This window comes from Pygocentrus nattereri, chromosome 1 (genome assembly GCF_015220715.1).
Source record: "Pygocentrus nattereri isolate fPygNat1 chromosome 1, fPygNat1.pri, whole genome shotgun sequence".
NCBI lineage: Eukaryota > Metazoa > Chordata > Actinopteri > Characiformes > Serrasalmidae > Pygocentrus > Pygocentrus nattereri.
In genome coordinates this window covers 45559129-45703307 of record NC_051211.1, presented here as the reverse complement: position 1 = coordinate 45703307, position 144179 = coordinate 45559129, and the positions used below count along the sequence as shown (strand labels likewise).

Here is a 144179-nt window from a genome sequence, read left to right as displayed (position 1 = left end):
GCTGAGTTCCCCTTTCAGTTTCCTTCGAATTTTGTTCTGTCGTATCCTTGTTTATCTGTATTTTGTCTTAAAGTATGGGTTAGTCGTTTAACAGTGTGAATGTGTACGCATGTGTGTGTGAGACAGAGAGTATACACGTGTGTTTGTGTGTGTGTGTGTTTGTGTGGGGGTCAGTGATTGAGCAGAATTGTGAGTGTTTGAGTGAGTATTCCACCATGATGGCTAATTATTGAATGAATGCATAAGCAAGTGAGTGACGGAATGAATAAGTGAGCAAATAAGCAAATGTGTGAATGACTGATTGAGTCGGTAAGTCAGTGAGTTAAAATCATTTCTTGATCATTATTTTCTCAGTTTATTTATGTATTTAGAGTAAACCAGTTACATGTAGAGTATATCTACATGTAGTTTATCAAATCAAATCAAATCAAATTTATTTATATAGCGCTTTTTACAACTGATGTTGTCACAAAGCAGCTTTACAAAAATGGGAATCACAGCACAGAGAATCAGACAAAACACTGAACATAATATACAGAATATACAGAATATACAGAACCCCAGAAGTTTAGTGTGTTTATTCTGCTGATAAGCATCTATCAGGCAGCTGAAGTTAAACTGAGTAATTCCTGTAAAACTTCCATTTGTGGACATACAGAGGTGCAGGTGTATTAGTTCGGAGGGGGGGGGGGGGTATATGGAACACTGAGTGTGTGCACACATGTTTGTGTGTGTCTGAGAGAGCAGATTATCAGTGTGTGTGTGAGTAGGTGATCAGTGTGTATGTAAGTACTGTTTGTGTGTGTTTGAGAGTAAGTTATCAGTGACAAATCTGAGTGCGTATATGTTATTATTGTGTGTATGTTTGTGAGTGTGTTTGTGTGTGTGTGTGTGTTTATGTGTAAGAGAGAAACAGAGTGAGTAGGTTATCAATGTGTGTGTGAGTAGGTTATCAGTGTGTGTGTGAGTAGGTTATCAGTGTGTGTGTGAGTAGGTTATCAGTGTGTGTGTGTGTGTGTGTTTATGTGTAAGAGAGAGAGAGAAACAGAGAGAGTGAGTAAGTTATAAATGTGTGTGTGAGTAGGTTATCAGTGTGTGTGTGTGTGTGTGTGTGAGAGCTGGTTATCAGTGTGTGGATCAGCTCTCTGCAGGTGCATTAATGCTGTATTACACTGGAGTGTTTCCTCTCTCTGAAGTCAGTCTCCTGTATGTTGGTGTGTTTCTCACCACACTGCTGCGAGCGTCTCTCCTCACACACACACTCCTCTAGAGACGGAGGTGGAGTTCTGTTCATCAGCGCTGACGCTCTTTTGATAAATATGGAGAAAGAAAAAAACGCCTCCTCTGATTTGTCTCTGAAAATGTTTGATGATTTCCTCTCCTCTTTCTAATAAGGTCATAGTGAGTGTCATTGGCAGCTGTGGGGAGCTCTCTCTCTCTCTCTCTCCCTCTCTCTCTCTCTTTCTCTCCCTCTCTCTCAGTTTCTTCAGTCTCTCTGGGGGAGTGGAGGTGAAGCTTGTTCTGCTGTTGAGTTGAACGGACTGTGTGCAGGTCAGAGGGAGATGGACAGCTGTGTGGCTCTCATTCTTCTGTCCTCTGCAATCACACTCAGTACAGCTGGTAAGTACATATAATTTAAAAATGAAACAAACAATGTTAAACTGTGTGGAGAAATCAACAGAAAATGGAAAAATAGTGAACAAGAAAGTACTAAAATTTAAGCTCTAGTTTAGTTTTAATAATTTAGTTTAAACAAAACTAGTTAGTTAATTAGTTTTCGGTTTGGGAATATATACGTGTATATGTCTTGCAATCTTCATGAGGAATACATGTCCTCAAAATAATAGGACAGCATGACATTTTTGTCCTAACTGAAGCATATCGCTGTTGTCGGAACAAAACTTTGTATTTGTACTATGCATTTTTCAGTTTTTGACATAATTTGAAAATATCTGTTGTTCTTTATATTGTGTATACATTTTATGATGAATGGATCAAAAGAAACGGCCCAAAATGACTTGGAAAATATTCTGGTTCCATTGACTTGCGTTAAAAGTAAAGTATGTTTTTTTCTGCAAAGTTACCATTTTGGAGATACGAGGTTTTGATCCGACATCAGCGATAAATCGCTTTCACCACAAATTACTTTTTTTTTTTTTTTTTTTTTAAATCCTCTTTTTCAGATACAGAGGCTAAGGTTAGGAAAGGTGTGTGTGTGTGTAGGATTATTTGGCTACAGAAATACACAAATAGAAACACATGAAAGTTCTAACAAGGATGTGAAGATTGAACTAGTTTCATTCAACTTAAAGAAACTACATTGATTGAAAGAATCGTTCATTCAACGTATTTATTTAGGTTGAATATAACTGGTTTAATTGCTTGTTACCACATGAAGTAGTTTTTTTAGATAGATCTGACAAACCACTTTTTACAGTGTACTGTGTTGTGACATTTAAACATGTAACATCAAAAAGCTATTCTGTAAAATGTGGAACAGGGCAGAAGTTGATTTGAAGTGCTTTTGAGGGTTAATATAAAATACTGCTTTTGTTCATCTAAACCATAATTTTACTCTGCATTGTTTCCTTTAAAGTATTTATTATGGTTGAATGAAACCAGTTAAATTGCTTATTTCTGAATGAAGTATTTATTTATTTAATAGTTAACTATTTTTTCCTCTCCGTAGAAGTAGGTGCTCAGCAAAGATCACTGTAAAGGCAAAATCAAGAATGCTCAATAAAGTAAAAAAATAACCACAGAGCAAAATGTAAGGGCTTGATAGACTTGAAACTATCTCTTTTAACTGTTTTTAAGAGAAATATTTATGTTAATGAGTTGAGAAACACTGGCAGAACACCGCAGAAGAAGCCGCTGGGGGTGTGTGTATATATATATATATATATATATATATATATATATATATATATATATATATATATATATATATATATATATAAAACCCCTATCCCAAATATATGTGGCAAGAATAAGGACCCTGAATTCAATATATCACTCCCTATTCCCTTATATAAGTGATTGGCAGAAGTAAAACACACACGTAAGAGAAAGTAAATATTCAAATACACTTAAATACAAAATACCAGAGGTTTACTGAGTGTTTCACGAGTGAAAAATATTCTCTTATGGATTTTTCACAATTATCAGGGTTCAGAAAAATACCTTTACAATATAACAGTGCTTAGATTTTTAAATGACATATTTCAGAGTTTTTAGTAACCAGATGTTAGAGCTTTTTTAAGTTACAGATTAAGTAAATGTTCAATGTATACCGTATTTGTTACACAAGTAGCTTTTGTATAAATTCACCTCTAATTTAAACTCATATGACCTATCATGAATTTGACTTATGTAGAATTTCACCTTTAAACACACCTGTAATGGTACTTGAGCAGGGGAAAATATATAGCACACTCATAAAAGAGTTCTGAACATAGGGACAAAGTATAAACCTCTGGAAATATTTAAACTCAAGTGGGCCCACGTTCTTACACACTCAAAAGCCTAAACTAAGTAAACAAAAGAAAAACGTTGCAGGCCTGAGTCGGAGCTGGGGAACGTAGAGACCCAAAACTTAGGAGGTCGCTTCACTCAAAAGAGCAAAAGAAAATATTAAATCAGTACCTTACTTGAGACAACTGTCTGAACCTGTCCAGGCAGCAATAGAAGATCTGAGCACGAGGCGGACCACCATACCTACTGTGAAGCATGGGGGTGGAAACATCATGCTTTGGGGCTGTTTTCTGCAAAGGGGACAGGATGACTGATCCGTGTTGAGGGAAGAATGAACGGGGCCATGTATCGTGAGATTTTAAGCCAAAACCTCCTTCCATCAGTGAGAGCATTGTAGATGGAACGTGGCTGGGTCTTCCAGCATGACAATGATCCCAAACACACCGCTCGGGCAACAAAGGAGTGGCTCCGTAAAAAGGATCTCAAGGTCCTGGAGTGGCCTAGCCAGTCTCCAGACCTCAACCCCATAGGAAATTTGTTGAGGGAGTTGAAAGTCCGTGTTGCCCAGTGACAGCCCCAAAACATCACTGCTCTAGAGGAGATCTGCAGGAGGAATGGGCCAAAATACCAGCTACAGTGTGTGCAAACCTGGTGAAGACTTGCAGGAAACGTTTGACCTCTGTCATTGCCAACAAAGGTTATGTTACAAAGTATTGAGTTAAACTTTTGTTATTGAGCAAATACTTATTTTCCACCATGATTTACAAATAAATTCTTTAAAAATCCTACAATGTGATTTCCTGGATTTTTTTTCTCATTTTGTCTCTCATAGTGGAAGTGATGAATGTTGATGAAAATTACAGACCTCTCTCATCTTTCTAAGTAGGAGAACTTGCACAATCATTGGCTGACTAAATACTTTTTTGCCCCATTGTATATGTAAATATATAGATAGATAGATAGATAGATAGATAGATAGATAGATAGATAGATAGATAGTTGTCTGTAATGGGAGGTGGATCATTATTCTCAGCACTGCAGTAACACTGATCACTGCTGTGTTGGTGCCGTGTTAGTGTGTGTTGCATCCTGTGGGCAGCGTCCTGTGACCACTGACGAAGGACTACATCTACAAGGTGGACTGAAAAGGTCAGAGTTACTGCAGTGCTGAGAATGAACCACCACCCAAATAGTACCTGCTCTGTGAGGGTCCATTGGGGTCCTGACCACTGAAGAACAGGGTAAAAGGGGGATTAACAAAGTATCAGAGAAAAAGATGGACTACAGTCTGTAACTGTAGAACTACAAAGTGCACCTATATAGTAAGTGGAGCTGATAAAAGGAAACATGGAGGTGGTAATAATGTTATGCCCAATCGGTGCAGGTCAGTTTAGCACCCAGACTCTTTTAATATGGAACAATGCTGTTGTAATACATACAGAATTAGGTTTGACATTGTCTTACTGAAATGCTGACAAGCAAGTTCTTCCCTGAAAAAGACGCTCTCTATATGGCAGCATATGTTGCCAAAACATGTATATATCGTTCAGCAATTATGGTGCCTTCACAGATGTGCACATTACCCATACCATGTGCACTAATACACCCTTATAGCATCATGAATACTGGCTTTTGAACTGTGTACTGATAACGAGCTAAGTGGGCTTTAGTCCAAAGGACATGGTTTCCATGATTATTTTTGATTCGTTGCAATGAAGGACACTATTCCACTTTCCCTCAGTCCATTTTTATGAGCTCAGGCCCAGAGAAGGCAGCAGCGTTTTTGTATCCTGTTTATGTTCAGTTTCTTCTTTGCGTTTTAGAATCTTAACTTGCATTTGTGGATGCAGTGATGAACTGTTTTTACAGAAAGTGTTTTTCAGAAGTGTTTCTGAGCCCATGCAGTGATTTTCACTAGAGAACCATGTCTGTTTTTAATGCAGTGATGCCCAAGAGCCCAAAGATCATAACCAGTATGTACTGGTTTTAGGTCTTGTCCCTTTCATACAGAGATTTCTCCAGATTCTCTCAATGTTTTAATGATATTAGGTATCATAGATGATGAAAAGCAAAATTATTAGCTGTTTTATTTTGAGAAATGTTAAAAAAAAGAAAAAGGCCCATATTTATTTCTGAAAAACTCATCCTCTCTGGGATGCTCTTTTTTATATACAATCATGTTACTTACCTGTTACCAATCAACCACCAGGTGTTTTTTTTTTTGATTAGCACCAAATAAAGAAACACAAATCCTGGCTGATCTGAGTTGAACCTCAAATTCATGAACTCATCATCAGCTGCAATGATGATGATAAGGCTGCATGAGATCATGGCGCCTTCCTCTTACTCTCTTACACTTTCTGTTATACAGACAATGTGAGGTTGGTGGATGGTGGCAGTCGCTGTGCTGGGAGAGTGGAGGTTCTTCACAGAGGACAGTGGGGAACAGTGTGTGATGATTACTGGGATATGACTGCTGCTGCAGTTGTGTGTAGAGAGCTGCGCTGTGGAGAGGCTGTAGATGTACTGAGTAAAGCTCACTTTGGACCAGGATCAGGCCCAGTCTGGATGGATGATGTGTACTGTAGTGGATCAGAGTCCACACTGAAGAACTGTTTATCAGCAGAATGGGGAAATCATAACTGTAATCATTCTAAAGATGCTGGAGTCATTTGTGCAGGTAATGTTTACCATAATGGCTTTCACATAAATACACCGATACAGTGTATACTAGTTAATATATTTTGTGCAGTAGAGCAGTTTGCCATTTAACTCTATTTTTACAGTCATTAACATCTTAAGTAATTTTAAAAGGAAGTTTATCCTAAAATACTCTTCAAGAAATCAAATATTTATCAAAATATTATTATCAATCATAAACACGTGTGATGAATGATCGCTTGATAATTCTCTCTTGATAATATATTAGAAGTCAGGCTCTTTGGTGCTTCTCGCTGCTCTGGGAGAGTGGAGGTGCTTCGTGGCGAGACCTGGTCCACAGTGTGTGATGCTGACTTTGACCAGCAGGATGCAGAGGTTGTGTGCCAAGAGGTGGGCTGTGGGCTTCCTGTGGAGGTGCTGGGAGCAGCAGCTTTTGGCGGAGGGGAGGGTCAGGTGTGGTCAGAGGAGCTTCAGTGTAGAGGCAACGAATCTCAGATTCACTTCTGTCCAACATCATCTTCACTCAAACACAACTGCTCTCATGACAGTGATGTGGGACTGGTGTGTTCTGGTAAGAGCAACATTTGTATTATCCACTGTAACAAAATCATGTAACTGTCTGCTTTGCATTATAATAATTATCAAACTATACAGACCAACAAGTAAAGCTTTATTGTAAGCAAACAGGTAAAACTACATTACAGTTTTTGATTAGGTGCTAATGCAGTAATCTCTTTTGCACAGACAGTCACATACAGTTCTCCAAGCACCATTGTAACCCTTTATTTGCCCAGGACCCTTGTGTGGAGCGCAGTGTGCACCTGAAATGCTCTATCTCTGTCTCTCTCTTTCTCTTTCTGTTGTACAGACAGTGTGAGGTTGGTGAATGGTGACAGTCGCTGTGCTGGGAGAGTGGAGGTTCTTCATAGAGGACAGTGGGGAACTGTTTGTAGTCGTGGCTGTGATATGACTGCTGCTGCAGTGGTGTGTAGAGAGCTGGGCTGTGGAGAGCCTGCAGAACAACCACAATATGGTCGGTTTGGACCAGGATCAGGACAAATTTGGATGGATTATTTGCACTGTAGTGGATCAGAGTCCACACTGAAACACTGTAGTTCACTAGGATGGGGTAAACATGAATGTGGGCATTATGATGATTGTGGAGTTATCTGCTCTGGTAAGCTAACAAGGATAACACTCTGTCTGTATCATTGTCATGATCATAATCACATAAGATCCATTTTGATAAAGTCTAATTATATTGCATCTTAAACACCAGTGACACTTAAATGGGCATATGTGAGAGAAACTGTGGGAAAATGTAGGAAAAATATTAATAGTAACCCTCAAGTAGCCAGATTCTGAATTAAGAAGTTAATTCTATACAAACTTAACTAAGTTTGGAGGTAAAAAGCAGTGCACTAACAGTCCTATCTAACACCATTCGGAATATAAAATAACTCTTAATGTAATTTAAATACACACAGGCCACATGTCCAGACTTACTGATGGTCCTCATCTGTGCTCTGGGAGAGTGGAGGTTCTTTATGGAGAGACCTGGTCCACAGTGTGTGATGCTGACTTTGACCTGCAGGATGCAGAAGTCGTGTGTCGAGAACTGGGCTGCGGGCTTCCTGTGGAGGTGCTTGGAGCTGCTGCCTTTGGCAGAGGGGAGGGTCAGGTGTGGTCAGAGGAGCTTCAGTGTAGAGGCAATGAAACTGAGATTTATTTCTGTCAAAAAGCATCTTTATTCAAACGCAGCTGCTCCCATGAGAGTGATGTGGGACTGGTGTGTGCTGGTAAATCATTAATATTTTAAAAAAATATTTACAACTTTCATGAAAGCATTATACTGCCTGTTCCATTATATGGGCAGTGAGTTGCTCTTATTCATGTTCTTTTCTCTAATGTGATGTCGTTTCAGGTTACACTGAAGCTCGGCTGGTAAACGGCTCTGACTCCTGTTCTGGTCGAGTGGAGCTCCAGTACCTCAGTGAATGGGGCACAGTGTGTGATGTAAGCTGGGATATGAGAGCTGCCAGTGTCCTCTGTGGTCAGCTGAACTGTGGGAGTGCTGTGGCTGTGTTGGGGTCAGATTGGTTTGGGGAGGGGAGTGGCCAGATCTGGGCTGATGTGTTTGATTGTCAGGGGAACGAAACACACCTGTCAAAATGTCCCATTTCATCATGGAGTCGAACTGCATGCTCTCATAAACAGGATGCTGGAGTCATTTGTAGTGGTGAGCTCTCAAAATTGTGTACTTCATTTTAGAGAATTAAAGCCATGTTAAAATGTTGCTGTGTTTGTCTATGGCAGCCTAAATCAAAAAGAAAATTGTAAATAAATTTAAAATCTTACTCCTTTACTCCTCAGTTTCCTCACTGGAGTTTCATGAGGGGCGAGTGAGGTTGTCTGGAGGGATGGAGTGTGAGGGGGAGGTGGAGGTGTACTTCATGCAGGACTGGAGGAGAGTTCTGCTGGACTCCTGGAGTGAGTCTGTGGCCTCTGTGGTCTGCAGACAGCTGGGCTGTGGCTCTGTGATCAGCTTCTCCAGCTCCTCTACATCCAGTCCTGAACACAGTCACATGTGTGTGACGGGCTTCAATTGTTCTGGGAGTGAAGCTCATCTGGGGAACTGCAGCAGCGCACAAGCAGTCGACTGCAGCTCCAGAGAACAGCTCTCAGTCACCTGCTCTGGTTAGTGTTACACTCTTTAAATATTTTCAGAAATGAGCAATAGTTACACTACTTATTTTGTCCAGCTGCAAATATTCAATAGCTGTACAATGTTCATGTCATAGTGAAGAGTGTAACATGGAGCGATGAGGCGAACGCATGCGCTGAGATAAGCGACTTTTATTTAGGGCAAATCCAGGGTCGTGGTCAAAAAACAGTCCAAGGTCATATATACAACACAAAGCGATCGGGGACAGACATGACAGGATAAACACTAAACAGGATCCAATGGTTCAAACAGTGCAAACACAACGAGCAAACACAGGGCTTAAATAACAAAGGGGAAACGAGGGACAGGCAGGAAACAGGTGAAAACAATCATGGGTGGAGACATGAAACGAGGGGCTGGACTAAACCAAAACCAAAACAAAGGGGCACATGGAGTAGTGGGAGGAGCCAACCGTGACAATGAGACAAATGTGTGGGTAATGTAGAGAATAAATTAAATATGTCCATAATGTAAAATGACTTATTGTCTTATCCTGGACTTGTTCTTAGTTTGAACGTGATAGTTTGTGTATATTTGTGTGTGTGTGTGTGGGTGTGTGTGTGTGTGTGTGCGTGTGTGTGTAGATAAGTTTAATCCAGCTCACAGCTCCATCAGGCTGGTTGGTTCTGGGGGAGACTGTGCAGGAAGGCTGGAGGTTTTCCACAGCGGCTCATGGGGGACAGTGTGTGATGACTTGTGGAATATTGAGGAAGCACAGGTGGTGTGCAGACAACTGCAGTGTGGATTGGCCCTCAGTGCTCTGGTACCAGCCCGATTTGGGCCTGGAACCGGACCCATATGGCTGAATGAGGTGGAGTGTGATGGAAATGAGACGTCCCTGTGGAACTGCAGACACCATTTTTCTGGAGAGGATGAATGTGAACACAAGGAAGATGTAGGGGTTGTGTGTTCAGGTAAAGTGAGCTGGTTTCTGCTGTTTTTGAAATTTTTAGCTTGTACTGTCATCTGCCATTATTATTCACAGAAACAGGTATTTTCAGAGAAGGTGGAACCATCACACAAAAGTAGTGTTTTCTAGTTTAAAGACGAGATATAAGCAGACTGGTCGAATGACTTCTGTTGTATTTTAGTAGTTGTCTCATTTGTTGGCTGGTGTGCAAATTTGTTCACCCTACCCTGATAATGGAGGATAAAATCCTTTATATTGTAAAGGTATTGCATATTGTGTAGTGAACTTCAATGCTTTTAGAAGTTTTAGAATATACTACATCAGTTAGTAGTCCTGTGAGACTCAGTAGATATGTTTTAGTGAATAGTGAACTTCCCAACTACCATCACTACTGTACTACTACTAATCTACTGAGTAATTATACTCCTTGGACGTTTGTAGTAATTACTTAAGTGTTAATGCAGCACTACTCATTCATCCCTTCTTAATTCCTGATTAGTTGCCTATTAACAATGAACCTGTATTGAAAAGTGTTATTTTATCTAGTTCTAGAGGTGGTACATGTATTTTTACTGCTCTACGTGAATCACAATTTTGCACCCTCTCTAAGTTACCAGTATCAAAACCAATAAGCAACAACACACACAAGACAATATTCTCCCATATACACTAATTAAATATTGTAGCACTAGTGTCTTAGGAAATGCACCTTAGAAAATGCATATTGTTCATTAGCTTTGAGTTCTGTGAACTGTTAGTACAGGTTTGAAGTATGTACAGGCCATATTCCAGTGCACAGTGCATAGAATAGTGAACAGTTAATGGCTGCTCAGCACCCCACTGGCCTGGAGAAAGGAGCTGTCTTAGAACCAGCTGGTTTGGGACTTTGGATGGATGAAGTCTCTTGTGATCCTCCTTGAATGAATCAAATTGAGGTCGGTGTATATTTGTCCCGATGAGGAGGAAAGCTCAACCTTGGTGATATGATGGGCTCTCTGTACCATCCTTCACAGATTTTTTTTTTTTTTGGTTGAGAGCAGTGCAGTTCCCTTACCAGGAGGTGATGCAGCAAGTTAGAATGCTCCCAAAAGTGCAGGTGTAAAATGATCTAATATTAAATAGATTCATGCTGAACCACCCTCATCCTTCTTAGGTAGAAGAGATGCTGTTATGCCTTCTTCACCATACGTCCATGTGATGTCCTTCATGATGTGTGCACAATCTAGAAACCTAGAAATTGAGAAACCTGAAGTTGATAACCCTCTCTACAGTGCCCCCATTGATGATTATTAGAATGTGCACCCTCTCTTGCTTCCTGAAGTCAAATATTAGACCACTAAATTATAAAACATCTAAATAACTTTATTTATAAACAATGTATACTGAAAATTGAATGTTAAGCTTAGTCAGCTTTCTCTCACCAGAATTTAAAGAGTTCAGACTCACTGAGGGCTGTGAGGGGAATCTGGAATTGTTCTACAATGGAACCTGGGGTAATGTGTGTGGAAATGGGATGGATGAAGAAACAATGAGTTTGATCTGTCAAGAGCTGAACTGTGGAAGATCTGGCAGTCAGAGGGCTACCAAAGCAAGAGTGGAATCAGCTCCTAACTGGCTGGATGATCTGACATGTAGAAAACATGACTCCACTCTGTGGCACTGTCCGTCTTCACCCTGGAGGGAGAACAGCTGTTATAATAGCGATGAGGTGGCTCACATTACCTGCTCAGGTAAGTAGCATGTAGTGGTTCTGAATGTTGGCATTAATGTAATATATAATAAGATGAACATCAAATGAAAGTGGCTGCGAAACAGAAATAGGAAGGTCAAATTTATAAGTGAAACAAGTTTTATGTGTAAAAATTCAAGATTAATAAATTATCTTACCATTTTCACAGAAAACAAAAATCGTAATGTGTTTCGAAGTCATCTAAAATGCTCCTCATCTCTCCATCAGGCCTATCAGAGAAAATGCTCAAGTAAGCAAAATAAGGTTAAATATTGGCTCAACCAATGTATATTCTATTTGCACTAAATATTCATGTTGTGGCACATTGTGTTATCACATAGTTTTTTTTAATTAGCTTTGCCAATATCTCCTCATGTGTGACATGTGCGATGTAGAACGCCTGCCTCTTAGATTGATGAGAGGAAATGGAAGCTGCTCTGGGAGGCTGGAGGTGTATCATAACTCTAAGTGGGGGTCCATCTGTGATGAGCTTTGGGACATCAGGGATGCTCAGGTGGTCTGCAGGCAGCTGGGCTGTGGGCCGGCGCTGAGTGCTGATGGGAGTGCTGTCTTTGGTGCTGGTGAAGGGCCTATCTGGCTGAACAGAGTGAAGTGTAGAGGGAATGAGATTCACCTGTGGGACTGTCCTCATTCCCTGAAGAACCACACTGACTGCTCCCACAGGCAGCACGCTGGAGTCACCTGTGAAGGTCAGAGGGGTTTTGGAGTTTCTAACTTGAATCAAAACAATTTTACATGGGTCTTAGTAATGTGCAAGGCTGCTTGAAAAAGTGCATTGAGGAATGCAGTCCTTAAAGCTACATTATGTAAGTTTTGGGGATTTGGAGACCTCTCTGATGGAACTATGTAATTGCACACAGCATGCAGAAGAATTTGTAGATTTTGTAACAAGAGTTGAGCTTCAGACTCCTTCCCTAGCATGAGCGTGTTAAAAAAAATATTCAAGGAGAACTTGAAGAATTTAAACAGACAGGACATTTGAGGTCTTCCAAGGATGTAAGTGAGTTATCTAGTATGGTCATCATGTCATCAGTATAATATGGTTTTTGCATTTGAGACTGAATCATGAAGCTAGACTTGCTTTTTTGAGCCTAGTTGTGTGACATTAGACATATGACATGATCCAAAATCCTCATGAGAACTGATCCGACGCCTCTGACTTTTAAATTATGTCTGGGTGCGCATGCAGAACATATTTTTTTCCATCATGACTAATGATAGTTCTTTGAATAAATAAATAAACGAATGAATAAATAAATGAATAAAACATATTGTATGAAATCCGAAGCAGAATTGCTAGTTAACATGATTCCACTTTAATGAGTGTTTTTTTTTTTGTGCTTTGTTGGATTTTTAATTTCGTGAATTGCTTCTGCATTTACAGACAAATCTATGCCTTCTACTACTACACCCATAATTCCAACCACCACCACCACAGGTACTATTTTGTCATTTTTATAAATGTTTATGAACAGGTTATTATGTGCTTCACACAGTGAAATCTTTTATTTATTTGCAGTTGGTCAGCCAGTTAAGAGAAAAATCCCTCCTCCACAAACTCTTCTACCAACTACTCCATCCATCTATCCAGTCTCTCTCCTGCTTCTGGGAGTGCTGCTCTTCGTGGCCTTAGTGCTTCTGGTTGTGCTGCTTTATCAGAACAGAGTGCTCAGGAGAGGTAGAGAGAGTCAGAGATCATCTACAATCCACTTTCTGTACATTTTCTAAACATCATTAGTCCTTCAGTCTGTCATCAGTCTTCTCTTCTACTGAACTGGCTCCATGTTTCTCTCTGTCTCCCTCACAGTGCTCTCTAAGAGGAGAAATAAGACTTTGACTGAGGTAGTCTATGAGGAGATCGACCGCAGATACATCACTAAAGGAAATAACTCCACTCAAAGGGGTGAGTGATATAGTATGTAGTGCTCTGCATGAAGTTCAATATATTAAACTAAAATAGATTTACACACTTATACTTAACTGAAAAAACACAATACATGGTCATTTGATCAAGTAAATATACAAATTGTTCAAATTAACATTTTATTCAGTATAGTTTAGTGTAGTTCTTAGGGTATTAATAATAAGAATAAATCAGTCAGTTTATTAGATGAACTGTACAGTTAGAGTAGATCTACATGTAGTGTAGTGTGTTTCTGATAACCATCTATTAGGCAGCTGAAGTTAAACTGTTTAATTCCTGTAAAACTTCCATTTTTGGACATACAGAGAAACCACATAGCTGCAGGTGTGTGTGTGTGTGTGTGTGTGTGTGTGTGTGTGTGTGTGTGTGTGTGTGTGAGAGAGAGAGAGAGAGAGAGAGAGAGAGAGAGACGTAACACCTTATGTGTGGGGTGGGGTCGTGTGTGCGAGGCAATTAATCAGTGAATGAATGACAGAATGACAAATGACTAAATGAGTGCGTGTGTCTGAATGAGTTATCAAGTGAGTTTCTGATGGAGTGATCAAATGAGAGACCAAGTGACCTGTAGTGTGTGGTATAGAGAACATGGTTAAAGGATTGATAGTAGTGAGTGATCGAGTAAATGAGTGATTGTCCACGTGACCCAATGAGTGAACAACCAAGTGGTGAGTGAATGACTCATTCCTGACAAGTCCTCATGTTACAGTGCCAATGACTGATTGAGTGATCAGTGAGAGACCCAGTAACCGAGCACGTAGTTACAGAATCAGTGGGTAACTAAATGAATGACTGAGTCTGTGGTAAAGTGATTAGTGAGTGACTGAGAGGAAAAGTTAGCAACTGGATGACCAGATTAGTGACTAAATGACCAAATGAGTGACTGAGTAAGCAACAAAATGAGCTACTCAATGTCAAATTCAACTCTTTCAGCTACTCAAAGTCAACTCTTCAGAATAAAGTAACAAAGTGAGCAAGTAAATGACAGATTAAGTTAGTGGCCAAGTGAGCGATTAAGTGGGTGACTGATTGAGAGAGTGAGTGACCAAATAAAGGACTGATAGATGAATGAGGGACGTGGTTAAAAAAGACGTAGCCAAGTGAATGAGTGACTGAATGGATGTGTGAGTGAAAAACAAAGTGAATGAATGGATAAGTAATTGACTGAATGAATGACAAATTGACTAAATGAGTGATCGGGTTAGTGACTGAATAATTAACTGACCAAATGTCCAAGTGGGTTACTTTGACCAAGTCACAAGGTGAGTGACTGAATGAGTGACCAGGCAAGTGACAAAGTGACCAAGTGTTAGTTTGATCAAGTGAGTGACCAAGTTATTATTGAGTGAATGAGTGAGTGACCAAGTATTACAGTGAATAAGATTTACCCAGAGGCCAAGTGAATGAGTGAATATAGCAAGCAAGCAAAGTTTATTTATATAGAGCTTTTTACAACAGGTGTGGTCACAAAGCAGCTTTACAGAACAATCAGTATTACAGAGAGAAGAGAAAAGAAAAGAAAAGAAAATCCGGGTCCGAGCCCCCATGAGCAAGCCAGCGACGACGGTGGCAAGGAAAAACTCCCTAAAAGAGGAAAATAGGACCAAATGAGTGATGGGGAGAGTGAGTGAGAGACTATTTCAGTGACCAAGTGAGTGACCAAATGAATCAGTCAGTCAGTCAGAGATTTTTTAAGTGAATTAGTAAATGAGTCTGCAAGTAAATGGATGAGTGAGTGATTGAGTGACTGAGTGAGAAAGTGTTGCTACTGAATGAATCAGTTAGTCAACAGAGTGAGAGTCAATCACTGAGTCTGTGGCTGTGTCTGAATTGTTAAATGGACCTTTTTTTACTAGATTTTGTCTGATCTGTAGGCTATGACTGTCGTGACTATATTGCAAAGCAGATATTAAAGGAAGTTTATTTTAGTTATTGGGATGCAGCCTGTGTTTGAGTCAGTCAGGCAGCTGGTCAGTAACTGAGAAAGTAAACGATCAAATGAGTGAATTAGCCTGTGTGTGTGTGTGTGTGTGTGTGTGTGTGTGTGTGTGTGTGTGTGTGTGTGTGTGTGTGTGTGTGTGTGTCAGCCCCATCTGACAGCCCCAGAGTTAGCAGGTCAGTCAATAAGAGAGTAAGTGAAGGAGTGAGCAAGATAGTGAGCCAGTAAGGGATCAAGAGTGCAAATGAGTGAGTGTGAGTTAATGAGTAAGAATTATTTCAGCATATTTTTCCTAGTCTATTAATAAAAAGAGTAAATCAGTTAAATGATAGTTTAGTGTATATTAGATTAAATATACAGTTAAAGTAAATCTACATGTAGTGTAGCGTGTTAATTCAGCTGATAAGCATCTCTTAAGCAGCTACAGTGAAACTGCCATTTTTGGACATACAGAGAAACCACAGAGCTGCAGGTGTGTGTGTGTGTGTGAGAGAGAGAGAGAGAGAGAGAGAGAGAGAGAGAGAGACAGGAGGTAATTCTGCTGATAAACATCTATTAGGCAGCTAAAGTTAAACTGTAATTCCTGTAAAACTTCCATTTTTGTTAATACAGAGAAACCACACGGCTGCAGGTGTGTGTGTGTGTGAGAGAGAGAGAGAAAGAGAGAGAGAGAGGACAAGTGGAAGAGAGGATAAAGGAAAAAGAGAGAAAGTGGGGGTAAGTGGGTGTGGGTGGGTGTGTGTGTGTGTGCGCGTGTTTGTGGATATGGGATGTGTGTGCGTGCGTGCGTGTGTGAAACTGTCACTGACTGTGCGAGCTCATCAGTGATTGACTGAATGATTGATGAGTGAGTCAGCAAGTGAGTGACCAAATCAAATCAGGTACCAAGCGAGTTACTGTTGGACCACTGATGAATCACTGAGTGAGTGACCAAATGAGTGACTAGGTGACCTATTAAGTAAGTTACTGGGAAGATGATTGAGTGATTGATTGAGAGACCATGTGAGTAAAATAACGAGTAGTGACTTATTTAGTCATGGACTGAGTAACTGATTGTCCATGTGATCAAGTGAGTGAACAACCAAGTAATGAATAAATGACAAAGCGTCAGTGTCAGTGACTGACTGAGTGCTCAGCGAGAAACCCAGTAAATGAGCAAGCTAAAGAGTTACCAAATCATTAGGTAACTAAATGAGTGGCTGAGTAAGCAACAGAATGAACTGTGATCAGAATGTGATCGAGTGAGTAACCAAATGAGTGACCAAGTGACTGAGTGATTGGTAGCTTGATGAATTAATGACCAAGTGAGCAAAAAAATTAGTGAATGAATCAGTGTGTAAGGACTCAAGTCAGTGAGTGGATGAGTGAGTCACTGAGTGAGAGATCAATAAATTTTTTACAAGTGATGGATTGAGTGACCAAGTGACTGATTGGGTGATCTAATGAGTTAGTGACTGAAACAAGTGAGTGACCAAGTTAGTTACTTTGATCAAGTCACCAAATTAATGAGTCAGTGACCAATTGAGTGATCGGATGAGTGAGTGTGTAACCAAGTGTGTTAGTGAATGATCAAATAAATGACTAATTTACTGACCAGGTAAGTGAGTGACCAAGTGACAAAGTGAGTGACCAGTTGATAAATGAGTGCCCAAGTAAGTGTTAGACCCCCCGTGGTGTGCGGGATGGGACATAACAGTTATGCGACCCTGGGGTTAGCAGGGCCTAGATAAAATCTGGATAACAGGATACAGAAGACACGATGAGACAGTGTGTTCAGCTTGAGCTCTCAGATTCATTTCTTTCTTTTTATTCAACAACATACAAAACTAAATCATCTCTTCTCAACAATCTTTGGCTTCTTACCTCTCTTTTTCTCACAGTTTCACATCAACATTGCATATTACTTGCATTTCATATACATTCACAAAGAAGATAATTTCAACTTCTCAAAGAACAAAACTGCACATCGCAGTAAACACTTGGGTCTATAACTCATCAATATACTTGGGCTCTAACACTGTATCCAAAAATATATATAAAAATGTATATATGTATATAAAAATATTACTCTATATTTATACATCTATACATGCACGCACACACACACACACACACACACACACACACACACACACATATATATATATATATATATATATATATATATATATATATATATATATATATATATATACTCCAATACTCATACACATGTTCTGCATTAATTTACTCCATTACACTGTTACAGCTTCACCAAAAATACCTTTAACTTTAATACGGAGTACACTGACTTTCTCTTAGTGCTTTAATCTCATTGTTAAGTTGGGCTTCATATACTTTATCTGCATAGAGTGTATTTACAATTGACCAAAGTATGAAACCTGAATAAAACTGAATGTGAACAGGAACAATAAGTAGAAAAACCCCAGAGCTGTAACCAACTGTAGCTTATATAGCTTGTAAACACATTCCAGTGGTTGGCAGAGGCTATAGCTTCACTTAAATGAGGACAAACAGGCTCTTTAATAGGAAATAATGGCCAAGTATGTAGTTACTGCAATGAGTTAGCGAAACTAGAGGGAGGAAAATAGCACCCAATGGCGGTGGCCAAGCGCGCGGGAACAGGGCTGAGGTAGCTAATGCGAGTGAGAGACTAATGACTCACAATAGTGTTGGCCAGACGCATAGCTAACAGGCCACGGTGGCTAACGCTAGCGAGAGCACACAAGGGATAGTGACAGGGAGACACGCAGTTACAGAGCCAAGTTAGGTAGCGCTAGACCGAGAAATCGTACACAATAGCGTCGGCCGGACGCGAGGTTAGCGGGCCGCGGTAGCTAATGCTAACGGAAGGCTAATAGCACCCAATAGCGTCGGCCAGACGCGAGGTTAGCGGGACGCGGTAGCTAATGCTAACGGAAGGCTAATAGCACCCGATAGCGTCGGCCAGACGCGAGGTTAGCGGGACGCGGTAGCTAATGCTAACGGAAGGCTAATAGCACCCGATAGCGTCGGCCAGACGCGAGGTTAGCGGGACGCGGTAGCTAATGCTAACGGAACGCGGTAGCTAATGCTAACGGAACGCGAATAGCACCCCAAAGCATAAACATTACAAATCCCTACTGCAGAGAGATTGCGAGGGCCATGTGCCCATGGAGTATTCTCAGACTTTGTGAGGTTGTCAAGATGTCTCTTCTGAAAAGGGGGGCTGTATCCTCTGTGCTAGGCTGTGGGGTGGTTTGTGTGGGTTTACTGTTTTGCTGTTATAGGCATCTATGCTATGGTGCCAAAGGGACATCATCATCTGCAAAAGGCAGATATGGCACCATCCAGCCTCCACAAATAATGATCTCCTGACCTTTGGTCACACTTCAACACCCTGTCCATGAATATCACAAACAGAAGTGGAGACAAGGTACAACACCCACATTGAATGAGCTTAGCTAAATGCTGAGTATACGGACACAGCCCAGAGTAATGGCCCTGGCACGCCATATTCCCATAGGACCTCCCACAGAATCTGGTTGTAAGCCTTCTTGAAGTCCACAAACCACATGTAGACTGTTAAAAAACTCCCATGCGCCCTGAACAGTCCAAGCAAGGGTGTAAAGCTGGTCCATTTTTCCACAGCTGGGTTGTAATCCACATTCTTCCTCCTTAATCCAGGATTCAACCATTGGTTGGAATGTCCTTTCCAGCACCTTGGCATAAACTTTCAAAGGGAAGCTGAGCAGTGTCATAACCTGGTAATTGGAACACGCTTTCCAGTCATCTTTCTTAAAAACAGGGGCCACCAGCCCAGTGCTCCAGAGCCTCCAGAGCTTTAAGCATTTCTAGGCAAATCTCATCCACCCCCCAGTGTCTTGATACCAGTTTCCTCAAAGACTGCTATCCCCCATGGCGGAGGCATGTCTTTTGGGTTAGGAGTTTCTCAAAGTGCTCTCAAAGTCAGAGTTTCTCTACCCCTGCTGAGTACAACTTTAGCAAAGCCACTCTGATCATTGCTGAGTCACCAGATGATTGTCGAGAACCTCCTAGAAGCCAATCAAAAGTGGTTTTCCATGGCCTCTCCAAACTGCTCCCATGTTCTGGATTTTGTTTCTGCCACCATAATTGTTGCTGCCTTTTTCCCCATCTGTACCCATCTACTGAGTTGGGAGTCCTCCCGGCCGATCAGTCCTTAAAGGTCTTCCTCTGCAGCTTGATGGTTTCCCTTACCACCCTTGTTCATCAGGGGTGTCTGGGGTTGTCAGCCCAACAAGCTTTTGGCTACAGCTATGCCTGATGGCTTACACTATGAAAGTTTTGTACATTTGGACTCCATGTCACCTACCTCCTCTGGGGTGAACAGGGCCCTCACTGTCCGCTTGGTTCTATCATATCTGACTATCAGTTTTGCCAGACATCTGATCCAACTCGCCACCAGATGGTGATCGGTTGACAGCTCAGCACCTCTCTTCACCCGAGTGTCCAGAACATATGGTCCCAAGTCAGATGAAACAATAGCAACGTTTATCACTGATCTTTGATTCAAGGAGCTTTGGTACCATGTACACTTATAAATGTCCTTTCGAACTTGGTGTTCATTATGGACAATCAATGACTAGTTTCCCCACAAGACTCTGTAGTCTGTAGGTGGGGTCCTTTCCTGAACCCACCTACTTGCTCCAAGAAGCTTAAATACTCAAAACCGCTGTTTGGTGCATAAACCCACACAGTAGTCATAGGTTTATTCCCTGTGATTTTAATTTGCTTTAAGGGTGACCCTCTTGTCATCCGAGACAAAATCCAATAGATCATCATTTTTAATATATGCTTTAATTAATGTATTGTTGTCTGAAAAAAACACATGAATAAATCATATTTGGTGTGTTAAGGCCTTAAGAACATATGTTCCACAGCAGCTGTAAAGATGTATCAGTGGAGAAACTGAGGAGAGAGGAGGCATTCCACGAAAAGATGCATCTTATATTGAAGTTTTTTTTTTTTTTTTGAAAATCATGATGTTGGACCACGACCAAAAGATGATTGTATTCAATTCATTTTTTTTGTGGCTGAATTTTAACAAAATGCAAAGTCAACTGGTGATGTCACCCACCAGTAGCTTGGAATGATCCACATCAATCAGAGGATTTTTCTGCTCTCTTTTAACAGGAAGTATCCTCTCTGAAGCACAGCATTCAGGATATGAGAATGTGGATGAGGAGCTTCTCTCAGGTAAGAGGACCAGAACATGTGTGAGACAATTTCCATTCCACTAAGATACACTGTATTGCCAAAAATATTTACTCGCCGATCCAAATAATTGAATTTAGGTTTTCAAATTGCTTCCATGGCCACCAGTGTATAAAACCAAGCACCTAAGCCTGCAGGCTGGGTCTACAAACATTAGTGAAAAAATAGATCAGTCTCAGGAGCTCAGTGAATTCCAGTGTGGTACCATGATAGGATGCCACATGTGCAACTGCAAGTCCAGTCGTGAAATTTCCTCACTACTAAATATTCCACAGCCAACTGTCAGTGGTATTATAATAAAGTGGAAGCGATTGGGAACGACAACAACTCAGCCATGAAGTGGTACACCACGTAAAATGACAGAGCGGGGTCAGTGGATGCTGAGGTGCATAGAGCTTTTTGGAATGGGTTTCCATGGCCAAGCATGCTACATCAAAGCCTTACATCACCAAGCACAATGCAAAGCATCTGATGCAGTGGTGTAAAGCACACTGCCACTGGACTGTAGAGCGGTGGAGACGTGTTCTTAGGAGTGACGAATCAAGCTTCTCAATCCAATGGATGAGTCAGCAGACCAAGAGATTTTGGACTTCGTGGAAACAGTTTGGGAATGGCCCCTTCCTGTTCCAACATGTGCACCAGTGCACAAAGCAAGGTCAGTAAAGACATGGATGAGCGAGTTTGGTGTGGAAGAACTTGACTGGCCTGTACAGTCCTGACGTTAACCCTATAAAACACCTTTGGGATGAATTAGAGCAGAGACTGCGAGCCAGGCCTTCTCCTGTCTGACCTCACAAATGCGCTTCTGAAAGAATGGTCAAAAATCCCCATAAACACACTCCTAGCCCTTGTGGAAAGCCTTCTCAGAAGAGTTGAAGCTGTTATAGCTGCAAAGGGTGGGCCGGCATCATATTAAACCCTATGGATTAAGAATGAACGGGATGTCACTGAAGTTCATATGTGTGTGAAGGCAGACAAATCAATACTTTTGGCATTTTAGTGTATATAACAATCGCAACTTAGAAATAAGAGAATTTATCCATATGTATGTTTCATATGCTACAGTTATGGGAATGTTTAGGGTTAAACCAGTATTTAGAGAATTAACATTTATGTGGAGGGAATAAATGTGTGTGTTGTTGCAATGCATGATGGTGGGGGGAGGTGTGTCTGGGTCTGTGTTAGATTGTTGTGTCTGAGAGCTCCCTCTACTGTCTGCACTGATATTATTTCCTTGTTAATCACCCAGTTCACAGTGATCCACAGCACTTCCAACACACACAAGTGTGGGGGTTCTGTATTCTCAGCATACTTCATCACTGTTCTGCTCTCCTCTAATAGGAAGTGTCCCCTCTGAAGAACAGCATTCAGGATATGAGGATGTGGATGAGGAGCTCCACTTGGGTAAGAAGATCTGAAATTCCATACAACTGAGAAATATTACTCACCATTTAGAAATTAGAGAATTCATTATAAATACATGTACACAAATAAATACATTTAGTCGAGTATGATTTAGCCATGTATCTTCTATGCCAAGAACATTTGGGCTCAGAGTAAAATTCTCATCCACATCACACCTAATGTCCTCTCTTACTTATACACATACAAACACAATAAAAAAAACAAAATAACTCCAGAAGTGACTCTTTGGTCAGCACTCAGGTAGGACTTCAACTGAGATTTGCCTTTTGGCAGACATTCAGTCAGCAGTTTGTCTCTATAGTCTTATCATTTTTTGCATTTCATTGTTGTCCAATGAGTAATTGTGATTTAGGGATTTGATATCCATTTTTATGTTTATAAATACATTCTGCTTTTATTTGATTTAGGTGAATCAGCAAAAGAGGACACAGCAGACAGCTATGATGATGTCATCACTGCTGGACAGATCTCTGTTAGTGTAGCAGGTGTGTTTCTGTTTTGGGATTTTAGTTGAGAAAGAAGAAATAAAGTAGGGATTAAAATCATTACTAATGTTATGAAAATAGAATAATCTTTGTGAACCATTTGTGGAGCTTTACTGACCCTTACAACAGTGGTCCACACATAAGTGCAGGAAGGCATTTTTGTGCCCACATATGCCCGTCACACCTGCAAAATCCAGCCATTGTATTAGTTTTTATTCAAATTAAAATATCATTTTGTAAATGCTTAAAAAATGCAAAACAATCTACATTGATAGTAACAAATGTTACAAAAACCCAGCACACAGCTGTGTCTGAAACACCTTCAAATACAACCGTGTAAAATATGGTTTTATATAATTTAAATATCTCTGTGTTTTGTTGTAGAGGGCTTAGCGGAGATTTATGATGATGTCATCACTGCTGATCAGAGCTCAGCTGCTGTAACAGGTTTGACTTATAATGTAACAACACTGTAATCTCAAACATGAACACAGTCACTGATGATACTGAAGCTGATTTAATGACTTTTTTTCCCCAAAATTGTGACCGAATACTCGGCAGATGTCTATGATGATGCTGTTACCATGGGACCAAACTCCAGCATTATGGAAAGTAAGTCTTCTTATTGTGTAATTAATGATTGATTTACAATTTACAACCAAAGCTTCAACACAGAAAAAATAATATGTTTATCTCTCCAATAATATGTTTATCTCTCCAAATTGGTGTAGTGGACACTCGAGAGAGCAATGAGGATATCATCACTAATGAACAGGATGAAGGGCTAAAAGGTGATACATAAACAGCGTTGTCGTTCACTTATTAAACAAACATATCCATATTTGTTAATGTGTAAACAGTTAGAAGAGTTAGAATGTGTCTCCTTTGCTTTCTGCTCTCATGATTTAATTGATCTAGTTGCTATAAGAGTCTCTAGGGAACTGTCTCAGTTGCAGCTTGCTAGCTCATCTTTCACAGCTTCACTACTCCATTGTAGAAGGCTACAGTGATTCTTCATACTTCCTTTGGCTTCACATATACATGCAGAATTTCATCACACATTCAGCAGCTCCCAAAGTAAAACAGGTTTAAAACACCAAGAAAACAGAATATTTATAAAATGCAAGGCAAAAAATCATAGCAGACAGAAGGCTTCAAGACTGGTTCTCCAGTTCCTTAAAAAGCAAGCAAGACGAGGCACAGATAAACCAGAAGGAAGAGGCATTACCCACCATACTAACCACACCACATAAAGCATCTGCTGTACCGGTGAGGTGTAAAACCAACTGCCTGGATTCTCTAATTACCTCAAAGCAGTGCTAGATGTGTATAAACAGTTGAAACAAAATTCTGGGGAATTTTAACAGTCTGGAGAATTTTAGCTTTCTGGACCTGCATTTCCATCATTGTTTATTGTTGGAAAGCAGCAGTGATTACTAACTCTGCTCCTAGACGTTAACTTTTATTGTTAACCCCAACTAAACACAATTGACCCAGATCAGTTGTTCTTTAGTTGTTAATTAGGTTCTGCAGGAAGGTAGATATGGAGCAGGGTTGGTGACCAAAGCCATAAAATGTACTTTTAAAAATAAATAAATTGAAAAAAAGATTATTTGAGATATGTTCTCATTTTACAGATTATGATGATGTGGAGGAGGAGCCTTAGACAGAGATGAATCATGTGACCACTGCCAGTGTCTTTCCTCAGGACATTATATTCAAACCTCTTCGGACGCAATAAATGATTTTGTTATAGATCATATTTCGTACCTTAAGAAGCATAAGCAATGTTTATTGTAGCTTTGCACATGTCAAATGGGATATGGTGGTGTTAAAATTGAGTGTTGAGAGGATTACAGACATTCATACTGTTGTCACTCAAAAACTGCCATTATAACTGTAAAAGGGTTTTTCTGTTCTGATTGTATGATTATTATGTGAGTATTATGCATCCCTAGAGCCTTAGTCACAGCTGCAAGTCAATTTCTCTATCTTCAGTTTCTTATGAATTAAGTGTGTAATAGAATGTCCTGCTATGGTCAGAGAGGTAACTCTCCAGTGTGCTTTTTATATTTTGACCAGCAGTATAACTGATAACTGTTTATTTGTCACTTTGTGTCTCAGAAATGTTGTGTTACTCTTTTAGGAGGAAAAGCTTTAGCTTACTGTGTTGTCTACATAAAAACAGAAAATAGATTTTTAAAAAAACAGCAGAGTATATTATCTTTGATTAAGTATAGTCTCAGGTTACATGGAGTGTAAAGATACACAGAGTATAAACATGGTTTTCTGTTGTTAAAGAGGGACTTTAACCCCAATAAAGGCAATCTGAACAGTGTTCATCACCCCAAGACAGTGAGGGAACAGTCTGAGAGGACCCAGAATTCTCAGACCAGAAAACCAACCCATTATTTATTATTTTAGCTGAGATTTAATTCTTTTTACCTATTTTTTTTTCTTTTTGTTTGTTTGTTTGTTTGTTTTTTATTGTTTTCTTTATATATTGATAATGAACTATTTGGTCATTATAAAACAGAATGTAATAAAAGAAAATATCTTTAAATAAATATGACAGTCAGTTTCGTTTGACAGAATGTAATTAATTTTGTGACAAAAGATTAAAAAACCCATTAACCAGCTTCATTCTACTATTTGTTTTGGAATTTAGGGTGTATAGACCTGATTTACCTCAAATAAGTGTAAATGTTATGTAGTTGGCCTTAAATAAAGACCAGAGAACATTTTGAATCACTATGAAAGAAATAGTATTTCTCTACAGAGTTTAAGCCGTGCCTTTCAACCTTTTTTTAAAACTTAGTAGTGATGTCAAACCAGATCATCCGCCAAGAAAAGACAAAGTGTAGAAAGAGACAGAATGACAGACAAACACAGACAGCAATTAAACCACCCTTTATGTTTTGATCACATTTGAAAGATTTATTGTTTTCCTCATATTATTTTCCTTCATAACATGGTTTATTTCATTTGATTGTTATAAGGCTTGATGGCTCTGAGAGATGGAGAGAGAGAGAGAGAGCTCTTGGGCTTTAACCCAAGTGTGGTGATGATGTTTTTGTTACTCAGAGGGTCTGGTGGGTCCAATTGTTATTTCTAACAATGTATGTAAAAATACCAGATGTTTAGAATATCAATAAAATATCAATAAAAATAAGAACTATGGACAAAAGCTAATAACTGGGGACTTGAGAGTGCAACTTCTTTTCCTTTACCATGTAATTTCCCAGAATTTAGGGCGTAACTTCCAGCAGGATGAGCAAGGGTCTCAACACTTCAAGACCTGGATTACGGATGAGGCCTATGCTAAAGACTCTTTAATTTCTACTGAGTTGTTATCTTTCAACTTGTAAAATATCATAGAGGATTACAAAATTGTCTTCTTTCACTCTCTTCCTTCCTGAGTCTTTCCAGCCAAACGGCAAACTGCACCTATATGGTAAGTGCAGCTGATCAGGATGTGTGTGTGTGTGCGTGCGCGCTTGTGTGTGTGTGTGTGTGTGTGTATGGATGAAGTGCAATAAAACTAATGTTTTTGTCTTTTACTCATGGCTGTTGTGACAATCATTTGTATGCATGCCAGTTCAGCGGTCATCATACTTCATTGAATGATGTTGAAGTCAATTTCAAGAAAAGAAAGAAAGAATTCAGCTGATGCTCTTATCCAGAGCGACTTATAGTTTGATCATTTTACACAGGTAGGTGAAGGTGGTGTTAGGAGTCTTGCCCAAGGACTCATTGGTTTAGTGTAGGGTGTTTGCCCAGGTGGCGATTGAACCCCAGTCTACAGTGTAGAAGGCAGAGGTGTTAACCACTACACTAACCAACCACACACATACAACCACCCTATTCATTTAAAAATTAGCTCATAGCAGGCATGTTCATTCAGAAGTGCAGCAGCTCTTAACAGGCAGGCTGGAGTAGATATAGTATGATAAATAAACAGTGAACTCATTTTTTTCAATGTGGAGCAATGTGGACTTTTTGAGTTTGACCCAAATGTCAAGCCATACAGGTCCAATGAACACAAAGGAACAATGTAGCTTTATCAAACTTGACATGCTCCATGGCTTGGAAATTGACTGTGTACCTGATTTTTAGAGATTCTTATTTTTTCTTGAAATTTGCGCTAATACTCCTCAGTTTTTTGGAGTTACTGATGGTGAATGATGGAAATGTATATCCTCAAGCAACTGAGTGACTTAGGGCCACTAGGTTCACTGTGTCAATAAAATATTTTCGAGACTGGACGCTGAATCTCACTCGCACGGTCACCGAGCTCCACTCATGTCTTCAAAGCTCTACAACACACATTTAAGCCTTTCTCTAAGCCTATATTTAAGGACACACTTAATAATGATAGTTCTTCAAGGGTTCTTTAGTAAAGGGATGCTTTTATTTAGAACCATGAGTTCTGAATTGAACAATTTCATGCAGTTCTATCAGTCCATTCAGATTGATCGAGAATGTGTTGTATATGTTGGTTCTATAAGGAACCTTTGTGAAAATGCTTCTACATAACACCAAAAAGGTACTGATGTTGCAATGTCAAGCTACAGAGTCATGTCACATTATGATCTATCATGACTGTTGACTCTAATGTTTGATTCCAAAACCAGTTAGAAGTATTGTATTAGATCAACAGCCATCAATGTTTGAAGGCTTAAATAAACATGAATTACATTACTGAGGGTTGAATTTTGAATTTCAGTATCACTAAATAATCCAGATGTGTTCAAGCTCGGGTGATAAGATCTTAAATGACCGAGCCTTGTCCGTTATCCTGCTCTGTCTTTTGTTGCAACCAACTTCAACACATTCTTTAAAACAAGTCATTTTAAACAAATTGTAATATGTTTTTAGAGGTTTAGATACTAGATGACAAAGTGATAAGATGCCTGGACAGACAGAGGGGCAGAAAGGGTAAGAGACAGGTCCGATACAGTAGCAGGAGAAATCATTATTATTATTATTATGGGACATTTTGTTCTGTTATCTTGTCAATTTTATTATTATTATTATTATTACTATTATTATTAGTGTTTCACATGAGACGTTTATCTACACTTTATTTTAGTGATGCTGTGACATGAGACCTGTTCTGAACTGATAACAGAAAATGATGCAGATGCTTAATGTTCAAAATAAAGAGATGGTGAAATCAAACAGACAAGAGATACTGAAATTTATTTATTTATGCCTCAAATCATGGAGAACACCAAAGTGATGATAGGATGTCAGCAGTCATATGAGTATAGTGTAGGGTAGTGCTTGTGTTGAAAAAAGAATCTTTGGAGAGATAAACACAATAAGACGCACAATAAGAGCTTATTTAAAAATATTTGGTTAACAGTGTTAAAGTAAACTATTATGTTAATACATACTGGGTTATGCTGATTATATTACTCACTATTCACTTCTCTACTGATAATTCAGATCATTTATTTTTTGGATTTTTAGTCAGTCCACTGAACTGTTATTTCTGTGTTTCTGTCTTCTAACAGACGAGCAGTGTGTGTGTTATGGTTATCAGTGTGTGGATCAGCTCTCTGCAGGTGCAGCATTAATGCTGTATTACACTGGAGTGTTTCCTCTCTCTGAAGTCAGTCTCCTGTATGTTGGTGTGTGTCTCACCACACTGCTGCGAGCGTCTCTCCTCACACACTCCTCTAGAGATGGAGGTGGAGTTCTGTTCATCAGCGCTGACGCTCTTTTGATAAATATGGAGAAAGAAAAAAATGCCTCCTCTGATTTGTCTCTGAAAATGTTTGATGATTTCCTCTCCTCTTTCTAATAAGGTCATAGTGAGTGTGATTGGCAGCTGTGGGGAGCTCTCTCCCTCTCTCTCTCTCTCTCTCTCTCTCTCTTTCTCTCTCTCTCTCTCTCTCTCTCAGTTTCTTCAGTCTCTGGGGGAGGTGAAGCTTGTTCTGCTGCTGAGGTGCACTGACTGTGTGCAGGTCAGAGGGAGATGGACAGCTGTGTGGCGCTCATTCTTCTGTCCTCCGCAATCTCACTCACCACAGCTGGTAAGCACACTCACTTTTAAAAATTAAAAAGTTAAATCATTTTAAATCCCTCTCTCTAAAACAAAGCATGTAATTTGGAATGGGGAAGCAATTTGAAGATCTTGTAAAATATGTTGAACGAGGGCTGTAAATACACATTTTGTAATGCTCTTTGAGCGTTCATTAGTTTGTATTTTACCCCAAGTGCTACTATGTGATAGTAACAGGCCAAAAAGTAATTTTGTCCTGGTCAGACAGCGGTCCCGCTCTTTCTCACAACAGCTAGGCTATCTGATAGTTTGAGAGATGTTTTAACACTAACATTTTAAAAATATTCTCATTAGATGTCTATCCCAGCAGTAGTTATTATGTTTATATATTTCATGCACAAATATTTCTAACTGATACTGCATTTTTGTCAATCAAGCAGTCAATTAACCAATTAGTCAATTAATAACTTAATTCTAAAACATTTTTTTCAAAGCTTAGTTGGTGGCTGATTGTACAGTCTCTCTCTCTCTCTCTCTCTCTCTCTCTCTCTCTCTCTCTCTCTCTCTCTCTCTCTCTCTCTCTCTCTCTCTCTCTCTCTCTCTCTCTCTCTCTCTCTCTCTCTCTCTCTCTCTCTCTATCTCTCTCTCTCTCTCTGTTGAACAGACAGTGTGAGGTTGGTGGATGGTGGCAGTCGCTGTGCTGGGAGAGTGGAGGTTCTTCATGATGATCAGTGGGGAACAGTGTGTGATGATGGCTGGGGCATAAGAGATGCAGCAGTTGTGTGTAGAGAGCTGGGCTGTGGAAACGCTTTAACTGTACTAAGAGATGGTCATTTTGGACCAGGGTCAGGACAAATTTGGATGGATAATGTGGACTGTAGTGGATCAGAGTCCACACTGAAGAACTGTAGGTCAAGAGGATGGGGTAAACATTATTGTAATCATGGTGAAGATGCTGGAGTCATCTGCTCAGGTAAACTGTAATTAGTCATGTCTATGAAGGTTAGTCTTTCTAAATATAATCATAATTATCAACCCAATAGCTTCATATTAATCAATGCCTTAGTTGTAATTAATTTGTTTTTAATTTAATCTTGTGCATTCGTGGCTCATAAATGGGAGCATGTGAAGAAATAAGAGAACAAATTTTAGTTCATGAATGAATGAGTATGTATATTTTACAAAAATAACTTTTGTCAGCTGATCATTCTAAAGTTCTGTTTGTCTTCAGTGCAGTTTTGAGATATTGAAGATTTCACTTTCAAAATAGCAGAGCTCCTATGTCATAAAATCACCTTTCATATCATACTAAAGCCTTGAAATCTGACGTCTGACCACTCAAATTCTAGGATAATTGAAAAGAGCCTTTGCTATGCAGATCGAAACATTTTACTCTGAGAGGTCTCTTTAAGGATATATGTGGTTCTATCTGTGAATAAAGCCAAACTAGCATAGAAATCTCACCATGCTCTTCAAGATCCAAAGTCTATTACTATACTTATAATAAATAAATGTAGGTCAGTAGAAAGGCAGCTGGTTTAGTGTAATAGAGTGGGGTACACTGCTTTACACTAAACATTTGCATAGATTAAACAAGTCACATCAAGATCATGAGCATGTTGATCAAAATATATAAAAGTTAAGAACTATGAAGACAAATGGCAAAATGAACAGGTTAATTCAATGGTGAACAACTATTGTACATCACTATGACTATGTACACTACATGTATGTGAAAAAAGAAGTATGATATATGGTTTTAATATATTGTGATACATAATTTAAGCAAACGGCACCGTGAATAAACAAGACCCTGTGTCCCTGTGTGTGTGTGTGTGTGTGTGTGTGTGTGTGTGTGTGTGAGAGAGTGTGTGTGTGTGTGTGTGTGTGTGTGTCTTCTGCTTTACTGCCACTATCACTGCAGTTATCCTCAGTATTTTATATATTACACTATGACGTTATTTAAGCTAGCTAATTTATCATGCTACTCTGGTAGCTAAGTTGCTGCTTTAGATTAGATAATTTAGCTATGTGACTAAGCTGGAAATTAGTTAGCAAGCTGGCTGGCTAACACCAGCTAGATAAGTTAGCTAACTTAAGTATTTCATTTCCTGGCAAAAATAACTTCTGGATATGTCTATAATAGCTGAGCAATGACTGATCCTCATATGATCCATATTTTAGCTATTTAGCTACCAAGATTACTAAGCTACCTGGGAGCTTAACTCAGGGAACTTAGCTAGCAATGGCTAACTAAATATCTGCTTCTAACTAGAAAATATGTCTATACATTACATGAGTTGTTCATTTGGCAGTGTTAGTACCCTTGGAATTTAGTTTTTGATGCTGCGATTTCTATTAAATAATAATTCAAGTCTACACGCTTGTGTAAATGCCTCATAGCCAGGCTAGGCTAAGCCTTGTAGCTTATTGCTAAGCTTAAGTACAGAGATAAAGCAAACATTTTGATAGGTTGTCTCACATTGGCCATACAGACTTCGTATGTTATTTTTTTAAATAGAGACTTTAAAATGCTTGACTTGAAAAAAAAAACTCAACAAAAATGTCAGACTGAACCTATTCTATGTTCCCAATATGGTTTCATTGTAAAAGTGAGATTTCAGGATTGCAATGCAAGGTGAGTAAAATCAGTAAGATTTAAAGTGAAGGAGTGAACTTTGATTTGAATGTCTGCATTTATCTCAGGACTGAAACGTGGCTAGACGAATGCTGAAGAACCACAAAGCTAGTGAAACATTTATTTTCTTGACATCTTAATGTAATGCAAGTGCTAACGTAATTCAAATACTAACAGGTCAGATGCTCAGACTTGCTGATGGTTCACATCTCTGCTCTGGGAGAGTGGAGGTGCTTCATGGAGAAACCTTGTCTACAGTGTGTGATGCTGGCTTCGACCAGCAGGATGCTGAGGTTGTGTGTCGAGAGCTGGGCTGTGGGCTTCCTGTGGAGGTGCTGGGAGCAGCTGCTTTTGGTAGAGGAGAGGGTCAGGTGTGGTCAAAGGAGCTTCAGTGTAGAGGCAATGAATCTCAGATTCACTTCTGTCCATCATCTTCACTGAAAAACAACTGCTCCCATGACAGTGATGTTGGACTGGGGTGTTCTGGTAAAGAATGTATATTTAAGCTTATTTTAAAAAGTTATCTAAATTGTAATAATTTTGCCATTGCATTCCATTATATGAGCAATAATATGTCTTTATTAATGTTCATTTTTGTTCATTTATTTGATGTTGATTCAGGTCACACTCAGGCTTGGCTGGTAAACGGCTCTGACTCCTGTTCTGGTCGAGTAGAGCTCCAGTACCTCAGTGAATGGGGCACAGTGTGTGATGTAAGCTGGGATATGAGAGCTGCCAGTGTCCTCTGTGGTCAGCTGAAGTGTGGGAGTGCTGTGGCTGTGTTGGGGTCAGAATGGTTTGGGGAGGGGAGTGGCCAGATCTGGGCTGATGTGTTTGATTGTCAGGGGAACGAAACACACCTGTCAAAATGTCCCATTTCATCATGGAGTCGAACTGCATGCTCTCATAAACAGGATGTTGGAGTCATCTGCAGTGGTGAGTGGCTGTTAATGTACAGTATTTCATGGAAACTACATAAAATTCTGCTATTCTAAAAATTTGTTAAACCCTTAATCAAAAAGAAACTATAACTATGCTATATCACATTAATCCTTTAGATTCCTCTCTGGCGTTTCATGAGGGACGAGTGTGGTTGTCTGGAGGGATGGAGTGTGAGGGAGAGGTGGAGGTGTACTTCAGGCAGGACTGGAGGAGAGTTCTGCTGGACTCCTGGAGTGAGTCTGAGGCCTCTGTGGTCTGCAGACAGCTGGGCTGTGGCTCCGTGTTCAGCTTCTCCAGCTCCTCTACATCCAGTCCTGAACACAGCCACATGTGTGTGACGGGTTTCAATTGTTCTGGGAGTGAAGCTCATCTGGGGAACTGCAGCAGCGCACAAGCAGTCAACTGCAGCTCCAGAGATCAGCTCTCAATCTCCTGCTCTGGTAAGGTTTGCAGTAGTGAAATAACAAAAATAATCTACCACAAAATATTATGTGATTTTATTATTCATTTCAGACCAATGAGTAATACACTGATCTCAAATAAAATAGCTGTAATGTGTGAGTAATATTAGGGTGAACTGCTGTGTGTGTGTATGTGTGTGTGTGTGTGTGTGTGTGTATGTAGGTAAGTTTAATCCAGCTATCAGCTCCATCAGGCTGGTTGGTTCAGGGGGAGACTGTGCAGGAAGGGTAGAGGTTTTCCACAGAGGCTCATGGGGGACAGTGTGTGATGACTTGTGGGATATTGAGGATGCTCAGGTGGTGTGCAGACAGCTGCAGTGTGGAGTGGCCCTCAGTGACCCGTTACCATCCTGGTTTGGACCTGGAACTGGACCCATATGGCTGAATGAGGTGGAGTGTGAGGGGAACGAGACGTCCCTGTGGAACTGCAGATTTCAGCTGTGTGGAGAGGATGAATGTGGTCACACTGAGGTTGTAGGGGTCATTTGTTCAGGTAAAACAATATTAAGGAATTTAACATTAGTATAAGTAAGTTACATATAATTAAAATGTTAACAGAACCTCTTAAAAATTCCTGCCATATCACATACTAAGGCACAATCCCATTTCTTCTTTGAACCCCTACCCCTTGTTTTCGAGTGTCAACCTAACCCCTTAGAACTGAGTTGCAAGGGGCAGTGATTGAAATCTTGCCCTATTAAATGGGACCACCCTAAGAAAAACAAACAAACAAAAAAGAAAAAAACATTGCTTCACTAACAGGTTATTACTGCTGCTGTGCAGGCGACCCTGTCGGTCTTCAGTGACAGAAGAGAAGGGAAAAGTTCAGCAACCTCACTGCTGGGCTTTAGTTACACTTAGAGAATCACATGCTTTCAAAGAGGGGGTATAAGACAATTATTTATCATCACCCACCCCTAATTCTTCAGAGATACCAAGCTGAAGTCAGCTATTCGCCAGCTTCTTGTTCGAATTTTCCCGTTCCATCTTAAATGGTGCAGCAGTTACATTCTGGTGCTGGACTATTTAAGGTGGAACGGGAAAGCTAGCTAGCTACTGAGACATTAGCATGTTATTAGCGATTTTATGTGCTTGTTATGAAGAAGTTGTTAGTTGTTATGGAGGGCCATGTAGCCATAACACTTCACCATACCCCTTCATCTCAACAAAAATTGGGTCACCCTAACCCTAGACCTGAACATGCTAAATGGAGGGCTAAGGGCTAAGTGATAGGGGCAAGGGGTGAAATGGGATTGGGCATAAGTCTTATTTTTAAGTAATTACAGGGATCTCGATGCAAACTTGTTTTGCTATTCTTAGGTTTGTGCCCACTGATGGGCTCTGAAATTTGAAGAGGTTAATGAAATTCAGTTTGACAAAATATTTGACTCAGTGTAGCTCATCTTTCTCCCACCAGAGTTTAAAGAGATCAGACTCACTGAGGGCTGTCAGGGGAATCTGGAAGTGTTCTACAATGGAACCTGGGGTAATGTGTGTGTAAATGGGATGGATGAAGAAACAGCAAGTTTGATCTGTCAGGAGCTGAACTGTGGAAGATCTGGCAGTGAGAGGGCTACCAAAGCAAGAGTGGAATCAGCTCCTAACTGGCTGGACAATCTGAAATGTAGGAAACATGACTCCACTCTGTGGCAATGTCCATCTTCACCCTGGGGACAGAATAAGTGTGACAATAGCAATGAAGTGGCTCACATTATTTGCTCAGGTACATTACTTGAATGAGGAATGTGAGATAAAACAGGAAGAAACATTAGAATATAAAGACTGATATTTATAAGGATCAAACAGATAAGCAAAAAGATGTATGTATAAAAGATAAATGATTACTGAATAAATCAATTCTTAACTTCTCATAATCACAGAAGAGGACAGTCGTGTGTTACGAAGTCATCTGAAATGCTCTTCATCTTCCCATCACAAACAGTGCTCAAGTAAGTACTACTGCAAACAGATCTAGTCAATATTTGGTGAACAGCATTAGTTCCAAAAGTTATGTGTTGCTCCACTTCTCCATACAAGTATTATGACCTATAAAAGACCTTTGATGTTTTATAGTAAACATTTTATTGGACTACATAGTCTTAATTGATTCATTAGTATACCCTGATTTGTGACATAGATCACCTGCCTATCAGGCTGAGAGGAGGAAAGGGAAGCTGCTCTGGGAGGCTGGAGGTGTATCATAATAAAACATGGGGGTCTGTCTGTGATGATCAGTGGGACATCAATGACGCTAAGGTGGTCTGCAGGCAGCTGGGCTGTGGGTCTGCGCTGACTGTTGATGTCAGTCCTGTCTTTGGTGGTAAAGGGCCTATCTGGCTGAGCAGAGTGAAGTGTAGCGGGAATGAGATTCATCTGTGGGACTGTCCTCATTCCCTGAAGAAACATATTGACTGCTCACGGTGGCAAGATGCTGAAATCAGCTGTGCAGGTCAGAGGAGTTCTGCCTCCTATCTAAACATCTTGTCATTGTGTTATTTATCTGCATGTTGACTTTAGTCATTAATAATGTTGTCTGTTGTTGGTTCGTCATGCTCAGTCTTTAATTGGGCAGAAATCAGAATCTTAATATCCCATTAAAAATGTCCCCTTTGGTGAGTGTATGTTTATATTTTGTGGGCTGCTCACTGTTTGCCCACAACCCAGAAGGATAAGCAGTTTAGAAAGTGTGTGTGTTTGTATGTGTTTCTGTATTAACAGAGATGTCCACGCAGACTATTACTGCTCCCACAACAGCAATCACCACGTTCTCCACTGCAGGTACTATTTTTGTCTTTTAGATAATTTCTTTCTAATTGTTTCTGAATAGATTCTTCAGAGCTCTATACAAATTCTCTTCTATATTTTTATAGAAACAACCACTCCTCCACAAAATCTTCCTCTAGCTGTTCCATCCATCTATCCAGTCTCTCTCCTGGTTCTAGGAGTGCTGCTCTTCCTGACCTTAGTGCTTCTGGTTGTGCTGTTTTACCAGAACAGAGTGCTCAGGAGAGGTAGAGAGAGTCAGAAATCATCTACAATTCACTTTCTGTACATTCTCTAAACATCATTAGTCCTTCAGTCTGTCATCAGTCTTCTCTTATACTGAACTGGCTCCATGTTTCTCTCTGTCTCCCTCTCAGTGCTCTCTAAGAGGAGGCATAAGACTCTGACTGAGGCAGTCTATGAGGAGATTGACCACAGATACACCACTAAAACAAATGACCCAACCCAAACTGGTGAGTGATATACAAGTATTATTGTATGAAGTTAAAGTATACTTACATTAGACCTAACATTACACACACAACAGTGCATGTGAGTTTAGTGTTTATTAGATGAAGTGTGCAGTAAGAGTAAATCTGCATGTGGTGTAGTTGCTAATTCTGAGAGAGATTGAGAGATACGGACTAAATGATTAATTGAGTGAGTTATGAATTGAGCTACCGAGTGATGTGACTGAGTAAGCAAGTGACCAAATTATTGAGTGTCTGAGTAAGTGAGTAGTGACCAATAGACTGAGTGAGTGAGATGTCTGATTATGAGTGAGTGAGTGAGTAAGTGACTGGGTGAGTCAGTGACCAAGTATGCGAAAGAAAGAGTGACTGAGTCCGTGACTAAATGACCAAGTAAATGACCTAGTCAGTGACCTAGAGAGTGAGTGAGTGAGTGAGCAAGTATGTTTTGTGAGATTATTATTTGTATAAAAGACTGCATTGTACAAAAAAACTCAGATCCTTCTTCATTCTGAACGTGTTTGATGTCTATTCTGCTCTCCCCTAATAGGAAGTGTCCTCTCTGAAGAACAGCATTCAGGATATGAGAATGTGGATGAGGAGATTCTCTCAGGTAAGAGGACCAGAACATGTGTGTGTTGAACTGCATTCCACTGATAGATATTTACCATTTAAAAATAAGATGATTTCATAAGGCAGGTTTATTTTATTTCAAGATCATTGAAGTCTAGAATAAAGCCAATGTTGGTATTATGGCACCAGAGATGGGTAGTAACATATGTATGTATGTCAGTAACATTTTGATGGATTTGCACTTTTCTGAGTACATTCAAATGATGCTTTTTACTTCTGTTCACAATATATTAGTGAGTAAAGGAATCTGTGTTTTGGGGACAGAATTTGTACTGCTTTGTGATTCGTCACTCTCTTGATTGTTGAGGTCTTTGATTTATTTTAAACCAAAAGGATAAGAAAAAAAACCTAAAAAAACTCTGATTCTTATGCTGATACTATTCCACTGTAGGTCTACCAGTTACTCAATACTTAAGTAGTTTTATGACCGGGTACATTTGTACTCAAGTTCAGGGCTATACAGTTCAACAGCTTTGATCTCATTTTCAATTAAAATATATTCTCTCTGAAGATAAATAGTGTGCTACACAGCTGCTTCTTTTCTTAAGAACCACCCAGATGACCTCAGAAAGTCTGAGCAGAGTCTCAGGGAAAGTACTCCCCACAGTCTCTCTACAGCAGGGGTAGCAGAATGTCCACTATCCCAGTAAACACACTTACCATAGGGCATGCAATCTCAGCCACGTTCATTAACAGTCTTTCCTCTGGACTGCATCCTCCTCCCTGGGGCACTGGAGCAGAGAGCCTGAGCAATGTGTCCTCCTCCCCATCTTTGTGGAACTCCTTACCGCTCACTGAGTCACTCCTCGTAGTACTGGAGCCAGCAACTGCAGCGGCTCTCCTACATCCTCTCTGCTTCCTCCGCTGCCCACTGTGACATAGATGCCAGAGAGGCCATTGCTTCTGTATGTTGGAGCTCCAACACTCAGCCTTAACCAAACACACCACTGGCGCCTACTCAAATTGTCACTGGAGGGCTGTGGTAAACTCCGACAGACCACCATCCTGCCCCTCCAGCAGGTCCTTGCAACTGGCTGCTGTCCCTTTCATTTTCTTCCAACTGGGCTCCAATGATAAGTCTCGTCATGCTGCCTCTGCTGTTCTCTGCCCATCCATGCCAAGCTGCTTCTTCTTCTCTGTCCTTGGCCAGCCTCAGGTCCTGTCCGCGGTTTCACCTTTGAGTTTGTAGATGTGCCATTCTCCTGCAGACCACTAAGGAGTCTGTCTTCTGACATCAATGTGGAGCCAAAAGACATATGAGACAGGTCACTTCAAACCATACAGCTCACCTTAATAGTGAACATTAACACTACACAAACTACCCTACAGTCCAGCACCGAACAGCACAATCAACTCATGTACATATCTGTAAGCAAATAGTAACAACTCATTTACACATTAAAGTATCGCTTTACTCCCATAGTGCCCTGCATGTTGCTGCTCTGTATGGCCACACCTTCCACGTGTCTATGGCCGAATGAGCCTGTTGCAGGATGCTACAATATACTATTTAAACTTCTGTGTATTATGTTACTGTCCTGCTATGAAGCAGAAGGTCCTCAGTGCTAGAAGAGAAAAAAACCCTGTTTAGAGGATGATGTTTCAGGTTTTTATATGATTTTCAAGTGCTGTTTCAGCATGAAATTCTATGTTCTGTGATTCATTTTTAGGTCAAAAGTGATTTCCTCCATAATCTTATATGATGTAGGTCACACATCAAACTGGATTTTATGGTCCTGAAAGCTTTCTTGAATAAGTCATTGCTTTTGTAGTTGTAATTTTAATGTAATTAAATGTAATAAATGCTTCTCTTTTTCCAGCAAAGTCTCTGACTGGAGTAAAATCAGAATATTATGATGATGTCATCACCAGTGGTCTGATAAGTGGGTTCCTTTATTAATGAATCACTTGATTTTATATGTAAAAAAATATGAATGCACTGTTTGTAAAGTCAGTCTGCTTTTTTTTTTATTTAGGTGAATCAGCAAATAAGGTCTATGATGATGTCATCACTGCTGGACAGATCTCTGAGAATGTAGCAGGTGTGTTTCTGTTTTGGGGTTTTAGTTTATGATAATGCTGGAGCCATTTGACCAAACTCCAACATTATATCATGTGATATAAATAAACGATTTTAAGCTGAAGCTTCAACACAGAAAAATGTCAGATTTGTTGCTCATGGTTATAATTTAACTCCCAATGTTTGTATAAAGGACATCAGAGAACTATGATGATATGATCACTGCTGGACAGAATGTAGGAGGGGTAAAAGGTAAGTGGTTGATCTGGTTGTATATGTTGCTACATTGCAGATTTACATTAAGTAAATTATTTAAATCAAGCATGAAAGCATGTTTACATTATCTATGGAATCTGAGAAATAAACTGTGTCATCATAATTCTGCTAGGTGTACTGAATATCATTAGTGCAACACATTTTTGGCCATACTAGAAGTAACCAATCCTCTCCACATCCATCTGTGTTCTAAGCACAATGGATCGAAGATCATGAAGAGGTTTGAGAAAAAAATAAGTCATGAATGATACCTTGTTTATCTATAATATAATGTGCAACACATTATTTTAACAGCTTTATAGACTATGGATTTCCACTCAGCAGAATCCCTTTTAAGTAAAAGTCATTCAGTATTCACTGTAGCATCTTGCATACATTAAGCATCTGTGCAAAAAGTTGGTTAGTTCCCAACTGCTTGCCACTCACACCTCTCCACAAATACAGTCATGCTGAGATAAAATGGACAGCACCACTGCAGCTTTTCTTGATATACACTCATGTTCAACTGCCACAGTGATCTACGTGACGAGTTTCTTTCTTACCTAAGTTTTTTGGCAACTGTGGTAAATGTTTAAAAAAATGTGTGATTTGAGTCAAATGTACTGATTTTACAGATTATGATGACGTGGAGGAGGAGCTTCAGACAGAGCTGAATCATGTGACTGAGAGACCACAGTCCGTGTCTTTACTCAGGAAACAACATTCAAACCTCTTCAAACACAACAAATGATTTTATTATAGATCACAGTCCAAACATCATAAACCATTGTTTATTCCAGCCCTACACATCTCAAATGGGATATGGTGGTATTAATCAGCCCTAGAGGTAAAACATCCCCCAAAGTTTACCAGACCAAATAGCACAAAGCATCATTTCACCTTTTAGGACTTTCAGCCTTAGTGAGCTACACTCACCATACAGATGTGTTAAAACATGTAGTGTGTTATTTGTTTGAACACATCTGTATGTACAGGACAGAAGAACAAATTGGTATTTTTCATGCTATCAGTGCGTTATCACACTTAACACAGGCAGTTATATTTTCTATCAGACAGGTGCTGTGTTTTTGTGTCCTGGCATGAAATGGGTTCAAATATAATACAGAAAAAAACAATGTTTGGCTAATTAGCATGTCTGTTTTAATAGGGAACCATTTAGACAAATAATTCATACTCTACCAAAATATTTACAGTAATTACAGTTTAAGTGTGTGGATGGTTTGGGTTAAAAGTGTTAAATTAATTTTCTTTTCATTCTCATTTGAATATTTTTAAAAGGGTAGAGTAATAAAAGCTGCACAGACTTAAAATGAAATTTAAAATTTAAGTTTTTGAAATCTAGCTCTTAACCCACTGCTGTGTTAGAGACAGTTGCACTTCATCCACAAATTGGCTAATTATAAATGTTCACAAATGAATTATAAAACAGAATCATTGACTAATATTGCATTGCAATGTACAAGGGGTGTTTATTTTTTCCCTGTTATATTATTTGCAAGTCTATAATGATGGTTAATTATTATGTGAGCTTGTATCCATACAGCCTTAATCACAACTGCAAGTTTATTTCTGTATATATAGTTTCTTATGATTTAAATGTGTAATGTACTGAATCTCCTGCTGTGGTCTGAGAGATAGTTCTGTACTGCCCTCTCCTCTCTATATCTGGACCAGCAGTGGACCTTTGGATACGTAATAACCAGTCTGATTCTGTCACAGAATTGTTAGTTCTGTAGTAGAGAATATTTTAGGCAACAACATTAAAGCTAACAAAGAACTGGAATTAGATCATAACAATGATGATACATATTATATTTGATGGAGTATCATTACACTGATATAATGTAGAGTATAAATATGGTCTTTCTGAGGCTGAAGAGGACTTTGAGGTTAAAGTTTAGGCTTTGAAATTTTGTAACAGAGAGAGGACACAGAGAGACAGAGAGAGGACACAGAACTCTCAGATCAAAAGCTAAAGCATTTGTTTTCAGAAGTGTTCATTTCATTTTGCCATTTTGCTGTATTTTTCCTTATTTTTCTTTCCAGTATCATCATTTTAATCATTCAGCTTCTTTAAACGAATGAATAAATGTTTGCTCCAGGTAATTTTCTCTGTTTCTCAGTGTGTAAAGATAAAAGGTGCGGCTCTCCAGATCAGTCGATAATCTCTTGTGTCTGTTTGTGAGATGGACAGAGAGAATGAGAAAGAACAGACACAGGTGTGATGGGGTCACTTATTTACTTATTTCACTTATTTCTTTCCTCCCTTAAAAGGATGCCTTGTGTGTGTGTATGTATATATATATATATATATATATATATATATATATATATATATATATATATATATATACATTGGCATATATTTATATTGGCACGTACCTCTAGCCAGACCTTTCCACGTTGTAGTTGCTCATTTTCTTTAAAAAGGAGCTAAAATGTCTGGATTCAGCACCATGAAGAGTGCTGGTTTTCTTTGAGTCCACTGATAGAAACCCCACCATTACAATATTAACATAGAGGAGACCCTCACAGCAGTGTAGTGAGAAGGTGACCACCACACAGGAGACTGACTTCAGAGAGAGAAAACACTCCAGTGTAATACAGCATTAATGCTGCACCTGCAGAGAGCTGATCCACACACTGATCAACATCTCATACACACACACACACACACACACACACACACACACACACACACACACACACACACACACACACATATAAACTCCATCTTTCATGAAAATGTACAAATATATTTGCACTCTAAGGATATTTTACCTGAATTTCCCATAGAGTATTGCACACAAGGTATTGATTTATTACATATGGGACGATGAAGTAAAAATATCTAGAGATACACCATAGAGATACTTTAAAATATTCCACATGTAATATTGATGGTGATGAATTCCACAGTTTATGTGCTGTAGGTGTGTGAGGAGGTTCAACTGGAAGCAGTGCTGTGCAGTGTTGTACAGTCTAACAGCAGCAGGAAGGAAGGACCTGCGATAGTGCTCATTCACACACAATAACCCTGAGTGATGCCAACATTCAGTTAAATGCAAGTAAACCTCACTCAGTATTTTAAGTGAACTGTCTGTACTGCAGTGTGTGGTGATCACCTGAACTAACACTGCAGGAATTAAAACAATCCTTGGCAGACTTTCTGTTTCTGCTCCAACATTGCAGCACAGACCACTGAAGACAAAAGACTTTAATGGTATGCTATCTTAAAATGAAGTACATGTAAAGTAACTGTACTGACTGTCTACCCAGCTGTTTATCGTGACTATAAAACTCTAAACCTGTTGTACTGTCATTAATTTTGTTAGCGTTGCTTTTAAGCTCCAAGTAAGCTAAGTTTGCCAGCTAGCTAGCTAGATAGCTAGCATGAAGTCAGTTTGGGCTTCTTTTAACTGAGTATGAAGGTTAACAATGGTTAACAATGTTAACAGCACTGGCCTGGTCATGCTGAAAATCTCTCTTTGAGAATAATTCATGAATATCAGTCACCTGAATTTGATTTTTCTTCCTCTTTCTATGCTGCTAGTTTTACCATGTGGTAAACTTTCCAAAACATAACAAGTTAGCTTTAGTTGCAGTAATAGTGTTAGTTCTTCCACTCCAAACTCACCCAACCTTGTCTTTATGGACCTTGCTTTGTGCACTGGGGCTCAGTCATGCTGGAACAGAAAATGGTCTTCCCCAAACTGTTCCCAGTTGGAAAGTTGGAAGTTGGAAACATACATTTGTCCAAAATGTCTTATTCTGCTGACTCATTAAGATTTCCCTTCACTGGAACTAAGGGGTCTAGGCCAACCCCTGAAAAGCAACCCCATAGCATTATATCTGTGTATCTGTGAGAAAAAAAATGGGCCCTTGGAGCCCCAGTTGAAATCCACAAACTAGGTGTATGGCATGTGTATGTGCTCAGTTAAAAGGACAAAGGTCATTTGTTGGCTTTATATTACCATAAACCATTGCCATAAACTTTAATAGTGGGAGGCCCAAAATTAATACTTAATGGATCTATTAACCAACATTGACCCCCAGGGGCCCCACTTCTGGCAAGCTCAAACTAGGCATTAAGACAATCCTAAGGTGCCAAGGTTGGGTGTCAAAGGTCACATGGCTGTCCTCAAACGAAATTTTCAGTTAGCCTTCAGAAGCCATGTCTGACATACAATAAGGGATGGTCCAATTAATATTTTTGAGGCCTATTAACCAACTAGGGCCAAAAGTGGGGCCCAAAACCAACCCACTAAGGGCCTAAACTGTGAATGTGCAAACTGGACTGTGAAGCAACTTAGTTTGCCAAGTATGGGGGGTCAAAGGTTGCAAAGTTAGCTTTTAATAAGCCATCGTAGGCCATACACTTTACAAGTGAAAGGCCCAAGTGATATTTAGGAGGCCTATTAACCAAAAAAAACTAGGGTGTAAGGCCTTCTGGATACACACAGTAATATAATTAACATATGCGAAATTTTGGCTTCACTGGTCTCCACAAGGATTCATGTTTTAACAGTGCCTCTAATATATATATATATATATATATATATATATATATATATATATATATATATATATATGAAACGTGCATTGCTTATTCTCAGTTTTGGATAGATATGCTATATAACAGGAGCTAATAGAGCTTTGTCTGGAGACCCTTTAGAAATGTCTACATGTGTCCTCATTAGGGCGTGTACATGTGTGGGTGTCTGTGTGTGTATTTGGTATGGGTATTTATGAGGACATTTTTCCAAACTTTTAAGTGCATTAAGGGGACAGTGTAGTTTAATAGACATTATCATGCCCACCCCTCACCCCCTTCTATCACTTTAGCTAGAAATTATAATAGTTGGTAATGGTGGACACTTTACAGGGAATGGTGGTCTTTGGGAGTCTATACCTGTTACCACTCTTCCATGACCAGATCCCAAAGGAAATTAATCCTGCCTTGCAGCCTTCTGCCTTCTTCTCACTTCATAGGCTCATGTTCTGCCACACATAGACACTGGTCCATAAAATCTATGAAAGTAGCACTTCCATTACTTTCTCTTTGTCTGTATTTTTTATTTACTTTCCACTTGTTAATAAATGTACAACTTACACAAAAAACAAAAACTCAATCTAGAAAATGACACCAGTAATTGAACGGTGGTTCTAACCTTGCTCAACTCCCAGTCAGGCAGTCTTTAAAGTGACAACAATCTCCACCAGTGTGACACTGACCATAGGAGAAGCCATGTCGCCATGACCAGGAATCAAGCAAGGACTCAAAACAGCCAGAGGAAGACCAATGGAGGTGGAAGAGGCAAAGTTTTTATTTAAACAGTGAACACAAAGAAGAACTTAAGGCCCAGACACACTAAGCTGATGCTGTAGAGCTGTGTTTGGCTCTGTGTGAGCTGGTTATCAGTGTGTGGATCAGCTCTCTGCAGGTGCAACATTAAAGCTATAATACACTGGAGTGTTTCCTCTCTCTGAAGTCAGTCTCCTGTATGTTGTATGTGTTTCTCACCACACTGCTGTGAGCGTCTCTCCTCACACACACACTTCTAGAGACAGAGGCGGAGTTCTGTTCATCAGCAGTGTTGCTGTTTTGATAAATATGGAGAAAGAAAAAAACGCCTCCTCTGATTTGTCTCTGAAAATGTTTGATGATTTCCTCTCCTCTTTCTAATAAGGTCATAGTGAATGTGATTGGCAGCTGTGGGGAGCCCTCTCTCTCTCTCTCTCTCTCTCTCTCACACACACACACACACACACACACACTCTCTCTCTCTCTCGCTCTCTCCCTATCTCTATTGCTCTTATTATCTTATGTTATTGAAAAGATAATGCAGATTCTGCTGCTGATCTGAATGGTCTGTGTGGGTCAGAGGGAGATGGACAGCTGTGTGGCTCTCATTTTTCTGCTTTCCACTGTCACACTCACCACTGCTGGTAAGTATTCACTATTGGTTAATACATTCAAAAGAATTTACATATATAATGTTTACACATATTATATTTACATATAAAATATTAAGGATGTTAGATTTTCGAGTGTCATGTTTTATGTTATTTTCTAAGATCATTTGTTACGCACTTTTAAAAACAATAAGGATACGGATAAGGAAGAATCAATTTTATTTTCCTAAGGAACCACAATTGAAAAAGAAATGGAGTAACTGAGCAATTTATTAAAGAAATTTCATATCATAAAAAGATTATAACAGCATATTGGTTCTTCTGAGAATCTTTACTTTTACTGAAGGTTGTTCTTCACTTTTACTGAAGGTTGTTCTTCACTCTCACATGCCTCATTTGTAAAAAACGTGCTCTAAAAGGTTTTTAAGGGAACCAAATGTGATTCTTTTATGGTTTTATGAAAACCTTTTTGGCTCCTTTGTTTAGTGAATGTAATTGTTTGACTGCTAATGATCTTAAAAAAAAAAAAAAAATATATATATATATATATATATTCTCACCACAGTTACTAAAGAATTACCATTATTAAAAAATAAAAGTAAAAATAATTGTTATTGATAGAAAATGTAATTAAATATGTAATTATAATAGTATTAAACTATACACTCTCTCTCTCTCTCTCTCTCTCTCTCTCTCTCTGTTGTACAGTCAGTGTGAGGTTGGTGGATGGGGGCAGTCGCTGTGCTGGTAGAGTGGAGGTTTATCGTAATCGACAATGGGGAACAGTGTGTGATCATTATAATCAGTGGGATATGACAGACGCTGCAGTGGTGTGTAGAGAGCTAGACTGTGGAGAGGCTGTCAGTATTCCTAACTTTGGTCCAGGATCAGGACAAACATTGATGGGAATAGTGCAGTGTGATGGATCAGAATCTAAACTGATTAGTTGTCCTTTTAATCCATATTATAGTTACTACTGCACTTCTCATGATCAAGATGTTGGAGTCAGTTGCTCAAGTAAGTAGACATTGCTCCTTACAAACATCACTGTCTTTAAAAGAACTTGAAACAATCGTTCATAATTTACTCACTTCAGCTCTAAAATGATTCTGAAATAAAATGTGGCCAAAACATCCAAATTATAAATGTAAAATGACACCCAGATGACACTGATCGCTTTGATGGAAATAAAGTGCAGAAAAACTGAAGAATCAGCCGCACCAGGGTCTGTCTACATGTTCTTCTGACCATAAACTGAAACAAAGTTTGAGAAAGGGATTTGTGTCGATAACATCATGTATTTATAGTCCGGTTGTTTTATGAGTTAGAATATCAAGACACCTACAGCTTATAGTTCCCGAACATTGTTAAGATTTACTGTTATACACTATTATCACCTTTTACCCAGTGTCACATATCCATAAATCTACTATGTTCTGTATGCTGTTAATAGTTCTAATGCTAATTCAAATACTCACAGATCACAGAAAAGCCAGACTTACTGGTGGTCCTCATCTGTGCTCTGGGAGAGTGGAGGTGCTTCATGGAAAGACCTGGTCCACAGTGTGTGATGCTAACTTTGACCAGCAGGATGCAGAGGTTGTGTGTCGAGAGCTGGGCTGTGGGCTTCCTTTAGAGGTGCTGGGAGCAGCTGCTTTTGGCAAAGAAGAAGGTCATGTGTGGACAGAGGAGCTTCACTGTAAAGGGAATGAATCTGACATTACTCTCTGTCCCATATCAACTTCCGTGAAACACGACTGCCAACATGATAACCATAAGGGACTTGTATGTTCTGGTCAGTATAAATAACTGAGCTCTGATTAAAAGTAAAATATATTCCTTGCAATCTGTTTCATGATTCATGTTTCACTAAAATTTCAATTGTCGGCACAAAGGGGCTCGACTGATGAATGGTTTGGACTCATGTTCTGGTCGAGTGGAGCTCCAGTACCTCAGTGAGTGGGGCACAGTGTGTGATGTAAGCTGGGATATGAGAGATGCCAGTGTCCTCTGTGGTCAGCTGAACTGTGGGAGTGCTGTGGCTGTGTTGGGGTCAGACTGGTTTGGGGAGGGGAGTGGCCGGATCTGGGCTGATGTGTTTGATTGTCAGGGGAACGAAACACACCTGTCAAAATGTCCCATTTCATCATGGAGTCGAACTGCATGCTCTCATAAACAGGATGCTGGAGTCATCTGCAGTGGTAAGATGATGGAGTAATCCAGCTCTCAGTAAGATATATGCCACAGAATTGCCTCAATAAAATAAAGTGAAGTTGAAGTTGACTGATATTTTCCTCTTCAGGTTCCTCTCTGGTGCTTCATGAGGGGCGAGTGAGGTTGTCTGGAGGGATGGAGTGTGAGGGGGAGGTGGAGGTGTACTTCATGCAGGACTGGAGGAGAGTTCTGCTGGACTCCTGGAGTGAGTCTGAGGCCTCTGTTGTCTGCAGACAGCTGGGCTGTGGCTCTGTGTTCAGCTTCTCCAGCTCCTCTACATCCATTCCTGAACACAGTCACATGTGTGTGACGGGGTTTAATTGTTCTGGGGGTGAAGCTCATCTGGGGAACTGCAGCAATGCAGAAGCAGTCAACTGCAGCTCCAGAGAACAGCTCTCAATCTCCTGCTCTGGTATGTTTTACAGCTTTGAATACTAACTAACAAAATAAATATATAAATAAATGGATCTCATTCAGGACTAAAAATACTTGTACATCAACAAATGTATTGTTCTTGTATCTGTTTAACAATGCATATTAAAGGTGACAATGAATAAATATTATGGCTGCAAACGTTCAGCTTTAGATTGAGGGTGTTTATGTCCAAATTGTGTAAATGGCATAGGAATTTTCTACACAGCTTCAGAGAACAGCTCTGAATCACCTGCTCTCATAATTATTAAAACAATTGCAAAAATGTCCTGACTCAATATATTGAAAATACAATCATTCATATAATTCTCACTATTACAAAAATATTGGCATCCTTCATGTCTTAGAATTATTTTGTGTATTAAATTTGTATGTATGCTTGTATTAATGTTTGTGTTTGTGTGTTTTGGCTTTTAATTTAGCCATCAGGCTGGTTGGTTCTGGGGGAGACTGTGCAGGAAGGCTGGAGGTTTTCCACAGCGGCTCATGGGGGACAGTGTGTGATGACTTGTGGGATATTGAGGATGCACAGGTGGTCTGCAGACAGCTGCAGTGTGGAGTGGCCCTCAGTGCTCCAGTACCAGCCTGGTTTGGACCTGGAACTGGACCCATATGGCTGAATGAGGTGGAGTGTGAGGGGAGTGAGACGTCCCTGTGGAACTGCACATTTCAGCTGTGTGGAGAGGATGAATGTGGACACAAAGAGGACGTAGGAGTTGTGTGCTCAGGTAAATAGTGCTTTTGTAAGTGCTACTAATGTTGAATATGTTAGTACTTTGTATGTCTATGTAGATAGTGTGTATGCATGCATGCAAAAAAAATTAACCAAAAGGTTTTTCACTGATGTCCACATTTAAACTCTATTGACAATATTTGGTTTCACATTAAACACAAACTAGATTGACAGTGCTGTTTTTTTCATGGAAGTGTATGTAAGTTATAATTGTTTGCAGCCAGAACAATCAGGTGCCACTTTGTTTTGTTTGTACTGGACCGTTGCAACCACTATGAGAGCTAATGATCATCTGCAAATTGCGTTCTAAGTGGCGATTAGAGGGGTCCAAACACTTTGCGTCTTACAGATCTACTATGAGGCTGTTCTCAGATGGCAGAGTAATTAAAAAAAGCTTCTGAACCACAAGGAATTCTATGACAAGTTTTCCAAAGGAATGCAGAGAAAAATCTTGGAAAAAATAAACCAGGGTGTCAGAAAAAATTAACTAACAAAATGAGTGAAGCCTGTGTCCTTCCATAGTATATAATATCGTTATGAGTGCACTGAATTTGACTGATCACATTAAACATTTCTGTCGTTATGTGCAGTGGTCTCTTCAGGGTTGGTGATGCCCTTATTCACAGGGCAGAGTTAGTGTGGTTGTAATAGGCTGGTCTAGACTAACTTTGCTTAGTCTTCAACTTACTGTTAAAACCTCAGATTTCTATTGTAGCCTCTCTGTATCCACATACCGCTCTTTGTGTTGCTTAGTTAACAGTGGTAAGGGATGCAGTGATGTAATTTACCTGCAGTGTGTGTGGTTTTTATTGAAGGAATTTTGGGAAATGACAGAAAGGGAGGAACCTCTTCATCAAGTACACTTCCATGTTTCTACACACAGTGTCCATTTTAACAGCTCCACTAACCGTATAGGTGCGCTTTGGAATTTACAATTGCAGAGTGTAGTCCATCAGTTTCTCTGCATACTTTGTCAGCTCCCTTTCACACTGTTTATAATGGTCAGGTCATCACAGGACGACCACAGAGCAGGTATTATCTGGGTGGTGGTCTAAGCACTGAAGTAAAAAAAAAAATGCATGTCTGCATGTGAACAGCATTGCTGGTGCTCAAATTGTTTCCTGACAATGATACTGTCTGTATGACTATTGGATGCCCATGGGTCATCTAATCACATGAAAGTCACAACAAAGTCAGCACAGAATTGTCTTTTTCAGTAAAGTATAGAATGGTATACACAAGGTTATTACTAGATAAATACATTTCTATGTTGACCATCAAGAAATGTCCATTTTAACACACAGTGCTTGATTAGTTTTATTTATTTATTATTATTATTTTTAAAGTAAATATTACCAGGATGAGTTTACAAGAATCAATTTAGCTTAAGAAGGGTTTCATATTGTCATATTATTCTATCGTAAGCTGCATAAGTCAGCTAGGTTATGAGAATGTCCATTGATGGCCAATAAATAAATAAATCAATAAATCAAACAAAACAAATAAACAAACAAAATAGTTCAAGTGGGACACAACCATCTAAAATTTACAGTTTCTTTCTCCCACCAGAGTATAAAGACATCAGACTCACTGAGGGCTGTGAGGGGAGTCTGGAAGTGTTCTACAATGGAACCTGGGGTAATGTGTGTGAAAATGAAATGACTGAAGACACAGTTAATTTGATTTGTCAAGACCTTAACTGTGGAAAATCTGGCATTGGGATGAATGGTCAAGCAAGAGTAGAATCAGCTCCAACCTGGCTGGGTGATCTGAAATGTAGGAAATATGACTCCACTCTGTGGCATTGTCCATCTTCACCCTGGGGACAGAACTACTGTGATAGCAGTAACGACGTGGTTCACATTACTTGCTCAGGTAGGCAGCTCCTTTATACAGTTAATTGCTTTTAAACATTGCCATGAACAGAATTGTTAAGAGTGAAAGTGAGGTTACTAGACTAAATGCCCAGAGAGATCAGTCTGTAAGTTAAATTGCTCAAATATTACATTTTTGTACATTTTGTACCACAGATAAGGGAAGCTCACCTGCTCATTCAACATGTTTTTTGTCTCTAAACCAGCAACAGTGTTCAAGTAAGACACTTAAATACTAAACATTTCAATATACTAATGTACAGTAAATCTTAGCTCTATAAAACCATTGTGATGGTTCTTTTAGTCTTTAGCCAAATTCTAGAAAGGGCAAACAATGTGAAGTGCAATTCTAAGTTTCTGTGCTTCTTCCTGTGTGATGTAGATCACTTGCCTCTCAGGCTGACAGGAACTGAGGGAAGCTGTTCTGGGAGGCTGGAGGTGTATCATAATTCTGAGTGGGGGTCTGTCTGTGATAATCAGTGGGACATCAGGGATGCTCAGGTGGTCTGCAGGCAGCTAGGCTGTGGGCCGGCGCTGAGTGCTGATAGGAGTGCTGTCTTTGGTGCTGGTGTAGGGCCTATCTGGCTGAACAGAGTGAAGTGTAGAGGGAATGAGATTCACCTGTGGGACTGTTCTCATTCCCTGAAGAACCACACAGACTGCTCCCACAGGCAGGACGCTGGAGTCACCTGTGCAGGTCAAAAAACAAACAAACAAACAAATAAATAAATGCATACACACACACACACACACACACACACACACACACACACACACACACACACACACACACACACACACACACATGTGCATGCTGAGAAAATCCACAACAAACACTACCTTCAGCACCGCATACATGGACAAACACATTTTAATAAACTGTCTGTGAAGACAGACAACTAAAATTATTTTTTTAATATACTCTGAGGCACAGATTAAAGAATCTGCCATCAGTATATTTACAGTGAATCTGAGGTAAAAGGCTATTTAGCTAATGTGAGAGAGCAAGTGAGAAAGAGCGAGTGAGAAAGAGGGTGTATAAGAGTGTGTGTGCATGAGAGTGAGACTGGGAATTTGATTGCTTCACTTCAAATAAGTCCTCTGACCACCTTTCAGGAGCTTGACACAGCATTCATGAATATTCAGGCTACAGTTATGAAATAGATTTACTAGTTCAAGAAAGGCCTACCAGTAGCTCCTTTGGTCTTTCTCACTGCCCATGTGGTGCAGACAATGGTGGAAACGCCAAATGGAGGAAAGGCCAAATGGAAAGGACTCTCCCTTTAGTTATCCAACCCTTTGGTGAGGGGCAGGCCAGAGAAGAATTAGCATAATTAGGTGAATTTTGGATCATTTTCTTTGGTCCATTCATTTTGAAATGTACACACAATGTAAAGGCCAAAAGGCATTTTCAAATTAGGCCAAAATGCAGCCATGTATATATAAATAATCAGCTGTATCAGGTAACAAGGCTAATATGCATTTTGTAAAGGCATAACCTTTATAAGGTATATATATATATATATATATATACACTGTATATTTTCAAAAATATTTGGTCGTCTGCCTTCACACGCATATGAACTTGAATGACATTCTTCGGGAGGTTTTTTTAACACCTGTGGTCACTGAACACACCCCTTTGTTTTCTTTGAAGGGAGCTTGCTTTGAGCATTTCTGGCAGTAATGACACCTACTAGCCAGCATGGTACCTACATCAGTTAACACCAACAGCTTCCCTTTACTAAGTGTATGTTTTTTTTTCTGCATTTACAGACATATCTGTACATTCTACAACTGCACCCATAATAACAACCACCACCACAGGTACAATCATTACTCCCTTTAGTCATTTCCCTAAATACATCTGAATGGATATACAGATTCTGTTTTTATTTGCAGTTGGTCAGCCAGTGAATACAAGATCCACTCCTCCACAAATTTCATCACCAGCTATTCCATCCATCTATTCTGCATTTCTCCTGGTTCTGGGAGCGATGCTCTTCCTGGCCTTAGTGCTTCTGGTTGTACTGTTTTACCAGAACAGAGTGCTCAGGAGAGGTAGAGAGATTCAAAGATCATCTACAATCCACTTTCTGTACATTCTCTAAATATCATTTAGTTCTTCAATCTGTCATCAGTCTTCTCTTTTACTGAACCGGTTTAGTGTTTCTCTCTGCCTCCCTCACAGTGCTCTCTAAGAGGAGGTGTAAGAGTCTGACTGAGGTAGTCTACGAGGAGATCGACCGCAGATACATTACTAAAGGAAATGACTTGTCTCAAAGGGGTGAGTGATATAAAGAATGCTATATCCTGGCCTTATTGTGTTAAATTAAAGTATATTTATGTTTGATAGAATACACATACAGCAATGCAGGCTTGTTTGACCAGAGATCAGAGAAATATTTAATATTTCCAAATGAATCATCTCAATGTATTAACAGTAAATAAGAGTAAATCACTTAAATGAGAGTTTAGTGTATATTAGATGAAATGTGCAGTTAGAGTAGCTCTACATGTAGTGTAGTGTGTTAATTCTGCTGATAAGCATCTATCAGGCAGCTGAAGTTAAACTGAGTAATTCCTGTAAAACTTCCTTTTTTGGACATAGAGAGAAACCACACAGCTGCAGGTGTGTGTGTATGTGTGTGTGTGTGAGAGAGAGAGAGAGAGAGAGAGAGAGAGAGAGAGAGAGAGAGAGAGAGAGAGAGAGAGAGAGAGAGAGAGAGAGAAAGAAGACAGAGAAGAGCAGGAAGGAATAAGAAGAGAAGGTCTTAACTGTGTGTGTGTGTGTGTGTGTGTGTGTGTGTGTGTGTGTGTGTGTGTGTGCGCGTGTGTGTGTGTGTGCGCTTGTGTGTGTGTACGTGTGCATGCATACATGTGTTTATATGTGTGGCTAAAGGAGTGAGTGAACGAATGAATAAATGAACCAAGAATGACTGAACCTTTTATGTCCAAGAATTTTGGGTCATTTCTTTTGGTCCATTTATTCTGAAATGTACACATAATGAAAAGGCACTTTCAATTTAGGCCAAAATGATATAGATTATCAGCTGTATCAGCTAACATGGCTAATATGCCTTTTGTAAAGGCATAACTTTTAAAAATGTTACTAAGGGCCAAGCCCAACTCCTGAAAAACCACCCCATACCATAATCCCCCCTCCACTACACTTTACACTTGGCACAATGCAATGAGACAAGTGCCGTTCACCTGGCAACCGCCAAACTCTGACTCGTCCATCGGATTGCCAGACGGAGAAGCATGATTCGTCACTCCAGAGAACAGGTCTCCACTGCTCTACAGTCCAGTGGCAGCGCTTTACACCACTCCATTTGATGCTTTGATGTAAGGCTTGGATACAGCTGCTCAGCCAATGAAACCCATTCCATGAAGCTCTCTACACACTTTTCTTGAGCTAATCTGAAGGCCACATGAAGTTGGGAGGACTCCAATCCACAGGCAAACCACCTTTACAGTCAGAGATGAGTGTAAGCTAGTGAACAACTGTGAGTAAGTAGATATCATGTGTACAGAGCAGTAAAAGTTATGACGTATAATTGTTCTGAAGTGTGTCCTGAATGCAGTGCCTACTAAGGTTCTTTTCTGGTGAAGTGACTAGTTAGACAGCTGCCTCCAGAATGCAACGCACTATATATGAATGAATGAGTGAACAAGTGTGTGACTGAATGAGTCAATTAATGAAATCTTGAGCAAGTCAATGAGCCTGTGGCTGTTTGTGAATTGTTAAACGTTTTTCTAAGATTTTGTCTGATCTGTAGCTCATGGTAAATATGTTGGCAGAGGTGACAAGTATGTTGGTTCACCGTGAACCACAAGGTGCTGTGATGACGTGAATTATTTAAATATCATACACTTGCCTGGAAGCGTCAGCACTGTTTTTATTTCTCCACTCATTTATTCAGGTTTTCCTCCACATTCCATCTATAATCCTCAGTGATCCACATCACTCAGAGGATTGTGGGGGTTCTTCGTTCTGAATGTGTTTGATGTCTGTTCTGCTCTCCTCTAACAGGAAGTGTCCTCTCTGAAGAGCAGCATTCAGGATATGAGAATGTGGATGAGGAGCTTCTCTCAGGTAAGAGGACCAGAGTGTGTGTTAAACTAACTAGATACATCCACATCAATTTATTTAGTGAAATGTGCTCAAAGTATTTATGCACTTTTTACTTTCTAATTTCAAATGAAATACATTTTTTAGTACTTTTTAATGTTTTACCCAAGTGTACAAATACGTTTCATGAGGCCTGTCATTCACTTTTTTTGAACTCCTTCACATTTGTTGCTCTTTGATATTTCAGAGCAAAACTTCCTTTAATGTAACACTTTTGGTGTAATTTCAGGAAAGTATGCAGGAAATCACTTCCGCAGACACTTCTGATCTGGAGATGAATCAAATCTTCAGTCAGAGAAACAATCTAGACTCACTTTCAAAGTTTCTTTTTAACCACTTTTAAAGTAGTTAAAAGTGATGCCTTTGCTTATATACACCAAAGTCTTGGATGGGAGTAAAGGCAGAATATTACTATGAGTTGTTTTATTAATCCCCTGATTTCATCATTAAACCACAATGTAAAAAAATACGACTGCACTGTTTGTAAAGTCAGTCTGCTTTTGTTTGATTTAGGTGAATCAGCAAAAGAGGACACAGCAGAGAGCTACGATGATGCCATCACTGCTGGACAGATCTCTGATAGTGTAGCAGGTGTGTTTCTGTTTCAGAATTTAATTTTAGAGATCATTACAAGTGTTATGAGAATAGAATGATCAAGTAGTTTGTGTTCGTAATCACTTTTTAATCTCTTGGGGAGCTTTACTGTTCCTTACAGCAGTGGGCAAAATTGAATTTCATTAAACATATGTTGATTTTTTTTTAATCACATTTTCTAAAATAAAAATAAATATATTTTAAAGAAAAAAAATATTATGAATATACATCCTTTAAGAATATTAAGTATCTCTCTGTTTTGGTGTAGAAGTAGCAGAGAATTATGATGATGTCATCACTGCTGATCAGAGCTCAGCTGTTGTAACAGGTTTGACTTGTAATGTAACAACACTGTAATCTCAAACATGAACACAGTCACTGATGATACTGAAGCTGATTTAATGACTTTTATCTCCACATTTTCACAGAAGACATAACAGATATCTATGATGATGCTGTTACCGCTGGACCAAACTCCAACATTATGACAGGTAGGTTTTCCTGATTTGTTCAAATAATTGAAACCTGAACTGTTAGGTGTTTTTTGTTTTTTTGTCATAATTTGTCTTCTCATGTTGGTGTAGTGGACACACCAGAGAACTATAATGATGTCATCAGAGCTAAACAGGATGCAGGATGTTCTTGTTTTTTATGTTGCTACATTTCAGATGTACATGAATAAGGAGGGTGGAATAAAAGATCTGTGCTGTGAACAGCTTGTGAGAACTTGTTTACTTTACAGCATATATGGACCATTCTAGTGATGTTTTTTTTAATTGCAGTCCCACACTAAAAATAAATAAATAAATAAATAAACAAAACAGTTAAGAATTAATACCTTTCATTTTAAGGCCTTAAGTCTTAAAAGCATTAATGCAAGATATTTATAGGGATAGTGACAGACTAAAATATACAAAAATCATTATTTATCAGGTACTTTCTTTTGAAAGTTGTCTATCCCAAACTCCAACACCTAAACTGAAATTTGTGAAAATACCGAATTTTTTTTGTAATCTTTTTGATGTCCTTTAATGTGAAGTTGAAAGATTTAAATTTATGATGAATTTAATTTTCAACATCAACAAAAAACTTCATTTCAAAAATACTGTCAAAAAATAGTTTTAGTCCATAGGTGGAGCCTTACTTTAGCCAGACCCCTGCATTTTAGGACAAGAAGTGAGACTGCATCCCTGTTCCTCATGGCCACATACTGAGCAGTTAGATCTCATTGTTTTGAAGTAAATTTCTCTCAAAATTTGAAAATCTGTGTGTAACTTTAAGAAATGTCACTAATGAAACACAATTTCTGCAATTAAGTACACTTTTTATGCTTTAATGAAAAATATAATGACTGTGTACAGCTGATTAAAACCATGTTTGCTAGTCATATACTGACTAGCATTTTTGGATTGTGCACAAAATTAGTAAAAACTGTCATTACCAAGCGTTTGGTTGAGTATAACTCATTATTCTCTCAGTATTCCCTGGAAGCACTGTAGCATTTTATACAAGACTTTTTCCCAAGTAAGTTTAACCATATTTATTGGACTGTTCATCATGAAATGTTCAAATTATGCAAGAAAAAAACGAGATTAGGGTGAGAAGTTCGGTCAACCGGGAGGGACTCGGAGTAGAGCCGCTGCTTCTTTACGTCGAGAGGAGCCAGCTGAGGTGGTTCGGGCATCTGGTTAGGATGCCTCCTGGACGCCTCCCTCGGGAGGTGTCACAGGCAAGTCCACCTGGGAGGAGACCCTGGGGAAGACCCAGGACACGCTGGCGTGACTATATCGCCCAGCTGGCCTGGGAGCGCCTCGGAATCCCCCTTGGAGAGCTAGTTGAAGTGGCTGGGGAAAGGGAGGTCTGGGCCTCATTGCTTAGGATGCTGCCCCCGTGACCCGAACCCCAGAGAAGCGGAAGATAATGGATGGATGGATGGATGGAAAAAAGGAGATATGTTTTTGTGTGACAGCAATGACATACAGTCTTCTCCAAAATGATTGGAAAAGCGAGACCAATTACTTTATTTTTTCTATATATTGGGTTTGAGATCACAAGATTGGGTGAGCAGAATTTCTGCCATTATGTTCTGATATTTACATCTAGATTTGTTAAGTAACTTAAAGCATGGTACTTTTGATTGAATTCACCCATTTCTCAAATGAGCACATATACTGGGACATGAAACTGAAAGTTGTCTCTTGTTGCTCAGATGTGCCCTGTTAGATGCAGTATCTAAAATGTAAGAGAACAAATCTAAAAGAGAACAACTTGACTTGAGCTGCAGTCTGCAGTACTAAAAGGAGACATACACAGTGCTTTATTTCCTGTTTATTGTTTTTGTTTGTTTGTTTGAAAGTTGTAGAAACACAAAATGCCAGCTCTGAGCTGGTAAGAAAAAATGGTCCATGTATGCCAATGTAAAGAAGTTTAATTCCAGGTGATTTTGGTGCATTTCTATGTATCTATTCATCATAATTTTTTTACTCAGTGGAAAAGGCAGAGGTCATGTTTAAATGATATAGAAAAATAAAAAGTGAGAAAAATGCAGATACATATTTTCCAGCAACAATCTGTTGTTTTTACAGATCATGGTGACGAGGAGTACGAGCTTCATGCAGAGATGAATCCTGTGACTAAGAGCACACACCCAGTGTCTTTCCTCAGGAAATTACATTCAAACCTATTTTAGATCCTATTAAAAACAGTTTTATTAAGCATAAAAACTATTAATCATAGCTTTACACATCTAGAATAGCATAAAGTTTACTTCAACAAGTATCATCAAGCTTTCACATTTTCTTTGAGTGGCTCAATCAGCTTGAAACATTTACTTGAAGCCCGAAACATCTTGTCTCATCAAATAATTCCAACGCTATCATCTTATCTTGATCTTTTTAAGCAGTTTAATCCATTGATTTTGTTAGAAATAACTTTCTTTTTAAAGTGTTGGTTTTGAATTAACGTAGCACCTTATAACCGTTTATGTAATCCAGACTTTCATACTTATGCTATTTGTAGTCCATAATGACTGTGTGATTATTACTCTGATAATTTGAGATTGTATCCAGTCTATAAATATAAGTTGAGTTTCATATGATTTAAGTGTGTAATATATGGAATGTATTACTGTGGTCTGAGAAATAATGCTGTACTCCTCTTTTCTCGATGGTGATTGTAATACAGAGTGTAAAGATACACAGAGTATAAAGATATACAGGGTATGAAGGTGGGATTTTCTGTTAAATCCCTAAGGTTAAGTAGTTAGTTTGGGACAGAGGACACCTGTGCTGCACTTTAACCTCAGTTAAAGCCAATGGCCATAGAGGAATATTAACAGAGAGAGGAACAGAATTCTCAGACCAAAAGCAGAACTGTTTTTTTTTTAAGGCTATTTTATTCAGTTTTCTGATTTTTCAGTTACCCTGTTCTTTTTCTTTTTTTCTTTAATCATTATAAAATGTTCTTGCCTACTATTCTTCCAAATAAATATTTTTGCACAAATGAATTTGGCACTGTGGACTCCTTTTTATTGAAAACTAATATTTAAACCATCTTTTGGAGGGGTTGATAGAGCTGGTCGGGCTCTTGTGCGCCATGCAGGGATCAGTTCATGAAGAGTTTGCTGTCCTGACTGCAACCAAACTAATGTAGCCCCATCAGTTCATGGACAAAGTGTATTCCTAGCAGTGACTGATGAAGTAACTTTTGGGAGCCAAGCCACCCCTCTTGATTGCCCTTTGAGTGATTAACATGCAACCACTACAGCTTCTGTGGACCTTGAGTGGACACAAACCAGCACCGGCAGCAGTTCACTGTCTTTCCCATGCTTTTCCTGCAAAGAAATCAAATTATTGATGTTTTACTTCTGCATTACTCTTTAAAAAACACATACAGACCAGTACCATTTGTACCAAAGTACAGGGGAAATCCAACAGTCTTTTCAGTTATTTATTTAACAAGAAACTGTGCCACTCACAGTAAATATCATCGAAAAGACATGTCCTACATTTGAGCAAAATACAGCCAATTATGCTGATGAAAATGATGATCAGCTGATGCGATCTGAAAAGCGAGTAGTGTTCAGAAAGTGAGGTGGTACAGCCTGGGAGGGGTCTGTGACCTTTTGTACTGCCCCCTTGCGGACACATATTATACAAAGTGTGTTAAAGAATGCATTCACTATATGGACAAAGGTATATTGGGACAGCTACATCCATTGGGACAGCCAAGACTACAAGAAGATTGCCAACACCCTGAAACTGAGCTGCAGCACAGTGGCCAGGATCATCCAGCGTTTTAAAAGAGCAGGGTCCACTCAGAACAGACCTCGTGTTGGTCATCCGAAGAAGCTGAGTGCACATGCTCAGTATCACATCCAAATGCTGTCTTTGAAAGATAGGAGTGCTGTCAGCATTGCTGCAGAGATTGAAGAGGTGGGGGGTCAGCCTGTCAGTGCTCAGACCATACGCCGCACACTACATCAAATTGCTCTGCATGGCTGTCACCCCAGAAGAAAGCCTCTTCTGAAGTCTGTACACAAGAAAGCCCGCAAACAGTTTGCTGAAGACATGTCAACAAAGGACATGGATTACTGGAACCATGTCCTATTGTCTGATGAGACCAAGATTAATTTGTTTGGTTCAGATGGTCTCAAGCATGTGTGGCAGCAATCAGGTGAGGTGTACAAAGATAAGTGTGACTTCTGAAGCTCTGGTAAACTCCATGCCCAGGAGAGTTAAGGCAGTTCTGTCTCTTAGGGGTGTACTCACTTTTGTTGCTATGTCACTATTATTACGGGACGGCGGAGAGGCGGACCCAAGTGCAGAACTGAAACCGAGCAAATCAAAAAGTCAACAGAATATGCATTTACTGTTGATATTAATGACTCGCCCGGACCGAGGTTCGAACTGTCACCGTTATGGTCACCAGTCCATGGCGCTAGCACTGCGCCACTAGAATGTGCAAGTGGTGACAGTCAAAGCACCTCAAGGAAGGCGGGAAGTGCAGGAACGAACGACAAACAAAGGAGACGCCACAACCAGCATGCTCAAACAAAGGCTGAGTTAGAGAAACGTGAAAGGAAAGGTAAACAGAAAACAAGGCACTTCCTCTGCGGTTGTAAGAGGAAGGTCAGCTTCAGGTCCAGCTGGTTTGCTCTTCCAGGAGTAAACACTTTTGGTATGGCTTGGATCTTTGTTTCTTGCAAGCAATTTGGGGCAATTTTTTTCCAGCCCTCTTCTTTTCTCTTTTTATTCTTGGGGGGCAATTTCTTCTCTGATTCCTCTTTTGGATTTGGGGCAGTTCCATTCCTTTCTGAACCAAAGTCTAAAGTACCGTACCAGTCACCCCTCTACAAAGGTGTGACAAACACTGGCGTTTGCCAGCACCTTATATAAGGAAGCTTCCAGGTGTGTCAAGTTAGTTCTAAGTGGCTCCTCGTGGCACAGGCTGGGCACCTTGCTGCCGATGCCTTCTGCCAGCAGCACATAGGAATGACAATGTCCTTGTTATGTTCCCCTCAGATGTAGCTAGGGGGAGGAGAGAAGGAATAACAAAATAACATGGCATGGCATGTAATGCGGGAGTGGAGGGAAGGGCACCAGTACACAATAGTAACGTTTGCTTCAGAACTTTTACTTTGCTTCCCACTGGAAAATGCACAATACAGGAGCATCACTTATAAGTACAGGTAAACTAGAACAAAGTAAATATAAATCAAAAGAAAAAAGAATAACAAACCATTCAATATGCAAAACAATAACTAATAAAGCCCAACCAACCACAAAGGTGGACGGTGCCAAAGAAATGAACAAAATAAAAACAAATCTCACCTACCTAACCATAAATCTAATCCTGTCTCAAAATACAGCGGGTGGCACTTGCCCCTTACCTAATGTGTCTAGACAATCCAGCGACTATCTTCTTCTTCTTCTTCTTTTGGCTGCTCCCTTTAGGGGTCGCCACAGCGGATCATCTGCCTCCATCTTGCCCTATCCATTGCCTCCTCTACTTTCACACAAACCATCTCCATGTCCACCTTCACTACATGCATAAACCTTCTCTGAGGTGTACCTCTTCTCCTTCTACCCGGCAGCTCCATCTCCAACATTCTTTGACCAATATATCCACTATTCCTCCTCAACACATGTCCAAACCATCTCAACCTGGTCTCTCTGGCTTTATTTCCAAACTGCTCCACCTTCACTGTCCCTCTGATCTGCTCATTTCTAATCTTGTCCATCCTTGTGACTCCCAACGAAAATCTCAGCATCTTCTTCTCCGCCACCTCCAGCTCAGCCTCCTGTCTTTTAGACAGAGCCACAGTCTCCAAACCATACATCATAGCAGGACGCACTACTGTCTTGTAAACCTTCCCTTTCACTCTTGCTGCTATCCTTCTGTCACACATCAGCCCTGACACCTGTCTCCACTCACTCCACCCTGCCTGCACCCTCTTCTTCACCTCTTTTCTACACTGTCCATTGCTCTGGATGGTTGACCCAAGATATTTGAAGTCATCCACCTTTACGACCTCTACTCCTTGCATCTTCACCTTTCCACCTGCCTCCCTCTCATTCACACACATGTATTCCATCTTGTCTCTACTGACCTTCATTCCTCTCCTCTCCAGTGCAAACCTCCACCTCTCCAGATTCTCTTCCACCTGCTCTCTACTCTCACCACAGATTACAATGTCATCTGCAAACATCATGGTCCATGGAGCCTCCTGCCTGACCTCATCTGTCAACCTTTCCATCACCATTGCAAACAAGAAGGGACTCAAAGCTGATCCTTGATGTAACCCTACCTTCACCTTGAAACCATTTGTCACTCCAACTGCACACCTCACCACTGTCTCACTATCCTCATACATGTCCTGCACCACCCTAACATACTTTTCAGCTACACCTGACTTCCTCATACAGTACCACAGTTCCTCTCTTGGCACCCTATCATATGCCTTCTCTAGATCCACAAAGACACAATGTAGCTCCTTCTGACCTTCTCTGTACTTCTCTACCAACACTCTCAATGCAAAAATTGCATCTGTGGTACTCTTTCTGGGCATGAAACCAAATTTCTGCTCACTGATCTGAACCTCTCGCCTTAGCCTTGCTTCAACAACTCTTTCCCATACCTTCATGGTGTGGCTAATCAACTTTATACCTCTGTACTTACTGCAGTTCTGCATATCACCCTTGCTCTTAAAAATGGGGACCAGTACACTACTTCTCCACTCATCAGGCATCCTCTCACTCTCCAGGATTTTGTTAAACAACCTGGTTAAAAAGTCCACTGCCTTGTCTCCTAAACATGAAGTAAATAAACAGCGATGACGTGGTATGCCACGTAAAATGACCGAGCGGGGTCAGCAGATGCTGAGGGACATAGTGTGCAGAGGTGTCCAACTTTCTCTACAGACCTGAAAACTTCATGTGGCCTTCAGATTAGCTCAAGAACAACGTAGAAAGCTTCATGGGATGGGTTTCCATGGCCGAGCAGCCGCATCCAAGTCTTACATGCAATGCAAAGTGTCAAATGCAGTAGTGTAAAGCACTGCCGCTAGACTCTAGAGCAGTGGAGACATGTTCTCAGGAGTGAGGAATCACGCTTCTCCAACTGGCAATCCAATGGATGAGTCTAGGTTTGGTGGTTGCCAGGAGAACGGTACTTGTCTGACTGCATTGTGCCAAGTGTAAAGTTGGTGCTTTATGGAGTGGGGTTGTTTTTCAAGAGTTGGGCTCGGCCAGTGGAAGGACCTCTTAATACTTCAGCAGACCAAGAGATTTTGGACAATTTCATGCTCCCAACTTTGTGGGAACAGTTTGGGGATGGTACTTCCCTGTTCCAACATGACTGTGCACCAGTGCACAAAGCAAGGTCCATAAGACATGGATGAGCAAGTTTGGTGTGGAAGAACTTAACTGGCCTGTACAGAGACCTGACCTCAACCCGATAGAACACCTTTGGGATGAATTAGAGCGGAGACTGTGAGGAAGGCCTTCTCATTCAACATCAGTGTCACAAATGTGCTTCTGAAAGAATGGTCAAAAATTCCCATAAACACACTCCTAAACCTTGTGGAAAGCCTTTCCAGAAAAGTTGAAGCTGTTATAGCTGCATAGGGTGGGCCGACATCATATCAAAACCTATGGATTAAGAATGGGATGTCACTCAAGCTCATATGTGTGTAAAGGCAGACAAGCGAATACTTTTGGAATTATAGTGTGTGTATATATATATACATATATATATATATGGGATAGTGTAGTGGTTAACACCTCTATATATATATATGTGTGTGTGTTCTACACCAGGGAAAGAGCCAGTCTATATACTACTGGAATTCCTCCCCAGATGAGCTTTAGCTGTCCAAAATCCTGGGAGAAGTACCCAGGAAATGCTAGTGGGAAAGGCAGTTACCCCATCTCTTGTCACAGCCCCTCCCAGAGACCAGCCACCAGGGTCAAAAGTGAGGAGTGCTGTAATGCCTGGACAGTCAACAAAGAGGCGAGGCCAGAGAGGTGGGGTCACCACAAATTTCACTGTAAGGCCTGAGGCCGGCTTTGACCATTTCCCTAAAGCCTGTACAGCTCCTCTGGTGCACTGATACATCATTCTGTTGACCAGCTTCTCTGCTGTGATGTTGGCACTCTGGTCCAGCACTTTGTGAAAGAGTCCATGTGAAGTTTCTGTTGAACCTGCTCCATCAGAACATCGGCATGGGCCACACTTCATTTCAAAGTCCCCATATACAACCTATGAATGCTCAAATGGTAAACAGTTTTAGGTTTAGAATGAGGTTTAGGTTTTGGACTGAAAGTAAATTTAAGGTTAGGTCTAAGTTTATGGTTAGCTTTAACAGAATCTGTGCCATCCAAGTATCACAGTGGACTCCCAGAAAAAGGTGCTATTGAACACTGATACTCTCTCTTGATAACTCTATTAACCATCTGTGGTCCACAGGGAAATTATAGCTTCTTTTTGACCAGGTCAGCAAGTGCTGACCACAGGCTACAGCTTAATAACAGCACTCACTTTCTTCTTACATCTCTCATGAATATCAGTGCTCCTTATTTCATGCTACCAAGACAACCAGGTACATCTAACAGCTCTTTTAACTTTAACTTTCTCCCTGGTTCCAGCACCACAGCTGTGTCACCACTTCTCCATCGTTCACAACCCAGTTGTATTATAATTTAATTTGAATACATGGATGTATTATGCCCAATCTTTGTGAGGACCCCTTGCTGCCCATGAACTGTCTAAAGATAAATCTTAAAATTGTTGAAGTGAAAAAAAAAAAAACCCACAAAATCTTGAAATAATACTTTTTAATTATTCTATTTTTTGCCCTCAATAATCATTGTGTATGACTAATAGTCAGTGTATGGTTTTAGCTGTATTTCTACTCTTAAAGCCTGTGTACTTTTCCAGTTTTGAACAGTCTGTCAAAATTTGAGAACCCATTTTTTACTTCAGAGATAAGACCAGAGATGAAAGAAGCTTTACAATCACACTTTATTAGCAGACTTTCCATATGCTGTTGTAGGCATAGCATTTAATATAATTGATTGTGAAGTCAAGCAAGCAAAAATTGCTTTTCTTTACTATGACTATGAAGCAGGAATATGGCAGGATTGCTTAACTTCAATATCTAACATCAATAAATGATAAAAAACAAAAGTAAGTTTGCGCTTAGCAAAAACCCATGTGAGCTGTTTTAAAGTAGAACTTGCATCTCCATTTATTTATTTGTTTATTTATTTTTCAAATTTTAATTTAAAATAATTTCATTTATCTTCAAAACTGTTTCATGAAGTGGCCTAACACTGCTTTAGAAACTTGATTAATTTGTAATATTTTCCCACTAGGTGTGCATGTGTAGCTATTGACTGTGGCACAAGTGCAAAAAAGCAAAAAAAGTAAACGAATAGAGGAAGAAAAGAAAATTGACAATGAACAGTTTCAATTCCACAGACTCTGAAATTGCAGTTAATGTATGTATTCATTTGTTATGATGATGTTACCACTTTAAAATCGTTTTATTCATTTATTTAGTTATTTTATTTTACACCGTTAGAAATAAAGGTACCATGCAGGTACATGATTCGTTCATCAATGTACAAACAATGTAAGTGTACCCTCAAAGGTGCAACAGCGGTTTTAAGGTCCAATCATGTCACTTAAATAAGTTTTTCCCAGTGGAAAAATAGACATTTGTATCTTTTTATATACTAATGTTTTAAAACAGAACAATTTAATAAAAAGCCTGGAGGCGAGACGGGGTGTCTGGAGACTGTACAACTGTACAACTACAGTTATGTTCCCTGACTAAAGGTACTGAGATATACCCCTGAGGGTAGCACCACAGTGACAAAAAGGGTACTGCCCCAGTGACAGCGTCGTACCTTTTTTTCTGAAAGTGTATTTTATTTTATTTTATTTATTTATTTTAGGCTTAGAATGTAATTTAGCTAAAATGTAATTTTCCTTGTTCAAGAAAGAAGATTAACAAGTACTTTCACAAAAGTATATGGATGATATCTTGGGAAAACAAACAAAAAAACAAAAACAATAAAAAGAACAACAGAACGTCTGTTGAACCTGAGCAGATGCATTGTTTGGCTCTCTGTCTGATGGTCTATCCCTCTTTCTCAGATACCTCCTACGTCATCGTAGTCTGAAAGTAAAACAAGAAAAATTATACTTTAATATTCTGTTTATTTAGCTGTTGTTAAATTAGTGACCAACCTCTTAAACGCAGGAATGACTCCATGTGTACATCTCTGTGCTAAAGCTCTTTGTGTATGTAATCTTACCGTGATGCAAATCCATGTTTAACTAATAATACTCTGTAATAAGGTTCGCAAGAGCAAGAACAAAAACTCAGTCTCCACCTCGATAGGTCCTATAGACTCACCTGCTGCTCCTCTTAAATCCTGCCCAGGAGTGATGACATCATCATAGCTCTCGGGTGTGTACACTGCACAAACATATGTAGACAGATGTTGATATCGGCGAGGAATTCTTTTTTTTTTAACTGATGTTTGTTAAAGATGTGTTCACTATGACTCTTCCATATTTAGAGATACTAACCTGTTGTAATGTGTGGATTCTCTCCAGCAGAAATGGCATCATCATAGATTTCTGTCTTGTTCTCTGTCAAAATGTAAAAAAAGTATCAGTGTACTTAAGTTCACAATTTGTTACATGAGTTGTTGCAAAGATCACATTAAAAACAATATTTCAGGATAATGTTCAGAGGACAATGCTAACTACTAACTACTCTATTATTCCTCGTACAGATATTCATCATTCCACACAAATCAAACCACTGCGGAGAGCAGCTTTGCCGGACATGGACGAGTGATTTCGAAATACACAAATTACAAGACAGGAACATACTTGCAAATCTATCTGGTGTCTGACCAGCAGTCATGACATCATCATAGCTCTCTGGGGTGTTTTCTCTTCCCATCTCACCTAAATCACGTAAAAAGCAGTTTTTACAAAACAGTTTAATGATCTTTAAATCTTTAAAGTAATCTGTATAAAGGCACCCACTTTTCAGGCCACTGGTGGAGGCGTCATCATAATATTCAGCTTCTTCCTCATTCACAGCCTTTGCTGGAAGAGAAAGAAGAAAGTTAATTTCTCCATCACTCTTTTTAAAATATTTATTCTAAAAGACACTTCCAAGTATGAATAATCTCAGAAATCCTAAAATGTTCCCAGCAATATACAATACAGCACACTGCTAAGACAAAGAAAACAAAAACAAAGTGCTGTCACAAACGCCTGGAAGCACTGGCTTCTAAACTAACTAGTTCATTTGAGCATTTTTACAATGGCATTTTTAATACTTTTCAATGGAATTCTGGTCCTCTTACCTGAGAGAAGCTTCTCATCCACATCCTCATATCCTGAATGCTGTTCTTCAGAGAGGACACTTCCTGTTAGAGGAGAGCAGAACAGTCAAACATGTTCAGAATGAAGAACCCCCACAATCCTCTGAGTGATGTGGATCACTGAGGACTAAATATGGAATGTGGAGGAAAACCTGAATAAATGAGTGGAGAAATAAAAACAGTGCTGACGCTTCCAGGCAAGTGTATGATATTTAAATAATTCACATCACGCTCAGAATAAAACTGAACAAATCTCATTAATTACAACAAACTGTGTAACTGAGAGACAGATGTAATATTTGTTTACTCAGTAGAGGGCAGTGTTAGAGACACAAACACTCTCACAAACACAAACACAAACACACAATCGCACAGACTCTCTTCCCTTCCTGTGTCTGTCTGGACGCTGCAGTCACTCACTCAGTCACTCCCTTCCATCTTTCATATAAAATCTGCTACATCATGCTTACCATTTCTGACACAGTCTCTACCTTCACCATTTCTGTTTCTCTCTTTTCCTCTAATGTCTGTCCATTTCTTTATCAGTCTCTCTTACTGATCATTTTATTACAAATGCTCATAGTAATATGGTGAAGTGTATCAGGCTTGATAAAATGTTATATATGATATTGATATGATATTGGGCTTTAATATACATGTAGCTGTTTGCTGTTTGAAAGTACTATCAAAAGGCTCCATGTGTTTCAATGGAGCTCTGGCTGAAAGGATAAGGCTCTATGTGTGTCGATGGAGCCTGAGCGAGGGGGCCCTAGTTTCAGGTCCCAGGAGAGAGTTGGGCCTCTCTGTCTTTCTAGAAGCTGAGGCCATAATAACAAAAACCAGATGTAAGCCATACCATAAGATATTGTAACATGCTAATGTATGGATTTTGCGTTATGTGTGCGTAAATTTTGCCTTAAAAAGCTGAAGCATCTCAGACTTCAGGGAGATTCCACATTGGCTCCTGGGTCTCTGCAACAAGGGCTTTTAGCACTATCTTTAATTTGAAATAAAGTTGTTCATGTTTAAATTCAGATAGTGTCTACAGAGCTTTCGTCATCCCACCTACACAACTGAGAATAAACAACAGTGGCATTCCATACTGAGTAATAAATAGCCAGAAAATGTATAGTATTTACATAACACATGTACCAAGTTATCATACACTCATATTAGCAGGTGACAGAGCAACATGCAACCAGTCATGTCCTTTGGAAAGAGGTGATTTGCAGCCACAATTCAGTAAGAAGTACTGAAGGGCAGTAGGTGACAAATCGAGTTGAGGCTTTCTAAAGTTTATGCAAACAAATTATGATGTGGGGATGTGATAATATAAATGATTGTCTCAAACTAATTTCTTAAACCATATATATATATATATGGCATGCTGTTATAACACATGCACAATAATTCTTGTGTTGTCATTTTGAAATAAGCATAGACATCCCTGGAAAAGATCAGGGCATCTACAAGGCAGCATATGTTGCTCAAGAAAGTGTATAGCTGTTAACATCTTTGGTGCCTTCACAGTGTGTTACCCATGCCTTTGGCACTAATACACCCCTTCCATACCACAACAGATAATGGCCTTTAAACTTTACAGTGGTAATAGTCTGGATGGTCTTCACTGCTCTGTCATGGTGTCTATTATTTCTATAAACAATCTGAAGATTTTACTTGTCAGACCACAGAATATGTTTCCACTTTGCATCAGTCTATGGATTTAGATTTCTCATGGATGAGAGGGACAAACAGACAATTTGACAGTTTTATGAATTTTCAGTTGGTTTCAAGGCAGGAGATTGCTTTGGCCATGCAAGTACCTTCTTTTTCAGAAGTCAGTCTTGAGTTATTGTGGCTGTATGTTTGGGCTCAATGCCTTGTTGAAACTTTCATCTTCTTCCCTTTCTTAGCCAATGAGATAACATTTTCCTCTGATGTAATGCATGTAATGCCTCTGTGCTGTTTGCAAAGAACCAGCCCCATATCACGATGCTCTCTCTTTAGCAGAGGAGTTTTACATGTGATATAGGAACGGAGGTTATCCAGGAGTTCTTACAACCCTTGCAATTATCCACCGCAGAATTGTTACAGTGACATAGACTATATTATTTGCGCTAATCTTTGGGAACGCCCAGGGTTTGCCACAATCCTACAACACTTCATATTTACCCCTTTGAGTTTTTCTTTTACTGAGCAGTCGCTGGTCAATCTCCTCATAGACTGCCTCCGGCAGAGTCTTTTGCGTCCTCTTAGAGAGCACTGTGAGGGAGACAGAGAGAAACATGGAGCCAGTTCAGTGGAAGAGAAGACTGATGACGGATTGACTAATGATGTGAATACACATAAAGTTGATTGTTGGTAGATTGTAGATCTCTCTACCTCTCATAAGAACTCTGTTCCGGTAAAACAGCACAAACAGAAGCCCTAAGGCCAGGAAGAGCAGCACTCCCAGAACCAGGAGAGACACTGGATAGATTGATATTGGAGTTTGTGGAGGAATGACTGCTCCTTTCTCTGTCTGACCAGCTGAAAATATACAAAATACAAACTACATGGCACAGTGCATTTACAAAACATTTAGAAAAAAAGATGATGTTAAGATAAACAGTACCTGTGATGGTAATGGTTGTTACTTTGGATGTAACAGTGGAGGATACAGATAGGTCTGAAAAAAAGAAAAGTATAATAATTCGGCAAATATGGAACTGTGGTTTCTACATAGTGTGAGTGAGTATGTCAGGATAAATTTGTTATAGGGTTGGATCACATTCTTTCTTTTTTCCCCTCTGATCTCCCATCCAACATGTTTTGCTGATATCGATATAATTAACATCGATACACCATCTGGAATCAACATAAGACCAAAAAGATGTCAATTGCCAAGACACTTTGGTTGATGTCAGCTACATCAGAAGATGTCAGCTACATCAGCAGAAGAATCTTCAGCGCTAGAAGATGAAGTCAGATAGACTCTGAGATCATCGCCAAATAAGACAGTCACAGGAATCAATAACACTGCAATGGAAATATTTCAAAATTCTGAACAGGATTCAATTAAGTTGCTGAGAAAATTTAGAAAATTTAGAAAAACTGTCTGTTTATATCCTAAGAACAAAGAATGGAGACAAGAAAGAATGTGAAAACTATTGTACAATTTATTTATCACATATCACCAAAATTATTCTGGAGATAATTCTATACAGAATAGAGCCCTACATGGAATGAGAACTTCCAGATGTTTAAACAGGATTCAGGAAAGGCAGAGGAAGAAAAGACATCACTGCTGATGTATGCTACATTAATGCAAAAGCCAAGAATTTTACGAAGGAAGTCAGTATGTGTTTCATTGACTACAGCAAAGCCTTCAACTGTATTGACTACTTAAAATTAGAGAATGTCTTCAGTAAAATGGGAATAATGAGGAATTTCTAAATTGATCATCATGACATGTAATGGACAAACAGAATGCTTCCACATTAGTGAATGAGCTAGATAAGGGTGCACGCTAGCACTACACATGTTCAACCTATGTGCAGAACATTCAGTGAGAGAAGCACGACTACAGCAAGCTGGTCTAGGATTCAGGATTGGTGAAAAAAAACATCAACAACCATTGATAAGCAGATGATACAACACTCATAGCAGAAAATATGGAAGACTTGGAGGCTCTTATAAGTAAAGTTAAAGAACAGAGTGAAAGATGGGACTTCAGTTCAAGGTGAAGGGGATTAAGGTTATGACAAGAAGAAAGAAAATGTGAACAAGTTGGACAGCTTCCTATTCAGATCTCTTGTTAATTATTAGAATTTAGACACAGTTTGGCACTCAGCAGAACAAGGATGAAGAAGACTGAAAAGATCTTTAAATACAACTGTGGCGTGCACCCATTTCCCAGACCCTGATGATGGCCATGAAAACCAGCAGGATGGCAGCCTTCCCGTCGGCTTCTGTGGCCATCATCAGGGCCCGGGGGCTGGGCGCACATGACAGCAACTATTTTTCTCTGCAGACAAAGATTGGAATTGTCCAGGCTATGGCCTTCTCTCTGCTTCTTTGTGGACTACAAACAAGTAAGACAAGACACTGACGTCTTTGAACTTTAGTAATCAAACTTTTAAGAGTACTTTGTATGGCCAAGAAAACAAACACATAGATTCTTGACCAATTGAAGTCCCAACTCTCACTTCCTCTGTGCCAATGTTATAAAATTTTGAGAAGGACCAATTCACTGGAAAAAATACACTATGGCTGAAACAGTGGAATGTAAAAGAGGAAGAGGGTGACCATCTACAAGATGGTTGAATACAATCATGCATAAGCTATTCAAAAGCAGCACAGACTGGGCACCTTGCTTCCATCGCCCTCTGCTGGCAGCAGGCGGCGCAGGCTGAACCCTTCCAAGAATATTCTGGACAAACACTAGCCATAAGGAGTTGGAATTGAATTGATGGCACAATAAGAATGAAATCAGGACTGAAGAATTTCAAGTGTCAACTCTCTCAAAATTAACCAAATATGGAGAAAGAAGGTGACAGTAATTACAGCAACACACCCAGATAGAATAAATATTGCTGTTAGAAACCATTAGTCTATTATGTCCAAATCTGTTAGTCCAAAAGTATCTAAAAAAAACATACTCTAGTCCTAAATCACTAATGCTCATAAGAGAGCAATCAGTGAGAAGCACAAACTTTATAGAGATATGTATGAAAAACCTAAAGCATGAACTTATAATATTTTAGTAATACACTTCAAAAAGCCCAGAACAGCATAAGGAACACATGGAAAATTATCAGTGAAAAAAAAGACTAGATGCACCCAACACATTACAACACATTAATGAATTTAAATCTCACATGTATAATCCAGTCCTCACCATTCAACATAAATTTGCGATTGAACCAATTTATTTATTTATTTTTGTTTGGGTTGGACCCTCTATAGCTAATAAAATATCCAATTCTTAATGCTACATCCTCCTCCACCACTTAATGCTTTATAATCCAGCCTGTAACCTTAATGGAAATGTTATAAACAAACTCAAGTACACTGATGCTGGTCTAGATGATTTCCAACCATTGTTGCCTTCCATCAATTTGTAAACCAATATTTCACCTCTTTATTACTGGTATATATTCTGATGAACTGAAATGGGTCAAAATTATACAGGTTATGATAGAAATACAAGCTTTATGTCATGTACCAGTACAGTTACTAGGAAGAAAAATTCTCAAGATGATCAATTTACTATATTATAACAAAAGAATTCTAGAGTAACAATGGTAACTAAAGTTACATTGCAAAAGCCGTGAAGAGTTCCTATGTAGTTCCTGCCTGTGTACTGTGAAACTACCGTTTAGTCATTCAGACATTGCTTTTGGAATAGTCTAATAAAACACAATTTAATTAATTACATAAAAATTGCTTTTAAAAATGGGTCAGCGGTAAAGGGGTCAGTGGTACATACCGTCTGCTTCAAAAAACAAGTTAACACTCATCTGCACTCGCTCCAATAATAGTTATTTATTTATTTAATTTGAAGAAAAAGCCCCTCTATAGTGTTTCCTTAAACTTTTCTTGGGCACTATCTTTTTGGTTTTATGTTCATAACACTTTTGGTTGCATTCTGTGTTCTTTACTGTACTTTACTGGGCAAAATAAATTATGTACAATAATCGAAATAAATAAATAAATAAATTTTGAAAAGGTCTAAAAACAGAAATTCGGTTAGGTTATGATGTCACAGCACACAGTACTGCAGCTGCAAATTGCATGAAAGTGTAAACACTTTCATAATGTACGGTTTTAAACAAATATTAAAATCATAAAAAAATAACTGGAAAAACAGTAGTTCATACAAATGAACAGTACCCACCACAAATGCAGACACCTGAGTAAACTTGGGAAAAATGGGCTGTAAAAATTTTTTTTGATCATCCTTAAAAGTTTCATTCAAAATATTAACAAAGATCTAACATCATCTAACTAAGTACAATGCTTGAAATAAAAAACAGTAACTTTACAATAAAACAAAAACAGAAACTTTGTCATGAAATAAATTTTTCTCTTTGACATAAATCTCTGTTGTCACCCTTAAAGATTCTTATGAGTGAAATCTAACTAAAGTATGTTATCATTCATATTTTATGTTTTAAAGAGTGATTAGGAACAGTTAAATGGTCCATCATGTCTTACTGTTTCACTGGGGTATAAATATGAGGTGACACACAGGTCATCAAGCACTATGAGAAAGACCAGAGAATACAGCAATGATATATTGCTTCATACAGACCTCATGCACAGTGAGGTGGATTGAATGAAAGGCCAAAGAATCTCCCAGAAGCACAACTGGGGAATTGTAGACACTAGTATGTCAGAATGTCTCCCAAACTACAATCAGATGCCACAAGTTGGCAACAAGTTATTTGCGATAAGAAAGCCTCTGCGGTCAAAGACCAACAAAATCAAGCACCTACAGTTTGTCACACATTACTGGAACTTTCAGTGGGACTGTGTTCTATGGTTAGACAAGACCAAAACAGCATATTGGCAAAACTCACAGCAAACTTTTAAGTTGAGCAGAAGAGGAGATTCTACAAACATGACCTTAGACTCTAAAGGATCTGGAGAGATTTTTTTTTATGGAAAATGGTCTCATATCTCTTGCCATGTGCTCTCCAGCCTCATTAAGCATTATAGAAGACCCAGAGCTGTTAACTTAGTAAATGGAGGTTGCACAAAGTATTATTGAAGGGGTGCCAGTAATTGTGCCACACATGGATTTGAGGAAAAATGTTTATTTCATGAAGAGATTCATGTTTTTAATTTAATGTCAGTCACTGCACCTTAAAAAAAGGTTAGATTTTTGGTAATATTTTGAATGCAAGATCAAAAGGATAAGCAGTTAATCCATCTATATCAGTGAAATGAAAGAAATATATATAAAATATACTTTATGTATGCACCTAATACATGTAAAACACCTCCCAGTGTGTTTGTGTTTCTTTAACTGAATGTTTAATTATTTTATATTTTTTTACTGCTGTGAACAAGCCCACCACTTTTATGTTAACTTTCTCTGCACATTGAATTTGCCTTTAAAATAGTTAACACTTATTTAGTAGTTAACAGAGAAAAATGATGATTATGTCTAAAACCCTGAAAGTAACTGACTTCTCTGACCTGTACAGGTGACTCCAGCGTCCTGACTGTGGGAACAGTCTGTGTGGTTCTTCAGGGAATGAGGACAGTCCCACAGGTGAATCTCAGTCCCTCTACACTTCACTCTGTTCAGCCAGATAGGCCCTTCACCAGCACCTAAGACAGCACTCCTACCAGCACTCAGCGCCGGCCCACAGCCCAGCTGCCTGCAGACCACCTGAGCATCCTTGATGTCCCACTGATTATCACAAACTGAGCCCCACTCAGTGTTATGATACACCTCCAGCCTCCCTGAGCAGATTCCATTTCCTCCTCTCAGTCTGAGATGCAGCTGATCTACATCACACACATCACACAAGGAGATACAAAACTGAATCTTACATAGTGTTAACTTGACAAACATTTCCAAATGTACAAAGTAATGATATATAATGGGATTGCAGGAACACTTTAATATTATTAACACTATTAAAAACTGAACTCAATTATTAAGTGTCCTTACTTGAGCATTGTCTCTGGTTGGGAAATGAGCATTTCAGTTGGTTTTGTAGTGCAATGCGTCTTTTCTCTCCTGTTGGTTCAGAAAAACATAATTAATTTGTTAACCCCCAAAAATCTCAGGTTGACTACAGGCTAAAACATTATTTAGTAACTACAGGAACTTCTATGTAAACTGGTTAAGCTATTCATAGGTTCTAGAAGTGTGTAATAAAATTATGGGCCTGCCAGTGGGTGCTGGCCATATAAGGGGTAAAGCATTGAACAGCTTTTCTCACTTATTTAACTTTAAAAATGACAGAATAATAGCAATTATCTACTTATTTCATCTACCAGTTCTCAGATTCTTCTGCTGTAATCTTTAAGTCTACTTTTAGACATATATTTTTGCTCACAGTGATATTTACAAGAAACTGCCTACCTGAGCAAGTAATGTGCGCCACGTCATCACTATTATCACAGTTGTTCTGTCCCCAGGGTGAAGATGGACAGTGCCACAGAGTGGAGTCATGCTTCCTACATTTCAGATCATCCAGCCAGTTAGGAGCTGATTGCACTCTTGCTTTGTCTTGGCTCAAACTGCCAGATCTTCCACAGTTCAACTCTTGACAGATCAAACTTGCTGTTTCTTCATCCATCCCATTTACACACACATTACCCCAGGTTTCATTGTAGAACACTTCCAGATTCCCCTGACAGCCCTCAGTGAGTCTGATCTCTTTAAACTCTGGTGGGAGAAGGACGCTCACTATTAAGTCTTCAGAATCAACATAGTGATACGTTTCATATTCAAATGTAGCAGAACTTGTCTTTGAAAACTAAATGTACATTGTATTGTTTTTTTTCCCAGGAACTTCTGTAACATAATTGTCCTCCTTGTGAGCAGCTGTTTTATGTTAACAGATGTTAAAAATGTTTTTCTTCTCCTGTGAAGTTACCACTTTATGAAGTTCACAGATTTTCATTTATTTTTATTTATTTTATTTATTTATTTATTTATTTTATGACAGTAGTGATAAGTTGTATGTCTGCACACTGCCTACATTATTGTTAGTCATCATGTTACCTGAACACACGACTCCTATGTCGTCCTTGTGTCCACATTCATCCTTTCCACACAGCTGAAACCTGCAGTTCCACAGGGACGTCTCATTCCCCTCACACTCCACCTCATTCAGCCATATGGGTCCAGTTCCAGGTCCAAACCAGGCTGGTACCAGAGCACTGAGGGCCACTCCACACTGCAGCTGTCTGCACACCACCTGTGCTTCCTCAATATCCCACAAGTCATCACTCACTGTTCCCCATGAGCCATTGTGGAAAACCTCCAGCCTTCCTGCACAGTCTCCCCCAGAACCAACCAGCCTGATGGAGCTGTGAGCTAGAACATACACACAACACAACACATATGTGTATCAACATAAGAACAGGAAGCTTGCTTCTCATTGACTGCTCTCTTTTACTTTCAGTTTCTTCTACTACATTCATTACCCAAGCAAGTGATTGAGAGCTGTTCTCTGGAGCTGCAGTTGACTGCTTGTGCACTGCTGCAGTTCCTCAGATGAGCTTCACTCCCAGAACAATTGAAACCCGTCACACACATGTGACTGCGTTCAGGACTGGATGTAGAGGAGCTGGAGAAGCTGAACACAGAGCCACAGCCCAGCTGTCTGCAGACCACAGAGGCCTCAGACTCACTCCAGGAGTCCAGCAGAACTCTCCTCCAGTCCTGCATGAAGTACACCTCCACCTCTCCCTCACACTCCATCCCTCCAGACAACCTCACTCGTCCTTCATGAAACGCCAGAGAGGAACCTACAGGGAACATTCACCAAGAGCATGATTTTGAATTTACAGTCCTCATTCATTCATCACTTTTTACAGCACAAGAATTGAACATAATTATAAACAAAACACACTGAGATATTTTGGTAATATACAACCACATTCAGAGTTGAGATACAACATACTGATAATCAGAATTTCCTTAAATGAAAGAAGTAAAACCCATCCATCGAGTTTCCTGATGTCAGTTGTCAGCACTGTAAAAGGTACAGTATGTTGATGACTGTACTGCAGCCAGAAATAAGATATAACCTGATGTTTTGACATTGCAGTACAAAGCTTCCATAAAAGTTATCTATTATAAAGTAATCTATATAATTGGCTTACTTTTTCATAGGCCTGACTATACCACTGTTATATAGTCTTTGTTCCTCTTTGTTTGTGTAAATGACAAGTAGCTCATTTAGGTGAATGTGCTGACCAGAAAACCAACATTATTACAATATTTATTGAGATCAGTTTCTTAAGCCGCTGACTTAGGTTTCCAACTTACAATATATACAACCTATATACAACGCATTAAAGCCCATAGTTAAAGGATTAAGAGCTCACCACTGCAAATGACTCCAGCATCCTGTTTATGAGAGCATGCAGTTCGACTCCATGATGAAATGGGACATTTTGACAGGTGTGTTTCGTTCCCCTGACAATCAAACACATCAGCCCAGATCTGGCCACTCCCCTCCCCAAACCAGTCTGACCCCAACACAGCCACAGCACTCCCACACTTCAGCTGACCACAGAGGACACTGGCAGCTCTCATATCCCAGCTTACATCACACACTGTGCCCCACTCACTGAGGTACTGGAGCTCCACTCGACCAGAACAGGAGTCAGAGCTGTTCATCAGCTGAGCCTGAGTGTGACCTGAAAACACAGTTTATTATAACAGCAAAAATGCATAATTAATTAAATGATGAATAAAATAATGTTTTTATATAATCAAATTATAAAATGATTAATTTTATATAATTTAATTATTTGATCAATATTATACTTAACCAGAACATATCAGCCCAATGTTACTGTCATGAGAGCAGTTGTGTTTGAGTGAAGATGATGTTGGACATAGAGAAATCTCAGATTCATTCCCTCTACACTGAAGCTCCTCTGACCACACCTGACCCTCCCCTCTGCCAAAAGCAGCTGCTCCCAACACCTCCACAGGAAGCCCACAGCCCAGCTCTCGACACACAACCTCTGCATCCTGCTGGTCAAAGTCAGCATCACACACCGTGACCCAGCTCTTTCCATGAAGCACCTCCACTCTTCCAGAGCATGGATGAAAACCATCAGTAAGTCTGGACTTTCTGTGACCTGTGTGTGATATAATCATATTAAAACTGTGCACAACACACACAAAGCTGAAAAGTTTACAAAAGGACGGTTACTGTTTTCCAAGGTTTTTAAATTTTTTTTTAATCTTCTACTGTTCAGTTTTGGTCCCCGGCTGGGTGACCAGGGTCCTCTCTGTGTGGAGTTTTCATGTTCTCCCCATGTCTATGTGGGTTTCCTCGGGGTTCTCCAGTTTTCCTCCACAGTATGGACATGCTAGATTACCCCTAGATGTGAGTGTGTGAGTGAATGTGTCTGTCTCTCTGCTGACCACTGCGATAGGCTTCAGAACCCCCCACGACCCAGAAGGAGAAGCAGCGTAGAAGATGTGTGTGTGTGTGTGTGTATATGTGTGTCCAGTTTTGGTGAGCCTGTGTCCACTGTTTGTGACCATTAGGTCTACTACCTGAACGATGACTGATTATATATATATATATATATAAATATATATATTGTGTAAAACATAAATAAAAACAGAATACAATGATTTGCAAATCTTTTTCAATCTGTATTCAATTGAATACCCTACAAAGACAAGATAATTAATGTTTAAACGGATAAACTTTATAGTTTTTTGCAAATATTCACTCATTTTGAATTTGATGCCTGCAACACGTTCCAAAGAAGTTGGGACAGGGGCAACAAAAGACTGGGAAAGTTGAGGAATGCTCAAAAAACCTGTTTGGAACATTCCACAGATGAGCAGGTTAATTGGAAACAGGTGAGTGTCACGATTGGGTATAAAGGGAGCATCCCTGAAAGGCTCAGTCGTTCACAAGCAAGGATGGGGCGAGGTTCACCACTTTGTGAACAACATTGTTGAGAACAATGTTTCTCAACGTGCAATTGCAAGGAATTTAAGGGTTTCATCATCTACAGTCCATAATATCATCAAAAGATTCAGAGAATCTGGAGAAATCTCTGCAAGTAAGCGGCAAGGCAGAAAACCAACCTTGAATCGTGACCTTCGATCCCTCAGGCGGCGCTGCATTAAAAACCGACATCATTCTGTAACTGATATTACCACATGGGCTCAGGAACACTTCAGAAAACCACTGTCAGAGAACACAGTTCGTTGCTCCATCTACAAGTGCAAGTTAAAACTCCATGCCATGCAAAGCGAAAGCCATATATCAACAACACCCAGCTTTTCTGGGCCCGAGCTCATCTAAGATGGACTGACGCAAAGTGGAAAAGTGTCCTGTGGCCTGACGAGTTCACATTTCAAATTGTTTTTGGAAATCAGGGACGTCGTGTCCTCCGGGCCAAAGAGGAAAAGGACTGTCCGGACTGTTATCAGTGCAAAAACAGTTCAAAAGCCAGCATCTCTGATGTTATGGGTGTGTGATAGTGCCCATGGCATGGGTAACTTACACATCTGTGAAGGCACCATTAATGCTGAAAGGTACGTACAGGTTTTGGAGCAACATATGCTGCCATCCAAGCAACGTCTTTTTGAATGGGAAAGAATTCCACCTACAAAGCTTCAACAATTAGTGTCCTCAGTTCCCAAATGCTTAGTGAGTGTTGTTGAAAGGAAAGGTGATGTAACACAGTGGTAAACATGCCCCTGTCCCAACTTCTTTGGAATGTGTTGCAGGCATCAAATTCAAAATAAGTGAATATTTGCAAAAAACAATAAAGTTTATCCGTTTGAACATTAAATATCTTTGTAGTGTATTCAATTGAATATAGGTTGAAAAGGATTTGCAAATCATTGTATTCTGTTTTTATTTATGTTTTACACAACGTCCCAACTTCACTGGAATTGGGGTTGTAAAATTGATTGAAACATACCTGAACAGATAACTTCTGCATCCATGTTATGGTTACAGCCATGTTTGCCCCATCCCAGTGATCCACAGTGTTTCAGTGTAGACTCTGATCCACTGCAGTCCACATGACTCATCCAGATCGGTCCTGATCCTCCTACAGCAAGATCAATACTCACTGGCTCCCCACAGTCCAACTGTCTACACACCACCACACCTGCGATTACATTCCCACCATAAGCACAAACTGTTCCCCACTGTCCTCTATGAAGAACCTCTGTTCTCCCAGCACAGCGACTGCCTCCACCCACCAACCTCACACTTTCTGTGAGAGATATAAAGACAGAGAGCGAGAGAGAGAGAGAGAGAGAGAGAGAGAGAGAAAACACAAGAGAGAAAGTAGGAATAAATAGATGGAAAGATCAAATCACCACAAGCAACTTGTTTAAAACAGAAAATGTTACAATGTTAAAATGTGACATCCACTTTAACCTATAACCTATTAACCTATTAACTACTAAATACATAAATAATTACACACCTTCACACACCAGTCCCACATCACTGACATGAGAGCAGTTGTGTTTGAGTGAAGATGATGGACAGAAGTGAATCTGAGATTCGTTGCCTCTACACTGAAGCTCCTCTGACCACACCTGACCCTCCCCTCTGCCAAAAGCAGCTGCTCCCAACACCTCCACAGGAAGCCCACAGCCCAGCTCTCGACACACAACCTCTGCATCCTGCTGGTCAAAGTCAGCATCACACATGGTGGACCAGGTCTCTCCATGAAGCACCTCCACTCTCCCAGAGCAGCGAGAACCACCAACCAGCCTGACCCCTGAAATAATTTCAAGAAGAAATAAAGATAATTAAATCATGTTTAATAACTAACAAATTTGTATAACACTAAGTGTAGCAAATTTAAAATTGTTATTTACTACTAATTTATTAAGTATACTACAAATTTATGATTAAGAGCAGCCTATGTGCTCTTGACTGTGAATGTAAAAACTTTGTTGACCCTTTCAGTGGTGGGCATGTCCAAAACCATGTGCAGGTGAGATATATAACAGCCAAAGCCATATATATACATTTGAGAGATGACAGCTGTGATACTCTCTTAAATTAACATCTCATCGTCATTCTTATTCTCATCTTCAGAAGATACAGAAACAAGTATGGAAAATTAAGGTATCAGTAACTAGACGAGTCTTAATATTATGCCTTAGAGTTTTTTTGTGTAATCAGTATTTAAAATGATCACTTTCCTGGAAAGAATACAATTTAATGATTCACTTATGATAAATCAATTGATTTTTTATCAGATAATCATTAAGACTAACTCATAAGTACTAGTTAGTTCTCATGGTACTTCTATATGAACTCATGAGTTTATTAGCGATGTAGTAAGAAGCAATTAGTGTACAGTTAGTGATCTGTTGCCAAAGGTCACTAAATTACTAAATATGTAACCAGCTATTAAATAGCAATCAATGCTTAGTGAATAATTAAGTAATTTATAAATATTGCATTTTAATTTTAATTACTTTTTACCATATAATATATTAATTTAAAAGCTATTTGAGTTTTACTAATATAATAAATCATGTAGTAGAACATCATTGCTTTTCTATCTGAGGTATTTAATACTGTTTTAATACTGTTGTGTTCTCTAGAAATAAGCACAATAACAATGGACAGAACTAGTGTAGCAGATCAATTTGTCCATTTTGAAAATGGCATATGAAAGTCAACAATTAAAAATATTGACGTGTCCTCCTTTTGCTACTTTATCAACCTCTGTACCAATTCTTTGTAATAGTGGAAAGGTTTATCCAGTGTGCCAGTTTCAACTCAAGGAGCTGAAAACAACACTCAAGGTACAGTTCAGAAACCACAGACACTTTTCTCATATGCCCAACCAACACTGCCTGAGAGAGAAAGAACTGGGGGTGTAGTTTTCAGCTATGCTAGCTACTTAGTATTACAGGCATACTGCAGCTACCCTAGTAAGTCCAAGTACTTTTTCTCGTTAGGCTTTCTAGGGCTTTGCATAGAAGCTATAGCAACAGGTGAGCCCAGCAGAGCCTCCTATGATCACACAGATGCTTGCTGAGGATCTTTGTAAGCCCTGACCCCTGCTGCTTGAGTGAACTCACCAGAAAGGACAGCGATGAGGATAAGATATGGAGACCCCACAGTGAAAGATAACACTGATGGGCTGGTGTAGAAAAAATGCTATAGAATAAAGCAGCTTTCCTGAAAGTCAGAAGAAATTCTTATTTATTTATTCTTTCTTTTCTTTGCATTTTTAATGAGTAAATTTTTTTGAGCATCAAATCAACGATTTCCTTTAATGATGTATTAATTTTCTTCCGCATCGCATCTTCTGAAAATGTTTTTGTGTGAAGAATTCTTCTGATTATAACATTACTGGCCCCAGGATACTATATGGATTTACCTCTACTGTACCCCTTTAGCTGAGTATTTAAGCCTGGGCTTATAGCTAGTTCAGTGCAAAGTATTTCTTGGAGACCTACTGAGTGTACTCAGTGTAGTGTATCGATCCTGTGATTCGTTCCTGCCTAGCCCTTCTTGTACCTTTGCCAGTGTGTGTTGGATCCGTGTTTTTTGTGACCATTGCCTGGACTTTGACTTTGTGTATGTTTTGCCCCTTTTTGACAACTGTTGATTTAACTTCATTAAATCACCTTTGCCTTTCATCCGTGCTTGTCTGCGATTCTGTGAACCTTACAAAAACATCATGTTTGAAAATGAAATAAAAACAACTCCACTTTTCAGATGGTCAACACAGTGGTTGTTGAATTACATATTCCACAGTAAAACATTTTTGACATCTCTTAGTCTACTAATTCTGACCATCAGCATTAATGAGCAGACTAACTGCAGAGCTGCAGTACCACAAACTCAGAACCTGGCTGTAGGACCGACAGTTTCAGCCTCAGATATGATATTACATAGTGGTTGAGAGGTAGAGTAGCAATCATGCCTTGCATTTTATTATATGGAGCTCATGGAGAGTTGTGCATAACATTATAAAAAACAAATACTATGAAAGATTCTCAAATGCCTCACTGCTCTTTACATAGTGCAGTGCATTGGTCAGGAAGCTATGCCATCTGTGCACAAATAGAGTAATAATGTTAGATTGGGAGAGCTGAAAGCACAGCTGCAGTTCCAAAACAAGTGCATACAGCTGAAATTGCAAATCTGAAAATCTAAGGTCTAAAGTTGTGGTGCCGTTGTTCTGCATTTGGATACTAATGCCATTCACTATTGGTTTGCGCTGAGGAGTTCTGATGGAGTTTTGCTTTTACTTGATGGAGAAAGCAGTGATCGGTTCACAGTCATGCCAATCATTGACCAGTGAAGGGTCAACTCTGTGTTTTTCAGAACACACATCAGTGTGAAATGAGGCCAGCAGGCAGCAGCCAATATTCAGCATGTTCCAATACAATCAGATATACTGCATAACCTTAGGTATGATGGTGCCACCCCCGCCAAGTTGCTTCGTCAAGCAATTGCTTAAAGAGTCTATGCCAGGATCCACTAGTGACTGTGGTGGCAATGTCAATGATGTCAGTGGAAGAACCAGTTTACCCAGCTAGGCAAAGAGTGTCTATGAGGCCTGCTGCTAAGGAAAGCTATGCCAGGCTGGGAACTGAGCAAGCCTTTTCAGTCCCACAAAGAAATTGAATTTTTCCAACATGATGAGCAATTTAGTAGACACTGGCAGAAGTCGTGTGCCTGTTTGACTTAGGGCAGGGCAGAGCTCAGTAGTGATTCACCTAGACTTTTTAACCTGCTTACTGTCCCTGAGAGATGTCCATCAGACCACCGCTTACTGTGGTGCCTGGCAACACTAGCACTGAGTTGAGCTTAGGAAAGGAGGCACCTAAGAGAAGCCTATATGAGACTGCCCAAGGACATGTGAAACTTTGTTTTGGATTTATGACTGCTCAAATTCACATGTAACAGATTTCAGGTTGGTGGACCCCTAGGGTGAAGTGTTACAATTGCTGCCACCCATAATTAGACTGTTTAGCTGCAATTCTGTCAGTCCTAGTTGTGATTGTGAATCTGTGCTCACTAGAACTGTCCAATTAACCCGGTTTCACTGGCCTGACTCCTGCTGGGGTATTGTGAGAGAAGGAGTGGACTGAAGCAGGCAATGAGAAAGATATACTACAAAGGTATATCGAAAATATATAAAACATAGCATTCTGTTAAAAAAAAATGCTATTAAAAACTGCATAGATTTTAATACTATTTAAATTATTATGAAATTATTAGTAGTGTAACAGTGTGTAAGAGGTAAAATCGTTAAATATTAAATTATTTAAAATGACTGAAGTTGAACATATTTTACCTGAACAGATGACTCCAGCATCTTTGGAATGATTACAGTTATGTTTAATCAGTTCTAAGGATAAACAGTTCTTCAGTGTGGACTCTGATCCACTACAGTCCACACCATCCATCCAGATTGGTCCTGATCCTGGTCCAAAGTGAGCATCACTCAGTGCATCTACAGCCTCTCCACAGCGCAGCTGTCTACACACCACTGCAGCATCTCTCATATCCCAGTTATCATCACACACTGTTCCCCACTGTCCTCTATGAAGAACCTCCACTCTCCCAGCACAGCGACTGCCACCATCCACCAACCTCACACTTCCTGTACAACAGAGAGAGAGAAAGAGAGAGAGAAGGAAAGTGAGAGAGAGAGAGAGAGAGAGAGAGAGAGAGAACCAAAAAATCTTGCTTTTCACTGTAATGACATCTTTAAATGAGGCAAAAAGGAAACATGTTAGAAAAGGAATAAGAGACAGAATGATTAAAAAAGTTAAAACCTATTTTTCTTTAATGTAGCAAAGAAATGAGATTAACTATGAAAGCAGCTCTTACCAGCACACACCACTCCCACATCATTATTGTGGGAGCAGTTGTGTTTGAGTGAAGATGTTGTTGGACAGAAGGAAATCTGAGATTCGTTGCCTCTACACTGAAGCTCCTCTGACCACACCTGACCCTCCCCTCTGCCAAAAGCAGCTGTTCCCAGCACCTCCACAGGAAGCCCACAGCCCAGCTCTCGACACACAACCTCTGCATCCTGCTGGTCAAAGTCAGCGTCACACACTGTGGACCAGGTCTCTCCATGAAGCACCTCCACTCTCCCAGAGCAGTGAGAACCACCAACCAGTCTGACTCCTGTAATATCATCAAGAGAGAAAAGAGTATTTCACAGCAATGATTTATTTATTTATCTATTTCATTGCTTTAGCAACGCGCAACTATAATAAACAATGATGAATACAAAAAAGTGTAGGGATAAAAATTACTTTTACTATAGTTTTTCATTTTTCTACAAATAAAGATGCTTCTGGACAGATGTACTGTATGATAAAATTAAATAATTAAAATATGTCATGCCTCTCTCCAGCCTGGCTGGAACTACCACCAACAGGGCTGCCCAGGACTCCATAGAACTCTTTGCTGCATCACATGACTACTTAGTACAATATATAAGCAAATAAAAACAAAGGTACAGCTGTTTCTTAGGTAACTGAGAATGTCTGTGCAGGATGGGATTCAGCTTTGTCAGCAAGAGAAATCTGTCACAAAAACAGAGAGAGGGATATTATAGTAACCTTTAAGTCACCCTTCACCATGTTCTCTACAAGTAGGAGAGTACATGTGGGACATACACCAGTTGAATGGTACAGGCCTGAGTGTTTGATCCACATATTGAGGGGTCTTTGGAGAACATTTTTACTGGCATCCTTAAAGTCCATTTGTCCTCTTAGAGTAAATGGTCATGGCAAATAAGTAATTACTTTCATTGTTTGAAAAAATCATTTCTATCCTGATGGGAATGGTGTTCTCCAAGATGACAATGCTTCCATCTACAAAGGCCACTGAACCATGGGATAGTTTGAAGAAGATGTCTGTGTAGTCACCAAATCTAAACACAATACCTATGGGAAATTGTGTTAGACAGAGCTCTCTACCACTATCATGAAAACACAAATTGAAAGACTGGCTTTAAGAAGAATGATGTTTGATCTGTCCAGTACAGTTCCAGAGACATGTAGAAAATATACCAAGGTGCACGATTTTATTTATTTATTTATTTTTTGGTGGCTCGTAGTGGACTAATATGTTACTAAAGCATTATATGTTTGTGTTTCCGTTAATTTCTCACCTGTTTGTTTTTTTTGCAAATGTTTAATTATAGGATTTCAAAAGTAGTTATAAATTCTGGGACAGACGAAAGGGAACATAATGTTGATCAAAAATGTAGACTCTAATTCTTCTAAAGTTTAGAGGAACGTACCTGAGCAGATAACACCAGCATCCTTAGAGTGATCACAGGTGTGTTTACCCCATGTTGACTGACATTTCTTCAGTGCAGACTCTGATCCTCTGCAGTCCACATCACCCACCCAAATGGGTCCTGATCCTGGTCCAAAGTGAGCATCACTCAGTGCATCTATAGCATCTCCACAGTTCAGCTCTCTACACACCACTGCAGCATCACTCATATCCCAGCCATGACCACACACTGTTCCCCACTGTCCTCTATGAAGAACCTCCACTCTCCCAGCACAGCGACTGCCACCATCCACCAACCGCACACCGACTATACATAACAAAAAGAACAAGAATGACATGAAAAGAGTAAGAGAGATGCATATATTCATACAGGACCAGAGAGCTGCAGACAGAAATTGAAACTTTTAAATAAATTTAAAACATGGGGTCCAAGAAAAACAAAAACAACTATGAAGATGTGTTTCTTACCAGAACACACCAGGCCCACATCACTGACATGAGAGCAGTTGTGCTTGAGTGAAGACGATTTTGGACAAAAGTAAATCTGAGATTCGTTGCCTCTACACTGAAGCTCCTCTGACCACACCTGACCCTCCCCTCTGCCAAAAGCAGCTTCTCCGAGCACCTCCACAGGAAGCCCACAGCCCAGCTCTCGACACACAACCTCTGCATCCTGCTGGTCAAAGTCAGCATCACACACTGTGGACCAGGTGTCTCCATGAAGCACCTCCACTCTCCCAGAGCAGTGAGAACCACCAACCAGCCTGACTCCTAAAATATCATGAGAATTGAAGTACAATTATGTATCCCTGTGATAAAGTGGTAATTCAGATTTAATTGAATTAAAATTGACTACATCATTTTTTTACCACAGCTGTATAAAGTTTGCCTAAGCATATACTGTGTTTGCAAAGTAACTATAACAATTAATATGATATGAAAATATTGCAGCACACCTGAACAGATGACTCCAGCATCTTTAGAATGATCACACTTGTGTTTACCCCATCCTCTTGATCTACAGTTCTTCAATGTAGACTCTGATCCACTACAGTCAATGTCATCCATCCAGATTGGTCCTGATCCTGGTCCAAAGTGGGCATTACTCCGTGCATCTACAGCCTCGCCACAGCCCAGCTCTCCACACACCACTGCAGCATCTCTCATATCCCAGTCATCATCACACACTGTTCCCCACTGTCCTCTATGAAGAACCTCCACTCTCCCAGCACAGCGACTGCCACCATCAACCAGCCGCACACTCTCTTTACAAGAGAGAGAGAAGAAAAGAAAGAAATAAACAAAGAACTTTGCTCTCCATGGTATGTCATCACGTCTACATGCCGCAAAGGCTGCTTTTCAAAGTCAAGTCAAATAAAATTGCAGTTTATACATGTTATTCTATATCCAGCACCTCTATATTGACCCTTTTCTGATCCTTGGGAATCTTGCCCTCTGATTAAAGACTTGGCATTTTTTGTGCCTCATTTGCTTTTAGTTGTGTTCTGTTTTGGTAAAAGTTTGGCATGGCTCTGAAGATTCTAGGTCCAGACCCTGATTCTATCCACATTGCAATACTTGGAAAAAACAATCCAGATTGTCTGTAACATTTTATAGTGTGAATGCTTTTTTTATTTTAAATTTCAAAACATTTTTCACTTTTAGAAGAAGCAGAAGTGGCATGTGTTTATACTTTTATCAGGTCTATTTTTCAAATAGGTGCATTTTGTAGTTTGATTACAGACTATAGTCCAACTCTTTCCCCCACATAGTCATTTATCTAGCCCATTCTTGAATTGTCATTATGACCCACACAGGACCACCTCAAAGCAGGTATTATTTGGGTGGTGGATCATTCTTAGTACTGTGGTGATATTAACAAGGATTGACATGTTATTGCTGGATCAACCCCCCCCCCCCTCCACCCCACCCCTCAGCCACCCAATGTTGGCATTGTGCATTATGATCTTAGGCTTGTGTATAGCTGCGCGGCAAAACATTTTAAAAAGTAAATTCAGTGCTTACCAGCACACACCACTCCCACATCATTATTGTGGGAGCAGTTGTGTTTGAGTGAAGATGATGGACAGAAGTGAATCTGAGATTCGTTGCCTCTACACTGAAGCTCCTCTGACCACACCTGACCCTCCCCTCTGCCAAAAGCAGCTGCTCCCAACACCTCCATAAGAACCCCGCAACCCAGCTCTCGACACACGACCTCTGCATCCTGCTGGTCAAAGTCAGCATCACACATGGTGGACCAGGTCTCTCCATGAAGCACCTCCACTCTCCCAGAGCAGCGAGAGCCCCCAACCAGTCTGACTTCTAACATCAGATAAACAGAGAACATGGAATACACTATTAATATTCATATCAATATGTAAATTTACATTCAATCATAGTTTTGATAACAATATGATAATGGACCATGACAAAAGTACTGGTTTTAGTGACATAACAAGTGCTGTAATGAAAACAATTATCCATATTACTAATATATTATAGTGGTTTGCTCTTTGGCTGTGCCCAAAGAAAGAGACAAGAGTTTAAGGTTCTCTGGCTTGAGGTTTTCCCATTTCACGTCATGGTAACGTAAAGAGTTTCTGCAAGTTATTGAAAAGCTCTTATTATGTTGAGCACAAAATTCAACATCATTTTCGGTCCATCACTTAATCTGAGACTAACATTCCTTAAAGTTACAGTAGTCCTACATGTGATTGTGGTGGATTATACTAATCATTAAATAAAGCATCATTAAATGTATCTGATCTGACCAGCTGTAATCTGTCTTTTTCTCAGGACTGTGTCCAAACTGTAACAAACACTGCCTAAGAAAACGTTGCAAGTATTTGTTTTTAGTTGTGATTTTTAAGAGAAATTCACTTTTATTAATGCAGTGTTCATACTTGGAGTGTCACATACTTGGAGACTTGTGGCTGAGTTTGACATCTCTGCCATAGATTTTTAAAAGTAGCCAATTTTTGCTTTGATGACGGCTTTGCACACCCTTTTGACTGATACTACTCTGACACATGTTTAATAGAGAAATAATAATAGGAGTGAAAGCACAAATCTTTTCGGGGAGCCAGCTGATGAGCAAACTTGATCAGAGTTTCGTTTACCTTCACTCTTTGTGTCCTCTTAGTTAAAAAATCAAGAATCCACCACATCATCCAAGCACACCAGATCATTACTCAGATCAGTTTGTTCCAGAAGCTTACTAGTTAAAACATGGGGGTTGAATTGTATTAAAATCAGGTGAAGAATCAACAAATAGAAGTCGAGCATGGGACCCGTTCCACTCCAGCTGTTTTACAAGTAGATTAAGCAAAGTGACTGTGGCATCCTCTACTCTTCTGTGTGGCCTACAGACAAACTGCATGCTCAGTTTTCTTTAATATTTCTGACTGCAACAATTTTTGAAAGGTTTCATTAAAATTGAAAAAGGTGCTTTCACCCTTTGGTCTGTGTCAAAGTGTTAATTATCTACAGGTTTATAACTCAGTTTATGAATTTTTTTACTAAAATCTAAAGTATCAAAGCAATTTCGTTAGCAAGAGTTAGGTTATATAGAGCATTAACAAACTCTGTATCTGAACTAAAACCACCTACAGCATGCTTGTAGGCTACATAGAAGAGTAGAGGATGCCACAGTCACTTTGCTTAACCTACTTTAAAAACAGCTGTCCCAAGCTTGTCCCTAAAAAAAGCAATAAATTAATATGTTGCATCAACAAGTTCATCCAAATCATCACCACAAGACTGTTTAAACATGTCCCAACTAGTGCAGTCAAAACTTTCCTGCAGGCAGATTCTTCTGTCCAGTCCTTTATGACCTTTGACTGTACTTTCTCTGGCTTTAAAAGTTTTATGCATGGGCAGTAATGCATATAGTTATGATCTGCTGAACCTAATGGGGGTAGTGGAAGTAATTTATATGCATCCTTTACTGACCCATAACAAAGATATAATGTTGTATCCCCCCCCTCGTCAGACAGGAAACGTTGATACACGTTTGTGTCTTTTTAAGACAGACATGTTTCAAATATGGAGTTTAGTGCATTTGGTGAAATCAACAGCAGTTTTTGCACTACATCAACAATAATTTTCTAATGTTAGTGTGTTGTTACCCTAAAATTACCCACTAATTGTTGATCGATGAAAATCTTATATCTTCATTTTTGTCTTTTTTGACTTTACATTACATTAACTCTCATTAAAGTTAAGGTTTTTTTCATTCTCCTGTAAAGTTATTATTTTGTAGGTACATTTTTTGTAATATTGTAATATTGTCTATTCTATTTTATTTCTATTCAGATAATAATAATAATAATAATAATAATAATAATAATAATAATAATAATAATAATAATTATTATTATTATTATTATTATTATTATTATTATGTACACAATGTAAAGGACCACTACTATGCTTAATTAATGTAGAAAAATTTAATTCTAAGTTTTTGGCTGTTTTTGGACAGAATTTTTTTTCATTGTTATTGTATTAGTTAATATTTTGTGATTGGTGTAGTGTAGTGGGTAACACCTCTTCCTTCTACGCTGTAGACTAGGGTTCAATCCCCCGCCTGGGTCAGCACCCTACACTGCACCAATAAGAGTCCTTGGGCAAGACTCCTAACGCCACCTTGGCCTACCTGTGTAAAATGATCAAATTGTAAGTCGCTCTGGATAAGAGCATCAGCCAAAAGCTGTAAATGTAAATATTTAATTTGGTCCATTAAATTAATTAATTAATTTTCCTTTTCATTTGTGAAAAATGATATATATGTATATAATAATGTACATATATGTGTGTGTTTGTGTGTGTGTGTATGTATGTGTATATGTATATATAGTTTTTTATTTATCATTCTTTTTAGTTATTTTTACCAAAAAATATTTAATGTACTAAACATGTTCATTTAATATGGTTGTGCTTGGCTGAATCATAGTTAGTGTATTAGTAAATAGCAGTTAGTAAATTACTTAACCTTAGTTACCATATTGATTAATATAACTCACTCGCCCACTCATCACCTAAGCTGTTTATCCTCCTGGGTCACAGGGGGTTCTGGAATCTATTTTAGTGCTGAAGGGCATAAGGCAGGAAACTCCCTGGATAGGTCACCAGTCCATCACAGGGCTGGTTCATATTAGTTACTATAGTAATTAATTAATTAGATTTCTTTCTTAAATACTTTAATTAATGTTAGCTAGTGGGGAAAAAACAAGTAACTTCTTTTCATGTTTATTTATTAGTAGCAAAGCACATTATTTGTTTCAGATAATTACTACATTAATTCATAATTTGTTTACACATAGTTACTAGAATACTGAGGAATCATATAATAAATGTTACCAAGATTTATATACAGTCTGTGTCAAAGGGTCAAAGTCAATAGTAATGTTCCAAATGCTGTAAGTCAAATGTTAAGTTTAAAATGTAAATAACTAAAATATAGAACAATACAGAGCCAGGATGTTAATCAATAAACAATATCCATTACATTTCAAAATGAGGATTATTGCAGTTACCTGAACAGATCATTCCAGCAGGTGTAGTGTAATCACAGACACGCTTATCTGTTTCCACATTTCTTCCTCCACATGTGCTGAGTGTAGACTCTGATCCATTGCATATTCTTGTATAGGCATCAATTGCTCCTGGTCCTGGTCCAAACTGAGCAGCACTCAGTACATCTAGAGCGTCCCCACAGCCCAGCTGTCTACACACCACTGCAGCAGCTTTCATATCCCAGAAACCATCACACACTGTTCCAAACCAATCTTTACGAAAAATATCCACTCTTCCAGCACAGCGTCTGCCTCCTTGTCCCAGCTGTACAGTGTCTATATATAAGAGAGAGAGAAAGTAATGAAGACAGAAAGAAAGAAAACAAATAAATGTAAGTAGAAGAGTTAGTAAAAAGTTGTTTATGGCCACTTATGGTCAGCTGCTGATATTAAGCCTTATAGTGCTACTACAGTGATAATGTAACTCCAAATACAGAATTAGAATTAGAAAAGTAATTAATTATGATCTATGCAAATACATTTGAAACCAATACAGTTATTGTGTTCAATAAGAGGTGTGTACTCAACGGTTTCATTAATTTATATAATTACTTACCAGCTGTGGTGAGAGTGATTGTGGAGGACAGAAGAATAAGAACCACACAGCTGTCCATCTCCCTCTGACCTGCACACAGTCCGTGCACCTCAGCAACAGAACAAGCTTCACCTCCACTCCCCCAGAGAGACTGAAGAAACTGAGAGAGAGGGAGAGAGAGAGAGAGAGAGAGAGAGAGAGAGAGAAAGATAGAGAGAGCTCCCCACAGCCACCAATCACACTCACTATGACCTTATTAGAAAGAGGAGAGGAAATCATCAAACATTTTCAGAGACAAATCAGAGGAGGCGTTTTTTTCTTTCTCCATATTTATCAAAAGAGCGTCAGCGCTGATGAACAGAACTCCACCTCCGTCTCTAGAGGTATGTGTGTGTGTGTATGTGTGTTTGAGGAGAGACACTTGCAGCAGTGTGGTGAGAAACACACCAACATACAGGAGACTGACTTCAGAGAGAGGAAACACTCCAGTGTAATACAGCATTAATGCTGCACCTGCAGAGAGCTGATCCACACACTGATAACCATAACACACACACACACACACATGCACTAATAAATTACTCTCACTCAATCACACAAACAAAACATAAATTTATAAATTACACATACAGACACACACAGATGAACTACACACACACACACACACACACACACACACACACACATACACACACACACACACACATTGATAACCTTCTCTCTTTCTCTTACACACACACACACACACACACACACACACACACACACACACACACACACACACACACACACACAAATAAATTACTCTCACTCACACACACAGATAAACTACTCACACACACACACACACAGACACACATTGATAACCAACTCACTCTCACTCTCTCTCTTACACACACACATACACTCACACTGATAACCTACACACACACACACACACCCACACAGAGGAACCAACTCACATAGACACACAGATGAATTACTCTCATAAACAAAACATAAACTCAAAGTACTCATACACACACACACACACACACACACACACACACACACACACACACACACACACACACACACACACACACACACACACACACACACACACAGATAAATTACTTATATACTTACATATACACAGACCACATACACACACTCACATACACATTGATAAACTACTCACACACACTCACACAAATACAACGACACATAAAGATAAATACACTCAACTTGACTCTATTCTCTACCCCCCTCTCCCTCTTCACCACATCCCCAGCTCTCTCTCTCTCTCCTGCTCCTCTACACACACCTGCTGATCTGCAGCTTCCTGCTCCTCCACTAAACCAAGAACTTCAAAGGATGAACAGCTTCAGCTGCCAAACAGATTCTTATCAGCTGATCACATATTTACCACATCACATACAGAATTACCACAGTGATATAAATATGCTGTGATATAGGCCTTTAGCTTCATGTTATTACAGTACAGTGTATCACAGTGTTGATGCAGAGGAGAGAGAAGGACCATTAAAGCAGATTAAAGGAAGAAGGAGACTCTAGTGGAGGGCAGAACACAGTTTTATAGGGATGTATGAGTCATTTAAGGCAGGGCTTCTCATATCTGGCTCTGGAGACCCACTGCCCTGCATATATTAGTGCTTTGCCTCATTTAACGTAGCCACTTTAATTCTATAATGAGCTGTAAAAGAGCTAAATGTGCAGGCCAGTACGCCTCCAGGACCAGAGCTGAGAAACACTGATTTAAGGCATTACTGTGGTTTGGGGATGCAGTGGATGCGCTTGGAGGGATGTATTTTAGGAGGTTGTTGATTTTTGGGAATTCTGAGTGGAAATTGTCAAAATGACTTCATCAGTGAGATGCAGTTTGTTATCAGGTGGCAGTGATGAGACGACAGATTCAACACCAGTTCTTTACAGATGGATTGACAGTCAGTCTGGAGTTTTACATTTGATCATTGTTATGCAGGGGTACACAGAGAGGGGCAGCCTATTAACAGAGAGTAGTGGGTTTTGGGTCTTGGATGGTTAAGCATCATCGTTAATGTGCAGCATCCAATCTTACCTGCAAAAGGTTGAGGTGGTTGTGTTTATTTAACACAAAGCAGGAGCCCAGTGTTTTTTTTTTGTTTATTTGTTTGTTTTTGAGATCTTAGTGGCAGTAAATTAACAATAATAGATAAAAAAGATGGGCATAAAAAGACATTGATGTTTTTCTCTGCTTCTTGTCACTTTCATTGACTCGGTCTTGGAAAAGCCTTTGGCTTAAATAGTTATCAAACGTATGTCATCATGACATTTACTCACTGATTAAACTGTATGACACAGTGTTGGCTTGATTTTTTAGTAGAGGTCAAATCATATAACATTTTGACAAGTATATGTGCCATCAAATAGCACCCATATGAAGAAACATGACATACGCTATAAACCTCCTGGCAAAAATGTTAGTCATTTATAAAATATTACTTTGCAACAATACTTTGGAAACTATACATGCACATGCATTTATATGCTGAGGTTTGGTGAAACTACATATGTTGATTTTTGAAAGAAAAATAAGTAAATTAGATAAACTATTTTACTTTTTATGCACAGCTACTTAATATTTTAATAATTTTAAAAACAGAAAAAAGCAGCAAACCTGGACACTTTTCCAGTTATAAAGTTCTACACTTGCTGTCTGTACAAAACTGAAATCTCTACTGAACAATACGGTTTAGCTTGATCTGCCTAATGACTGATACATGTATTATCAGCAGTGCTGGCTCTGCCTATTCAGTCCATGAGCCCCATTTTAACTTTGAGCACCGGCCCCTCTAAGGGTCTCTGCATGACCTTACATAATAAAGCTTATAATTACACTCAACATTGTGTTTGAGTAATGATTGAGAAGCCCGGCTGTCCTTTTTTAATCCTCCTGACTATCGTGGAAAGGATCAGTGGACTTTTCTAATCCTGAAAGTCTGCAGATTCTTATCTCTGGACGAGCTGAGGCTAAGTTTAATGTGGGATCAGATGAACCTCACCTCACCCTCCCTCACAGGATTGTCCAGTGATATAGAACTGGACATAAGGGTCATAAGTCTCTAATATAAAACAAGCTCATCTTTAGGATACACTGGAAAATCAGGCTGAATCTGAAATAAATCACTGCTCCCTGTATAGTGGGCTAAGTGAGTTGTACACACGTCTAAATCCAAAGTGCTTCTTTGTTAGACAGACTCTGCACTGTTACGATGCAGTAGTCATTTTTAAGACCTACGTTCTGCACTTTGTAGGGAGAAGGAAGCCATTTGAGGTTCTGCCTAAAATAGTTCTCAGTAGTGCTGCGTTACCTGACTCGAATGCTGCACTCTGATTTGCTGAACTGATTAATTGACTAATTGAGAACTGACATTTGACTGTTTCTGCTGTGAAACATGAACTTGTAACACCTTTATAATGCACAATAACAGCTTTTGTAACAAAACATATTTCAGATTCAGAATTCATTGTGTGTTAAGAATGACTAAGGATTCTGTTTTGTGTCTAGAAGTAAGAAATGACTTCCTGCCTGATTTTCTCCCAAACAATCCAGACTTGTGTAGATTGGGTTTCACTGTGGAAATGGGGACCTTTACTCCATATGCCTGGCAGTTTGTTCTGTCATTTTGCTTGGTCGTCCAGTTTCTAGTGGAGTTTAAATGTGTCAATGTTTCTTCCATTTCTGGATCATGGTCTTTATAAATTGCTACTGGTATGACAAAATGCTTTGATATATTTTTATATCCCTCTCCAGCTCTATGAATTGTAACAAACTGCTTGCTCCTGAATACCGACTTACCTGAAAATTGAAGGTGCAAGTCTAATGTAACGCAGCTGAGGCCACTCGTCAAGCATGACGTACACCGGGGCAGTTAAAGGGTTAAAGAATTTGTAAATGCTTTCTTTGCTATCAATAACTGTTTAATCAGTAATATAAAGAGCTCGTCAGTGAAGGTTTTCAGCTGTATTTTCTCCTCAAAGTCTCCATCTTTTTCCAGTTTTAAACAATTTATTAAAAACTAGTTTTTCTAACTTTTTTATACAGAGATAAAAAAAATTTATGACAAAAATCACACTTTATTATCAGAGTTGCTATAATGTTCTGCATGTTACACCACTGTTTGTGACAGTCATGGTGAAGAAGAGGACTCCACCCTGGCATATTTACTTTGTAGAACACTTTCTAGTTTGGAATCACATTTACTGTTTAATTAAAAATCACTAACTCTGTTCAGCTATAATAAATTTAACCTTTTAACACAATTCAGTCTCAGCAATGACCATATGATGTATTAATTTAGAATGAAAATCATTTTAAATAATTAAATTACACATTTAGTTTTAAAATTTAACATTTTGAACCTTTCATGACAGCTGACATAAACGTATGTGAACATTTAGAAAATCTTGTTCCAGTAAGCTGCAGTTCTCATAAAGTAACAGGTTTTTGTTGAATTAGGTGTCACAACACTTTCTAGGGTGAAATGACAGCATGTTAAACAAAAGCAGTTTTTTAAAAATGATTAAAAAAACAGTAAAACATAAACAAAATATTTGGTATTGTTAAACATTTAGCCGCATCCAAAGAGGCTAAAATGTCTTTTCCTGAGCAGAAGCATTATTTGGGTCTCTGTCAGGTGGTCTGTCCCTCTTTCTTAGACACCTCTACCACATCATCATAGTCTGGAAGTAAAACAACAGGAATAATTACACATTGACAGATATTATTTCTATTGAACTGTTGGGATCTGTTGTTAAACTGTTGTACTCATTTCATTTGTTTCCACTTCAATAAAGTAGAAAGGAGACTCACCAGCTGAATCTCCTAAATCCTCACCAGGAGTGATGACATCATCATAGTTCTCTGATGTGTACACTGCACAAACATATGTGGACAAATTTTGATACAATGAGCATCAAATGTGGTTTCATTACTGGTGCTGGTCCAGGATGAGTTCACAATGACTTTCTATAGAAACAAACCTGCTGTGAAGTGCAGATTCTCTCCAGCAGGAATGGCGTCATCATAGATCTCCACCTTCTTCTCTGTCAAAATGCAGAAATAAATGTCAGTAAAGAGTCAGAAAGCCTGACTTTTAAACTTCATTTGGCATTGTCTTATGACAGACTCCCACGATCACAGTGAGATGTTTAAAACTGTGTATGTGTGTTATGAGCTGCTGTCTTCATGTTTTCAGTTTTCTAATTATTGTCTTTAGATCTAAATCCTGCTCTGTTCAATCATTACACAGATTTGTTGTTATTCCACACAAACCAAACAGAGTCACTTTGTTGCAGTATGACTGACTGACTGACTGACTGACTGACTGACTGACTGACTGACTGACTTTCAATGCAAATATTCCAAAACAGAGACACACTTGTCAATTTTTCTGGAGTCTGTCCAGCAGAAATGGCATCATCATAGTCCTCTGGAGTGTCTTCAGTTCCCACCTCATCTAAATCAAATACAAAACAGTTTTTTTGTTTAAATTCATTCAGAGAATTTTTCTTCAAGTCTTTGAGTGAAGTGATCTCTATGAAGGCACCCACTTTTCAGGACACTGGTGGAGACATCATTATAATATTCAGCTTTTCCCTCAGTCACAGCCGTTGCTGGAAGAAAAGAAGAGCATAAATTTCTCCATCACTTTTTAAAATGAATGATAATTTCAAAGGAAGCACACACACACACACACACACACACAGGTAAATGTTCTGTGATTTTAATGTCTTGTGTAATTACTTTTTTGTGCATATATGGTCCCTATGCATTTTTGTCTTGTATATTTATTGTCTGGTGTTTTAATTGCTCTGTATATTTACTATTTGATGTATTTATTGTTATGTATGATTATTGTACAGTGCATTTTTATGGCATATTCTGCCGTTTTTTTATACTTCCACGCTGTGCAGTTCTATGTGATGTACTCCTGTTTTGTTGTTTTTTTTTTTTTTGCAAACTGGACCTGAAGGTCTATATTTGTTCTAATATATAGAGCTTTCAACTTGATTCTCTTCTCTACCTCCTTCTGCTCCCTTACCACATCCCCAGCTCTCTCTCTCTCTCTCTCTCTCTCTCTGTCTGTCTCTCTCTCTCTCTCTCTCTCTCTCTCTCTCTCTCTCTCTCTCTCTCTCTCTCTCTCCTGCTCCTCTACACACACCTGTTGATACGTGGCTTCCTGTTCCTGCGCTAAACCAAAAACTTCAAAGGATGAACAGCTTCAGCTGCCAAACAGATTCTTATCAGCAGATCACATATTTACCACATCACATACAGAATTACCACACTACTGTAAATATGATCTGATACAGGATGACCTTCAGCTCTACGTTATTACAGTAAAGTATATTTCACTGTTGATGCAGAGGAGAGAAAAGGACCATAGTTTAAAAAAATGAGATTAAAGGAAGGATGGAGACTCTGGTGGGAGACAGAACAGAGTTTTGTAGAGACGTATGAGTCTTTTAAGCCAGGGCTTCTCATATCTTGTCCTGGACATGTTGCTCTGCTTGTTTTTGTGCTTTGTCAGCTTTAGCACAACCAGTTTATCTCAATAATGTGCTGATCCTGCCGATAAGTTGGATCAGATGTGTTGAGTGCAGGGTAAACACTAAACTTGCAGTCTTAACTGCAAAAGGTTAATGTGGATGAACATTTTATTTAGGGCAAAGCAGGAGATCACATGATCAGTTATTTAAAGATTGAAAATCACTGATTAAACCAGTGGAATCATGTGTGATCTTACTCAGTTGTTCATTTTTGGGACTATGTGTGGCAGTAAATTAATGATAAATAATGAAGATTAACATACGTAAACATTGAAGTTCATTAACCTCAGTCAAGCCGGTTGTAGTCCACAGAGAACTGCTTCCTGCTGTCCACTTTTTGTGAGTGCTGTCCACTTTTTTTTCTCCTCTGTAAGTTATCTTTTCCGTTTTGGGTTCAAAATTGAGGCCAATATCAAGTCAAGGCAAGTTTATTTATATAGTGTATTTCATGCAGTGCCGTAATTCAAAGTGTTTTACAAATGAGAAAATGCAAATACATACAAGAGTCATTTAAAAAAGTAAAAGAGAATAAAAACTGAAAACATCGTCAAAACATAATTAAAACAAAAAATGTAATCATTAAATTAAAAATCTAATTATCATCATCATCACTTTTATTTCATTATCATCACTTTTAAGGACACTTTACAATCAAAGAACATCAACAAAGTAAACATCAATACATTAAACAAAAGGACAATACAGGTAAACATTCAAGTATAAACGGAACAACAATAACACAGTGAAAATAAGTAAGTCTTTAACAGAGATTTGAATGGAGATTGAGAGGTTGCATCCCGAAAAGACTGTGTTAAAATTACAAATTTATTTAGGAGAGTTTAAAAAAATCTATTAAAAAATGTAAAAGTTAGAATAGGATAAAAAAAAGTGCCACAACAGAGGAGAAGGGCTAGAAATGCTCATGATATTTTAAGCTGTGCTGAAAGCTACTCAAATAGGAATGTTTTGAGCCTGGAGTTAAAAGTGTCCAGTGTCAGGGCTCTTCTAATGCTGTCATTTAAGAGTAGCAATAGTCTAGTCTTCACCTTCAGCAGGACTAACTGACTAGTGCCAAGTGATCAGAGAGTTCTGCTCACCTCATAATGAAAATAATGTTGTGTTCCCTTCTTTCACTCCTAGTGAGACTCTGGCAGCTGCATTCTGCATCAACTGAAGCTGTTTGTTTGTATTTTTGGGTGTCCAGTTAGGAGATCATTATAGTAATCAATCCTGCTAGAAGTAAAGGCATGAATGAGTTTCTCCAGTTTGGTTTAATCAGAAAATCTCTCATTTTATTGATGTTTTTAAGGTGATAAACAGCTGATTTAATAGCTGCTTTACCTACATTTGACTGCTAAAATTAAGATGAGAATCCATTAGTACACCAAGGTTAGGGTTAGGGTTAGGGTTCTTTAGATTTCAGTGCTCTTGAATCCACATATTCGTCTTGTCTTTCATTGCTGTTTGTGAATAAAATGATTTCTGTTTTATCTTTACTGAACTGCAGAAGGTCTTGTCCAGTTAGTGATGTGCTCAAGGCACTTACAAAGTAAATCAAGCCCCCAATTGTTTGGGGAGGGGCCCAAGCAGATCTGAGTATCATCTGCAGAGCTGTGGTAAGATATCTCATAGTCTTGTAATATTTGGCCAAGAGGCAGCATGTATAAATGAAATAAGAGTGGCCCAAAAATTGAACCCTAGGGGGACACCGCAAGTCACTGACATTCTCTCAGTAACTTTTATTTTCAGTTTTCACAAAGTAGTCCCTTCCTTCCAGTTATGAACTTAACCATTTAATGACAGTTCCTGAGAGTCCAACCCAGCTCTCAAGTCTATCTATGAGAATTTTATCAACAATGGTATCAAAGGCAGCACTGAGATCAAGCAATAGTAAGAGAGATGTTTATCCAGAGTCTGTATTTAATCAACAATAAAAACAGTAATAATTTCTCATTTGTCTGAACAATGTAGAGAAGCTTTTCATAGTGGTAGATAACAAAATACACACAAAGGTAAAATGTTCACAAAGTTTAATAATGAAGCAATTAGTAAAAGGCAAGTGTAATGCAAGATGGATCTAGAAACCAGAAAAGTTTATACAATGTAAGATAATCAAGCTGATATAGCGTAATTAAGGCATTACTTGAATAAGACGTGAAATACTAGCTCATACACAAAGAATTAAACCTGGTTCTGTAATATCACAGTATCTTAGGACAACCACCAACCTGCCAGACTTTGAGCAGAGAAAACCCTCATAATTACATTTAATATTGTCATTGGGGCAATGACTGAGAGGCCAAGCCATATCAGTCTTTCTCGGATCCTCCTGGGTGTCGCAGAAAGGATCAGTGCACTCTTGAGGCTAAGTTTGATGTAGGATAAGACTGACTGGAAATCAAGAGATGCTGATTTCCAATACATTAAGTGACAGAGTTTTTCTGACATTAGGTGTCAACACTTTCTGGGGTGAAATGACATTAAACAAATTGACTTTGTAGCTCTGTGTATTATTGGTATGTCAAACACAGGATGGCGATTATGCTACACAACTGCACAAGTGAGTCTGAATGCCAAATTAAACAAAGCTGAGTTATGCATATTTTCTCAGCTTGTTAAGTAAAGTGAGCTTACTTATACTAATCTAAGGTGTTATTCAAACAGTAATTGTAGGAAACTAACATTTTATCTCTCATGGACTCAAAACTAAAACTCAGGAGTCACGTTTTTCCTTTCTCTCCAGGTGGTGGTGCTATAAGACATTACTTTTCCATGCACAGTATTCAATTATCATTGAAAATCTACCTCGATGTAGAATAGTTTCAGGCCATTTTATGTCATGTCTGGGAACAAAATGGGTTTGAAATGTCAGTATTAAAATGTCCAGTATATTATTTTAAGAATTGCATGTGAAGGGGACACTATTACAAACAGGAAACAAACTGTGAAATGGACACAATGGCACTAAAAGTCAGCTGTGGTGATTTTACCCCAGAAAAAAGTTATACATGATGTAAACATAAACCTCTCTTTGACACAGATGTCACATGAACTTGATATTAAATCTGACAAAAGCAGCCTTTATGACAACCACTGCTTTTTGGAATAAGCTTTTACAAATGTGTTGTAGGTTTATGTCAGTGAAAGGCTTATGTAATTGTTGTGTATTTTTATGAACATGATCTACAGCAAAGTCCTACCTGTTTTTCTATTTCATATCAATGACTGAAATGCGGATCATGCAAAATATACTCTGAAGCAAGGATGTGGGAAGGAGGAGTGCTGAGCGGGATCCAAAAAAAAGAACACTTTCAAATATTTTGTGCCCCAACAAAACAAGCAAGCAAAGCAAAATAATCTTGTTTTACAATTTTCATCTAAAGTAATTATCTCCCACTCCCATCAAGTTTTTCAAACATTGTAATGATCTCTCACTATCTGTGTGCATATAGTTTGACTATGGCTGCAACTCAAGCTGCTTTCCTTCCTCATATGAACAATCTGATTGGTCAGCACTCAGCTCATTTGCAGAGACAGCAACGTGAGCTGTTGTTGGTTTTATGAGTACTGTTGTATCTTGTCATCTCTCTCCAAACAATTCAAATGAAAAATAAAAGAAAATGCTGCTAAAACTTCCAGTACCTACAACTTTCTTGCATTTATGCTCTTAGAACGACATGTCTGTTCATCTGTTCATTTATTTTTTACACTATACCACTAAGACAGTACTGAATAATCATTTCTATAACACAGAATGTGTAGCCTGACTGGTGAGAAGCTACAAAGAGCAACAAAGCAAATTAATAAAGCAAGAAATTAAATTTAATCAGACTGGCATTCAACATCCTGCCTTCTGCCCAATGACTGCTGGGATAGGTTCCAGCACCCCCCGCGACCCTGAGGGAGAATTGACTTAGAAAATGTGTGTGTGGCATCGAACAGCTTAAGTTTACAGATCATTAACATTTAATTAATTTATTTTTCTTTATACACTGCCATGCCAAACGTCATGGGACAGGAACTAGCATGGTGTAGGACCCCCTCTAGCCTGGCAAAGTGCAGCAACTCAATGTGGTATCAATTCCACAAGTGGACAGAAGACATCTGGGGGGATGTTGAGCCATGCTGTCTGGATAGCCGACTACAGCACTGTGATGTTTGTAGGCGCAGGATCTCTAGAGCCAATGGAGCTCTCCATTTTATAACTGACAGGGGCGAACATGCAGGCCACGTCATTTGACAGAACTCTCCAGAATGCCCCTCAAACCAGTTCTGGACAACTTGGGCCCGATGGCATGGTGCATTATCCTACTGGAATATCCCATTGTGGGGGTACATGACATCAATGAAGGGCTGCAAATGGTCACTAAGCAGTGAAACCATTAATGACATGTTCAGGCAGATCAGTGGCTCCAACCCATATCATGTGAACACACCTCATGCCAGTATGGAACCACCGCCAGCCTGCATAGTGTTTTGGTGACAATTGGGGTCCATGGCTTAATGGGGTCTGTGCCACACATGAACCCTACCACCAGCTGTTATTGTGACTCATTGGACCGCACCTCATATTGCCAGTCCAGTTGGCATCACTGTGTCCGGTGTCATGGTGTTAACAGAGGCACTTCGGTGGGTCTTCTGCTTCTATATCCCATGGAAGCTAAAGAATGCTGCACTAACCTGCAGGATATGTGCGTGGGGCCTCAGGCATTGAATGTGGATGTAATTTCTGCCAGAGTCGCTTGTCTGTTCACAGTTAATTCTAGCCAGATGCCACCGGTCACGATCGCTAAGCACCCATGGGAAGCCACTGTGCTGTCCAGTGGCTGGTATCCAGTGCTGTCCAAGTGGGTGGTAATGCATTCTATGATGTATGCCCGTCTACTCGTGACACGGTGGATCAAAGAATATTAAATATTGACTTCGGAAATGGAATTTCCTATCCATCTGGCACCCAATATTATGCCTCATTCAACTCTGATAATTCACGTCACCTTGCCATGAGTACGCTGGCATGTGTTCATCCTCACTCGCAAGATAACATCTCAAAACATAAACAATTGTGGGCCTCCCCAAGCCATCCCCTTAGGTAACACCACTTCATAATCAATTTACATACTGCTATCCCATGACTGTTGGCATGTGAATGTAATTGTTTTGGGGGGGGGGGGGGGGGGGGGGGTCAAAAGCAAAGTGAATTTAGAATACAATTAGTTAAAGAGTTTCATCATTAAAAAATAACAAGCTTAGTCAAAAAGAACACAAAATCTCATCTTTAAAAAGAATATCAAAACATCAGGTGTTGTTTAACCTTGGCAGTTTCAAAAAGCTCAAATGTCAGAGTAGATGCGTTATTTGGGTCTCTGTCAGATGATCTGTCCCTCTTTCTCAAACACCTCTACCACGTCATCATAGCCTGAAAGTAAAAGTTGTTCAGTAAATGACAAACATCTCAAACACAGGCATGATATCACTCCACATGTACATTATCACTATCATTGCACTACAGTCTTTCATGTATGTAATATTACAGTGAAGCAAATCCATGTGTAGCCAACAGCAATCTGTAATGAAGTGTGTGCCAGCATAAAATACTTGATCTGTTTCCACCTCAATACAGTAGAAAGGAGACTCACCTGCTGAATCTCCAAAATCCTGTCTAGCAGTGATGACATCATCATAGTTCTCTGGTGTGTACACTGCACAGGCATATGTGGAAAAATGATTACTGAACTAATGTGTGTTAATGATGTGTTCACAACTAATTTTCCATTTTTAAAGAAACAAACCTGTTGTAACGTGTAGATTCTCTCCAGCAGGAATGGCATCATCATAGATCTCCACTTCGTTCTCTGTAAAAATGGGAAATAAATGTCAATTTTAGTGTCATTAAGCTTGATTTTACAGTTTTGTCACATGATCAGATGTAGCTGTGACAGCGTCTGAGATCCATGTAGAGTAAATAATGGTGAAATGAAGAAATCCACACACAAACACATTTTCTAAGCCACTTCTCTTTCTAGGTCGCGGGGGAATGCTGAAGCCTATCTGAGCTGTCATCGGGCAGAGGGTAGGATACACCCTGGACAGGTCGCTAGTTCATCACAGGGCAGACAGACAGACAGACACATTCACTCATACCTAGGGGCAATTTAGCATGTCCAGTTGACCTGACAGCATGTCTTTGGATTGTGGGGGAAACCAGAGAACCCAGAGGAAACCCACACAGACACGGGGAGAACATGCAAACTCCACATAGAGGACCCTGGTCACCCGGCCAGGGAATCGAACCTAGGCCATTGCTGTGAGGTGCTACGCACCGTGCCACCGTGCCACCATGCCACCCATGAAGAAATCCATATCCAGACAATTATACAATAGCTACCACACAGAGAAGGAAGGAGTATTTTCCACTACATCGCACTGTTAGCACAATATTTTAGGACATGCATGGAGGAGAACGCTAACTGTGAGATTGTTCACATGTGATTTAACACATTAAATTCCAATTGGCTATCACTGTTTTGCATCAGCAGAGAGATTTGTCCTGGTTTCTGATCATTTTCTCGATGTGTAAATCCTTCTCTGTTCATCAAAATACACATATTTCTTTATTCTACTTAAACCAAACCACGGCTGCTTTGTTGTAGCACAGATGAGTGATTTTTCAATGCAAAAATTACAAAACAGGAACACACTTGCTTCTCTAGTTGTCTGTCCAGCAGAAATGACATCATCATAGTTCTCTGGAGCATCTCTAGTTCCCGCCTCACCTAAATCAAACAAAACATGTTTCACAAAGAGTTCATTAATCTTTTCACGAAGGCTTTCAGTGAAGGGATCTCTATAAAAGGCACCCACTTTTCAGTCCACTGGCGCTGACATCATTATAATATTCAGCTTTTTCCTCATTCACAGCCTTTTCTGGAAGAGAAAGGAGAAAATTAGTTTATACATCTCTCCATCAGCCTGATGTTCCTGCGGAAGCTAATTTCTGGAGCAATAACTGTAGTATTTTCAAACTTCAGGAGATGGAAACATGCCCATTTCAAAATGTGTGCACAGATGTCATCAGCCTGCACAACATTTTTGAAGACACTAATGCAAGAGTGTTGGATTTATTCACCTACAGAGGAGAAAATTAACATCATCTCCAGAAGAACTGAAGCTATGATCTTTGCAAGCCTGGAAGTCCTGGCTAAAGAATTCACTTGATCATTTGAGCATTTTACAGTTACAATTCTAATATTTATGAGCTGAATGGAGTTTAAGACACACATGTTTTGGTCCTCTTACCTGAGAGAAGCTCCTCATCCACATCCTCATATCCTGAATGTTCTTCAGAGAGGATACTTCCTGTTAGAAATACATTCAGAATGTCAAACAAAAGTGCATAAAAGCTCCCATTAAGCACCTCACTATTTTCATCAACTTTATCATTATTTTCTCTTGCAGCATCTAAGCTGTCTAGCTATTACAGAACAATACCAGTTATTATGCTACATAGTAATGCTAAATAAAGTTTCTGTGAGTATTTGGCGCTGTCCTCCTCATCATATATATGATATTTTGGAGCATTTCACTGAATCTGTAAAAAAAAAAAAAGGTTTGTATTATTATTATTATTATTATTATTATTAAGCTCTATAAATAGCATAAAACATAAAAGGTACATGTGAGACCATTTAGTTTCAAATTCAGAAAAAATCTGAAATAAATTAGATTTTTCCATTTTTAGCAAGGAATTCTTACTTACTTAAATGGACAAGCTGCCTCTGACATCACCACATTACATTCTCTGTTCACTCTGCAAGACTCACTGACCAATTACACAACTCAAAGTCATAGAACATGAGAAATTTGAATGGGACTCAAATTTGAGAAATTGCGAAGCAGGTGTGTGAGCCATGTGCAAGCATAGCCTAGTTAATCTCTCGCATACTAGAAACCAGCCTTGACTAATTCTGGCTGTATGTCTTATTGAAAGGTTCACCTTCTCAGCTTTCTTAGTCAGTGAGATTAAATTTGCCTCTAGTATGTTCTGGAACATTGCACCATTCACATTTCCTTTGATGAAGAAACGATCATTAGGAAATCTTACACATTTCCATGAACAATTACTTCCAATTGCACACTATTAATTAATGGTACTGACAAAGATGTTTATGTTATCTATATAGGAACTTTAGGAAGCTTTTAACTTTCTACATGATTGCTACTTCTTTCATAAAATCTTCCCAGCCTGCAGGAATCAGCTCGAAATGTTCCAGGCCGACCTTCATGATTACAAACTCCAGCATTTTAAAGGAGACATAAAAATCTTCCCTAATCATTGGGAGCTCACTAGGAAAGCTTTAATTAGAACGCTTCACATCATTTACCCTTTTTAGTCATTCTCTTAGCGATGATTCTCTGGTCGATCTCTTCATAGACTGCCTCAGTCTGAGTCTTATGCCACCTCTTAGAGAGTCCTGTGAGGGAGACAGAGAGAAACATGGAGCCAGTTCAGTAGAAGAGAAGACTGATGACAGACTGAAGGACTAATGATGTTTAGAGAATGTACAGAAAGTGGATTGTAGATGATCTCTGACTCTCTCTACCTCTCCTGAGCACTCTGTTCTGGTAAAACAGCACAACCAGAAGCACTAAGGCCAGGAAGAGCAGCACTCCCAGAACCAGGAGAGACACTGGATAGATGGATGGAACAACTGCTAAAAGAGTTTGTGGAGGAGTAACTGCTTTGTTCTCTGTCTGACCAGCTAGAAATGAAAATACAGAATAGAATTCCATGAAACATTAAACTTAGAAAATGTTCAAAAAAAATCACAGAAATGTACAAAAACAGTACCTGTGATGGTAATAGTAGTTACTCTGGATGTAACAGTGGGGGATACAAATATGTCTGTAAGAAAAAAAAGGTAAAGTTCACTTTTTTTATTATTGAGAGAGAGAGAGAGAGAGAGAGAGAGAGAGAGAGCTTTAAAGCTTTTATCCTAAAAACAGTAACCTTGATTATCAACCGATGCAGATTCAATGTTTTTTTAAAACTAAAATATGATAAGAGTTTGGTACCATAGTTTTTTTGCTGATTGGTGAACCTCTGCCCAGCTTTGCTTCTGAGAGACTCTGCCTCTCTAAAATGCTCTTTTTATACCCAGTCATGTGAGTTGCATTAAATGGTAAAATGTCTCACTTTCAACATCTGATATGTGTTTTATATTCTACTGTGAATAAAATATAGATCTATGAGATTTGCAAATCATTGCATTCTGTTTTTATTTACATTTATTTACATTTTACACAGCATCCCAACTTTTTTGGAATTACGGTTGTAATATTTTGAAAAGTGGTTAATTTCATATACTTTGAGTATTAGAAGGTTTTGAAAAAATGAGCAAGAGCTAACATAATAATTAGCTGAAGTGACCGTTCAAACAAAGCATTCTATGCAACATGTAAACAGCTGATGTTGTTTTTGAAAGTACTGGGCCAGATAATATGATATAATATGAAATAAGTATAAATCAATGTGTAATATTAGCTAAAAAGTGTATGTAAGTGTATATTTTAAATATGTTGCCTTTTAGTTTGAAATAAGGGAAAGGGAGTCAGACCTGGATAATTCTATGGGTACTATGGAAGCACACTTAGGGCCCTGAGCCTATAGAGGGCTTAAGTCACTAGTAAACGTGAGACCTGATACTTCACCAGGGTAGAAGATGCCAGTGTCCAAAATATAAAAGCCAAATATAAAATGTCAGCCATCTGAGTTAAAGATCATAATTGCATCATCCTTTTTGGTAGTGATCTGTGAACTGTCTGCTTTCACTCATAGTCATTAAATGTAAGATATAAATTAAATAAATTAGATTAAATAAAATTAACCATTAGAACCCTAACATTTTTGGTAATTATTATTATTTTTTTTTGTATTTTGGGTCAATTACAATTACAATTGCAATCATAAAGTGTTCACATGAGACGGTCACACATGCCATATGTTGTTATTTTCAGGAGACTGGGCTACTCAGATATGCCATTGTTTAACAAGTAAATGCTAACAGAAATGTGATATATTTATAAACCATGCTAAATTCACACAGCACCTGCAAATTATTTTTAGTTTTTTGCTTATAGAGATCTTGAAAACAAGTTGCACCTCAGATACCTTTTCAGAAATTGTTGTGAGCTGAAAGTCTAATATGATGGTGATTCATTCTGTTGGTTATTATGAGTAAAAATGAACAATTAGCGTACGGCAGACATGTTTGTATTGACTTTCTGTCCTTTTGGATTCATGCTGAGTGCTAAAACTCTGACTCACAGCAAAACAGCCTTTGTTTTTTATTACAAATTGAGTTGCATATTTATTATTTGATAGTTTTGATTGTCAAAATCAATGTAAACTAAAAAACAGAGCTATATATTATTACATTTGTAATAATAGGTGTCATATTTATTGCTATTTATCTGTTAAAATGTGTTTTAGGGCCTGTTTGTGTTATTTTGAGGGAAAGTGTCTGACACACTCTCAGTCTGAGTCAATCAGAGGACTGTTTGAGACATCAGGGAAAGTTGTAGACTACACACATTGCTGTGAGGATTAAAATATGTCAACATCATCCAGAAACGCCGCCGACTTCTCTGATCCAAGCTCATTTAAAATGGACAGAGGCAAAATGGAAAACTGTTCTGTGGTCAGATGAATCAAAATTTGAAATTCTTTTTGGAAACTATGGACGCCATGCTCTGCGGACTCAAGAGGAGAGGGACCATCCAGTGGACAGTACAAAAGCCTACATCTCCGATGGAATGGGGTTATATTGGTGCCTATGCTGTGGGCAGGTTACACGCTGGAAAGTCACTATCAATGATGAACAGTATGTAGAGGCTTTGGCAACATAATGCTCCCATCTAGACAGCGTCTCTTTCAGAGAAGGCCTTGCATATTTCAGCATGATAAGGCTAAACCACATACTGCATCCATCACAACAGCATGGCTTCACAGAAGAGTCCGGGTGCTGAACTGGACTGCCTGCAGTCCAGACCTTCTCCAATAGAAAACATTTGGCACATCATGAAACGAAAACTCCAGCAAAGCAGATCCAGAACTGTTGAGCAGCTAGAATCCTAAATCGGACAAGAATGGGACAAAATTCCTCTCCCAAAACTCCAGCAATTGGTTTCCTCACTTCTCAGAGATTTATAGACTGTTGTTAAAAGAAGAGGGGATGCTACGCAATGGTAGACATGGCCCTGTCCCAGCTTTTTTGAGATGCACTGCTGCCATTAAATTCTAACTGAGTTAATATCTTTTCATGAAATGGTAGAATTTCTCACTTTTAACATCTGTGTTGTATGTTCTTGTGTGGTCACCAAGAGCTCGAGAATATTACCTTCTGATTACGGTTTTGTAAAAAGTGGTGAGCAAGCAAAATAAAGAACTTTACTGACATTTCATGCACTGTTCTACAGTTTCATACAGGTGCTTTGAATGGCATGGGAATTTGCTATGACAAAATCTGAAGGTGTCTTATATCCTAAGCATATTTCAAAAAGCTGAGTGTTTGGGGAGGTGTACTCCACTTGTAAAGTAGCTACAGATTAAAGTGTAACTACATAGTAAATAGAAACAGTTAGTATATTTAAAATGAGTATGTAGTACTTAATGATGTGAAACACCTACCAGTATGGTTTTGTTTTTATGTGTGTTCTGTCAGTTTTTTAAATTTTAATAAATTAACCACATTTTTTACTTACTTTTTATGTTGTGTACAAACTCTTTCTACACTTTCTAACATTCTTTGAACATTATTTTCTATTCAAAATAATCTCCAGGAGAAAAATGTTGATTAGGTCAACCATACTCAAAGTTACCAGGCTTCTCTGACCTGTACAGGTGACTCCAGCGTGCTGCCTGTGGGAGCAGTCAGTGTGGTTCTTCAGGGAATGAGGACAGTCCCACAGGTGAATCTCATTCCCTCTACACTTCACTCTGTTCAGCCAGATAGGCCCTTTACCAGCACCAAAGTCAGCACTCCCATCAGCACTCAGCGCTGGCCCACAGCCCAGCTGCCTGCAGATCACCTGAGCCTCCCTGATGTCCCACTGATTATCACAGACACACCCCCATTCAGCATTGTGATACACCTCCAGCCTCCCAGAGCAGCTTCCATTCCCTCCACTCAGCCTGAGAGGCAGTTGCTCTACATCACAGACAAAACACATGAGGAGATGTCAGTAATTAACACTGATTAATTTCTGCATCTTCAATACTCATAAAAATATATAGCACAATAAAATTAAATATGTATTTCTGCTGTGAGAAAAACATCTGAGGTCAACAACAACAAAATTAAATAAGATTGACAAAAGAATGTACAGTCGGATCTATAAATATTTTGATATCAACAATATTGTTATTTTAGCTATCTAACAGCATATCCATCTCAAATAACTGTACTGCACTAATTTACAAGGGAATTCAACACCAGAGCATTTTCTCTGTACTATCTGCACAACCTGCTGCTTTAACATTGCTCTCTTTACAAATGCTCACACACGTGACTGTTTGTTTGTTTATTGATCAGAAGTTTTTCAGTGCTGGTTCCTGCACTGCGAGCTGCTGTAAATAACAAAGGACAAGCAATTAGCGCCACCTCTGTGATTTAGAAATCTACACTGTGGTTGGACAGATGTGATTTTGTATGTTTGATTTTGTATGTTTACAGAGTTTCCCTGCTCCAGTCTTAGCCCCTTCTTGAACTGAACGAGGTGTGAATAGCAGAGAGAAGCACTAAACTATACAGTGCAGGGGCTCCAAGCCTGGAGTTTGAAAACACTGAATTAAAGGTCTGTCTAGACTCCCATCATTTTTGGCTTCTGTTGTGTTTTGGAGGTCAGTTGTTCACAATGCGCTAGCTCAGTCACTCCATGATTTGGTCCATAAAACGGAGGCCACTATACAGTGTGATGTCACGCGAAACTCTAGAATAGCATCCTGCTGCATTTGTCAGCAGTCATCAATAAATACAAACAAATCAATATCATTGGCAGTCATACATGCACATGTCATAACACTACCTTCACCATGCGTGACAGATGAGAGTACACTTTGGCTCATTAGCAGTTTTCTCCCTTCTCTATACTCATCTCTTCCCAACTGTCCATAAGATATTCTTAGTATAGAATACTCATCTCAGTATAGGACTCTAATCTGGTTGTCCTGTTTCTGAGGTTTAACAGTGCTTTATATCTTGTGGTAAACTCTCGGTGTTTACTTTGCATTCAAGTCTTGATTGTTTACACTGACACACCTACCCTCCAGAAGGGAGTTCTTGATCTGGCCAATTGTTATGGTGGGGTTCTTCTTTATCATAGAAAATACTAATACAAATGCCCCACTTGAAGTCCTTAAAAATAGAGGACTATGTATGAAAAGGTTATAATTCCTACAGTGTTGGACAACATCAAGTTTGGATGTAAATACACTCTGTTTAAAGGTGAGACTGTGCTTTGTTTATCTTTATTTTTTATTTAAATTATGTTCCATTTACTTAATTCATGTTTCCATTTGGCATGTAACTATTTATGAATGTAACTGCACTGAGCCTTACAATCTTATCACACTTTCATCAAACTCTGAAAAGAGTTGAGTGTCCTTACTTGCGCATTGACTCTGGTTAGGATATGAGGAGCATTTCAGATGGTTTTGCAGCAAAGAATCTCCTGTTAATACAGAAAACATAAATTCCAGTTAAATGTTTTGCTCTCAAATGTAACTTTAAGACTACAAAATCATACAGATTATCTACCAGATTTATTTCACAATTCTCAGATCTTCACTTCTGCTGTGAAATTTTTGATTACTTAGATGGAAATAATTCTGCTAATGGTAAAATCTACTAGAGAAACTGCCTACCTGAGCAGGTAATGTGAGCCACCTCATTGTGATTATCACAGATGTTCTGTCCCCATGGTGAAGATGGACAGTGCCACAGAGTGGAGTCATGTTTCCTACATTTCAGATCATCCAGCCAGTTAGGAGCTGATTCCACTCTTGCTTTGGTTTGGCTCAAAATGCCAGATCTTCCACAGTTCAGCTCCCGACAGATCAAATTACCTGTTTCTTCATCCATATCATTTGTACACACATTACCCCAGGATCCATTGTAGAACACTTCCAGATTCCCCTCACAGCCCTCAGTGAGTCTGATCTCTTTAAATTCTGGTGGGTGAAAGATGCTTTTTGTTAAGTCTTCAATATCAACATAGTGATACATTTCAAATTCAAATGGAACAAAACACATTTTTAAATGATACATCAAAAAATAAATCTATATAATGTGCTTTAATGAACCTCGCCAATGTCATTTTGCAGCTTCTTAGCAGGCTTTTTATGTTCATTAACAAATGTTCAGAATGTTCTTCTTTTTCTGCAGTGCTTCAGAGATTTGTTTTCTCATGGCAGTATGGATAAGTTCTGTGTCTGCACAATGCTAACATTAATGTCAATCATCATCTTACCTGAACACACGACTCCTACATCATCTTTGTGTCCACATTCATCCTCTCCACACAGCTGAAATCTGCAGTTCCACAGGGACGTCTCGTTCCCTTCACACTCCACCTCATTCAGCCATATACGTCCAGTTCCAGGTCCAAACAGGGCTGGTACCGGAGCACTGAGAGCCACTCCACACTGCAGCTGTCTGCACACCACCTGAGCATCCTTAATATCCCACAAGTCTTTACTCACTGTCCCCCATGAGCCACTGTGGAAAACCTCCAGCCTTCCTGCACAGTCTCCCCCAGAACCAACCAGCCTGAGGCTATGACCTAGAACACACATACAATTGAGCTCGCATCAACTCCATAAGTTTGAGCAAAAGCCTCTGATGACTGGATAAAATCCACCTGACCACCTGAACAAGTGTATCCAAGGAATGATACTACAAAATCTGTCCTTTTTGCTCAAAGGCCTGAAAAGGATTATTACAAAATGTAAATAATGGCTTATGTGCATACATATTTTATGCTCTTATATATGTTCTATAGAAATAGTGCAGAATTGTAAAAATATCTGGTTCATCTTACTTTCCTAAAATTCAAACATTTTCTCTTGTTTCTTTTCAGGTTTAAATAGAACAATCCAAGATTTTCACTAAACATATGTAAATACATAAAAACATAGAGTACATGCACACACACCTGTGTATTTTTATTTTAAGGTGTACTGTTTATATTAAGGTTCTCCAAAATAATTCCAAACAACTTACCTGAGCAAGTAATGTACAATTGTTTTCTGGAGCTACAGTTGACCGCTTCTGCACTGCTGCAGTTCCCCAGATGAGCTTCACTCCCAGTACAGTTGAAACCCGTCACACACATGTTTCTGTGTTCAGGACTGAATGTAGAGGAACTGGAGAAGATGAGCACAGAGCCACAGCCCAGCTGTCTGCAGACCACAGAGGCCTCAGACTCACTCCAAGAGTCCAGCAGAACTCTCCTCCAGTCCTGCCCAAAGTACACCTCCACCTCCCCCCCACACTCCATCCCTCCAAACAACCTCACTCGCCCATCATGAAACGCCAGAGAGGAAACTAAAAGGTTAAAAAATATATTGTTCATTTTACAAATTTCATGAGGTTCTTTACTTTTTTTTACATAAAAAATCTATTCCTACTTACACTCTTTACATGGCTAAACAAACTCACCACTGCAGATGACTCCAGCATCCTGTTTATGAGAGCATGCAGTTTGACTCCATGATGAAATGGGACATTTTGACAGGTGTGTTTCGTTCCCCTGACAATCAAACACATCAGCCCAGATCTGGCCACTCCCCTCCCCAAACCAGTCTGACCCCAACACAGCCACAGCACTCCCACACTTCAGCTGACCACAGAGGACACTGGCAGCTCTCATATCCCAGCTTACATCACACACTGTGCCCCATTCACTGAGGTACTGAAGCTCTACTCGACCAGAACAGGAGTCAGAGCCGTTCACCAGCTGAGCCTGAGTGTGACCTGAACACACAAAGGGTTTATTAAGACAGCAGGTAAACAGAAATGTAGGTACAATAATTGATATAATAAAGTGAGTACATATCACGTTGTTAGAACAGTTCACAAATAACTGATTATGAATAACTGACTACAACTTCCATGAGCACTTGCACTCAACAAAAATTTAAATGAAGACGTTCTCACATGTACACAAACAAGGTCTATGTTATATTTCTCCTACCATCTGTGATACTAGTGATGCACCTACATCCTCCCAGAGCATGAATGAGGCCCACAAGCCCTTGTACAGCTCTGATTAATATCAAATACTGGAAAGCTCAAATTTTATACTTAACCAGAACATATTAGTCCAACGTCACTGTCATGAGGGCAATTGAGTCTGAGTGAAGATGATGTTGAACAAAGAGAAATCTCTGATTCATTGCCTCTACACTGAAGCTCCTCTGACCACACCTGACCGTCCCCTCTGCCAAAAGCAGCTGCTCCCAGCACCTCCACAGGAAGCCCACAGCCCAGCTCTCGACACACAACCTCTGCATCCGGCTGGTCAAAGTCAGCATCACACACTGTGGACCAGGTCTCTCCATGAAGCATCTCCACTCTTCCAGAGCATGAATGAGGACCACCAGTAAGTCTGGGCTTTCTGTGACCTGTGACAGATGTAATCACAGTAAAATTGTGCATAACACATACAAAAATAAAACCTTAAAATAAAATTATATTGTAGTAGATATCAAGATTTTAAATAGGTATTGACATATTGTACAAAATAACCATCCATTCAATGACAAACTTTTTTTAGTTAGAAGCATTCTCTGCTATAATTAAACATTGTAATTTCCATGTGATGCATATTTGTAAAACTTTTAAAATTTCCATGCCGTCACTCAATTTGACAAGGAATGAGGGAGAGGTTTATTTTCAAAGTTGGGTTTAAACGTTATAGTTAGTTATAGTTTTAGATTAATGTAACTAGTAATGAAATAATAGAGCATATTTCACAAAGCATCAAACACACATCAGTGCATAGACACTGTCCTTATTCAACTACGAAATGCCAGTCACAAGTATTTATCAGTCAGGTATGTACATTTTACATTCACCTTGACAAAGTTTTTCATTGCGGAAATCCTTGCATGAAAGATACTACATAAAATTAGAGTTATGTTTGCATATATGTGTAAGCATTTGGTTGTGCAAGAGGAGGAGCAGTCTGAAAGAGTGGTGCTATAGTAATGGGAACAGGAGAATGAAGAGAACAGGGAAGAGGCAGGTCAAGGACAATTATAATAATGTCATGCAGTAGCTGCTACAATGAGTGCTCACCAATTAAATGCCATATTCACAACTGAATGGTGATGAGGGGATATTACAGACATTGCACTTACAGACTTCTTCAAATTCAAACATCTAACTTGTCTATGGCAAGTTTGTATAATACAGGCGTGTCTCAGTTATCCATGATTTAGTCTTTGTCATGATTAAGCACAATATTTTATGCTAATATTCATGTTTTTGGGCAATATAAAACGCAAACATATAAAACAAACAAAAAATGGCAGTTAACATGCACATCAAACAAACAAATACAACATTGTTAAGTAAAATATGAATAAATGTTCTTTCTGTCTTTCTGGAGTTTGTAAGGATAGGATTTCAGTTGCATAACAGTGCGGGGTCTCCTTTGTCTTATGTTTTGTTTCATAATGCTCAAAATTTTTTTAATGTGTGACATTAATGATGCCTTCACAGGTGCGCAAGTTAACCATGCCTTTGACAGTAACAAACCCACATACTGCAGCATGACAGACAGCATAACAACATGATAACATAACAGTCCCAACTTTTTTGGAATGTGCTGCAGGTATAAAATTTGGAATGAGCGTATATTTACAAAAATCAATAAAATTATAAAGATTAAATATTAAATATCTCTCTCTTCTTTGTGCTGCTGTCAGGAGACTATGAAAGACAATTTCCAAAATTGCTGCTTTCTGCTTTTATTTGCATTTACCTACTGTCCCAGTTTTTTTGGAATTGGACTTGTAATTGAAAACTATCAAAAAACAGTACTATTAGGCAATTAGTGTGTATTGCTTATAAAAGTATCATAACTGGAATAAGTGAAAAAAGAAAAACAATTACAACAAAAAATCTATCAGAAAGCTAATTATTTGTTTGTTTTTTTGAGCAAATAAACACCTACTTGCCATGGTCCAGTTTCCTAAAAGCAACTTAGAGTTAGGATCATCTTAACTGGTAGACAGAATGTTTTTGATGCTCACTGCTCTATTTAAGAATCATTTTTATGTTAACATGCTTTTGTAACACCCAGCCCAATGATAAATATGAATCTAATTTTCTTAATTACCTTAAACTTTGAACAGTACCATGTATATACAAACTCACAGGACATGTCCTTAAGAATAACGTCCTAATGACAATGACTACAACATTTTTTTTTTTTTTTTTGGAATGAAAAAACATTTCTTTGCATTTTAGAGAAGCAAGTGAGATGGCTTCTCTGCCCCTGAGGGTCACATGCTGAGTAGTTAGATCCCATTTCTTTTTTAAGTAAATGTGTGTCAAAGTCTGAAAATCAGTGTATAGCAATAATAATTGTTATAGACTGATTATATTGTTATAAGAATTGAGCAATTTGGGCTTTCTGTTGCTTTTCTCTAATTAGAAAATATGTATATTAAGATTGATTTGGACATACCTGAACAGACAATTTCCACATCTATAAGATGAGTACAGCTATGTTTGCCCCAACCCAGTGACCCACAGTGTTTCAGTGTAGACTCTGATCCACTGCAGTCAACATTACTCATCCAGATCGGTCCTGATCCTCCTACAGCAAGATCCATAGTCAGTGGCTCCCCACAGTGTAATTGCCTACATACAAATGAACCATCATTTATATCCCAGTTATGAGCACACATTGTTCCCCACTGTCCTCTATGAAGAACCTCCACTCTCCCAGCACAGCGACTTCCACCATCCACCAACTTCACACTGTCTGTACAACAGACAGAGAAAGTAAACATATGAAGGAATGAAGGTATAAACAGATGACAAAACTAAATCAGGTAACATTATATACTTGATAAGAACATTGAATATGTTTCCTTTGGTAAAATGTGATATCTTACTAATAACTAACAACAAACTAACTACATACATAAATAAATAAAATCACTTACCGGCACACACCAGACCCACATCACTGTCATGGGAGCAGTTTTGTTTTAGTGAATATGATTTTGGACAGGAGTAAATCTGAGATTCATTGCCTCTACACTGAAGCTCCTCTGACCACACCTGACCCTCCCCTCTACCAAAAGATGCTGCTCCCAGCACCTCCACAGGAAGCCCACAGCCCAGCTCTCGACACACAACCTTTGCATCCTGCTGGTCAAAGTTAGCATCACACACTGTGGACCAGGTCTCTCCATGAAGCACCTCCACTCTCCCAGAGCAGCGAGAACCACCAACCAGCCTGACTTCTAAAATATTATGAGGAAAAAACAGAGATGTTTTAGAATGTCTAATGGTGCACAGACACACTACTTTTATAGGAGGACATCATTGGCAGTGGCTACTGGCAGGATTTGCTTGCTCCAGAGGCCAAGGAGAAGGTAGCATTGCCCCTGGGGGCAGGGTGGTAGCATTTGCAGGTGATGCCCTCTGGGCAATGCATTGCTTCTGACACTTTTGAGAGGCTAATTAAGCAGGTCCTTACTGAGGTGCCTCAGGAACTTTGAATGGTCTACTTTAATGACCTCCTTGTCCATGTGCTAGATTTAAATGGGACTGATGTCTTTACTGCAATTAGGAAAACTGGTCTCAAACTCCACTATGTCAACTGCTACCTCCTCCAATGCTTGGTGAAGTTCCTGGGTCACATAGTGGGTGCAAGGGGCATCCATCTTCTGTGGACCTGGGGAAGGTCAACCCTGTGCAATGATGGCCAAGATTTAAGCCAATGGGCCTATTCTGGCAATCTAAAGTTGACAGCTGCTAATATTCTTAAAACACAGTTCAACACACCAACTCAAATTTCCTAGATCTATTTTAACCTGCACACCAATTTGCAGCCATCTATAAGATACATCTATACACCATGTCTTTCCTAATTGTTTACACGTGGAGCACAACTCTCCAAACACTTAGCCTTTTAAAATATGTCTAGAGTAGTGATAACTTAAGATTTCATCACAGAAAATTCACATTAACAATTAAGTGACTGTTCAATGGCTGCTAGCTTGGACTCCATGGAAGAGGATGCATTTGTAGATGGAATTGATGCAGTTCTAGACATGTAAGTCTACATGCATCTAAATTTACATTTGTGCATGAGAGAACGCATAATAATATACATTTAAAATATATTTTCCCCAACATAATCTTGTTGCCTATTAAGTTAATATGGTTTAGCAAGTTGTTGAACATTGTCCATGCAAGGCAGTGTAAAATATAGCATGTCATGTCATGCTAAGTATAGCATGCATAGATAGCATATTTGTTTATTATGCTTTTAGCATGCAATATTGACCCTTATTTACCATGACACTTTGTAATTTGTATTTGTACAAATTTTATATTGTCATGCTATGTAATTGCATTTGTTGCCCATTTTTATCCATTTGGTCATGTTGTCCTATCACATGGCATCTCTCCCACCTCTTCTGTCACACTCCCATGGCCTTCAACTTCTACCCTTGTCCAGTCTATAAACACTCCTCGCACCTCTGCTGGAGGTCAGGCTACTGTCAGAGACACAAGAAGGCCCACAAAGAGAAGAGAAGATATATATATATATATATATATATATATCACTGCTATTGTAACAAAACCTTGTATCTCCAGTTTTGACATAATTTGAAAATATATGTTGTTTACATTGTCTGCAAATTTCATGATGAATGGACCAACAGAAATGGTCCAACATGACGTGGAAAAAAGTTTCCATTGACTTACATCAAAAGTAAACTATGGCTTTTGCTTCTCCTGCAGTTTCTTCTGCAATTTTTCTGGTTTTGTTCTGACAGCAGCAATATGGTGTTTTGGAAGAGTTTGGGTAGATTTTTAGATTTTGGATAGAGTAATAATTTCCTTGAAAGAAATATTAATATTACTCTAAATTGGCCTTGTTTTGTCTTTTCTATCACATACAACCAAAAAAATCTTGCACATTCTTAGTATGTTCTGACAGACATATTTTTTTTTTATATTTGGAGAGGTTGGAGAGGTTATGGACACTTTGGAGATGCCTAGTAGATGAATAGTGGAAAATGCTGCATAGCTCCTGAGTACTTTTATATGTCTGTTCCAAACTCTGTACTTTGTCTTACAAGATCATCCATTCACACATTGTAAAGCCCAAAAAATAACAGGCTTTTTTCTGTATTTGTTAATGGAACCTAAATAATGGAACTAAAAGTCTGGAAGGGAATGAATGTTTTTGGCCAAGTGTCTATTTGAATTTCAAATGAGCTTAAACTTGAATCTGCATAATGGGGTTTAATCAAGGATTTTGCTGACATTGCCATAGCTGTGTCCCTCACAACAACACCAGTATCGTCAGTCCCCAGTCCCGCCATCCAATTCAACATATACACAAAAGCCAGCATTGATGGCATTGGAGCTGTCCTCTTCTAGGTGTAAAGGGTGCAGAGAGAGTCAATCCATATTGCAGCTGGTGACTCAGCAATGCAGGCAAGAACCAGTGCCACTGGCAGTGATGATGGCATTGATTGAAGCTTAGATTCATCTATGTGGTTCACCGTCACTGTGACTGCGTACAAGAGAGGGCTAGCAGCTCATTCAGACAAAGGTCAGAGAGGTCATCTACAGTGGCTCACAGACTGTCTATGAAGGCCTACATTCCCAATGGGGCAGCCTAGCAGTGTGAGTGGGTCTCCTATATCAGCACTGGAGAAAGTCATACCTAGTGGTCATAGGTGTGGGTATATCTTGGAATTTACCACAGATTTGAAGGCAGCTCTGCCAATCAGATTTTAGGAACAGAAATATCCTTTTGTAAAGCATCTCATTTAGTGCAATAACTGTTCTCATACAAATACAACAAATCTATCTAATATGCTTAGGCCAATAGATATAACTCGGCTAATAGGCTAATATATACTTCTACTCCTATTCTCTCATATTTTACTGTAGTTAATGTCTATTTTTATTTCTTTCTAATGTATGCTACTGTGACACTGCAATTTCTTTCAGGATCAAAAAGGCTAGGTTTACACAGCAGGTAAAAGTGGCCCAAATCCGATCTTTTTCCTCAAATGTGACACATACGTGTCATCTGTGTGTCAGTGTGAACAGCAAAAACGCACTGAATCTGACATTTTCAACTCTGATTTGAGATGCTTTCATATGTGGCACTGAAATCCGATCCGTATCCGATCTATGACAATGCGACTCAGTTTGAACAGCCTGATCCGTATCCATGCGACTTTTACGTCAGTACAACGCGACATTTGTCATCACTTCGCGCTGCCGAGAGTCATAAGCATGCAGGCTGATTTTTCTGGATCTAAAATTAGAGGAGACTCATAGCAGCCGCTCCGGGTTTGGAGAGGTTTCGAACGAAGCGGCCGAGCGCGGCCGGAGGAGCCCGAACGCGGCCGGAGGAGTCCGAGCGCGGCCGGAGGAGCCCGAGGCTGCAGCGTCAGAGAACAGTTTAAAGCATCCCAGGACACGAACCAAAGAAGAGGCCGAATGCCGGTCCCTTTTTACGGCGAACTCGAGCACACTGTGGGTGATGAGCTCAGCTGTCAATCACTGGAACTTCATAATCGCTCCTGTAATAGTGGTGCAGACGAAACAAGGAGCGACTCGTGTTCGCTACTCGTCGTGATTGTTTGCCTCTGGATGAGCCACGTGAAGCATTGATCTTTTGCGCATGCGGGTCAGTCTGGGAGCTGATCCGTTCGGACTGATGTCGCATACAGATCACATTTAAAAGATAATGTGAACAAAAAATCGGATTTGGTGAGAAAATCAGATTCGGGCCATTTTTACCTGCTGTGTAAACATAGCCAAAGTTCTACCTATTTACCTAATGGCTGACAAGACAGACAGACAGACAGACAAAGGGAAATTCTTATATTGCAGCAGTAGAAAACACAGTAAAGAGCAAAACAAGAGCAACTTGAACAAGAGCAAAGTGTTGTCACACACTGTTTACAGATGCATGAATAGAACAGATACATGATAAAATAATGTGCAGTAAAAAAAATAAAAAGTGAACTGCGTGAATGCTATGCAGTTCATAATGCAGCGGTGCGTGTCCCCTCCAATGAAGTAGAGACTATACTGTAATTAACAAGCAGCTTTGTTTAAAGTGGGCTCTTAAAATACTATTGCAACTGCTAACATTGCCCATGCTAGGATCTGCTACTGCAGTGGCGCAAAAAGGGGGTATGCAGCGTATGCGGCGCATATGGGCGCTGCACTAGAGGGGCGCCAAAACGATGCCGGAAAATTATTTCTAGTCTGCATTTTCTGTAAGAGCTGTTTGTTCAAGTATGATAATACACATCAAAAAACAGCACAGCACTAATCAGGCGCCCATCCACTCCGTCCCCTACCCTCCTGCCATTTGCTCCCAAACACAGGCGCTTGAGAACGAGCCCCATAGGGAACGGAAGAGGGAGAGAGAAAAAGATGTTGTAGGGATGAAGAAAAGCTTCTCAAAGTGGTTGAAAGACAGCAGGTTGGTCAGTTTATACGCTTCACCTACGTCACCTTTGTCTACCAAAACGAGACTGTAGGGTACGAAAGTAGCGTTGGACCACTGGGTTCTAGCAAAGCTGCCTCACTGCTGCGTTCCCAAATGCACTTTAATAGAGGTCAAACCTTCCATAGTTTCCCCCAAAGATCCCGTACTTCACCGTGAATAGATTCACACAATCAGAAGAAATCGCCTTTTCAGTTTAAGATGTATGTTACTGTGCTAGCTAAGGCTAGCCATATTAATATTACCCAGCCAGCCAGATGAATGATAGCAGTGAGGCAGCAAGCTAACGTTAAAGCTAAACTTGGTTCTCCAGCTACGACCTGATTAACCCTGAACTGGTTATTTTCTCGGTTTAACTTCAAAACGAGTGACATTAGTCAAGCCATAGCTCTTTATAGTAGCCTGTTTAGCTAGCTAACCTAGCTAGTCAACATTCTAGTTAATATCCTAACCGTGGCAGCCTGGTCTAAAGCTCAGCTCGCTGGTGGCACTAAATCATCTTAAACTCTTAGTTTCTAGCCACATTCAGACACATTCAGCCTGTAACTGTTTTAGTTGAGTTCTCCTTTACATTTTTATTTATTTTGTCCTTTTATTTATTTAATTTTCTGTTTTACCTTTTTATTTATTTTATTCCATACTTTTCGCCTTTTACCTTTTTATTTCATTTATTTCTTCCATTTATTTCTTCTGTCTTCTGTTTTACTGTTTATTTTATTTCAATAATTTACTTTTTTATATAAACTTGGTGTTTTAACCCTCTTTCTTTGTGCTTATATTTTATTATTCTAATTATTAATCTCTATTTTATTGCGTTACATTTTAGCCTGTCCACTTATCAATTTATTCTGAATTATTTTATTTCTTCTTAATTAAATCCTCATTGCTTGTTTTTTGCTCTCACCATTTAATTTGTATTCTGTTTATAAAGTTCCTTATTTTAGCTTGCCTGCTTAAATATTTGATTTTAATTTTAATTTTTTTCAGTCACTTTAAATTAAGGGGCGGGATTTTGGGGGGGGGCACCGATAGTATGTTTGCATCCACCTCAGAAAGTATGTAGTTGCACCCCTGTGCTACTGACTGTGGTGGCAAAGAGAACATATGCAAAAGAGTGCATATGACACCTGCTGCTAGTGGGTAAGCACCATTTAGTAATTTATTGGGTGCGGGTCGGGCAGAGCAGAGCACAGTAATGGCTTGTCTAGACCGTAAAGCCCACTTAATACTAGGAGCTGAGAGTGGACCAGCCCAGAACCTAGGTACTGGACTCACATAGGTACTGGACTTTTTCAGGTTGGAGAACCCTTGGAAGGGGGACATTTTATTATTTTTTTAAATTTAATTAACACTGAATACAGTTTACCTGAACAGATAACTCCAACATCTTTGGAATGGTCACAATTATGTTTGCTCAATTTTGATGATAAACATTTCTTCAGTGTAGACTCTGATCCACTGCAGTCCACACCAATCGTCCAGATTGGTCCTGATCCTGGTCCAAAGTGAGCATCACTCAGTGCATCTACAGCCTCTCCACAGCGCAGCTCTCTACACACCACTGCAGCATCTCTCATATCCCAGTTATCATCACACACTGTTCCCCACTGTCCTCTATGAAGAACCTCCACTCTCCCAGCACAGCGACTCCCACCATCAACCAGCCTCACACTGTCTGTACAACAGAGACAGAGAGGGAGAGAGGGAGAGCACCAGACAGAAAACTTAACTCCTCAATTTATTTAAATGATGCAAAGAAAAATGGACTGTAGAAAAGAGGAAGACAAAGAGTGAGAAATGGAAATCTCCTATTTTTTTTACTGCAGCAACAATTCAGATTAACTGTGAATGCAGCTCTTACCAGAACACACCACTCCCACATCACTGTCATGGGAGCAGTTGTGTTTGAGTGAAGATGATGTTGGACAGAAATAAATCTGAGATTCGTTGCCTCTACACTGAAGCTCCTCTGACCACACCTGACCCTCCCCTTTGCCAAAAGCAGCTCCTCCCAGCACCTCCACAGGAAGCCCACAGCCCAGCTCTCGACACACAACCTTTGCATCCTGCTGGTCAAAGTCAGCATCACACACTGTGGACCAGGTCTCTCCATGAAGCACCTCCACTCTCCCAGAGCAGCGATGAGGACCACCAACCAGCCTGACTCCTAAAATATTATGAAGAGAGAAAAGAGAACATTCAACAGTGATTAATGATGATTAATATAAAACTGTTGTCATAAAATTATTTGATAGATGAACCTTAAATGACTTTAATGAAGTGGCTGGTCAGTGTATATGCATGCATACACACCCATGAGTCATGCATACATATACAGTACACCCATGTATATGCATACATATACACCCATGAGTCAAAACATTATGACCCTCTGCCTAATATGCTGTTATGAGGAATGGATCCTGCGCTTTCCGGCACCAAGACATTACCTGTCACAGATCAGACATGTTGTTCAAGTACATTCAACAGATGCATAATCAGACTGAGATCTGGAGAATTTAGAGGCTGGGGAAATACCCTGAACCCTCTTTATCATTTTCCTCAAACCATTCGTAAAAAATACATGCAGAGTGGTAGGGTACATTTCCCTGCTTAAAGAGGCATAATGCCGATAGGGAGCACCATTGCCATGAAGGGGTATACCTGGTACATGACTTTCTTCCATTACTCCTACGCAGGGTTGGGATAGCTTCTCAAAAATGAGTAGTTATCTACTTTGTTGCTACTTTCCCAAAATGTATAGCTAGCTACAATTCAGCTACTTTTCCAGAACGAGTAGTGGCTACTTTTTAGCTACTTTTTTGAAAAGTAGTGCACTACGTTTTAGCTCCTTTCAGAATGTTTGTGAATCTCCACTGACACACCAAACAAGCTCAACTGACAGTGTGAACAAGACACTGCGTTTAATCCTGAACCAGAAAGAAATACACAATTGAAAAGCTGCAAATATACAAAAAGATCGTGGAAAAGTGTAACCAACAATCAAACTTACACACCCAAAGGTGTGATAGCCAACAAACATTAAGACTAAATCTAAAGTCAATCATTACAGGTTTTTCCTAACAAAAATAAACAAAAATAACTGAATACAAATCAGAGAATTTTGTGCAAAGTTTTGTCAACTTTTGAAATAAAACTGCTCCAATTTAAACATTTCAGCAAGATATACCAATCAGGCATAACATTATGACCACCTCCTAGTTTCTACACTCATTATCCATTTTATCAGCTACACTTACTAATGTAAAGATGAGGGCTCTTTGTCATTCTACAGTTACAGACTGTAGTCCATCTGTTTCTCTGCACACTTTGTTAGCCCCCTTTTACCCTGTTCTTCAGTGGTCAGGAGCACCATAGAGAGCAGGTACTATTTGGGTGGTGGATCATTCTCAGCACTGCACTCAACACTGATGTGGTGGTGGTGTGTTAATGTGTGTTGCGCTGGTCTGAGTGGATCGGACACAGCAGTGCCTGTTTGCTTGAGCTGTCCTCAGGCAGGATTTCACAATTGCCACCAGCCCAGTGAACGACTGCGCTGTATGATTCAGGTTTTGCTCTGATTGCCTGAACCATGTAGTAAAATTGTAACGAAAATTTTCGCTATAGCTACACAAAAATTTGTAGGCGCTACAGCTACTAGCTACATTTTATAAAACTGTAGCGGCTATAGTTGCTAAAATTTGTAGCTAACTACAAAAAAGTCATGTCCAGTTAAAATCCTTGCTTGCCCATTGTAGGCACTTTTAATGATGGGCACTCTGACCAGTCTACAGCTACGCAGTGCCATATGCTGCAGGACGTGGTGTACTGTGTATTGTGACACATTCCTTCCATAACTATCATGAAAAATTTAGTGACATAGGTCACAGTAGCATTTCTGACTGGTCAGACAAGACAGAAAATCTTTGTCGCTAAGTATTGGGCACCCAACACCCTGTCACCAGTTTGTTCCTCCTTTTGTTAGATATTCACTACTGTTCATCAGGAGCACCCCACATTTCTGAGATGGCCATAATGATTTGGCCATTGTTGTTCAAGTCTTTAAAACTGTTCAATTCTCCTGTATTCAACACACCAACTGCAAGAAATTACTGTTTGCTTACTAACACATGCCAGACTTTAACATGTGCTGTTCATACAAGATAATTAACTTTATTTACTTCATCTGTGAGGTGTCATATTGTTTTGGTTCATCAGTGGACAGACAGATGAGAAATTAAAACCCAAAAATAAATGTGTGGAGAACCATAAGTAGTGCAGGTGCTTCCAGGTGTACTGTATGATACACTTGGGTAATGTACTTTGTTGGTTCCACAAAAAACCTTGACATTTTGCTGCAAAACTATACCCAGTGTGGTAGATGGAAGTTCATTGCTTTGCCTAAGGGCACAATCAAGAAAACTCAATCAATCCTGGGATTTGAACCAGTGACCTTTCAGTTCCTGGATCACCTCTCAGTAAGGCACCAGCCTCCCTGGCATTGCAAGTCCTACCTTGCCCTGTGGCCTGTAGAAAAAGGCTGAGCAAGTCCAGTTAGCCTTTCAATCAGTATGGACAAAATGTAAATAAGGTTTATTATTGATGTCTGAATGACAATCACAAAGACTATTCACCCAGCTAATGTTTCAACAGGAATCAATGAGGTACATGAGAAAAATCTTAATAAACTGTGTTGGGAATTGTAGTCAAATGTATTCATTTAATGACTTTGATTCTCAAACATTAGTGCAAAATGTAAGGAGAAATAGAAGTGCAGCAGGATGTGTTCAGACTGTGTCAATAAAAACAATCCACCCCCACAAAAACATAGAGAAGGACATTATTAAGATTAAGATTAAGTGACCCTTATTAGTCCCACAATGGGGAAATTTCACCTCTGTATTTAACCCATCCGTGAAGTGAAACACCACATACTCTAGTGAGCACACACACACTAGGGGGCAGTGAGCACACTTGCCCGGAGCGGTGGGCAGCCCAATCCACAGCGGCCGGGGAGCAGTTGGGGGTTAGGTGTCTTGCTCAAGGACACCTCAGTCATGTGCTGTCGGCTCTGGGGATTATAGCAACGTTGCAAAGTATAAACTCTTTATTACAATGACAAAGGCACATTTGTGAGTTCAGGCATGTGAATTATAGGCACTGGTCTACAGAGATGTAGAAAAAAAATAATAAAGCCAGATACATCCTTCAGCATACTGTGCATAAGTGAGTAAGTGCATGTGTGGTGCACACAGAGAGAACTGTACTGGCTTGGAACAGCCCCTGAAGTCCCTACAGTAAGGGGGTCTAGTGGTTATGTGATGCAGTAGGGGGACTTTGCTGGCATGCTTTGATTCCCCTTGACCCGTCAGAGGGAGGGTTCACTGCAAATCAGTACTACATTATTCTGAATCATCACCTTTACTTGATAAAGAAACATTTTTGTTCTGATTGGAGTGGCCTTTTCCTTGATGACAATGTTGTCATTCACAGGGCATGAGAGGTCACTGGATGGCTTAATGAGCAAGAAGACAACTTACTAATACACTTTATGTTCATATTTCCTTTACTTTGTCACTGATCGATATGTGTATTTGCAAATTTTAAGGGAAAATAAATTATGAATTCAGTGATGGATGAAAGAGAACAAATCAGTGTTGATCAGAAAATGAGACTTAACTAATTCTGGTAATAAGATTTGAATAGCTTACCTGAGCAGATAACTCCAGCATCTTTAGACTCATTACAGGCATGTTTACCCCATAATGTTGAATGACATTTCTTCAGTGTAGACTCTGACCCCTTACAGTCCACAGCATCCATCCAGATTGGTCCTGATCCTGGTCCAAAGTGAACATCACTCAGTGCATCTACAGCCTCTCCACAGCCCAGCTCTCTACACACCACTGCAGCATCTTTCATATCCCAGTTATCATCACACACTGTACCCCACTGTCCTCTATGAAGAACCTCCACTCTCCCAGCACAGTGACTTCCACCATCCACCAACCTCACATTGACTGTACAAGGGAGAAAAATGGGAGTGACATAAAAAGAGAGAAAGAGATGCATATACCAGTCACTTCATTAAGCATACCTCCTTGTATCTTAACTCATTGTCCATTTTATCAGATCTTCTTACCATATAAGTGAACTTTATAGTTCTTGTCTACAATCAGTTATGAAAGCATGTGTGTTTAAAACTGGCAGAGATTTGAACATCCACATTTTTTTCCAATGGATCCAATGTGTATCGGCTTTTGCCTTGTAGTGTACTTTGCTAATTTTACTTCATAAACTGATCAGAACTTTTTTGGGACATAGTGAAATCTGTATCTGCAGGCAGCAGGATGTCTGCAAGAAGAGCCAACAGCTAAATTTATGACTCAGGTTGCTAACACACTTTCAACCCCTACCTATTCTCACCTCAAACAAACTTACTTTTGACCCAGCAGTCTGAAGACTTTCTTTCTTTTAACTGACATTTTAAGTGCAACTTAATGGAACCTCATGCCACTCCTTTGAAACATCCTGAAGAAACCCTTGGACATCACTGGAGTAAATGGAGTAAAAACCTTTGGCTTTAAATGTGCTATGTAAATAAAAATTATTTGGGTGGTGGATCATTCTCAGCACTATAGTGACACTGCTGTGGTGGTGACATATTAGTGTGCATCGAGCTGGTATAAGTGGATCAGACACAGCAGTGGTGCTGGAGTTTTTAAACTGTTTAATGGCACTGCTGGAGTCAACCAAAAATATCCAGCCAACAACGTCTTGTGGGCAACGTCCTGTGAACACTGATGAAGGTTGAGAGGATGAACAACACAAACTGTGCAGCAACAGGCGAGGTATCATCTCTGACTGTGTACAGTAAGGGGACATTGTATTTAAAAAACTCTAGCAAAAGTGCTGTGTCTATTCCTCTTAAACCAGCACAACACACAAACATACCATGTCACTGCAGTGTTGAGAATGATCCACCACCCAAATGTGGTGGTCCTGTGGTCATCCTAACTATTGAATAATGGTAAAAGGGGGCTAACAAATTATGCAAAGAAACTGATGAATTGTAATTGTAGAACTACAAAGTGCATCTATTTGATAAGTGGACATAAAAAGGATGTGTATAGATACAAGGACATATACTTCATTAAGTGGCTGGTAAGTGTATATTAATGTAGAGCCAGAGAGATTCAGACAGAAAATTAACCCCTAAAAAAATTAAAACACAGGTTTTCCCAATTAGAGGAATTCAAGAGCAACTATGAAAGATTGATTTCTTACAAGCACACAATACTCCCACATCATTGTCATGGGAGCAGTTGTGTTTGAGTGAAGATGATGTTGGACAGAAGTGAATCTGAGATTCGTTGCCTCTACACTGAAGCTCCTCTGACCACACCTGACCCTCCCCTCTGCCAAAAGCAGCTGCTCCCAGCACCTCCACAGGAAGCCCACAGCCCAGCTCTCGACACACAACCTCTGCATCCTGCTGGTCAAAGCCAGCATCACACACTGTGGACCAGGTTTCTCCATGAAGCACCTCCACTCTCCCAGAGCAGTGAGAACCACCAACCAGCCTGACTTCTAAAATATTATGAGAGGACAGGAACAAAGTGACATATTCTTATGATGGAGAAAGTGGTTAATGTTTGAATTAAAATGCACTAGATAATTCATAATCTTTTTAACTACCAAAGTTTGCATAAGAATGAACTATGTTTTCAATCCTTAATGATATATAATAATATTGCAGCATACCTGAACAGATGACTGCAGCATCTTTGGAATGATCACAGTTATGTTTACCCCATCCTCTTGAGCTACAGATCTTCAGTGTAGACTCTGAGCCACTACAGTCTACCTCATCCATCCAGATAGGTCCTGATCCTGGTCCAAAGTAAGCATCACTCAGTGCATCTACAGCTTCTCCACAGCCCAGCTCTCTACACACCACTGCAGCATCTCTCATATCCCAGCCATCATCACACACTGTTCCCCACTGTCCTCTATGAAGAACCTCCACTCTCCCAACACAGCGACTGCCCCCATCAACCAGCCGCACACTCCCTGTAAAAGAGACAGAAAGAAAGAAAGGCTTTCTTCCACACCCCATTTCATCACATGTACAAGCTGCAAACTTACTTTATCTTTGTGTGTTTTTTTTTTTTTAATGCAGTTTATATATTCAATTCTATATCTAGCACCTCTATATTAACCCTTTTCTGATCTTGCCCTCTGACTGGAGTGTGCTGTGGATTAGCTGGCCATAGTTGGTGCTGGTCTGCCTCATTTGCTTTTACTTGTGTTCTGTTTTAGATGGCTCTGAAAATTCTGGGTCCTGACCCTGATTTCATCCACACTGCAATACTTTTTGAAATGTCCAAAGACGTTCTTATATTTAGGAAAGTGGAAATTAGGAAAGTGGCGTGTATATATACTTTTTTAAAGTCTGGTCCATTGTATAGGTCCGTTTAGTGATTATATAATTATAGATTGTAGTGCAAATGTTCTCCTGCATAATCTTTTATTTACCCCCATTGATCACTTATCAGGACCCACGCAAGATCAGCTCAAAGCAAGTATTATTTGGGGGGTGGATCATTCCCAGCACTGTGGTGACACTCACAAGGAAATGACATGTTATAGCTGGGTCAAGTTTTCCTGCCATCAAAAACATCTACACTGAATAGTGTATGAAGAACACCTGCAGCATCAGGGAGGAACATGATTTGACCTAAATGGTGTTCCCCTCCAGGTTAATACAGATCAACTCCAGTTCTCCTCTACATTTGTAGAGACTTTGGTCAAATCCCATTTCACCCCTTGCCCCTACTGCTTAGCCCTTAGCCCTCTGTTTTGCGCATTCACATCTAGGGTTAGGGTGTCCTAATTTTTATTGAGATAAGTGGACCACTTCTTCTAGTTCCCCTTCTGCAAAATACTGGAATATTGTGGTAAGAGCGCAACTTTCAGTCATTTTGGACTACTTTATCAGACCTGCAATGTGGGGTTTGTTTTATTTTAATGCCAGCTTTGTATTTTTGCAATTTTGAATTTAAACTTGATAATAACAAATTAATACTAGAATTCAACTTTACACAGCTAAGAATCTCTTAAAAGAAAGCAAATGTATTTCCATTAAGAGGTTCTTGGCTACGTAGTTGTATTCTGATATGAATCTGTTTGAAGTTGAGCTGTTAAATGTTAGTTAATTCATGACATTTAAAGAAGAGGCCTGCTATCTACAACCTGATTACCAAAAAACTTGGGAAGCTGTGCAAAATGTACATACAAACATGTAATGATGTACAACTGAATTAAATCCTGTATTTAATTGAAAATAGTACAAAGATAACATATCAAAGACACACACACATTTTCTAAGCCACTTATCCTTCTGGGTCAACAGGGGATGCTCATCAAAAGATCATCATGTCACTTGTTGAAAATATTTGGTGTATTATGAAATATAAAATACAACAAAGAACTGCTGAGCTGCTGAAATCCTATATCAATCAAGAATGAGTATTTCAATTAAATATCAGGTTTAAATGATTTGCACATCAATGCATTCTGTTTTCATTTAAATTTTGCACAGCGTCCCAACTTTTTGGAAACATATATTAAATATGTAAGTATTTAAAAGGTCTGCCATAATATGTTAAATATTTTGTTTGAAAAATAGAAATAAGAGATTTGTTAAAGTAAATTCAGTGCGTACCAGCACAGACCAGTCCCACATCACTGTCATGGGAGCAGTTGTGTTTGAGTGAAGATGATTTTGGACAGAAGTGAATCTGAGTTTCGTTGCCTCTGCACTGGAGCTCCTCTGACCACACCTGACCCTCCCCTCTGCCAAAAGCAGCTGCTCCCAGCACCTCCACAGGAAGCCCACAGCCCAGCTCTCCACACACAACCTCTGCATCCTGCTGGTCAAAGTCAGCATCACACACTGTGGACCAGGTCTCTCCATGAAGCACCTCCACTCTCCCAGAGCAGCGAGAAGCACCAACCAGCCTGACTTCTAACATCAGGAAAACAGAGAACATGGAATGCTCTATTATTACTGATATCAATATGTTAAGTCACATTAACTTAAGTTCATCCATAATTTAATGATAACAATATGAAAATCAAACATGATAAAAGTACTGGTTTTAGTCAGGGTTGGGATAGCTACTGAAAAATGAGTAGTTAGCTACTTTGTAGCTACTTTCCCAAAAGTTGTAGCTAACTACAATTTAACTACTTTTCCAGAACGAGTAGTGGCTACTTTTTAGTTACTTTCAAAGCGCAGTTGTCAGAACGTTTGTGAATCTCCACCTGACACACCAAACAAGCCCAACTGACAGTGTGAACAAGACACTGCATTTAATCCTGAACCAGAAAGAAATACACAACTGAAAAGCTGCAAAAATACAAAAAGATCATGGAAAAGTGTAACCAACAATCAAACTTACACACCCAAAGGTGTGATATCCAAGAAACATTAAGACTAAATCTAAAGTCAATCATTACAGGTTTTTCCTAACAAAAATAAAAAACAGAATATAAACAAACAAAATAAACAAAAATGAACAAAAGTTTTGTTTAAAACTGCTCCAATTTAAAAATTCAGCAAAATACACTGATCAGGCATAATATTATGACCACATTATGATGCTCATTGTCGATTTTATCAGCTCCACTTACTATATAGGTGCACTTTGTAGTTCTACAGTTACAGACTGTAGTCCATCTGTTTCTCTGATACCTTGTTAGCCCCCTTTTACCCTGTTCTTCAGTGGTCAGGACCCCAATGGACCCTCACAGAGCAGGTACTATTTGGGTGGTGGATCATTCTCAGCACTGCAGTAGCACTGACATGGTGGTGGTGTGTTTGTGTGTGTGGTACGCAGTGCTGCTGGAGTACTGAGAATAGTCCACCAACCAAAAATATATAGCCAACAGCATCCTGTGGGCAGTGTCCTATGACCACTGATGAAGGACTAGACCATGATTAACTCATACTGTATAGCAAGAGAGGAGCCGTTGTCTCTGGCTTTGCATCTACAGGGTGAACCGACAATGCAGGTGCATCTAATAGAGTGGACACAGTGTTTAAAACTCCAGCAGCACTGCTGTGTCTGATCCACTTGTACCAGTGCAACACACACTAACACACCACCACCAAATCAGTGATAATGCAGTGCTGAGAATGATCCATCACCCAACTAGTACCTACTCTGTGAGGGACCATGGGGGTCCTGACTACTGAAGAAAAGGGTAAAAGGGGGCTAACTGCTATTTCACCAACCTTTATAGCTGAAGACTGACACACAGATTGTTGGACACCAACAATGCAGATAAAGAAATGGCAAAGAGAGAGATTTGAGACAGACATCGATAATTTAGAGATTAATGAATTTCTTTACATTGATAATCACTCAGCACGTTTCCTCATACGTTTAATCTGCAGTACAGTCTGGCACCTCAGGTACTATTTAAGGTGGAACATGACAAATCAAACGAGAAGCTGGAGAATGAGAAGCAACTTCAGTCTTGCAACAAGTCGAATGCTGAGAGGCATTTAACAAGAAGTTAAATATATGCAAGAAAAGCGGCTACAGCTGAGCTAAAGGTTAAAGCAGAGCAAAGTAAGTATGCATTTGGGTTTATATTTCTAGCCTATACTAGAACATCAGCCAAGATTTTAAGACAAACATAAAAACGGCTCTTCTTAACATTTCGGTTGCGACCCCTGAGTTAAGCTTTCTAGTAAGGGGTGATCAGCGCATGGAGTGCGCGTGTGCCCGTTTGCTCGAGCTGTGTGTGACTCAGTCAGGATTTCACAGTCGCCACCAGCCCAGTTACCAGCCACATTCTGTGGTTCATTTTGCACTGAAGCCTGTAGTGAAATTGTAGCGAATATTTTCACTCTAGCTACACAAAAAATTGTAGTTGCTACAGCTACTAGCTACATTTCATACAACTGTAGCGGCTACAGCAACTAGCTACTAAAATTTGTAGTTAGCTACAGAAAAATAGCGACTCTCCCATCCCTGGTCTTAGTGACACAACAAAGGTTATAATGACAATAATTATCACATCATATTAAGCTAAAGAGTTTCTGCAGGAATTGAAAGCCTTTCAATATGTTGAGATTTCAACATGCCTACATGTTTTTTTTTTATCTCAGTTTCACTTCTATCATGCAATTTTCACATCACCTACTGTGCTTGGAGAGTTCCAAGTATGTGATGTAAATAAATATGATACTTAGACGCAAAAAATTTGCGAGCGTTTATGCTGTACTGAATATTGAAAACTCAATTCCAAAAAGTTGTTACTTCGTAGATAAAATGCAAATAAAAACAGAAAAAAGAAGTGATATTTAATATTTTTACTTATCAACTGTATGAATTCTTATAAATATATGCTAACTCCAAATGTGATGCCTACAATACATTAAAAAAAAATGAAACTGGGCCAGCGTAATTTGTGGAATAATGAAAACACCTGTTTTGGAACTTTCCACAGGTAAACAGATGAATAGGTAACAAATGAAGCTATAAAACAAGCATTCATTAAAGGCTCAGTGTCCACTGTGCGAAAAACTGGGCATTAGTTCAACAGTTTATGCATGTTTCTCAATGCATGACTGATGAAATTTAGGGATCTTACCATCTACAGATCATAAAATTACTAAAAGATTTAGAGAATCCAGAGAAATATCTGTGCACAGAAGGCGAAACTGAAAACCAATGCTGTAAGGAATATAACCACATGAGCCTGGCTAAACCTAGGAAAACCCTGGTCAGTAAACACAGTTCATCACTGCATCTACAAATGCAAGTTAAGACTATATTAATCAAAGCAGAAGCCATATATCAACATCTAGAAAGTTATTGTTTGTTTTGTATTATTTGAAGCAACAAACCAAACAGGTTTAACATTTTATTTATTATTATTGAACTAAAATGAGTCCTTCACACTTGTACATGTCATTTATCGACAGGTTGTTTAGGGATCCATGAGTGGGTTTCCATGGTATCACTCCAGAAAGAACCCTTAAAATGTAATAATGTAATCATATGATAGAGGCTATCTTCTTCTTCTTCTTCTTCTTCTTTCGGCTGCTCCCTTTAGGGGTTGCCACAGCGGATCATCTGCATCCATCTTGCCCTATCCATTGCCTCCTCTACTTTCACACCAACCATCTCCATGTCCACCTTCACTACATCCATAAACCTTCTCTGAGGTCTACCTCTTCTCCTTCTACCCGGCAGCTCCATCTCCAACATTCTTTGCCCAATATAGCCACTATTCCTCCTCAACACATGTCCAAACCATCTCAACCTGGCCTCTCTGGCTTTATCTCCAAACTGCTCCACCTTCTCCGTCCCTCTGATCTGCTCATTTCTAATCTTGTCCATCCTTGTCACTCCCAATGAAGATCTCAGCATCTTCATCTCCGCCACCTCCAGCTCAGCCTCCTGTCTTTTAGACAGAGCCACAGTCTCCAAACCATACATCATAGCAGGACGCACTACTGTCTTGTAAACCTATGATAGAGGCTATCAGTATGTGTCAATAAAGGATCAACAATGTGATTCAAACTGAAGTGTCTATAGGCTTCTCATAATCATGATCCACATAATTAGTATATTAGTATAGTGTAGTATATTATTAATATATTATCACTCACTCATCATCTAAGCTGCTTATCAGCTTTATAGAGACTGTGTCTTTGCCCTGAATTAAAACTAAATTTAATCATAGAAAAACTCAATCAGTCCGTTTAAATAACCTAATCAACATATATCCATGTTCTGATGATAGCACTAACACCTTAGATCTAAAACTTGGACTACTTAATATAAGATCACTAAACTCTAAAGCAGTCGTCGTAAATGAAATTATAAGCGATCATAAATTTGACTTTTTTTGTCTAACTGAAACGTGGGTTAGACCAGATGAATATTTAGCTTTAAATGAAGCCACGCCTGTAGGCTATAATTATGCACATAGGCCAAGATTATCAGGCAAGGGAGGTCTGTGTAATATACCAAAATACTCTCGATATCAGTCAGAAACAATGCGACCCTTTTACTTCCTTTGAGTTCCTTTCTATTCACGTTACAAATCCAATCACAAAAAAAGAAGGCGTTCTCATTATTTAACATTTACAGACCACCAGGGCCACCTCTGAATTTATAAAAGAATTTAGTGACTTCGCTGCAAACCTGGCTGTGTGCAACGATAAAGTAATAATTGTAGGGGATTTTAATATTCACTTTGAGAAGGTAGATGACCCATTAAAAAGGCATTTACCTCAATCCTAGACTCTGTTGGTTTTACCCAAAATGTAACAGGGCCGACACACTACTGTAGTCATATGTTAGATTTAGTTTTGACACTAGGTCTTAACATAGACAAGCTTAATATCCTACCGCGAACCACAGCAATCTCCGACCATTACCTAATTTCATATGAGCTACAACTTAGCCATAATATATATACGTCCCCTCGTTATTCAACAAAGCGCTCAATAAAACCTTCTACCGCCCTACAATTTATAGAAAATCTCCCAGAGCCATCAACCCCAGTCTCCACTCCATCAGACCCAATGGAACTAGATTTACTAACCGATTATTTAGAAAATACCTTACGATCCACTTTAGAAAATGTGTCCCCACTTAAAATAAAAAGAATGCAAAAAAAAGAAGAAGGCAGAAAAAGCTCGCCCCGTGGTACAACGATAAAACCTGGACCTTAAAACAAACAGCTCGGAAATTAGAGCGGAAATGGCGTCAAACCAAACCGGAAGTGTTCCACTGCCTGGAAGGACAGCCTTATAGAGTATAGAAATGCTCTCACTGAAGCTCGCTCAGCATGTCTGGCCTCGCTGATCGAGAAAAACAAGTATAATCCTAGAATACTGTTTAATGTGATTTCCCAAATCACAAAAAATCAGGCAGGTACTGAATCAGAAATTCCAGCAACTCTCACTATTTTATGGACTTCTTTAATAATAAAATTGAAAATATTAGACAACAAATTCAACCCACAGTATCAAATTCAAATCCAGCTTGGCTGTCATCTGACTTGGCTGATATAGAACAAAACACAGCTGTAGAAAAGAGCCTGGAAACTTTTTACCCACTCCCACAGCTGGAGCTAGAGAAGATTATCTCTTCTGCAAATTGCACAACCTGCATACTAGATGCAATTCCATCAAAATTACTCAAAGAAGTACTGCCAGTTATTATAAACCCTATTTCAACTATTTTTAACTCGTCCCTTAGTCTGGGCCATGTACCCAAAGCTTTTAAACTAGCAGTTATCAAACCCCTGATCAAGAAACCAAATCTTGATGCCACCGTTTTGTCTAATTACAGGCCTGTTTCTAACTTACCGTTTATATCAAAGATCTTAGAAAAGGCTGTGGCCCAACAACTTAATTCATATCTACACAAGAACCATATATATGAAAAATTTCCACACCACAGCACTGAGACGGCTCTAGTTAAGATAACTAATAATCTTCTTCTTGCCTCTGATCAAGGCTACATATCTCTCTTAGTGCTACTTGACCTTAGCGCGGCTTTCGATACAATAGACCACAACATTTTCCTAGAAAGGTTAGAAAACATGGTTGGAGTCACAGGGACAGTCCTATCATGGTTCAGATCTTACCTATCAGAACGTTATCAGTTTGTTAGGGTAAACAATTTATCTTCCAATTATTCAAAAGTGATATTTGGAATTCCGCAGGGGTCTATATTAGGACCATTATTATTTACACTATACATGTTACTGTTAGGCACAGTTATAAGTAACCATGGCGTAAACTTTCATTGTTACGCAGACGATACTCAACTGTACATATCAGCCAAACCTGATGACCAATACATGTAAAAGAAAATGGAGGACTGTGTAAAAGACGTGAAATGCTGGATGTCACGGAACTTCCTCCTATTAAACAGTAACAAAACAGAGGTTCTCCTTCTGGGTCCAAAATTAGCAAGAAGTAAATTACCAGATTTAATCTTAAATCTCGCCGAGTTTCCAGCCACAACTGGCTGGAAACACCCGTTATAATAGATTCAGATTTATCATTCGATCAACACATAGGCGGCATCACTAGGACAGCTTTTCTACATCTTCACAACATTGCTAAGATAAGAAATGCTCTATCCCTGCGTGATGCAGAAACACTAGTACACACTTTTATTACTTCTAGGCTAGACTACTGTAATGCGCTACTGTCAGGATGCACAAGCAGGAATTTAAACAAACTCCAACTAGTCCAAAACGCCGCAGCCAGGGTCCTCACTAAAACTAGAAAATTTGAGCATATTAGTCCAGTGCTATCATCACTTCACTGGCTGTCTAAATAAATTCTGTATTGATTATAAAATCCTTTTATTGACTTATAAAGCCCTACATGGTCTCCCGAGTACTTACAAGACCTTGTTTCTCATTATGAGCCATCACGACCACTCAGATCCCAGAGCGCTGGCTTATTAATAGTCCCCAGAATTCAGAAGGTTTCAGCTGGGGGAAGAGCTTTTTCTTATAAAGCCCCCAAACTCTGGAATGATCTTCCAGAAACTGTTCGGGACTCAGACACAGTCTCAATCTTTAAGACTAGGCTGAAAACTCACTTGTTCAGTTTAGCTTTTGGTAGGTAATGTTCCCCCTTAGATAAAGGCAGCAGATCCAGGGGTCCATGGACACAGGGAATTATAGTAAACTGAGACGCTTGTGCTGTCGTCCCGCTGCTCGCACGCGGTCACTCAGGTTTGTGGACGGTGGAGCGGAGGGATGCCGAACTGTTTCAGAGTGCTGCCGTGTCTGTGTGTCCTTCTGGTTCTCTCCTTTTAGCTAAGCTGTCATAATCAGATCTGCCGGAGTCGTTAGCCACACTCTGTAAATGTTTACATCCCCTGTTTATGTACAAACAGATAGAATAAAACTAATTCCATCTCCCTGCTTTCTTTCCGAGTATACAATCACCTATATGTCCGGCTGGACACTGAAGGACGACTGACTGCTGAGCCCTCCTGCTACCCACTTCAGACCAGCTGCCCACGCCCTAGCTGCCACCAGCTGCCTTGGACTAGCTGCCCACCCTACACTGATATTCTCATGGACTCCTAGTTATTCCTAATGCCAATATTACTGCGATTAATATTAGTAGTATAATCACTTGTAGGTAGTTTGACCAGAGCAGGATGGGTCCCCCCTGGTGAGCCTGGTTCCTCCCAAGGTTTCTTCCTCAGATCTGAGGGAGTTTTTCCTTGCCACTGTTGCCCCTGGCTTGCCCATCGGGGAGGGTTTTGTACATTCTTACAGTCCTGTTAAAACTTTGTCTTTTCCGAAATTCTGTAAAGCTGCTTTGTGACAACATCCGTTGTAAAAAGCGCTATACAAATAAATTTGATTTGATTTGATTTGATTATCCTCCTGAGTCGCCAGAGATGCTTATTTGGTGGAAGACACCCTGGACAGGTTGCCAGTCCATCATGCTGGTTAATATTAGTAACTATTTTAATTAATGTTAGATATTATATTAGTTAAAGTTAATTAATGTATAGGATAAAGTACTTTTGGAATATTCGTTTATTGTCTGAATCTCATGTCAGTGAGTGTGGAAATAAGTAATGGCTTCTCATGTTCACTCATTAGTAAGGAAACAATGATAAGGAAATAATGACACATTATTTGTTTCAGATAATTACTATATATATATATATATATATATATAATATAGCCTATAAACAGACTAACAAACTAAGACAGAGCTAGCATCTGGACCAAAATTACATTTCAAAATGAGGATTATTGCAGTTTACCTGAACAGATCATTCCAGCAGGTTTAGTGTAATCACAGACACTCTTATCTGTTTCCACATTTCTTCCTCCACATTGACTGATTGAAGACTCTAATCCTTTACATTTTCTTCCATATTCCTGTATTATTCCTGGCGCTGGTCCAAACTGAGCATCACTCACTACATCTAGAGGGTCTCCACAGCCCAGCTCTCTACACACCACTTCAGCAGCTTTCATATCCCAGTAACCATCACACACTGTTCCAAACCAATCTTTACGAAAAATATCCACTCTTCCAGCACAGCGTCTGCCTCCTTCTCCCAGCTGTACAATGTCTATATATCAGAGAGGGAAAGTAATGAAGACAGAAAGAAAGAAACCATAGCAGTTTTTGTCTTCAATGAGGTTTGTTAAGGTCTAGTTTATTTCTATAATTACTTACCAGCTGTGGTGAGTGAGATTGTGGAGGACAGAAGAATGAGAGCCACACAGCTGTCCATCTCCCTCTGACCTGCACACAGTCTGTTCAACTCAACAGCAGAGCAAACTTTACCTCCACTCCCTCAAAGAGAACGAAGAATATGAGAGAGAGAGAGAGAGAGAGAGAGAGAGAGGTGCTCCCCACAGCCGCCAATCACACTCACTATGACCTTATTAGAAAGAGGAGAGGAAATCATCAAACATTTTCAGAGACAAATCAGAGGAGGCGTTTTTTTCTTTCTCCATATTTATCAAAAGAGCGTCAGCGCTGATGAACAGAACTCCGCCTCCATCTCTAGAGGAGTGTGTGTGTGTGAGGAGAGACGCTCGCAGCAGTGTGGTGAGAAACGCCACCAACATACAGGAGACTGACTTCAGAGAGAGGAAACACTCCAGTGTAATACAGCATTAATGCTGCACCTGCAGAGAGCTGATCCACACACTGATAACCAGCTCACACACACACACACACACACACACACACACACACACACAGATAGCCTACTCACACACACACACAAAGTAATAACCTACTCACACACGGACACACACACACACACACACACACACACACACACACACACACACACACACACACGAACACTGTTAAATTAGTCTCACACTGATTGATAAAGCACACAAACTCGAACTACTCACACATACATATACAGATAAACTATTTACACACAAACTGAAAAACTGAACTACACACACAATGCATACACATGCACACACCTTGATAAATTACTCTCTCACACACACACACAAACACATACTTGTGTACTACTCACACACACACACACACACACACACACACACACACACACACACACACACACATGTGTATATATATATATATATATATATATATATATATATATATATATATATATATATAGTCCTGTATGTTTATTGTCTGGTGTATTTATTGTATATTCTGCCCTGTGTATCTTCACTGTATGTAGTTCTGTGTAATGTGCTGCTGTTTGTGTTGTAAAATGGACCTGACGGCTGACATTTGTTCCAATGTACAAACCTGGAGCAACGATACATAAAGATAAATACAGACCACTCAACTTGACTCTCTTCTCTACCCCCCTCTCCCTCCTCACAACATCCCCAGCTCTCTCTCTCTCCTGCTCCTCTACACACACCTGCTGGTACGCGACTTCCTGCTCCTCCACTAAACCAAGAACTTCAAAGGATGAACAGCTTCAGCTGCCAAACAGATTCTTATCAGCTGATCACATATTTACCACATCACATGCAGAATTACCACAGTGATATAAATATGCTGTTATATAGGCCTTTAGCTTCATGTTATTACAGTACAGTGTATCACAGTGTTGATGCACAGGAGAGAGAAGGACCATTGAAGCAGATTAAAGGAAGATGGAGACTCTAGTGGAGGGCAGAACACAGTTTTATAGGGATGTGTGAGTCATTTAAGGCAGGGCTTCTCATATCTGGTTCTGGAGGCCCACTGCCCTGCATATATTAGTGCTTTTCCTCATTTAACGTAGCCACTTTAATTCTATAAAGAGCTGTAAAAGAGCTGATCATTTAGATCTGGTGTGTTGGGTGCAGGGTAAACACTAAATGTGCAGGCCAGTACGCCTCCAGGACCAGAGCTGAGAAACACTGATTTAAGGCATTACTGTGGTTTGGGGATGCAGTGGATGCGCTTGTAGGGATACATTTTAGGAGGCTGTTGAAATGAACTCACAGATTCTCCAAATGACTTCATCAGTGAGATGCTGTTTGTTCTCAGGTGACAGTGATGAGACGACAGATTCAACACCAGTTCTTTACAGATGGATTGACAGTCAGTCTGCAGTTTTACATTTCTTCATTGTTATGCAGGGGTACACAGAGAGGGGCAGCCTATTAATACCTGACTGAGTAGCGGGTTTTGGGCCATTGATGGTTAAGCACGGTATCAACAAGGTTGATGTGGTTGAACATTTTATTTACCACAAAGAAGGAGATCACATGATGTATTGTTTAAAAACTGAGGCTAAATTACCAATCCAGTGAAATCATGGGTGGTTCTGCTCACTTGTAATGAAAACTTACAGCTATAGCAGTCCTGTTAAACACAAGACCAGAAATTAAACATGGTGTAAGCATTTGAACAAGACCAGTGTTTTTGTTAGAGATTTTAGTGTCAGTAAATTAATGTTAAATAAAAAAGATGAGCACAAAAAAGACATTGAAGTTTTTTCTCTCCTTCTTGTTATTTTCAGGCCTTTGGCGTAAATTGTAATCAAACTTATGTCACCATGTAATTCACTGATTAAAACTGTGTGCCACAGTATGGACTTTATCAGTGGAGCTCAAATCACTTAGCATTTTTACAAGTGTATCTGCCATCAAATAGCACACATATGAAGAAACATGACATACACTATAAACTTATTAATAAAATATTAGTTTTCAAAAATACTTAGGAAATTATACATGCACATGCATTTATATGCTGAGGTTTGGTGAAACTACATATGTTGATTTTTGAAAGGAAAATAAGTAAATTAGATAAACTATTTTAATTTATATGTGCAGCTACTTAACAATTTTAAAAACAGAAGAAAAGCAGCAAACCTGGACACTGTTCCAGTTATAAAGTTCTACACTTGCTGTCTGTACAAAACTGAAATCTCTACTGAACAATACGGTTTAGCTTGATCTGCCTAATGAATGATACATGTATTATCAGCAGTGCTGGCTCTGCCTATTCAGTCCATGAGCCCCATTTTAACTTTGAGCACCTGCCCCTCTAAGGGTCTCTGCCTTACATAATGAAGCTTATAATTATATTCAACATTGTGTTTGAGTAATGATTGAGATGCCCGGCTGTAAGTGCCAGTCCTTCTGTAATTATCCTGACTATCATGGAAAGGATCAGTGGACTTTTCTGATACTGAAAGTCTGCAGATTCTTATCTCTGGATGAGCCGAGGCTAAGTTCTATGTGGGATCAGATGAACCTCACCTCACCCTCCTACTATATATATATATATATATATATATATAGTACATTGGGGCAGTTAAAGTGTTAAATGATTTGTAAATGCTTTCTTTGCTATTAATAATTGTTTAATCAGTAATATGAAGAGCTTGTCAGTGTAGGATTTCAGCTGTATTTCCTCTCAAAGTCTTAAACAGTTTAAAACAGTTTAAAAACAGTTTAAAAACAGTTTAAAATTTTTCCAGTTTACTAAAAACTAGTTTTTCTAATTTTTTTGGCAGAGACAAAAAAAAAAAACAAAGACAAAAATTCCATTTCAAAAATCACACTTTATTATCAGACTTGCTATAATGTTCTACGTATTATACCACTGTTTGTGACAGTCATGGTGAACAAGAGGATTCCACCTCTTCCAATTCTGTTCAGCTATAATAAATTTAACCTTTTAACACAATTCAGTGTCAGCAATAACCATATTTTGTATTAATTTAGAATAAAAATAATTTTCAATAATTAAATTACATATTTAGGTTAAAGATGTTTTAACATTTTAAGCCTTTCATGACAGCTGACAGCTGCATACTCTCTTCTCTTTCCCCTCAATTCATTCCCAGCTGTCTCTCTCTCCCACCCCCCTCCCCCTTCTCTCCACACACACCTGCTGAAAAGTGGCTTCCTGTGCCCCAACTACACCAAAAACTTCAAACGAGACACTTAACAGCTTAAACTGCTTAAGAGATATTCATCAGCAGAATTACTGCACTACACTAAACATGCTGTTATGGAGGGAGGAAAGCTGCCCAGTTTTATATTATCAAACTGGACTTTGCTGTTGATGCAGAAGAGAAAGTGCATGATTTTAACAGAAGAGAATTGAAACAAC

General features: G+C 39.3%; 6 protein-coding genes, 1 long non-coding RNA gene and 1 pseudogene across 8 annotated transcripts in view; 3 read left to right on the top strand and 5 right to left on the bottom strand.

Moving 5' to 3' along the window:
- LOC108444134 (C2 calcium-dependent domain-containing protein 6-like) overlaps positions 1 to 519 on the top strand; it is a 9075-nt gene extending 8556 nt beyond the window's left edge. For both annotated transcript variants that reach the window (XM_017725118.2, XM_017725117.2), the window contains exon 14: positions 1 to 519. This exon is cut by the window's left edge and continues 528 nt beyond it. The gene's annotated coding sequence lies outside the window, so the exon portion shown is untranslated.
- Positions 520 to 1100: 581 nt separating this feature from the next.
- On the top strand, positions 1101 to 24260 carry LOC108444132 (scavenger receptor cysteine-rich type 1 protein M130-like). The gene is made up of 19 exons (XM_037540213.1): positions 1101 to 1620; positions 5846 to 6154; positions 7623 to 7934; positions 8060 to 8374; positions 8509 to 8832; positions 9445 to 9774; positions 11195 to 11500; positions 11669 to 11749; positions 11895 to 12209; positions 12905 to 12958; positions 13040 to 13198; positions 13328 to 13423; positions 20535 to 20597; positions 21957 to 22019; positions 22448 to 22525; positions 22910 to 22972; positions 23087 to 23137; positions 23257 to 23316; positions 24163 to 24260. The coding sequence occupies exons 1-19, from the start codon at positions 1563 to 1565 to the stop codon at positions 24189 to 24191; spliced, it is 3066 nt and encodes a 1021-aa protein (XP_037396110.1). The 5' UTR covers positions 1101 to 1562; the 3' UTR covers positions 24192 to 24260.
- A 4190-nt stretch (positions 24261 to 28450) lies between these two features.
- LOC108444130 (scavenger receptor cysteine-rich type 1 protein M130-like) lies at positions 28451 to 51578 on the top strand. Its single transcript, XM_037538112.1, is given in 24 exon segments — positions 28451 to 28566; positions 29200 to 29508; positions 31351 to 31659; positions 31795 to 32109; positions 32232 to 32555; positions 32740 to 33069; positions 33994 to 34299; positions 34457 to 34525; positions 34714 to 35025; positions 35375 to 35587; positions 35717 to 35812; positions 36360 to 36440; positions 38281 to 38325; positions 38419 to 38477; positions 44624 to 44687; positions 45363 to 45675; positions 46151 to 46449; positions 46550 to 46855; positions 46957 to 47280; positions 47723 to 48028; positions 49603 to 49908; positions 50064 to 50126; positions 50290 to 50604; positions 51565 to 51578. Coding segments are annotated over 24 exon segments (5136 nt in total). The 5' UTR covers positions 28451 to 28508.
- Positions 51579 to 65150: 13572 nt separating this feature from the next.
- On the bottom strand, positions 65151 to 79824 carry LOC108444129 (scavenger receptor cysteine-rich type 1 protein M130-like). Its single transcript, XM_037540238.1, has 19 exons — positions 79704 to 79824; positions 79188 to 79487; positions 77058 to 77372; positions 76854 to 76922; positions 75702 to 76025; positions 75277 to 75591; positions 74632 to 74937; positions 74215 to 74283; positions 73734 to 74048; positions 70899 to 70970; positions 69163 to 69216; positions 68931 to 69077; positions 68721 to 68810; positions 66531 to 66593; positions 66205 to 66267; positions 66046 to 66123; positions 65737 to 65799; positions 65561 to 65623; positions 65151 to 65320 (listed from the first exon to the last, which is right to left on the bottom strand). Exons 2-19 carry the CDS (start codon positions 79297 to 79299, stop codon positions 65295 to 65297), a joined length of 2544 nt encoding a protein of 847 aa, XP_037396135.1. The 5' UTR covers positions 79300 to 79487; positions 79704 to 79824; the 3' UTR covers positions 65151 to 65294.
- Positions 79825 to 80285: 461 nt separating this feature from the next.
- Positions 80286 to 91744, bottom strand: LOC108444127 (deleted in malignant brain tumors 1 protein-like). The gene is made up of 8 exons (XM_037538104.1): positions 91658 to 91744; positions 91063 to 91377; positions 87548 to 87847; positions 86479 to 86787; positions 85991 to 86293; positions 85524 to 85829; positions 84296 to 84397; positions 80286 to 80320 (listed from the first exon to the last, which is right to left on the bottom strand). Exons 1-8 carry the CDS (start codon positions 91713 to 91715, stop codon positions 80286 to 80288), a joined length of 1728 nt encoding a protein of 575 aa, XP_037394001.1. The 5' UTR covers positions 91716 to 91744.
- An 11736-nt stretch (positions 91745 to 103480) lies between these two features.
- LOC108444126 (scavenger receptor cysteine-rich type 1 protein M130-like) lies at positions 103481 to 114678 on the bottom strand. The gene is made up of 16 exons (XM_037540256.1): positions 114597 to 114678; positions 113947 to 114261; positions 113509 to 113832; positions 112757 to 113068; positions 112152 to 112457; positions 111896 to 111958; positions 110122 to 110436; positions 107079 to 107132; positions 106831 to 106989; positions 106612 to 106701; positions 105527 to 105586; positions 105092 to 105154; positions 104929 to 105003; positions 104020 to 104082; positions 103867 to 103929; positions 103481 to 103646 (listed from the first exon to the last, which is right to left on the bottom strand). Exons 2-16 carry the CDS (start codon positions 114155 to 114157, stop codon positions 103597 to 103599), a joined length of 2208 nt encoding a protein of 735 aa, XP_037396153.1. The 5' UTR covers positions 114158 to 114261; positions 114597 to 114678; the 3' UTR covers positions 103481 to 103596.
- A 49-nt stretch (positions 114679 to 114727) lies between these two features.
- Positions 114728 to 117561, bottom strand: LOC119263794. Its single transcript, XR_005130524.1, has 3 exons — positions 117468 to 117561; positions 116984 to 117283; positions 114728 to 114911 (listed from the first exon to the last, which is right to left on the bottom strand). It is a non-coding gene; the product is annotated as an uncharacterized LOC119263794 (long non-coding RNA).
- A 3273-nt stretch (positions 117562 to 120834) lies between these two features.
- On the bottom strand, positions 120835 to 140369 carry LOC108444125 (annotated as a pseudogene).
- Between the last annotated feature and the right edge of the window lie 3810 nt (positions 140370 to 144179).

What these genes read in the sequence shown, in the direction of transcription:
- LOC108444132 (XM_037540213.1), top strand. Translation starts at nt 1,563, where the DNA reads ATGGACAGCTGTGTGGCTCTCATTCTTCTGTCCTCTGCAATCACACTC. An exon ending in TGTAGGGGTTGTGTGTTCAG is followed by an intron (nt 9,775 to 11,194) that starts GTAAAGTGAGCT and finishes TTCTCTCACCAG; the next exon opens with AATTTAAAGAGTTCAGACTC. An exon ending in GGCTCACATTACCTGCTCAG is followed by an intron (nt 11,501 to 11,668) that starts GTAAGTAGCATG and finishes CCATTTTCACAG; the next exon opens with AAAACAAAAATCGTAATGTG.
- LOC108444129 (XM_037540238.1), bottom strand. Translation starts at nt 79,299, where the DNA reads ATGAGTCATGTGGACTGCAGTGGATCAGAGTCTACACTGAAACACTGT. An exon ending in GGCGCACATTACTTGCTCAG is followed by an intron (nt 74,284 to 74,631) that starts GTAGGCAGTTTC and finishes CTGAACCAACAG; the next exon opens with GAGAGAAAAGACGCATTGCA. An exon ending in TAAAAGAAAAACTCAAAGGG is followed by an intron (nt 66,594 to 68,720) that starts GTAAATATGAAG and finishes CTCCTCTAACAG; the next exon opens with GAAGTGTCCTCTCTGAAGAA.
- LOC108444127 (XM_037538104.1), bottom strand. Translation starts at nt 91,715, where the DNA reads ATGGACAGCTGTGTGGTTCTTATTCTTCTGTCCTCCACAATCACTCTC. An exon ending in TGTGGGCCTGGTGTGTTCTG is followed by an intron (nt 85,830 to 85,990) that starts GTAAGAAACACA and finishes TGTTATGTATAG; the next exon opens with TCGGTGTGCGGTTGGTGGAT. An exon ending in TGACTTTGACCAGCAGGATG is followed by an intron (nt 80,321 to 84,295) that starts CAGAGGTTGTGT and finishes TATCTTCTGAAG; the next exon opens with ATGAGAATAAGAATGACGAT.
- LOC108444126 (XM_037540256.1), bottom strand. Translation starts at nt 114,157, where the DNA reads ATGAGAGCTGCCAGTGTCCTCTGTGGTCAGCTGAAGTGTGGGAGTGCT. An exon ending in CGCTGGAGTCACCTGTACAG is followed by an intron (nt 107,133 to 110,121) that starts GTCAGAGAAGCC and finishes TTTTTCTTACAG; the next exon opens with ACATATTTGTATCCCCCACT. An exon ending in CAGCGCCAGTGGACTGAAAA is followed by an intron (nt 105,004 to 105,091) that starts GTGGGTGCCTTT and finishes TGTTTGATTTAG; the next exon opens with GTGAGGCGGGAACTAGAGAT.